Genomic DNA, 144,179 nt, shown 5'->3' on the forward strand with positions numbered 1-144,179 from the left:
CTACCAGAGGAAGTCGTGGAGGCTAGTACAATTGCAACATTTAAAAGGCATTTGGATGGGTGTATGAATAGGAAGGGTTTGGAGGGATATGGGCCGGGTGCTGGCAGGTGGGACTAGATTGGGTTTGGGTTATCTGGTCGACATGGACAGATTGGACTGAAGGGTCTGTTTCTGTGCTGCACACCACTATGACTCTATGACCCTCCTTCTGAACTTTTAATGGACTTAATCTACTTTCATTTTCACAAAACTGCAAGGACTGGTGCTCACATAAAGCTCTTTCTCTTCTCAGTTTTAAACACCCTTCCCTCTATGTATTCCACGTCATTTCACTCTCATTGTGTTGAAATATCAATTGCAATTGGCTCTGTTGAAGTAAGACTTTCCAAAAGTGTTAATATTCTGGAATGTTACCTCTCTTAGGAATCCTCCCCATGACAAACTGTCGACTCTTGACTCACAAATTTGCAAGAATCCAGCCATGGATTCATGGTTTGCCTCACGTTCTTGTATCAGTTTAGACCCCAAAACCATAGTACTTAATTGTTCCCTTGAGTGTCTCATTAAGAAAACTCTCAGTAGCTCATTCCCAATGTGGTAATATCACAACCGGGAGAACCCAACATTACTGTACCAATAATTAAAGAGGTTTATGTAAAAACCATGAACAGGAAGAAAAACTCCTAAACATCACTTGTAGGAAGTAATTACTGTCATGTGATGGCAGGAGATTACTTCTATTATATAGTGTCACAGTATTTCTCAGATAAGAGAGCAGTCTTATAAACCACGAACCCAAGCTGACTATAAGTAGTTTCATTTGTATGTCAAAGGATGGACCTGAGCCAGAGATGCTGTCACAGATGAACCGCTGAATATATTTACTCTCTCCTTTTATGTATCAGTTCCATGCTGCAATAAACTGTCCATTATGTATAATTTACTATTGGCAGGGTTGTTCCATTTGCTGTAAGAGCATTTTTACTTCCAAGATGAACCAGTGTCAAATAACTGGGCAATGGGAAATTGTCTGGGTCTGAAATCTTCAAAATCTTGATCAGCTACTGGACGTCTCTTGTTCACTGGGGCTGACACTGTGAGTGGGGATTACATCTGTTGAATGTTGAGGTTGATAGAGTCACAACAGAGACACAGGATATATCCGATCCTTTGGCTGAGTATTGGAGTACCAATCTAATGGGGGAATCAATAACTTTCAAATTGAAATGTTTTGATTCTTTGTTCCAAAAGGAAAACAAAGATGGCCTGCCATCTAATGTGAATCAATTCTCATAATTCCACCTATGATCCCTTCCTTTGGCCTGAGGAAGATATGCCATTTGACAACTGCAAAAAATGTATTTGTTGGGAAGTACTTTGAAATTGTTTGGGTGGACCTGCATTGAGTACATGTCAGCTTAATTCAGGCATGGCTTTCTCAATACTCCAAAATTCATGGAATAGTTTACATAGCCTGGAACTGTGCTTCACGGTCTGACCACAAAGCTGCCTGTATATGTTATATAGGGAGGTGGAGAGGCAAAGAATGAAGAGTCTAATGATGCCTGCAAATCCATTCTTGGTTGTTGGAAAAACCCATCTGGTCACTAATGACCTTTAAGGAGGGAAACTGCCATCCTTACCTGGTCTGACCTACATGTGACTCCATACTCACAGTAATATGGTTGACTCTTAACTGCCCTCTGGGCAATTAGGATAAGGCAGTAAATAAACCCTCATCCTGCAATTTAACATAGAAGGACTCCCTGTGGAATCCCATAGGAATCAGGAATGCAGAAACTGAGTTCCTGGCACTCTAAAACAATATTTTAAAAAATTATGTTTTCACTTGAACAGTAGCTCATCCTAAATTACTTTACATTCACTGTCAGGATAACATTCCACTACAGTCAAATGTGAATACTTTGGATGCAAATCACACTTCCATGTAATGCCTCGGGAGAGGGTTGCCCACCAGATGAAACAAAAAGACTGAAGGGTTACTTTTATCGTCTTTACTTCTTCATTATCTGAAATAGTGGTGTGTAGATCAAAGGCCACCTTTTCTTCTTCTCCCCTACATGAAAATTTGAAAAGCTTTTCACTGCATATGCAAAATGTCATTCTTCAATAATTTAGGAAGTTTATGCTTTATCAAAACAAAAATGGAGGAAGTTCCTTCAAATTTAGTACATGAAACTGGATTAGTGCTGTCAGACAGAAACCTTTTGCCTCATCACTTTTCCAAGTCTGTTATCCAATGCCTCCTTTATACATTAAACATGGTGCATATTCCGAATCTTTCTGAGGTAGAGACAAGTTAACATGAGCCAAACGGCTGAGTGGAAAAAACCTTCTGTGCGCTCACTTCAGTTTAAAAGTTTAGAGGGTGGTCAATCTAAGGCCCTTAAAAAAGATCATTCAGTCATGTCGGTACAAAGAAACTACCTTCTCTGGAAGGGGAAATCCAGAACAAGGGGGCTTAATCATAGAATCGCTATAGTGTGGAAACAGGCCATTCGACCTATCGAGTCCACACTGACTCTCCAAAGACCATCCCACCCTATCCCTGTAACGCTACATTTCCCATGGCTACTTCACCCAGACTGCACAGTCCAGAACATGATGGTCAGTTTGCCTCACCTGCACATGTTTGATTTGTGGGAGGAAATCAGAGCATCTGGAGGAAACCCACACAGATACGGGGAGAATGCACCGACTCCACATAGACAGTTGCTCAAGGTTGGAATTGAACCTGGGTGCTGCAAGGCTTCAAATTATTGTTAGAGCATTTAGGAGTGAAATCAGGAAGTGGTGGAAATGTGGAACTTTCTCCCTTAAAATGCTGGGTCAATTGAACTCTTCAACAACTGATATTTTTTTAAAATCAAAAATGTCAGGAAGATTGGAGCAAAGGTGGGTAACTGGAGCTGAGATGGAGATCATTCATGATCTCGTTGAATGATGCATGTGCTTAAAGAGCTGGATAGCTTCCTTCCATTCCTATGTTCTTATTGATTACACCAGTAACTCTCAAATCATGAAATTATTGGCAGAATTAGTTGACAGCTCTTTACAGTGTTGCAATGATATTCTACTAAAGCATTTGTCTGCTGAAATTAACTATGATACTATGGAGACTTAAGGGTTCTAAATATAACAATTTAGTTCTCTCCAAAAATGATTAAATTGACTCAGAATCATTTTGGATCTTTCTAAATGGCTCAGCAGGCAATTGCTCTGTGCCATTATAAGGAATGAACAGGGTAGCCTGGGATCTCTGAGACATGCTACTTTCATTTGGGTGCAGTGCAATTACTTCATCCTAAGCTAAATTTAAGGCCGTTTTCAGAATAGGGAACAATCCTGGAAGAATTGAGTTCTTTCCAAATTCTGATCTCTGACAGGTGACCTGCCTGTTTAATCCTGTCCCTACATCACAAGTTCAGAGCTTCTGTTTCTCTCACCAATTGTATTTTACTTTTTTACTCTGCAAGGTGATTTTTTTCAGTGTCTTTCAGATAACGAGTGCAATTAGCCAACCTAAAATTTTATTGAAATGAAGGATGTCAAACACTTTACTTGAGAAAAAGAAACTGTACCTTCAGCAGCCTGCAGAGCAAGTATGATGCAAGATTTGCTCCACACATCTCTCCCTGACACCAGCTCAGAACTTCCACTTGTTGGGATTTAGATGTTGGTGGTGAAGGTGTGGAATCAAGAGATTCACGTAGCAAGGAGGAAGAACAGGAGTAAAGAATGGATTCCCTTCCTTTCTTTCCCGTGTTGTTTGGGCAATTGCATTGAATTGTGGTTTTTTTGGTTACACTCAAGTGTATAACATATGTTAGCAAAGCCCTGAAATTTTAGACATATCTGGAACCCAGTGTTGCCCAGGCAGTTTTCAGTGACTAAACAATCCAAATCTGTAGACTATCTTTCTTGCATTAACTGCATTTGTTTTTTTAAAAAATGAAGAAACTAGTGACTCCAATTTTCATTCTAGGGATAAGAAAAGCCCCAGGAAGGTTGTCATTTTCTATTGAAAGGAAAGTTTTGTGAAAAAAACTCAAATTGATAAGATTCCATCCACGTCATCATTTATGTGTACTTTCCTGAAAGAGGTTTGCTCTCAGTTGGCTTCCAGACCTATCTATGATTGTGTTTCTATTAAAAAGTACAGAGTTATTACAGAGTAAGGTTAACTCTCTCTTCATCAACATAGACATGGCTAGCATGGATGAATAGAAACTAGTTGAATAGCAGAAAATAAGTTCCCTGGATTCTTCATTCTATTTAAGTCATGTATTATTAGTTACATCACTGGGAAAAAAAAACAGTGACATTAATGCTAGTATGTGAGTGATATGTGTAGGATGTGCATCAGCTCCTTTTGCATTGTGGGTTTCAATTCTCTTTCATTTCTATACCACTGGTTTTTGCCACATTTTTTTAGCATTATACTGTTGCTGTTCTCCACTTGTCTCTGGGTCTTCCATTTCAGAATGAGATAAGAAGTTTTTCCTCTTAGAAGGTTGTTAGGCTGTGGAATTGTCTTTCCCAGAAAGCAGTGGAGTCTGGGTCATTGATTATACTCAAGGCTGAGTTGGACATATTTCTGATCCTCAAAGGTGTCAAGGTTAAGGTGATAGACAAGGAAGTGCCATGATCTGATCAAACCATGGTTGAGTATTAGGGGTCAGATAGCTCATTCTTGTTGTCTTGGTTGCAGCAAAATACTCAGTTTTAAAGTTGAACAATTTAGACACTTCACTATACTTTACGAATGAGGCATTAAATAGGGGTTCAAGTTCCAAATACCCATATATTTCATTATTGCAAGGTTTAGAGCCAGAATGAATAAATACAGACTAGTACAAATCTATGCCACAATATGCCCTCCATTCTTCTCCCAGTCAGTAGTTGCCCACCTGGGGATGGCTGGAATAAAATATCAATATTATGAACTTCTTGACAGGATATAACATACATTGTAAGGGTGCGTTTACCACATGGGTAGAGAACATAATTCACATTCATCAAAATGGTTCACCTTCAGTGGGAAAATGAGATGATACAGTGATGGAAGTGAGGAAAGGGAAAATGGATTTGGTTTCCATTCTCAATCATATTGTTTGTTGCCCAACTTTGTTGTTATATTGTGTCGGACTGGCATGAGTAGAAGTCTTGAAGAAGATCCATGAGGTGTTTATCCTGATGTAAAATGGCTAATGTCACTTACACAATGTAGACACCTACCTAAGATAAATACAGATGCTGTAACTAGCAGTGATTATGTTACCGCTACTGCTACCTCCTCTTTAAGTTGGTCTAGATCTTCTGTGGACTAGAAATCATCATTGGATAGCTACTCGTTTTGTATTTTTGTCCAGTTTAAAGAAGCTCTACAGTTCAAGCAGGCACCTCCTAGTTTGATTTCTGCAGAAATGCAGAGTACATAATCAATCAAAGAATTCCACTGTAGTAGTGTCATATTTACAGAAAGACAAGTAATGTTCCTTCATTATTGTATTGGCAGTCACAAAGTAAGTTCAAATGCCCAGTGTGAATGTTAGTGTATGAGTGATTAGGTGAGTGGTTGAATGAGACATTGGGTGGGCTAAGTGATGAAATAATAGTGGGTGAAGTGAAATGAGTAAATGCTGGGGGCTACACAGGTCAGATTTGGAGGGGTTTGTCACATGACGGAGAGTAGTCAAGTGTTTTTAGCATGTTCATGATTTAGTCAAGACTGGTCAGTGGTGAACTGGATTTGTCAGTGTGTGCAACTGGTGGAGGGCTTCAGTTGTATCATCATGTAAGAGGTGGCTTAGGATTTCTGTCTGACGTTTCCTGGGTAACTGTTGAGCTATGTACAATGACTTGAAATCAGAATTGGAGACCATTGCAGATGGTCCCAGGGAGAAGGGAAAACTACCATCAGAAGTTCAAGCTTCCTGGTCAATTCCCATGGATGTTAGTTCAGCTTGGGTCACATAGTATCTGAAAATCCAGACACTGGAAGATCTGGGCTATTGTGGCTCAAGAGATCGTGACCTTTCTTAAATAATACAATGGAAAGAAATTCTTCCACTGACAATGACAGATAAATGAATGAGCAGTAACTAATTGAAGAAAAATGCGATGGTCTCTGTTGTCAGGTATGGTAAGGTACTATATGATTGCAGGTACTCTGTTTCATTCAGATAGTAAATACCAACATAAACCTGGCACTTCCTTCCACCAAATTATAACCACAATCCCTCCATTTTGCTTTATTTGCATGAAGTACACACTTGCTGTTCTTATGTGGTTGCTGAACCACATCAACACTCTAACTGATACCAGTGGCAGAGACTGGATAAACCCACACATCAAAGTGACACATAAGCAGGGTTCTTTACCTTCAGTTTTTGATCTTTAAATAAAGAGCAGAATTTTTCAGTTTGCATTCAAAAAATTTAAATGTAAGCAACCATGCTTTCGGAAAACAAAAGGCAATTGTCAGATAAGACAAGGAAATCCAATACTTAGTAGTTAAGAGCATAGCATGGATCCTTCATCTGTTGGCTTTGGTAAAGCTATGGATGGGAATAACAAGCATTGTTCTCCATTAATTATTCATGTCTATTTAAAATCTAGCCTTTAAATGTTTTTTCTGGTCGTAAGTCTGTGTTAGTGATGCAACATTAAAAATACTACAGAATAAGGTACTGCACATTTAAGTCCGAAATAAGGAAGCGTGTCTACGGAATTCTTTGTAGCAGAGGGTTGTTGAGGCTGGGCCATTAAGTATGCAAGGCTGAGAGAAATAGCTTTTTACTCAGTAAGGCAATCAAGGATAATGGGGAGAAGGCAATAAAGTTGAGTTGAAGATTATCAGATGAGCCGTTGTCCCATTGAATGGAAGAACAGACTTAATGGGCTGAATGGCCTACTTCTACTCCTATATACTGTAATCATAGAATTCCTACAGTGTGGAAATAGGCTATTCAGCCGAACAAGTCCACACTGGCTCTCCAATGAGCATCCCAATCAGACTCACTCCCCTATCTCTGTCACTCTGTATTTTCCATGGCTAATCCAGTGAGCCTACATATTTTTGGACTGTGAGAGGAAACCAGAGCACCTGAAGGGTGCCCACACAGGCTCAGGGAGAGTATGCAAACTCCACACAGACTGTGAGGCTGGAATTGAACCCAGGTCTCAATGTTGTGAGGCAGCAGTGCTAACCACTGAGCCACCGTGCCACTCTATTTTCTGGTCTGCCATAAAAGAAACCAGCAAAGTCAATCAATTCATCTACATTTGCATTTTAGGTCAACCTACAGCATATGAACTGCAGCAATTCAAGAAGGCAGCTCACTGCCACCTTCGCAAACATAACTGGGTATGGGCAATAAATGTTGGCTGAGCCAGTGATGCCTATGTCCCATGAATGAATAAAAAAAATCTTCAGATTTAGAGACTTAACTAACTGTCCATAACTGATAGCTGTGTCTAAAGTTTAAAAAACATGGAATAGATCCCATTTGCAATTTGTGGAATAAGGAAATTCCTTCTCAATTTCCTAAACTAACCATGAATGCCAGAAGCCTGCAGTTATTTATGATTCATTATTAGAAAGACCTATCCTCCAAAGATTGGAAATGGGTCAATTCCTTGGGAACAAACACCAGTGATTTTCTTTTGTGTTCTTACAATTGACATTGCTGGAAAATTAGTGGAAACCCTGGACACATAGGTAAACTGACTTCCCACAGTCTCCTAATATTGCACTGTGTTAAAGGACATTTCTCATCCATTGGAGTCCACTGATCTACACAGCAATAGCTTCTGATTGGACTGAATTTGATCATTAAATTGATTAGGGACTCAGCAGGTATAGTATTTTATTAGTTCACCCGTGGGATGTGGGTATCACCGGCTGCTCCAGCATTTATTCCTTGTTTCTAGTTACCATTGAGAAAGTGGTGTTGAGATGCCTTTTTGAACTGCTGCAGTCCATGTGTGCATGTAGACCCACAATGCTGTGGGAGGGAATTATATTTCCAAATCAGGATGGTAAATGACTTAGAGGGGAACTTGAAAGTGGTGTTTTTTTGTCCACCATGGATGCAGCAGAAAATGGAGCTCAGAAGAGTCAAGGAGATAGAAAGCAAAGACCAAGACAACGCAAAGAATCTGGGGAAAGAGGGAAATAATTAGCGAGTTTTGAGAAGATTCATTGCTTAGGATGAAGTTCTGAATGTAGATTTGCTTGCTGAGTTGGAAGATTTGGTTTCAGACGTTTTGTCACCATACTAGGAAACATCATCAATGATAACATAACACTAATGATGACAAAACATCTGAAACCAAACCTTCCAGCTCAGTGAGCAAATATACATTCAGGGAAAGAATTAGTGAGACTGGGAATTTTAAAACTGCCAACAATCTCTCACACAGGCAAAATGTAGTATGTAATGAAGATGGTAATGACTGACTATTGATATAAATAATCTGACCAGATGACATTATATTGCTGAGAGGATATAGTGGGAAAATCCAAAACTTGAATTTCACTTTCTGCCGGTCATGTGTAAAACTAATAGTGATATACTGCAACAGATGTTTGAATGAAAAGAAAGGGAAGGAGCCACAGTCCCATCTACCTCTACCAGAGAGAGAGTGAGAGTGGGAGAGAGAGAGAAAGAGAGGAAGAGAGGCAAGTGGTCATGTATAGCTTGAGGGTTGACACTCTTCAAATCTGGGCAAGGTTAGGAGCCACAGTCCCCAGTGAACTACCACAGCTGTTACAGGAACTGAACCCATCCTGTTGGCTTCATTCTGCATCAAAGAACCAAAGATGGACCAACTCACATCGAACTAGGCGCCAGAAATGACAATACAAGGAACAGCCCTGTCAGTGGAAGGTGTCTTCAACAGTGCTGTCAAGCAGCACCTGCTCAACAATACCTGCTCAATGAAGATTGATGAGGACGGAGCAGTAGATGTGATCTATGTGGACTTCAGTAAGGCATTCGACAAGGTTCCCCATGGGAGATTGGTTAGCAAGGTTAGACCTCAAGGAATACAGGGAAAACTAGCCATTTGGATGCAGAACTGGCTCAAAGGTAGAAGACAGAGGGTGGTGGTAGAGGGTTGTTTTTCAGACTGGATGCCTGTGACCAGTGGAGTGCCATAAGGATCGGTGCTGGGTCCTCTACTTTTTGTCATTTACATAAATGATCTTGATGCGAGCATAAGCGGTACAGTTGGTAAGTTTGCAGATGACACCAAAATTGGAGGTGTAGTGGACAGCGAAGAGGGTTACCTCAGTTTACAACAGGATCTTGACCAGATGGGCCAATGGGCTGAGAGGTGGCAGATGGAGTTTAATTCAGAGAAATGCGAGGGACTGCATTTTGGGAAAGCAAATCTTAGCTAGACTTCTACATTTAATGGTAAGGTCCTAGGGAGTGTTGCTGAACAAAGAGACCTTGGAGTGCAAGTTCATAGCTCCTTGAAAGTGGAGTTGCAGGTAGATAGGATAGTGAAGAAGGTGTTTGGTATGCTTTTCTTTATTGGTCAGAGTATTGAGTACAGGAGTTGGGAGGTCATGTTGCGACTGTACAGGACATTGATTAGGGCACTGTTGGAATGTTACGTGTAATTCTGGTCTCCTTCCTATTGGAAAGATGTTGTGAAACTTGAAAGGGTTCAGAAAAGATTTACAAGGACGTTTCCAGGGTTGGAGGATTTGAGCTACAGGGAGAGGCTGAACAGGATGGGGCTGTTTTCCCTGGAGCGTCGGAGGCTGAGGGGTGACCTTATAGAGGTTTACAAAATTATGAGGGACATGGATAGGATAAATAGACCAAGTCTTTTCCCTGGGGTCAGGGAATCCAGAACTAGAAGGCATAGGTTTGGAGTGAGAGGGGAAAGATATAAAAGAGTCCTAAGGGGCAACTTTTTCACACAGAGGGTGGTACATGTATGGAATGAGCTGCCAGAGGATGAGGTGGAGGCTGGTACAATTGCAACATTTAAGAGGTATTTGGATGGGTTTATGAATAGGAAGGGTTTGGAGGGATATGGACCAGGTGCTGGCAGCTGGGACTAGATTGGGTTGGGATATCTGGTTGGAGTGGACAGGTTTGACCGAAGTGTTTGTTTCCTTCTTCCCTGTCCACTACACATCCAATTTTGGTGTCATCTGCAAACTTATTAACCACACCTCTTATGCTTGCATCCAAATCATTTACGTAAATGACAAAAAGTAGAGGACCCAGCACTGATCCTTGTGGCACTCTGCTGGTCACAGGCCTCCAGTCTGAAAAACAACCCTTCACCACCACCCTCTGCCTTACTGAAGTCCATATAGATCACATCTACTGCTCTGTCCTCATCAATTCTCTTTGTTACTTCTTCAAAAAACTCAATCACGTTTGTGTGACATGATTTCCCATGCACAAAGCCATGTTGACTATCCTTAATCAGACCTTGCCTTTCCAAATACATGTACGTCTCGTCCCTCAGGATTCTCTCTAACAACTTGCCCACCACCGAGATCAGGCTCACTGGTCTATAGTTCCAGAGACAGGCCCTTTGGTCCAAATTGGTTCATGCCAAGCAAAATGTCCATCCACACTCACACCGTTTCCCTGTTCTTGGCCCATATTCTTTTAAACCTTTCCTATCCATGTATTTGTCCAAATGCCTTTTAAATTTTGTTAACACAGCTCCCTCAACCACTTCCTGCTAGCAGCTCATTCTATATGCATACCACCTTCTGTGTAAAAAGATTGCCCCTCAGGTTCCCTTTTATTCTTTCCCCTCTAACCTTAAACTGACCCCTCTTAGTCCTTGATTCCCCAACACTGGGAAAAAGACTGAGTGCATTCGCCCTATTCAGAAGTGGAGGTGTTTGCCAATGATTTCACTATGTTCAACACCATTCATGACTCCTCAGATGCAGAATCAGTCCAGGTTCAAATTCAACAAGACCAGGACAATATCCAAGCTTGGGCTGATAGGTGGCAAATAACAGAAAGATGTAAGCAGTCTAGGGTAATCGAAATGGAATATTTAAATGATCCCTGATATAGACTTTGGTAGTAACAATGTGAATGGTAAAGAGGCAGAAGAATTCTTAAGATTTAAAATCTGATTGAAGATTTGTAGCTCGGGTATCCGTTGTTGTGGTTCTGCTCGCCGAGCTGGAAGTTTTTGCTGCAAACGTTTCGTTCCCTAACCAGGGAACGAAACGTTTGCAGCAAAAACTTCCAGCTCGGCGAGCAGAACCACAACAATTCTTAAGATGTCTCCGAGAACGCAGTGCTGGCATGATAGTTAGTGTTTGGGATGAACCTGTCCACTCCAGGCCGTATTCTTTTTCCCTCTCTCCTTTTCATCTTTTTTCTGTGTTTTTTCTCTTTTTTCAACTTCCTGATGTTGTGGGGTGGCCGGAGTGATGTAAGCTCCTGGTGACTCCTAGCTTATAGGCCCAGTGCATGAACTCCTGGAATGGTAGTGGGGAATCTGTTGCAGCGATGGAAGAGTGGGGATGCCTGGCTGTGGTACCCAGAGCATGGATATCTTTGGCAGCTTCGGTCATCAACTGCGGTGATGTCAGTGCCTGGCGCAGGGACCTTACAGAAATCCAGGAGCTGTGTTTGGGTCCAGGCCAGTGAAGATGAATTCTATTTAAGTACTTTCTTTTTTACTCTTTTGTACCACACAATGGTGCTGGATTGTGGCAACAGAGCATTTTTTTACAGTATCTCCCAAGATATATTTGACAATAATTTATTCACATATATGCAAAAGAGCTTTGCTAATCGATGTATTTCTTGCTCAGTGGAGAAAGAAGCAATGCTTGGTTTAGTTCCCGAGAATGGAGTAAATAACGCTTATTTGAGCAGGGGCTCTTTTGGGGAACAGTGATTAGTGTCATCAAATTTAGAATAGCTGTTAAAGGATGAGTAAAGCCAGACGAAGTGGTAGAGGTTGGTACAATTGTACCATTTAAAAGGGACCTGGATGGGTACATGAAGAGGAACTGGCAAATGGGACTAGATTAATTTCGGATATCTGGTCAGCATGGACGAGATGAACTGAAGGGTCTGTTTCTGTGCTGTACATCTCCAAGACTTTAATTAATCGCAAAACATTTAAGTGGAATAAGGTTAATAAGGCAACTATGAATCTGGCTGACAAGAATTGTAATAAAAAATTTGGAGACAAGACAGCAATTGAACAGCGATTGGCCTTCCAATTGGGACTATATCAGCTGGAGTATTTTGTACAGTTCTGGGCACCACACTATAGGAAGAATGTGAATGCATTGGAGTATAGAAGAGATTTGTAAAAATGGTTCCAGGAATGGGAAACATCAGCTACAAGCTGGAAAAGTTGGGAATATTTTCCTTGGGGAGGGGAAAAGCTAAGAGGGGATCCAACTGAAGTTTTCAAAACCATGAAGACACTGGACAGAGTCCAGGGAAAATAAAACTGTTCCAGCTCATGAGAGAATCAAGAACCAGATGGCAGATAAAGTGTTCTGCAAAAGAAACAAATGCAAGGTGACAACAGGCTTTTCCACTGTGAATGGTTAAGATTGTAATGCACTGTCTGGAAGTGTGGTGGAGAAAGGTTCAGCTGTGGCATTCAGGAGAGCATTGGTGAGAACTTGAATAGAAATGGAGTGAAATGCAAAGTAGACACAATGGACTGAATGGCCTTATTCTGCAACATAATACTTCTGTGATTCTGAGATTTTCGGTAGAGAGTAGCTGCAATCCTGTAAAAGGGAAAAGCACCCAAAGGTACAGCTCCCTGGATGATTAAAAAGACAGAGATAAAAAAAAATCGAAGAAAGGAGGCTTAAACAAATAGGATACAGTGTTGTAATTCAGTAGAAAATCAAGCTGAATACAGAAGGTGTAACACAGAGAGTAAAGACTGAGCATGACATTTGCTTAGAGATTACCATAAAATGAAAGCCAAAAATCTTTTAAGTAGTTTCCATATTAATGGGACAGCTGAGGGAAAGGTGAGATCACTTAGGGACCAAATAGAATACCACTGTTTGGTGGCAGAGGGTAGATTTTCCTCTCAACCCATTCAAAGTAATTATTACTCACTTCTGGAGCAGAATGGACTTGAACCCTGGCCACCTGCCTCAGATGTAGGAACACTACCATTGCCCCATGAAATTCCTAAGATCCTCTGACAGTATTGGAAGAGACGGGTGTTTTCACAGTAGCTATTTTCTAATCAGTCTGTACAGAGATGTTATAATACCCACCGAAGCAGATGAGACCTGAACCCAGATATTCTGGCTCAGAGGTAGGGACACTGCCATTTTTCCAGAGGGCAGAGCTAAAGTTGTAAATGAATATTTTTCAACTCCCTTCATTATAAAGGAAGATGTTGCTAATGTAGCATCTTCCAAAGGAGGAGGCAGTTGTGGAATTGGATCAGAAGAAAATATATAAAGAGAAGTACTTAAAGATTCTTTGTACCCAAAGTAGTAAATTGATCTGAATGGGATACATTTTAACTAAAAGGGGAGATCATGGAAGAAAGCGCTGACCACAATCTTCCAAACATCCTCAGTTATTGGTGGGAGTGCCAGAGAATTGGAAAGCTGAAAATGTTATACCCCTGATTAAAAAAGGGGAGACTTGTTCAGCCTCTCCTTGCAACTCAAATCCTCCAACCCTGGCAACATCATTGTAAATCTTTTCTGAACCCTTTCAAGTTTCACAACACCTTTCTGATAGGAAGGGGACCAGAATTACATGCAATATTCCAACAGTGGCCTAACCAATGATCTCCCAACTCCTGTACTCAATACTCTGACCAGTAAAGGAAAGCGCACCAAACACCTTCTTCACTATCCTATCTACCTGCGACTCCACTTTCAAGGAGCTATGAACCTGCACTACAAGGTCTCTTTGTTCAGCAACACTCCCCAGGACCTTATCATTAAGTGTAAAAGTCCAGCTAAGATTTGCTTTCCCAAAATGCAGTCCCTCGCATTTCTCTGAATTAAACTCCATCTGCCACTTCTCAGCCCATTAGCCCAACTGATCAAGATCCTGTTGTAACCTGAGGTAATCTTCTTCACTGTCCACTACACCTCCAATTTTGGTGTCATCTGCAAACTTCCTAACTATACCTCTTATGCTCGCATCCAAATCATTTATATAAATGACATAAAGTAGAGGACCCAGCACCAGTCCTTGTGGCACTCCACTGGTCACAGGCCTCCAGCCCTCCACCAACCACCCTCTTTCTTCTACCTTTGAGCCAGTTCTGTATCCAAATGGCTAGTTCTCCCTGTATTTCATGAGATCTAACCTTGCTAACCGGTCTCCCATGGCGAACCTTGTCGAACGCCTTACTGAAGTCCATATAGACCACATCTACCATTCTGCCCTCATCAATCCTCTTTGTTACTTCTTCAGAAAACTCAATCAAGTTTGTGAGACATGATTTCTCATGCACAAAGCAATTTTGCCTAACCCTAATCATTGCCTTTCCAACTACGTGTACATCTTGTCCCTCAGGGTTCCCTCCAACAACTTGCCCACCACCGATGTCAGGCTCACTGGTCTATAGATCCTGGCTTGCCCTTAGCACCCTTCTTAAACAATGGCACTATTTAGCCAACCACTGGTCTTCCGGCACCTCATCTGTGACTATCGATGATACAAATATCTCAGCACGAGGCCCAGCAATCACTTCTCTAACTTCCCACAGTGTCTGGGTTACACCTGATCAGGTCCTGGGGATTTATCCACCTTTAGGCGTTTCAAGACATCCAGCACTTCCTACTCTGTAATATGGACATTTTTCAAGGTGTCACCATCTATTTCCCGACATACTATATTTACCATATCCTTTTCCACAGTAAATACTGATGCAAAATACTCATTTAGTATCCCCCTCATTTTCTGCAGCACCACACAAAGACCGCCTTGCTGATCTTTGAGGGGCCTTATTCTCTGAAGAAGGGCTCAGGCCGAAACGTCGATTCTCCTGCTCCTTGGATGCTGCCTGACCTGCTGCACTTTTCCAGCAACACATTTTCAGCACCATTCTCTCCCTCGTTACCCTTTTGTCCTTAATGTATTTGCAAATTACCTTTGGATTCTCCTTAAGTCTATTGCCAAAGCTATCTCATGTCCACTTTTTGCCCTCCTGATTTCCCTCTTAAGTAGACTCCTACTGCCTTTATACTCTTCTAAGGATTCACCCAATCTATCCTATCTATACCTGACATATGCTTCCTTTTTTTTCTTAACTAAACCGTCAATTTTTTAAGTCATCCAATATTCCCTATACCTACCAGCCTTTACTTTCGCCCTAACAGGAATATACTTTCTCTGGATTCTTGTCATCTCATTTCTGGAGGCTTCCCATTTTCCAGCCATCCCTTTACCTGTGAACATCTGCCTACAATCAGCTTTTGAAAGTTCTTGCCTAATACCATCAAAATTGGCCTTTCTCCAATTTAGAACTTCAACTTTTAGATCTGGTCTATCCTTTTCCATCACTATTTTAAATCTAATAGAATTATGGTCGCTGGTCCCAAAGTGCTCCCCCACTGACACCTCAGTCATCTGCCCTGTCTTATTTCCCAAACGTAGGTCAAGTTTTGTACCTTTTCTAGTAGGTACATCCACATACTGAATCAGAAAATTGTCTTGTACACACTTAACAAATTCCTCTCCATCTAAACCCTTCACACTATGGCAGTTCCAGTCCATGTTTGTCCATTTCCTACCATACCCACCCTTTTATTTTTATAGATAGCTGAGATCTCCTTTCAAGTTTGTTTCTCATTTTCCCTCTGATTATTAGAGGGTCTATAATACAATCCCAATAAGGTGATCATCCCTTTCTTATTTCTCAGTTTCACCCAAATAACCTCCCTGGATGTATTTCCGGGAATATCCTCCCTCAGTACAGCTGTAATGCCCTCCCTTATCAAAAACACCACTCCCCCTCCTCTTTTGCCTCCCTTTCTATCCTTCCTGTGGCATTTGTATCCTGGAACATTAAGCTGTCAGTCCTGCCCATCCCTGAGCCATGTTTCTGTAATTGCTATGATATCCAATCCCATGTTCCTAACCATGCCCTGAGTTCATTTGCCTTTCCTGTTAGGCCACCTACATTAAAATAAATGCAAAATAATCCTATGTTGTCTCTGCCGGCCCTGACTGTTTGACTCGCTTCTGTTCTCAACTGTAGCAGTCTCAGATTGATCTCTTTCCTCACTATCTCCCTGGGTTCCCCCCACCTTACTAGTTTAAATCCCCCCCTGAGCAGCTCTAGCAAATCTCCCTGCCAGTAATCTGTCCTTCTTGTACAGGTCATGTCTACACCAAAAGAGATTCTAATGATCCAAAAATGTGAATCCTTCTCCCAAACACCAGCTCCTCAGCCATGCATTTATCTGCTCTATCCTCCTATTCCTGCCCTTACTAGCTTGTAGCACTGGAAGTTACCCAGATATTACTATTCTTTATGACCTCCTTTTTAAATTCCTGCCTAACTCTCTGTAATCTCCCGTCAGAATCTCAACTTTTTCCCTTCATATGTTGTTGGTTCCAAGGTGGACAATGACCTCTTGCTGGCCCGTCTCCTCCTTGAGAACATTCTGCACCCTCTCTGAGACATCTTTGATCCTGGCACCAGAGAAGCAACACACCATTCTGATGTTTCGTTGCTGGCCACAGAAACATCTATCTGTACCTCGGTCTAGAGAGTCCCCTAACACAATTGATCTCTTGGAACCGGACATTCCCTTCGTTGCATTACAGTCAGTCTCAATCCCAGAAACTTGGCTGTTCATGCTACGTTCCCCTGTGAATCGATCATCTCCTACATTTTCCACAGAAGACTGCTGCACTAGTTGTCTACCTCTCTTATCTTTCCTGGAGTTAACCCATCTATGTGACTGTATCTGAGACTTCTCCCTGCCTTTCTATAACTGCCATCCATCACATGCTGTTGCTGTTGCAAATTCCTCATTACCTCTAACTGTCTCTCCAACTGATCCATTCAATATGATAGGATTTGCAACCAACAGCATTTATTGCAGATATAATCCACAGTAACCCTTAAACTCTCTTTAAGTTCCCACATCTGACAAGAAGCACATATCACTCTATTAAAGGCCATTTTTGCTCCTTCACAATCTACAAACCCAAAAATTTACACTGTCTTATTCCTCTACAAAAGACTGCCCCAAGTCAAGTTAATAGTTATGGCTTATATTTTAAGTTTAATCAAGAGACATATCTCTGAAAACATACAATCAAGAAAGAACCCAATTTTTTCACTACTGCAGACTTTTTGTCTGCCACACTTAAAACAATTCACTTATCTATTTCTGAGCTGTGATCTTCACCCAAACAGTTCCTCCGAGATCACTTGTGAATTTCATTGTTTGTTAATTTTCCCAGATGCACCCCAATGTCCAGCAATATATGAATTCAAACAGCAAAGGCAGTAACTGTGCAGGTTCACTGTGGTGTCAGTTTCTTTCACTCTCTCTCTCTCTCTCTCTCTCTCCTGCACTGACCTCACCATGTGCTTCCTTTGTCTGTACTTCTCCCTTTTAAATCTGCTGTTGTTTTGACTTTTTTTCCCCCAAAGTTTCAAAACAATGCAACAGCATATAAAACAGTAATTGCTGCTCCTTGAATTCAAGGAAATCAGGGTCTCTGGGTTAACAGTCAACCAACAAACCAATAAAGCCATCACTTTCCCTATATGTTTATCTATGTACACTAGGGTAGAGAGGCATGGTGCAACAGGACTTCACTAGAGTCTTCTTCACTCAGATCCCAGTTCCATGTGATCTGACATCTGGCATTGCAGATGATTCAGATTAACTTATTAAGACATCATACTGCCTCTGCCTCCAAATTTGCCCAACAAACAATTTATATTTTAATCATACTTCTCCATCCCTTCCCCAAAGTCACTTTCACCAAGTATCTCAATCTCTAACAGTGGCCTCAGCCCGTTTTCAGGAAGCATGGGATGCATATGTTCTGTTATTTCCTCCTTGGAAAACAAATCCATTGGCAGACAGGGATACCAGCACATCACATTGTGACACTCTTGACACCTTGAAAGCAAAGGCAGTGATGACAGATCAAAGATGAAATTATTCAAGAGAAGACTCTTTGGGACCTGAACCCTCAGAAACCCATAGATAGGAAGACAAATAAGATTCCCCTTTGCTGCTTTTGCTTCCCCTCCATTGCACACCGAGGGAAGGTTAAAATTTGAACAAAAGTGGAATACTTTCAGCTCCCATGAAGGTCTCCACAGCTGTGTCATCCACAGCTGGAGCCACTAGCAAAAGAAATATTCCACACCTCATTCAGGAATGAAGGGGATTGGCAAAAACAAGAGTGAAGAACATTGTGAAAACAGTTTTGAAGGTGAAAAAGTGTTGATTTTTCTCCTACGGTAGGGCAAAAAATTTCCTTTCTGAAGGCAGTGGTATCATTTCCATGCTCTCTTCAGGTTGTGGCTGGAGTGCAGGTTCATAGCTCCGTGAAATTGGAGTCGCAGGTAGATAGGATAGTGAAGAAGACATTTGGTATGCTTTCCTTTATTGGTCAGAGTATTGAGTACAGGGGTTGGGAGGTCATGTTGCAGCTGTACAGGACATTAGTTAGGCCACTGTTGGAATATTGCGTGCAATTCTGGTCTCCTTCCTATCGGAAAGATGTTGTGATACTTGAAAAGGTTCAGAAAAGGTTTACAAGGATATTGCCAGGGTTGGAGAATTTGAGCTATATGGAGAGGTTGAATTGGGTGGGGCTGTTTTCCCTGGAGTGTTGGAGGCTGAGGGGTGACCTTATAGAGGTTTAAAAAAATTATGAGGGGCACGGATAGGATAAATAGACAAAGTCTTTTCCCTGGGGTGGGGGAGTCCAGAACTTTAAGGTGAGAAGGGAAAGATATAAAAGAGACCTCAAGGGAGCTTTTTCATGTAGAGGTTGGTACATGTATGGAAATGAGCTGCCAGAGGGAGTGGTGGAGGCTGGTACAATTGCAACATTTAAAAGGATGTTGGTATATGAATAGGAAGGGTTGAGAGGGATATGGGCCAGATGCTGGCAGGTGGGACTAGATTGGGTTGGGATATCTGGTCAGCATGGACAAGTTGGACTGAATTGTCTGTTTCTGTGCTGTACATCTCTATGACTCTAATAACATAAACATGATGATTTAAGGAAACTAAATATTGGACACCTACATCAAGATTAGGAATTATAGGAAGTTCCTCCATAGTATCATGATTTGCCAGACTTACTGAAAGACTCAGAAGCTTAACACTGCCATCAACTATTTTCTCCACAAGAGCTCTGTTGGTATTAGGCAGAATGTCTAGTTTGGACATTTTCACCACTTTATCAGAGTTTTTCTTTTGATTGAGGATGTCACTGCTACATAGTGGCGAGAACAGACAGATTCACCTCTTTCGGAGAAAGTGAGCACTGCAGATGCTGGAGATCAGAGTCGAGAGTGTGGTGCTGGAAATGCACAGCAGGTCAGGCAGCATCCGAGGAAAAGGAGAAGCGTTGTTTCTTCACTGTCCTGATGAAGAGCTTATGCTCAAAACGTCGATTCTCTTGCTCCTCGGATGTTGCCTGACTGGCTGTGCAAACTCATCTCTGTCAGCTTCTTCAACAAAATGCTGATTTTCCTCAAAAGAGATAGCAGAGCTATAAGATCAAAAGACATGGAGGCAGAAGGCCATTCAGTCCATTAAGTCTGAACAGCCATTCAATGACATTGTGACTGATCTGATAATCTTCAAATCCACTTTCCCACCTTTTCTCCATAATTCTTGATTCCCTTAAAGCTCTGTCTTGAACACATTAAAGTCCAAGCCTCAACAGCCCTCTGTGGTAAAGAATTCTGTACAATCAGACCTGTCTGAGAGAAGAAGCTCCTTCTCATCTCTGTTTTCAATGTGCAACCCCTTATTCTGAGATTGTGCCCTATGGCCCTAGACTCTCCTATGGGGGAAACAATGTTTTTGCATCTATCCTGTCAAGTCTTCAGTTATAATTTGTGCTGCCTTCAAACAGTAAAGCAAGATTCAGGGTCACTTGGTCCAATAAATCATCTTCATTCTCACTCTCTCTGTTGTGATAGAATAACTTAAGATCCAAAATGTTATCTGGTGGCCTGTGACTTTACTGTTCTCCACAATTGACAAATTCCATATCATATCAAATAAGGCAGCAGATACAAAAACAATTAATGGCATTATTTAAAAAAGAAGAGGAAAACAAAGTCATGGAAGAACTCAGCAGGTTAGGCAGCCTCTGTGAATGGAGGAACTGTTAATGTTTTATGTCCGTGATTTTTCATCAGAGGTGAGGAAGTTAGAAATTTAACAGTTTCTGTGCAAGTGGTGGTGTAGTGAACAGTGAAGAAGGGCATCTCAGAGTACAACAGGGCCTTAATCAGATGGTCTAATAGGCAGAGGAGTGGCAGATGAAGTTTAATTTAGATAAAAGTAAGATGCTGCATTTTGGAAAGGCAAATCAAGGGAGGACTTTTACACTTTATAGTAGGGTCTTGTGGAGTGTTACGAACAAAGACACCTTGGGTTGCAGGTTCATAGTTCATTGAAGGTAGACAGGCTAGTGAAGAAGGCATTTGCTAAGCTTGCATTTATTGGTCAGTACATTGAGTATAGGATTGCAAAGTCATGTTGCAGCTGTACAGGACTTTGGTTAGGCTAATTCTGGAATACTGACTTCATTCTGGCCTCCCTGATATAGGAAGAATGTTGTGAAACTTGAAAGGGTTCTGAAGAAGAGCACAAAGTTTCAGGGAACAGAACAATACCAGGAGGCATTCGACCATTTGAAAGCAGTATTAACCCCTGCACCAGTTTTAGCTACACCAAACTTTCTGAAACCCTTCAAAGTTGCCATCGATACGAGTGATGTAGAAGTTGGAGCTGCACTGCTACAGGAAGATGATGGCGGATTGAATTGGTTACTTTTCAAAGAAACTCCACATCCACCGGAGGAAACACTGCATGATTGAAAAAGAACGGTTGAGTTTGGTACTGGCCTTACAACATTTTAATGTGTATGTCACGAACAATGTGTCAGAGATGGTTGTGCGCACGGATCACAATCCTCTTACATTCTTGGAATGCATTAAAGACAAGAATATGAGACTATTTCATTGGAGTCTTATGTTACAGACTTTTAATTTACAAATTGTATCTGTTGCTGGCCATAAGAATGTAACAGCAGATGCATTATTGTGGATTTGATTGGTAAAGTTTAGATGAGATTGCTATCTATTCAAGGTTTTATATATGTGGGAAGAAATTAATATGAACTTAGATTAAAGTCAAGTGTATGCCATGGTAATGTGATTAAGGAATAGAAAAAACGCCATCTTTTCATTATGATGGTTCATTTTTTCTTAAACGGGGAGGTGTTATGAAGGTGTGGGTGTGTATCGTACCTTTAAGAGAGAGAGGAAGCTGGCAAGGACTGACTGAAAGCACAGAGTGTGCTGAACAACTTGAAAATGCAACAATTGGTTGAAACAAATAGCTGGAGTTGCATTGCATTGGAACAAAAACAAATTCAAATTTGGCCGATCAGTTTAAATTATACCCCAGATACCAAAATCCAAAACAATTTGAATTTTACTGTTTGGGATGACATCAAACCAATGAAATGATCCTATGTTTTGGGATATAAAACCAGACATTTTGAACAGTTAGGGGGAGAACTGCCAAGAACACCAACCACTATACACTGCTAACCAAAGAGCTCTCTGAAAGGTACCTGTCCATAAGACATTTGTGCAGCAGGAGACAGAAGCCAACCTAGATAAATCTACAAAGGAGAGTTGACAAAGCTGACTGGTTTTGAAGCAGAAATCTTTTTTGTAAATCGCATATCGGGGTTTTTTTTATCGGACCAGTGTTGTAGACTGGGAGGTAAAAGATAGGTTTAAGAGAAAGAGTTGCAAATAGCTGTTGCTTTAATTTTCTCGGTTGGACTGAAAGAATAATGTTTCTTTAAATAGTGATATTTGTGATAGTTCTTTGCCTCTCGAAATTTAACGGATTTATGGCAGGAGGTGAGCTTCTCTGCTTGTCGCGTTTAAAATAGCAGAGGGGTTTACATGGTAATCCAAGATAGAGGGCAGAGGTTAAAGGTGAGAGAGGAAAGGTACAAAAGGGACCTAAGGGACAACTTTTTCATACAGAGGATGGTGTGTGTTTGGAATAAGCTGCCAGAGGATGTATTGGAGGCTGGTACAATTACATTTAAAAAGCATCTGTATGGCTATATGAATAGGAAGGTTTGGAGGGATATGTGCCAAATGGGACTAGATTTATTGAGGATGTCTGGTGGCAGGGATGTGTTGAATGAAAGGGTCTGTTTCCATGCTGTATGTCTCTATGACTCTATGAAGTGAAGGTGAGGTTGTGTGTTGTGGGATGGATGGGAGGTCCATGATAGGGTGGAAGGCAGCAGAGATTGAATGACGAAAGGTTTTATGGTGCAAAGGCCAAGGAGAGTGTTAATAGATATAGTAAAAGAACAAAAGATTTATCTATAAGAGGTAAAAATGGCTGGAAGGTCACTGCCTGAAAGAAATTGAATTAAGTAAAAAAAAAGAGAAAAACACAACTTGCAAAAATATTACTAAAATGGAGGTGAGATTATATTGAAAAGAATTGATCCAGAAGACTTTAAGTGGAAATTTGAAAGAGGAGCTGCAGCTTCACTGAAACACTGCAACAAGCTGAGGACAGACAGGTCTGGATGGGAACAAGGTGGAGAATTGAAATAACAAATAACATGATGCCTCGAGTTGTCCTCAAGGATTGAATCAAGGTGTTCCACAAAGCAGTGCCCTGGTGTAGAGGAGATTGAATTATGAGCTGCAAATACTTTATTCAAAACTGCAAGAATACAAATGAATCTCACAGAGTAGGAGTGTTTGTGCCCATGGATAATGAGGAGAGAGAAGTGGAAGTGTAGATGTTACATCTCCTGCACTTGCATGGAAAGCGATAACTTGCAGATGACCAAGGAGAGGGCTAATATGTCTGGAGGGAGCTATCTTTACAGAATCCTGAAAGCGGAGTGCTTGGGAAGATGCATTTGATAGTGCTATCGCTGGACATGGTAATAAATAGAATGGGATGGTATGTTGAAAACAGGCTTTTGGACAACAAGTTAGGACAAGAGAAATCCCATCATTATTCTTTGAGGGAGGGGAAGGGGAGAGCGCAGAAATATGTGAGGTAGATTGGACACATTGGAGAGCTGTGTTTATGAGGGTACTAATAAAATGTGGCGCTGGAAGTAGCACAGTACGTCAGGCAGTACGTCAGGAGCTTAACAGACAATCAATTTTTCAATGTATAATTTCAGTTACATCACACTGCAAATCTTTGCTATAAATTCTGTTACGATCGAGCCCTCCACTATCACCTGATGAAGGAGCGTCGCTCCGAAAGCTCGTGTGTTTCCAATTAAACCTGTTGGGCTATAACCTGGTGTTGTGTGATTTTTAATTCTGAGGAGCAGGAATAGACGTTTCAGGCAGGATCCTTCATCAGGACTGATATGTCGATTCTCTCCTGCTGCTCGGATGCTGCCTAACCCGCTGTGCTTTTTCCAGCGACAGACTTTATCGACTCTGACTCTCCAGCACCTGCAATCCTCACTATCTCCTAGAAGGGGAATGGTAGGTGGTGAATCCAGGGTTGGATTAAAAAAAAGTCAGATTGGAAGTGCTGGTATTGAGGGTTACAATATATGACAGAGAAACTGGGCAATTGGGAATAGGAATCACAGAATTTTGCAGTAATTGAGGAGGTCATTCGACACGATGTACCCCGTGGGCTTCTGAAAAAGCAATCTCAACTTGGTTCCCTCTCCATCTCTGTAGCCGTGTAAATCCATCACTTTCCGATGCATATCCAGCTCTCAAGTCTAATGGTGAAGGGAACAAAATAAACTAGATACAATGGAGGGAAAGTTGATTCAGTGAAGGGATGTTCTGATGGTCTCTTTTTTCATCACGAAAGTATCAACTTGGTGCACTGACCACTGCTGGACAAGTCAGTTAAAAATAAAACACCCGTCTGTGGGTACTGTCCAATGAAAATAAAGTCTGTACAAATGAGGCGGCGGAAAGGGGGTGTTTCATTGGGAATTCATAAAAAAAACAATGCCTTAAGAGAATTGCGAAAGGGCTCTCATTCCCCGATACTATTACCACCCTGGGACAGGAGGAGGCGTACAGGACCTGGGAAATTCCCCCAATTAAATAGCAGTACATGCCATTCAGTAAATCCCCCTCTCCCCCCACGTGGATACAACCATACGATTGGAAAATACAATGGACTGAATATCAAGAAACAATTTTTAAAAAGCGTCTTTGGCGAAATGAGCTGCTGGAAACTGTGAACGGCGGTCCTCAGACCTCCCAAAAAGAGACAGGGATATACTGTTAACACACACACACTGCCATCAGATCCGCCACTGCACCTACTTCCAACCCATCTGATTTCTTGTAAACGGTTTGGGCTGGGAGGAAATCCCTCCTGCCTTCCCATCTGATTGGCCCCGCCGCCTTGAACTTTGCTGAGATGTTTGGCAGCCCGCCGTGTCAATGAGCTGACAGTTGTCAAACATAAGCCCCACCTTCTTACGAGTTCATAAACGCACAGTTCAGCTCAAACCGAGATAGGACGGCATTGATTGTCAGGCAATTGAAGGACAGGAGATACGAAACCAGGAGAGAAAACGCTTGCCCTGGAGTTTGGTAATAGACCACTGTTAATTATACCTGGCGCAGAGCTGCTGTGGGACGATGCAAGGGTGAGGATGCACTTTCAATGCTTCATTACAAACTTTTTTTTCACAATGGTTTAAAAATGATATTTTGTTTCTGAGTAACTTGTCTCATGATTTGGGACGAATTCAATTCGTTTGTTACCAGGTAATTATTCTCTGATGGGTTAAAATGTTGCTATTGCAGGATTGGCATGGTCGATAAAAACAACACCGGGATGCGCCGTCTCAAACAGTGGCTCATTGACCAGATTGATAGTGATCAGTATCCAGGCTTGGTGTGGGATGATGAGCAGAAAGTGACTTTTCGGATTCCCTGGAAACACGCCGGGAAACAGGACTACAACCAGGAGGTGGACGCTTCGATCTTCAAAGTACGACACAGTTTATGATGCTGCATTTATTAATTTTCATGAAGCGGTTCTACTTTGAAAATACACAATCGCAATGTAGCCAAGGGTAAAACATGCAGGTTAGGTTTGGGGACACTCTGGAGGTTTGTAGCAAGTTAGTCCAGTTTCCAAGCTGTAGGCGGATATAGACATCTTTATGCATACCAATTTGCTTCATTGACTTTGAGGCCGGTCTGTATCAAGGGACCTGAGCTCAGTTTAGATGTTGTCAGATGTTTTTCGAGGAATGAGATTCGCTGAAAGACAAAACCGTCGGGGCACAATTTGAATTCGAAAAATGTAAATTATAAGGTATTTTTCCGGGGAGTTGAGAAAGCTAACCTTTTTACAGACATTAGTGAAGGGGTATCTCAATTAGTAATGAAAGCTAACTTCTCAGTTGTGTAGAAAATAGTGGCAATTTTTGCTTCATTCACTACCATGACCAATATTTTCTTGCTTATTATCTTGCAGTAGCCTCTCCAGTTGCAGTAAGGTTAGACACTTAGATTCTGCAGTTGCAGTAAGTTTAGGGATTTAGCTGTTGCAATGAAAACAAAATCATTGTACAAGAAAATGTATAGAGCAAGAAGCTGGATGCAAGATGTATTTAAGACTGAAGGTGAAAGTATTTTTAAAAATATTTATTTAGTTTATTGGGAGGGATTATTTGCCCAAGTTGAGCATGCTTTTGATGACAATATTATCAAGTCCGAAGGACAGAACCAGCTACAGATCCAAAACACAAAGAATTGCAGATGCGGGAACATTAAACAAAAACAAATTGCTGGAGAACTTCAGCAAGTCTGGCAGCATCTGTGATGAGAAGGCAGAAATAAGGCTTTGAGTCTTGTAACTCTTTTTCTGAAGTGAAAACCCTAGCTATAGATCTCTTTGTTTGCATCTGGAAATCGGACTGTGGAAGTATTTGGAAATTTCGCTGAGTGACAAGAGCAGAGAACTGAACATTTCCAGTTGAATATAACACATTATTAAGTGGCAGTTAGGGCAAAGTTTTGGCAGCTGAACAAAGGTTTAACCTGAAGTTCAGTTGTGTATCAACATCCATTGAGGCAGTATGTTTAGAGTAAGGGCACTGTAACTCTTTAAGCACAAAGTTTCTTAATGTCTAGATTTTGTTTTGCTTCTGTTGAATTTTATTTTAAAAACCATTTGATTTGGTGCAACTGTCAAGTGGAACATTTGAAGTTGTAATATATATATATATTTAGATGGTGAATATAACATAGTGTATTTCTATTGGAAAAGAAGTAATTGGAATATCTACCTAACATCCAAGATGCAAATTTCCCCTTGCCTTGTCACTCGCACTGTTGTGAAACTTAAGAAGACTTGAACAGAATTGTTTTGTTTTTAGAGAAGAATAAAAGCAAGAACATAGATGATTGTTGTAAAATATCTCACAAATACAGGTGTAAGTGGGAAGGCATCTCATTATTGTATCACCTGCTTTTTAACACTTGGATTAAAACAGCCAAAACCAAGCCTGTTCTTTAACTGGAGGCTGAAAAGGAAGTTACAGTTCTATTGACTGGAGATTAACTGTTAGCAGAAATCAGAGATGTGAGAGGTCACCACTTTAATGGCTTCCAGTACAAGAATAATTCATAGTGCACCAATTAGTTTGTTGAGACTTGCTACTAACGTATGCTTGTTTTATATATTACGTGGCATTTATAGGCTTGGGCTATTTTCAAAGGAAAATATAAAGAAGGTGAGAAAGCAGAGCCTGCCACATGGAAGACAAGACTTCGTTGTGCGCTCAACAAAAGTCCAGACTTTGAAGAAGTAACTGACCGTTCACAGCTTGACATCTCCGAACCATATAAGGTTTATCGAATTGTTCCTGAAGGACAGCAAAAATGTGAGCATAAGTTATTCAGCAGCTTTGGCAGATTATGTACCCTGTGTTCCGCCATCTGATTTACCCATGTACTTTTGTAAATTTAGATTCAGTGGTTTCAGCCATGTTTGTTCTTTTACTGTCTGAAAGCGCAAGATACGTTTTGATGAGTTGCTCCATCTCAAAGTCTTGAGTTTTCCTTGTTTTCTTGGCTGACCTACTAGCCTGTCATGCATTGCTGACATTTTCTGTTTTTCTGTTTTCTTTTCCTTTTTCTTAAAGATTTGATTCATAAGACATTGGTTGGGTGCTTGGGATATAAAAGGTTGTTGAGAAATTGTTCTTTTCAATATTATGTGGGGTTTGGGAGAAATAGAAACATTAGCGCAGCACGGTGACTCAGTAGCGAGCACTGCTGCATTATAGCACCAGGAACCTAGGTTTGATTCCAGCCTCCAGTGATTGTGCAAACTCCACACAGCCATGGGTTTCCTCCCACAGTCACAAATTAGATTAGATTAGATTACTTACAGTGTGGAAACAGGCCCTTTGGCCCAACAAGTCCACGCCGAAGCGCAACCCACCCATACCCCTACATTTACCCCTTACCTAACACTACGGGTAATTTAGCATGGCCAATTCACTTGACCCGCACATCTTTGGACTGTGGGAGGAAACCGGAGCACCCGGAGGAAACCCACGCAGACACGGGGAGAACATGCAAACTCCACACAGTCAGTTGCCTGAGTCAGGAATTGAACCCGGGTCTTTGGCACTGTGAGGCAGCAGTGCTAACCACTGTGCCACCGTGCTGCCCATAAATATGCGCAGGTTAGGCAGATTGACCATGTTAAATTGCCCATAGTGCCCAGGGATGTGCAGACTAGGTGGATTAGCCATGGGAACTGTGGGGTTACATGGTTAGAATAGTGGGGTGTGTCTGGGTAGGATGCTCTTTGGAGGATTGGTGCATACTTGATGTGCCAAATGGCCTGTTTCCAAGCTGTAGGAATTCTATGATTACGAGATTTCGTCAGGTGGAATTAGATTGATCACTTCCTTGAATAAATGTTTTTAACTCTTCTGTCAAAGTTTGGGGATGACTTGAAAATAAGTTGCTTAGGTTTCATTTAGGTCTATTGTACTTTCAATATGTTCATTATATGAATATTAGTAACACATCAAATTTCTTTTGTTGGGAATCATAGCAGCAGAGAGAGAATTTTGGTATGAATGTATTATGCAACATATCATAGTATATATATCATCTATCAAGACATTGCTTGTTGAAATTGTGTAGCTTTTTAGGAAATTATGGTCATGACTTCAGGCAGGAGGAGAGTAAACTCCTCGTTTAACTTTGATGCAATGTCAAGCTGACAAAATGAAGCAGAACACAATCAGCTTTGGCATTCTGCTGACGCAAAGGAATCAAATAACCTTTGGTTAATATAGCTCTGTTCTGTTGAAATAAAGTGGTAGATTAATCATGCTTGGACAGCAATATACGCAATTAAAAATATCTTCAAAAAACTGAATCAAAATAAGATTGGCTTATAAATTTTGTTTGATCTAAGAGGAAGGTGGGGAATAATTTGATCTGATTGAGGAACTTAACGAGCCCCCGCAGAAAGCTGAGACAATTTCCTGAATTGCAATCTTTGGTATTCCAGAGCATGGTTTTTGGTTGGGCAGCCAGATAATGACGAAAAAAAAACAAGGAACTACAGAAGGTGGAAATCACAAATGAAAACAGAATTTGCTGGGGAAACACAGCAGGTCTGGCAGCATCTGTAGAGAGAAAGCAGAGTTGACGTTTTCGGTTCACTGACCCTCCAGAACTGATTGTAAAAGTCTGGTACATATGCTAAAGTTGATGTAGAGGTGCCAGTGTTGGACTGGGGTGGACAAAGTCAGAAGTCACATGACACCAAGTTATAGTCCAACAGGTTTATTTGAAATCACAAGTGCCTTCATCTAATGAAGGAGCAGCACTCCAAATTTCAAATACACCTGATGGACTGTAACCTGGTGTTGTGTGACTTCTGACTTTATGCTAAAGGTGGGGTTGGGGGATGTGATAGGAGTAAATGATAAGTAGAAATGGAACCCAAGGAAAGAGAAAAACAGTGAGCAGACAAAGAAATGGATAAAGGTCATCTTGGGCAAGTGAATAGCTGCTAATGGGGACAATTAGTGGCTGACAATGAGTTATCTCTGGCAGTAGCGTGATGGGTATGTGGTAGGGACATTGGAGAAGATGCTCAAGCCTTAAACTTGTTGAAGTTGATATTGAGTCCAGAAGGCTACAGGGCACCTAAGAGTATAGTTGTTGTCTCTACAAAGGGGAGACAAAGTGCAGACTAGACATACTGTCCACAGAAATGCCCCTGAGTTTCTGGTTGCCTGCTACTTCGACACACCACCATGTTCCCTGGCCAGCATCACTGTCTCGGGCTTGCTGCAGTGTTCCAGTGAAGTTGCGCACAAGCTGGAAAAACAGCACCTCATTTCCCACTTGGGGACCCTGAAACCTTCTAGACTCAATCGCGTGTTCACAATTTTAGGGCCTGAACACCCTCTTCCATGTCCTTACCTCAATCCCACATACCAGGCCTTGCTATCAATGGACTGCTACCAAAAACAGCCCATCGTCAGCCACTAATGGCCCCCATCAGCAGCTACTCATTCTCTCAGGCTGACCTTTACCCCCTCCTTTGTTTGCCCAATTGTTTTTATTTCTCTGGGCATCATCTCCACCTTTCATTCACTCAACCGCCGCGCCCCCCCCCCCCATCTTTAACATAAATAACAACCTTTTTACAGAAAAAAGGCAGATGTGCAAGAAAGAGACTATTTTCTCATTAAATGTGCCCGGTAAACCTGCCCTGGACAGTAAATATAGACACATTTCTATAAACAAGTCCTTTCTGGTACTAGTACGGATACTATCACTTTGACAAATTACTTGCATCGAATGAACATATCCCAGAAAAGTGACCGAATGTTGTGTCCTGTTCATTGTACTGACTGAATGGATTTTAAACTTTCTAAAACAGGTAAATTTGGCAGTAACTCCAATGAACAAGGTGATGTCACTGATATGGATTGCAGCCCTCCTGGATCCGATGAGCTTATGAAGGATGTAAGTGACTGTGTTCCTTTTATCCCTTTGTTATGGTTTAAGGCCTCAGTCAGATTCAAAAGTATGTAATGAAATGGTTAAAGTTAGATGCTTCCTGTTGGTCTAAATAAGTTGCAATGCAAACATGAATGTAAAATGAAGAGTTCAGTACCTTCTTTTGTTTGATCATCCTGTGAATAAAGAAGGAATTTAGATTTGTGTATGGCCTTATATGTCTCTGATATTCTAAGTCTTCACTCTCCAATGACTGTCTCAAACGACAGTCACATTTACTATGTGGATATATTTAACAATCAATTTGAATATGACCAGGTCACACAAGTAGCTGACGAAATATATGATTGCTTAGTCCAGTTCATATTAATATTAACTGTGAAAGCATGTTAGTAACACTTGGGAGACCTTTTTGTTCTTGGAAGGTGCTTACCTGATGATTTGATGATTGAACATTGTATCTGAAGGCCGGCATGGTTCTCAAATCTACAGAAGTATTGACGTATTGTCTAGCACAAAATAAATGTTCAAAGTGAAAGACAACAATGGTCTCTCTTATTTAAAACTTCATAGTTTTATGAACACAGACTTCATTTCAATTTTCTACTCTCATTCTTTGAAGGCATTAACTCTTGCTAAGGCATGATTGCCCGAACTAATTTGGAATCCATGTGTCCATTTTTATGTGCAAGTCAGTTTAATGATTATGGTATAGCATCATAGCGCAGGCTGATCAGTTTGTATTCTGATGACATTCCATTAAAAGTCACAGAATGAGCAATTCCAGTTTATATTTTCTCTTCCTTTTCCAATTGTGGCAAGCTGACTGAGAGCCCAGAACAGCCAATGTGATATAGATTTAGAATCCTGTCTAGTCCATTATTGTTTTTGTGGCTTTGCTCTAATGAAACATTAAGCCATGAATTAACGAGGAAACTTCTGCTATGACTTTTATATAAACAATAAAACCAGCTACAAATGAAATTATATTTGTCCTGCATCATTATGCAGATCAGTGCAAGTTTGCGTTAGGAACTGTCAGCATTTGACAAATAGAGACTCAGAGTGAATACATGTTAATGGTATAAAAATTCCACTATACAGATAAAGGGCATTGTTTAATTAACCACCGAGAGGGACTATCTTGGTGACCTTGGAGAGGGAGCGTATGGTGTCCACTGATATATTTGAGAGCTTCTGTGACCAGTGGACACCACAGGAGCTGGAATACGTAATCAATTCTCATGACCGTATTTCAGTTTAAAGTTTGTCAATTTCATTTTGGCTTTTCTTTCATTTTATTGTCCCTTGTAAAAGGACTGTCAACTGTTTCTTTAATTTCACTTTATTTCATTTGTCTCAACAAAATACTATAAAATAATGACTGTTGGGACACTGGGCTCGTAGCTAGGAAGCAAAGCCGTGACCTATTTTCAGCGAAAATGTTAGCGTTTAATTTCATTTGTCACCACTTGGCTTGGGACTGATATAACCGTATAGATTGTTCACAGAGCACTCCTCGCAGTGCTTCTTGTTTCACCTGGACTGCTTGAACATTCATTGTAGCAGCTCATTCGAATGGCACTGTGTCTGTGAAAAAGCCTGTGGAGACTTGCATGTAGAGGGGCAATAGCCTGACGATATTAAGGAATGACCCGAGAGAAAGGTTTGCCAGAACTATTTTTATGAACATGAAGCTCTCCCCTCTAAAATAAATGCCACCCACCGCTGCCATGTCCTGTTTCTGTCCCAACCTAATCCTGAAAAGGATTAAAGTTTTAATTTTTTTAAACTAGTGTCCATTTTTGGTTTGTTTCAGTAAGTAACAAAGAAAACTCTCTTCTTGCACCAGCAATTATATATCAGGGGGAGCGGCATGACAATTCAGTGGTTAGCACAGCTGCTGTACCACGCCAGGAACCTGGGTTCAACTCCAGCCTCGGGTGATTGTCGGTGTGGAGTTTGCATATTCTCCCCCTGTCAGTGTGGCTTTCCTCCAGGTGCTCTGGTTTATTTCCACAATCCAAAGATGTGCAGGTTAGGTGGATTGGCTACAGTAAATTGCCCATAGTGTCTAGGGATGTGCAGTCTAGGTGGATTAGCCTTAGAAAATTGTGGGATTACTGAGATAGGGTAGGGAGGTGTGTCTGAGTGGGATGCTGTTCGGAGGGTCAGTGTAGACTCAATGGGCTGAATGGCCTCCTTCCACCCTGTAGGGATTCTATTGTATGAACTTCAGTTCTTCTAATCTTCCTTTTGCTCATGCCCCTAAATAAACTAATGTGCAGGTGGGATTGAAGGCAGATTACTGGCAGCGAGAACAGAAGTGAATGGGTAGAGTGCCGACAGGATGGCCAATTATTTTTATGATTTCCTTGTTGGTGCTATGGCATTCAGATATAAAAGAGTGAATTTCCTAACAGCAGGAGATTTTTGCCACTATCACTGAGCACTGAAAAGTTTTCAACCTCCGCTAATGGCGAGGTTAGTGTCCTTGAGTTGTGGTTAAGTTGACTTCTCTGGTTATTTTGCTTACACTTCCAGTTTTTGATAGTCATGCTCATTTGAGCAGGATTGTACACTGGGTGTGGAATCTCAGTTTTAGAGCTCTTAAGTTGCAAGCATTTCAATAATTATTGCTCGCTGTGCATACAATATTGAAAATGGATGTGATATCAAGCTCAGATTATTTGTGAGCAGTGCAAAGCCAATGTTTTAAAATTAGACATGTTCATTGTCAATTTTATACTGATTAAAGTGGAAAAGTTCATGATCTAAAATACAATATTATGGAAGCAGTTTTGCAGGGAGTGTTGAATTAGAAGCCCGAATATGTATCAGTTTGGTTTTGACTGGGGTACAGTAAACATTGTTTCTACCAGCATGTTATCAACTGGCACTCTTGATTACCAGCAAAAATTATATACTTTATTTTCCTCAATCTACCACGTTGTTCAAGTATTTATGCTGTAAACAAAGTATAACAGTGATGTGCATACTCCCTGCATTATGTTTCTATTACTTATTGTGTCTTTTTACATTGATTTGAGGAGCTATTGAATTTCTACAATTTATTTTTTGTTGATGCAGGTCTCTAGAGAGACAAAGACTGGTTAGAGATAGTTAACATGTTTTTGTGTATGAGAAATTGTGTCTCATGAACTTGATTGAGTTTTTTTGAAGAAGTCACAAAGTGGATTGATGAGGCAGAGCAATGGAAGTGATCTATATGTACTTAGTAAAGCGTTCGACAAGATTCCTCATTGTAAATTGGTTAGTGAGGTTAGACCATGTGGAATACATGAAGAACCACTTATTTTGCTACAGAACTGGCTCAAAGGTAGAAGACAGAAGGTGGTGGTGGAGGGTTGCTTTTCAGACTGGAGGCCTATGATCAGTGGAGTGCCACAGGGATCAGTGCTGGGTCCACTATTTTTCATCATTTATATAAATGATTTGGATGTGAACATAGGAGGTATGATTAGTAAGTTTGCATGTGACACCAAAATTGGAGGTGGAGGAGGCTGTCTCTGAGTACAATGGGATCTTAATCACATGGGCCAATGGACTGTGGCGGACAGATGGAGTTGAATTTAGATAATTGTGAGGTGCTGCATTTTGGAAAGGCAAATCAGAGCAGGACTTGAAAATTTAACAGTTAGGTTCTGCAGAGTATTGCTGAACAAAGAGACCTTGGAGTGCAGGTTCATTGGAAAGTGGAGTAACCGGTCGATAGGATAGTGAAGAAGGCATTTGGTATGCTTGTCTTTATTGGTCAGTGCATTGAGAATATGAGTTGGGAGGTCATGTCGAGGACATTGGTTAGGCCACTGTTGGAATACTGCATGAAATTCTGGTCTCCCTGCTACAGGAAGGATGTTGTGGAACTTGAAAGGGTGCAGAAAAGATTTACAAGTATGTTGCCAGAGTTAGAGGATATGAGCTAAACGGAGAGGCTGAATAGGCTGGGCTATTTTTTGTGGAGCATCAGAGGCTGATGGGTGACCTTACAGAGATTTATAAAATCATGAGAGGCATGAACAGGGTAAAAGGGACCTAAGGGTCAACTTGTTCACACAGGGGGTGGTGCATGTGAGGAATAAGCTGCCAGAGGGAGTGGTGGAAGCTGGTACAAATACAACATTATGGGAGGGTTTAGAGGGATGTGGGTCAAATGTTGGCAAATGGGGCTAGATTAATTTAGGATATCTGGGTCAGCATAGACAAGTTGGACCAAGGGGTCTGTTTCCGTGTTGCATTTCTCTATGACTATGACTCTATGTCGATATTTCAAAGCTTTGCTTGAACAGGGTTTTCTGTCGTTATGTGTACCTCTTGATTATCCGAATATTTGATCACTCTTGGTCCCATACGTGCTGGTTATTACAATGCTTGCTGTATCTAGTCATGCATTATAAAGATTGCTGGCCATGCCATAGAGTCATCGAGTCACAGAGATGTACAGCATGAAAACAGACCCAGTGGTCCAACTTGCCCATGCTGACCAGATATCCCAACCCATGTCTCGGATCGGAATGTATAAGTCACTGAGAGAATACATCATTGTTGGAACTGTTGCCGATTGAATATGATGTTAAGCGACGTTTGTCCACCTGTTGAGGTGGACAGTAAAGATTTCTGATGATAATTTAGGAAGAACTTTCAAAAATTAAGAGAAAAATTGTCCTTGCCAACATTATTCTCTCAACTAATTCCACCAAAAATGTGGATTACCGGATTGTTCATTCATCCCCTTACTCATCAAAGTTTGTGCTACATAATTGTTTAGTTGCCCTTAAAGTAGTTCATTCGGTATTTATCACATTTTTTCATTCATTCATTGGCTATAGGTGTCTCTGCAATGGCTAGCACTTGTTGCTGATCCCTAATTGTCCTTTATACTCTGTTCTGAGGCACTGTTGTAGTCCATTTTATATATGGCCATTTAGAGTGCTGTTAGGAAAAGAGTTCCAGGATTTTCAACGAATGAGGGTGAAGAAACAACAGTAGACTTGAAATGCAGGATGGTGTGATTCTTGGAAGGAATCTTGCAAATGGTGGTGGTTCCATGCATCCACTGTTCTCGTCTCTGTAAGTAGTATTGACCACTTGTTTCAAAGGGACTGTGGAAGGAACCTTGGTGAGTTGCTGTGGTACATCTTGTGTACAGTACCCACTACTGCCGCTGTACAGTGGTGAAGAGAATGGATGTTTGTTTAGATTGTGGAAGCTGATTGAATGGGTTGCTTTGTCCTGGATGTTGTTGAGCTTTTGTTGTATTATGGGAACCACCTTTTTTAAGGAGAAAGTGAGGACTGCAGATGCTGGAGATCAGAGCTGAAAATGTGTTGCTGGAAAAGTGCAGCAGGTCAGGCAGCATCCAAGGAGCAGGAGAATCGACGTTTCGGGCATAAGTCCTTCTTCAGGAATGAGGAAAGTGTGTCCAGCAGGCTAAGATAAAAGGTAGGGAGGAGGGACTTGGGGGAGGGGCTTTGGAGATGTGATAGGTAGCCCCCAAATCCCTCCTCCCTACCTTTTATCTTAGCCTGCTGGACACACTTTCCTCATTCCTGAAGAAGGACTTATGCCCGAAACGTCGATTCTCCTGCTCCTTGGATGCTGCCTGACCTGCTGCGCTTTTCCAGCAACACATTTTCACCACCTTCTTTAAGACAAGGGGAGAGTTTGCCATCACATTTCTGACTTGTTGATGGTGCACAGGCTTCGGAAAGTTAGGACATGAATTGCTCACCTCTGACCCTCCTGTGTAGCTGTAAAATTTACATGACTAGTCCAGTTTCAGCTTTCAGTCAGAGGCAAACGTACAATGTTGATTGTCTGCACTGGGGAAGCAGAGATGACAATGCCATTGAATGTCCAAGAAGTAGATTCTTTCTTTTCGAATGGTCATTACTTGGTGCTTGTGTGGTGTGAATGTCACCAGCTACTTATCATTCTGAGACTAAAAGTTGTCCATGTCTTGTGTATGTGGACATGGTTTCTTTAGTATTTGAGGAATCATAAAATCCCTACAGTGTGGAAACAGGCCTTTCAGCCCAACAAGTCCACACCGACCCTTCAAAGAGCAACTCACCCAGACCCATTGCCGCCTGATTAATGCATCTAACCTGCACATACCTGGACATTATGAGCAATTTACTATGGCTAATTCAACGAACCTGCACATCTTTGGACTGTGGGAGGAAAGCGGAGCACCTGGAGGAAACCTATGCAGATATGGGGAGAATGTGCAAAATCCACACAGACAGTCACTAGAGGTTGGAATTGAACCTGGCTCCCTGGCACGATGAGACAGCAGTGCTATCCACTGACCCACCGTGCCGAATATTACTCAATTCTGTGCAGTCATCACTGAACATCCACAATTCAGACGTTATGGTGGAGGGAATATAATAAAAGATGCTGGGCTAGCTGATCAGGGAACAATCCTGAGGAACCCCTGCGGTGATATACTGGGACTGAGATGTTTGGCCTCATCAAGGTCTTAGGTATGAATTCGACCAATAGAGAGATTTACTCCTGACTTTCATTGACTTCAATTTTGCACCAGCTTCTAGATGCCAAACTCCATTAAAGGCTGCCTTGATTTCAAGTTCAGTAGTTGTTATTTCATTCCCCTGCCCCGTGGTATTCAGCTTTTTCTGTCTATGTTCGGACTGGGCTGTAATGAAGTCCAAAAAGTGAGCTGATGAATGAATGATTTTACTGTCACGTATCTTGCTGTAAGTATACAATAAAATACAGAAATTTCTTGCCATGAATTAGGATCCATTTTTAATAACTTACAAAAAAGGAAAAGGACAGATAAACCTTAAAGAGAGTCCATCAGTACTGAGCCAGCTATGTAAGTGCCACATGACAACACGGTGGTGACTTATTTCATCACTTTGCTAATAGACAAGCTTCTGCAAAGTACAACTTTGTAAATGTTAGTCATTGCTTTTCCTTTTCCCCAACTTAATTTCCCATTGCATGACACATGGAGCTTAATGACTTAAAAAGGAACATTACTGGATATGATGCATTGATTGGATTCTGACAGAGCAGCCAAATCTCCATTCAGGGGAATCAGGATTGAGGGAAAGGGATAAGTGGACAAAATGTGCAAATATGATGTTTCAAACTTTTCCTTAAATAATATTTGAATTTGCATTATTTATTGTTAAACAACAGGAGCTGTCATCAGTTTGTGAATAGGATGTATAATTGGAGGATAAAACAGACGAGTGTCTGTATAGAATGGTAAACTAGGAACCCTTTAAAAAGTTTGGTAAGATAATTATGTGTCTTTTGAAATCCATTTTGCAGGTTATTGTAGATTACAATGGCATAATAAAGAGAAGTCATTCTCCACCACAGGAGGATTGTACAAGTCAACCACAGCAAGATTGGTGGGGACGACAAACCATTGAAGGTAATACAAGCCAACCCTTCCCTTTTTGCAGTTGGACTAACCAGCTGTAATCTGATTTATACACTTTTTCTGTTTGCTTAGCCTTTCAAAAAGTTTTATCACGGGATATGACCCATTAGTAGGATTCTGACAGATCAGAAAGTGGAATAGAATTTCCATTCATGGGAATATTGTCAGCTAGAAGAACAAAAGTTTGTAAACTTTGAGCAGTTGCCATTAGAGGGCAGGAAAATTAAAAGAAAGTACTCCTCTACAAACAGTGAAGTAGAAATTGTGAAGATTTCAAATGGAGCTTTCTCTCCCCTCCTTGCATGATGTGAAGCCTGTGATGGAATTTAAAAAAAAATACCTGAGAAGAGCTTGCAATCAACCATCTACTCATGAGTAAACAATCCATAAGATTCTAGACAAACCAGGGGACTGAGAGCTGAGAACCCTTCATTCAGGAGGGAGGCCATCAGAGTAGGGCAGTATTAGGAGCAGGGGGAATATAGGAAGCAACGATTAGGAAATGTAAAGTTTATGTTTTAGCAATCTGGCAACTTAAATTATGCATGAACACTTTGTATGTTTGTCTAAACTTCCTTTCCTGCTGTTTAAGAGGAAATATTTTAAACAAGTTAAAACTTGCATGAAAACAGTGCAGAGGAGTTTCAGATCTACTAGTAAGTGTGCAACCACCTTCTCAGGGGTAGTTTGAGATGGCATAAATGCTATCCTTGCCAACCATGTTTCTATTTCATGAATGAATAAGGAAAGTGGATGGACATGTTAGTGTTACACAACCAAATCACACAGTGTCATTTCAGGGCTTGTAGGTTGTAAGGAACAAAGAAGAATGGGATGAAATTGCAGTGTCAATTATTTGTGTGCCATTTATGTGTGAGGAAAGCTATTCAGGTTAATTTTGTTAATTCATATAGGAAGAACACATCACAGCAATCAACCAATCAATAATATTTCAAGTTTGTAATTGTAACGATGATACATTTAAATTTCTATGAGATAGATCACGACTTAGTAAACCATGTTAATCATGGCTAAAAATCACATAACATCAGGTTATAGTCCAACAGGTTTAGTTGGAAGCACTAGCTTTCAGAGCGCTGCCTGATGAAGGGGCAGTGCTCCGAAAGGTGGTGCTTCCAAATAAACCTGTTGGAGTATCGCCTGGTGCTGTGCGATTTTTAACTTTGTCCACCCCAGTCCAATACTGGTTCCTCCAAATCATGCTAATCATGATAGCAAGTCAACATCTCTCCTAATAATCATTTCCAATAGAAGTGAAGCAAAAGTGAAAATGACCTTCCAACCCCTTTGCATGGCTGCAGAAAGTCAAAGTACACCTCACTCTGTTTTCCTTAGCCTTGTTTTGTTGTGTTTCCATTGTAACAGACGTCTTGTAGTGCAATCTCTTCCTTTTCTTTGTTTCAGATTCTTCAATGCTGTATTATGCCAATAACTTTGGACCTATGCAACCCAGTTCAGGTACAAAATCATTGCTTGTCATTATTGTTCATTACAGTTCATATTTGATGCACACTTCCTGTATATATGTTGACATATGGTGGAAATAGGCATGGAATTAGAAAAATATCACTAATATACTCAATGGCTATCACTGCTTCATTTAATCCTAAAGCCATAGTGCACAAGGGAAGGATTAGTCTCCTAGACACCTTCGTATTTAAATTGGCGCAAGACAACAGATACAAATTAGCACCAATTTTAAAAAAAAAGTGTATCTGACAAATTTATACACCGAAAGCATCACTTAAACACACTTTCCATGGACTGCTGAGATTTCTGCTAAACCATCATGTGCTTATGTCGCAGACAGCCACTGATCCTCAATTAATTCACATAATCTGCGATCCTCCAAGGTGGGATTCACATAATGCAAAACGTTATGATATAAAACTGTTCATTATTAAATTATTTGATTGACACAATGTTAATTATGATAGCAACCACTACAGGTTCTCCCCATAAAGTAGTTCCCAAATTCCAACAGTCTTAAGCTAGAAATTTCACATTCATTTGCAAGGAATACCCTTGTTCTCCTTGTTCCCAGTTAGCTAAGTATTCTTTTGTTGGAATGTGTCCCATTGTAGATGTTCACTCCATTTTGTAGACCATGTTGCTCCCCTTTGCAGTCCCTGTCTGCTTTGCAGCTTCTCTTCCTCCTCACCCACACTGTGCCCCCTCAATTTGGGATGGAAACTGCACTAGTGTGCCTCATGCCTTCCTTAGTAATGTGACCCCTATCATGAGGGGTCATCCATCTTATGGCCAGCTGCAGTAAAGTCAAGTTGAAGTGGAGCCAGTGTATACTGGACTGAACATGTAACACAGTATTAAAAGTGGAAGGGTGGAAACACAGCTACAACAGAAAGATACATGTTCAGAGTTGCAATAGCAGCTATATGCTGCTAAAAGACATGACAAAGGAATGAAGAAGCAGGCACAGCCGAAACATTGGATAAAGCATTATAGCTGCAACCACATCTGTCCCAGTGCAAGTTGATTTGAAAGGTGATATGAAGAAGAACTGGAAAGATTACAAAAGTGCAACAGAATAAGTCAGAACAGCCGAGAGTAACTATATTTTTCTCATTGCTTGGCCAAGACTGTTTTAAAGTGTTCAACCTTAAATCTCTTTGCAGAACAGGGCAGCGTTAGCACTGGTTCAGTGGTTAGCACTGCAGACTCACAGTGCCAGGGACCTGGGTTCGATTTCACCCTCTGTGTGGAGTTTGCAAATTCTCACTGTGTCTGCGCGGGTTTCTCCTGGGTGCTCTGGTTTCCTCCCACAATCCAAAGATGTACAGGTCAGGTGAATTGGCCATGCTCAATTACCCATAGTGTTTATGAATGTGTAGGTTAGGGGCATTGGTCAGAGGAAATATAGAGTAATAGGGGAGGGGAATGGTTCTGGGTGGGATACTCTTTGGAGGGTTGGCGTGGACTTGTTGGGCCAAATAGGGTGTTTCCGCATTGTGGGGATTCCAGGAAGTGTGCTATGAACAAAAAAGAAGACAGTAGAAATTTTGAAAGCTGAGAAAGCACATTTTGAACCTTGAGTGAACATAACTGAAGAATAGTAAGTGTTCGATAATAGGGCCCAAGGTGAAAAAGTTTCCATTGATCGGCACAGCTTGCAGAATTTGTACAATTAAAAGACTATCTTAGTAAGGAAAGGATTGTATTCGACATTAGAGGACCTGCAGTTAGAGCACGCCTGAACGATGTAGAACTTGCTCTCTGTAAAATTGCAACATGAGGTTATACATCAGCAACCAGACCATTTTGATGGTAAACAAAACTTGGCCTTGCGTTATGCTGATAAACCTTCCAGGCCGAAAAAAACGAATAGTCACAGATAACGTGTAGGATGTAAATGGTAAGGAAAATATTAGACAAAGGAAAAGAAAGCATGTCCAGCATGGAGAGAGCATTATTCTAACAGCAAGAATCTGAATCCATTTACAAACCAGCTTGAAGCAATTGCGGTGAGCACATGCAGATGGGTACTGGAGTGTAATCAGCTGAAGATGCTGATGAATCATGCTGCACTATATAACAAGCTATAGTTAGGTTGTCTGGTTTAACATGGTTTCTGCCTTTGGAGTGATGATTGCAGAAGGAGAACATCATGTTAAAGTGTCAAGTGGATACCAGTGCATCACAGACCTGTGCAAAGTGGAGATCCAAAAGTGAAACCCTTAAAAATAAGATAGAGCTGATATGATGACTCCATACTTATGCTGAGAGGATAGATCACTCTCTGAGCCCATTGCATCTACATGAAGGAGAATCGGAATTCCAGATTATAGAAGGAAAGCAAAGAAAAAGCACTTTGATCATCCAGAGCAAGTCTAAAGTTTAGGCCAGTAACCCTCAACCTACCAAAAGAGATTTATAACATCTTAGAGTACATTGAAGCACTGAATGTTGAGTAGATCCTAGAGGATATAACAATATGTTTACAGGCTTAGGATGTGTCCCAGGAGAATATCACCTCGAAGTAGATGAGAATGCAAGACCAAATTAGTATCAGATGAAGAAAACCTGAGCTCCTTTTATAGCCAGCCTGAAGGTCGAGATAGAAGACCTGGAAAGGAAGGGAATAATCAAGAAAGTAACAACTCCTAAAGAACAGCTTAGCCACATGGTGGTAGTGAGACAGCCTCCAAGGCTGACTATTCGTTGAGCTTGAGGATTTAGTTAAAGCTCTGAAGAGATCGCATTATCCCATGCTAATTATCGAATGAGTTATACCACAACCTGCAAAGACAAAAATCTTTGCTTCCTTAATGGCAAATGAAGTGGGATGAAAGCAGTAACTCTCTAACAATATTCTGGATGTCATTCAAGAGATACAAATGGTTGCATAAGCCATTTGGCATTTCGTAGCGCCAAGCACCACACTTTTTGACTTTGATCTCCACCATCTGCAGTCCTCACTTTCTCCTATCAAGATGAGACAGTTAATGACCCTACTGGAGTGGAGGTTATAGTGGAGAACTTGCTAGTTTATTGATGCAGAAACACAATGAAAGAAGCCATCAGTGACCATGTTCAAAATCTTGTGTGACTGCTGGAAAGAGCTCTCCCAATGAACCTGAAGCTGAATAAGAAAAATTGCAATTAAAGATGTTTAAAATTAAGTGCAGAGCTTATGTACAGCAGCAAAACGTCTTTGCCCAGGTCCGGAAATGGTGACAGCTGTAAGCAGTGAAGTGGTAACCACCAACTGGAAAGGCAGTGCAATGATTTGTTGGATTTGGCAAATATTTAGCAAGGTTCTTGCCCCATTTGTCGTCTGAGTGGGAATCATTACATTCGCTGGCTTCCGAGATGTGCAGTGGTACTGGGCGTGGAACAAGAAGCAAATTTACATCAAGCAAATAGTTTGGCAAGGCCACTACTGAAATACTATAACGTAAGTTTGTATAATGTGACCCAGCAAGGTCAAACTTGGAGCAACCCTAATGTATCCCAGATTCCCCACAGTGTGGAAACAGGCCCTTTGGCCATAAAAGTCCATACCGACCCTCTGAAGAGTAACCCACTCAGACCCACCCTACATTTACTGCTAAATGATGCACCTAACCTGCACATCCTCGAACACTATGGGCAATTTTACCATGGCCAATTCACCTAACTTGCACATCTTTGGATTGTGGGAGGAAACTGGAGCACCCAGAGAAAACCCATGCAGACATGGGGAGAATATGCAAACTCCACACAGTTGCCCAAGGTTGGAATTGAACCCGGGTCCCTGGTGCTGTGAGGCAGCAGTGCTAGCCACTGAGCCACCGTGCCACAAGGGCAACCATTGTATTTGCATCTAACGCATTACTACAAATGGAACTTTGTTGTGCTCCGATTGAGAAAGAGTGCCTGGCCACTGTGTGTTTGTGAACATTTTCATTGATGCTTTCTTTGAAGAGAAAAAGTGTCAGTCGAGTCTGACCACACGCCAGTTCAAAGTATTTTCCTCAGGCTGGCACTATCTGTTCCAAAGAGTTTGGAAAGAATGTTCTTCGGATTGCAAAGATATCATCTGGGTGAGATGCACAAGCACGGAAAGCAGATGGACATCGCTGACAGGATATTGAGAACATGAAGGAAATAGAGGATGCTGTGATGGAATGTGAAACCTTCCAGATCCAATGAGAAGCAACAGCTTTACCTGCTCTGGAGTTCATCAACCCAGAAGAGACATTGTGCTCAAAAGTCAAAGGCCTTGTTCAAATCAAGTGAACTACCAAATAAATTGTAACACCCCAAAGGTTGCAAGAAGTGGTGATAGAAGGAAGGCTGAAAGGCATCAAGGACACTCCTATAGTCATGAGCATATTGGGCAGATAGGTGCAAAATGACAGGCCAAAGTGGCACATAGGAAAGAGAATATCCAGTCTTTATATCTAAAGAGTGGAGAGGAGAGATGTTAAAGCACATCCATACGCTAAGGGATTGAGTCATAGAGTAATAGAGTCATAGAGATGTACAGCATGGAAACAGACCCTTCGGTCCAACCCGTCCATGCCGACCAGAAATCCTAATTCTCGGAAGGACAAGAGGTATGCTGTACTGGCCTAATCAGAACAATGAAATCAAGGACTGCATCAGCTAATGCAGTGGTTGTAATCAGTTCTTTGTAATTGCAAAAATAAAGTTTATTCATAAAATTTTTTAAAACACAGTCACTAAAGCAGTTTGGTTCTGTATATTAGCATGTGAAGGAACAAACATTGGAGTTTGACTCTATCCAACAAGTAAACCAAAGGCATTTCTTATATATGCAAGATTATATTTACATATTCTTGAGACCCAAGCTGAACAAGATGGAGTGTTAGTGATGACACAACACCCCTCATTGTCCATGGACAAAGCTGGGAATAGACTTTTTTTCTCCTAAGAACTGATTATCATCTTACTGTAGCCTATTACTGACCACTGAGAGGTGAACCAGCTGACTTTCACGATGAGTGGAGAAATTGAAAACATACATTATGACATTCTGAACATCGTGATGAACTATGGCTCTCTGATCACAAGTGGAGAATTCAGTTGCTTAATAAAGCATTGTGAAATTCAACACCACAATCATCTCTACGCCATCTTCTGTCAAATGGGAAAATGGAGGTGGCAGTGGAAATTGCCAAAAGGAATCATAAAGAAATTGAGCACAGAAGTAGATGAGGCAATTGTTGAGTTGAGAAACATATCTACTGAAGGCAGGCAGTAGCCCTGTACAGACTTAATGTGACAGCGCACCTAAGTTAATCTTCCAACAGCAAAAAGCTACTGAAGTCAGAAATAGTAACAGGCATGAGTGATGGAATCGTAGTAGAAGAGCAACAAGTTAAATTTCACTTTGAAAAGGCTGCAAAACAATTGCTAGATTTTAGCATTAGATTGGCCATTATAGCGAAAACCTCAAAGCACTCCACAAGAATCATCTCACATGACAGTTTGGGACCTGCATAGAGCAGTTATCACTTAGATCACACACAGTGGTAATGAACAGCCAGATAAACCATCACAATCGCAGGCACAACTCAAGAAGCTGATCCAGATCTGACAGCAGCCAGTCAGGAAAGTGTAAACTCAAAATCTGTGCAGGCCACAGTTTAACCATCAGTGAGTGAGATCCACCTTAACAATAGAAATGAAACAACAACTACAGGTACTGCAGCAACAACACAGGACACAGGACTGACACTGCCTGAGAAAGGAACGTTACCTAGCTGAACAGTCTGTGACAACACACATGCATACCATTAAGAGAATGCTATGATTTAAAAACTCCTAACCTCACACCACCTTCACTAGACTTCCTTACTGCTGTCCCCCATCCACCCTGTGATATGGCAGGATTGATTTCTGCCCACCTTACTCCTCCCACAACTGGGTTCCTTGAAACCTCATTTCCTTCACAGCTGTGCTGAATGCTGCCAGTCATCTTTTCACCAATGCCAAGAGTAAGCTTGATTGTAGCAAATGTAAGGGAGAACCAGCCTGTCATTGAAGGAGCCAGATTTTGGCAGTTTTCAGTTAGGGTGGGGGGGGAGGGATGGTGTATGGGGGTGGTTGGGGGTGGGGGAGGGTGGTGAGGGAGTGAAGGCTGACTCTTCAATGGTTATATTTTGGTTGAATTTTCCCAAGCGCTTCAATGCATTTGAGGCACTCACTGACAGCCTCCTCCTCCCTGCCACCCTGCATTTTGACTGCTGATGACACATGCAGAATATTGCCGTGCTGTAGAATTATGAAATGGGCGCTCTATCAATTCTGCGTTGTTGGCCTCTGAACGCGAGATATTTTGAATTTCTCAAACATTGTGTTTTATCCAGGGTTTTGCCAGATGATAGTAACCTTTTACTATGGAGGAATTCCAATGTCCCGGGTTCCCATTCGGCGATCTGATGGCTGTCGAATCACCGTCCGTCATGCCCCCACCAGCAATGAGACCATATTCGGGCCAGAAGGCATGGAGCAGGTTCTGTTCCCACCCACAAACAAGATCATGAATCATCGGCAACAGCAAGTCACAAATAAACTCTTGACTCACCTTGAGCGTGGGGTGCTGCTGCTGAGCAACAACGAGGGCATCTATATCAAAAGGCTGTGCCAGGGCAGGGTTTTCTGGAGTGGCCCTTGTGCGCCTTTTGCTGACCGGCCGAACAAGCTGGAGAGAGATGCGATAGTGAAGCTTTTTGACACAAAACAGTTTTTGCATGGTTTGTATTATAACTTTCTTTGGATTGTGCATTTATCTGGCATCGTCTAATGTCAAAGAATATCTAACAGTGCTTAACGAGTATTATAAAATATAAATTAATGCCATACCACATAGGGGTTTAGCACAGGTGCTTGGTCAAAGAGTCAGGTTTTAACTGGTGCCTTAAGATGTTAGAACAGTGAACGTATTTGAGAAGGACATTCCTGAGCTTAGACTAAAGTAAAATTAGATTTTAGTGCAAGAGGTGCTAGAACAGGACAGGTGCAGAAGTGTCAGTGTTATGAGAGGGAGGAGATTAAAGAGATTGAGGGAGGTGAGACTATCAAAACCTTTTGAGAATGAAAATTACATAATCAAGGCAGTGGGAGCCAATGTAGAGCAGGAAGCACTGATGGATAAATGGGATTTTATCTTTGGGATCTGGTTAACTGAGAAAGAGGTTCTTAATTGGGATTGATCATTGTTATTGGTACAGAAATTAATATTTCACAGTATACCGTCCTGTCAGATCATCATTTTGCACAGAAAATTGAGTATGAATGTTGCAATTTATTTTATTCTTAGCCTTTCACCTGGGCGTACTGGTATTAGAACATTATACCATAAGTATTTTGACCAAATGCCATTCTTCATCACTCTGTCTAGGGTGAAAGTGTTGATAAGCTATTTGACTGTAGATGTCATCATAGTTGGACCTGATCATGTTCTGAGTGAGCATTCATAACAAAACTTTCTTCAGCACAATGCAAGACATGGTCAAGATATGACAGAAAGTTTGATTATCTAAATTTGAACACCACATTGTATGCTGTTCCTGAGTGGATTGTTTCTTACATGGGGTAACCTGTTATGTTTAAAAGGGCTTGGCTCACCTTACAAAGCACACATCACTGATGTATGATCTGATAATATGTTTGTGAATTTCTAGATTACACTGTAAATATACCGTAGTTTTTAAGTGAAACATGTTATAGGGATAAATCATTCTATGATATTTGATTTGATTTATTGTTTCACATGTACCTGAGTACAATGGAAAGTTTTGTTTTAAGGCAGATCATAACATACAACACATACAAATCACAGGGTGCTTAGATAGAGCCAGGCATACAACTGCACAGAATGCGCACAATCAAAAGACTAATGCTTCTGAGAAATTGTTTCACATCTATGTCAGAATATCAGAGGAATTTAAGTAAGGGTATGTTCCCAGACATAGTGTATTCACTCCAACCGTATTTCACTTAGGTTTCAGTTAATGAAGGAACTATTATTCCTGGTGGATATGTGTGATTTAATAAGTCTGAATGATGTACTGAAGCTATTACAATATTATGGTAATTGTGAAATGGATTGTTTGCCACATTTGTACTCTATACCAGTTATGTCAGGTTATATTGATCCCAAATCATTGCTGAAGTATCAAATGTGACACGGTACTTTTCTTGATAATAATCACCAAAAGCAGCACAGCGTTTGGTTTGTTTCCTATGAACCAACCCAGTGACCCAAAATCTTTCTTTGTGCATGCTCTAGGTATTTAATACCCTTCTCTAATATATCTTAACAATATAATTAGCGTAATATTAACATGTACTCTTAAAATTAAATCAATAAGAGATCTTTAGCTGATTAGAGCTGTCATTGGTTAGGGGTTAGTGCCCTAGCATAGGGTATCAAAACCATTTCATAATGAAGCCAAATGATCTGGGATTTGGGTCATAGCATTGTAAATAAAAAGCCAGTGTTTACTTGGCAGTTACGCTGGGCCGGGAGTTCTGGCACCATGGGGAAGTATTGTCCAAATTGAATTTCTGGAGTCAGAGTAATTTAGATTATTTTGGATGATTGTCTGTCCTCTCTTTTGGGAGTTTACCTGGGAATGACTGTGACAAGACTTGGGTTCCTGCTACCTGCGGCTGGGTACAAAGGCCAAATTCTTTGTCTCTGTTTTTTGCTTTGGAAAAGCGCCATAAGATTCTCGAGAACAAAAACAGAAATTGCTGGAAAAGCTCACAGGTCTGACAGCATCTGTGGAGGAAATCAGTTAACGTTTCAGGTCCTGTGGCCCGTCTTAAGAACCCATAAGACTCCAGTTGTATTTAATATGTGATACATCCTGGGCACCTAGGTATTTGTCTCAGCTAAAAGTTAGATGAAACTCCTCTGTGTTAGTTACAGGAGTGTTAGATGACAGAAGGAAACAGCCAGCTCTTTCTGCTCGATGTTGCTAAGATGCAAGTATTGGAGGAATATGTTTTATGGTAGACTCCCTGGATTTGTATAATATTCTAATATGCAATTTCTGGCTTGGAGAGGGAAAGTTACACACAAAAACATTTCTGTTGAAAAATGTTGAAAGTGGCACGGCAAGTGAAGGGTGTATACAAGAAGTTTCTGCCCTATTCTGTGACAGGAACTGCAAACTGGATCTCAGTCATTTAAACCTGTAACTTGATTATTCATGTCCAACAATTGCTTATATTTCTCTACTTCACCATGTTACAAATTAATAATTGCACCTTTTTTGTGTACAGACTGCTCAGTTGACTGATTCTGATACTTCTTTTGCCATTTATGGAAAGGGAAAATAGACAGCTGCCCTCCGCAAAATGTGCAGATTTGGACTGAGGGATGCATTTAAAGGCACTCGTCATCTTTTGATGTACCTGCATTTCCTTGAGCAGCACTGACCTTAATCCTTAAGCATCCCAAGAATACTAAAAGAAACAGAGGCAAAGGCAGGGAAGGAACTTTAAAAAACCAGTATTGCTTGACAGTAAGTTACATGGAAATGAACAGGAATCGAAGCTGACAAGTCTCTTGCATCTGATAGTTTGTATCTTAAGGTCTTGGAGGAAGTGGTTGCAGAGAAGAGAACAACAAGTATAACATCACTGTTCAAAAAATGGTGGAGAATGCAGAATACAAATTAGAAAATTATAGATTCATCTATTATCTGTCATGTTAGAAAATGCAAAAATCTGTTATATTGAGGAGTTTGGAAAAGGGAGAGAGCTTAGTTGAGTATGCAAAAAGAGGCAGATGGTGTCTCGTGTGGGAAAATGTGAGGCAGTCCTCTTGAAAGGAAGAATAGAAAATCAGATTATCATGAAAAAATAGAAATAATGCAGCATACTGCAGTTTAGAGGGAACTGAAGGTCCATGTACATGAATTACAAAGCACAAGATGTTAGCATGTAGGCACATCAAGTAAATAGGAAGGAAGGCAAATGTGTCCCATTGAAGATCAAATTTCTTCTCACATAAAGGTCATTAGTTTTTGGAATTCTCTGCCACAGAGCAGTGGAGATTGACTCATTGAACGTATTCAAAGCTGAGTGCGACATTTGTCAATAAGGGAGTCAAGGGAATTGGAGTTAAGGTCACAATTGCATAACACTTGATCTTAATGAATGGCAAAGAAGGATTGATAAGCCTAATGCTCTTATGCCTCTGCACTTCTTATAATGTTTTGGTCATTATAGAATACTGTACATGTAAGTTGTTTATGTCTTGTAAACTTTATGTGCAGATTCTCCTGCGTATCAAACCTTACTTGTAGAACTATTAATAAGCATTGGTGTATCAGAGAGGAAAGAGATTTGCAAATTAATCTTCTACGTTGTTAATTCAAAAAGTGCTTGTGAATTAGTTGAAAACAATAGTTTTGGGTATCTGATATATATAATTATTGAAGTCACCCACATCGGTTTGGGCAGTTAGACAATGTATTTGTAACAGAAGCTTATATGTACATTATTTACAGCTATTGGCATGCATTTATAAATGATAGAAAATCTTTTTGGATGCAAATTTATGTTAATCTAACACAAGAGTTAAGTAACAATTAGACTTAAACTTGCAATGCAATGGTGATGATGGTTTGTGGTCTTAAAATATTGTACTTCTCTTCCAGCTTTGCAGCTTTACACAGAGAACCCCCAGTGTGTCCTTCCAGATAACAAAGTGATTATATGTTTTGGAGAGGAGTTTCCTGACATGAAACCCATCAACAAAAAATTAATTATAGTGGAGGTAAAGGAATTTATTACATTGGAGTGGGGGGCGGTGATGTAGTAGTAATGTCATTGAACTAGTAATCAGAGTCCCAGGTTAATATTCCACTGTGGAAAATGGTGAAATTTGAATTTAATACAAGTCTGGAATAAAAAGTCAGTGTGATGGTGATCAGAGCTCTGTTGTGTATATATAGATTGTTATAAACATTTAACTGATTCGTTAATGTCCTTTTAGGGAAGAAATTCTGCCATCTTTACCTGGTCTGGCCTACATATGAGACCAGAGTCATAGCAATGCAGCTGACTGTTGTTTTCTGGGCAGTTTGGGATGGGAAATAAACGCGGGCCCAGCTAGCGATACCCACATTCTGTAAAAGAGCATTTGCGATTCCTGATCCAAAACTCATCTTAAAACTGTTTTAACAATGTAAAATTACTTAGTTTTAACAAAATAAAAATGAAACATTTTTCTACCTACTTTGTAGATTGAACAAATGAAAACAAAGCATATTTTGCAAGCAGTACTTCAGTCAAGGAATTATGATAACAACATCCATCTTCAAATTTCCAATGAAACAGCAGAAGACAAATTGTCTGGGATTCTTCATGAACTTTGTGTGAATAGTTATGGCTACCCAAGACCCGCCTACAGTGAAAACCAACAAATAAGCTGAAAATAAAAACAAATCTTTGTTTCAGTGATCTAAGGACTTTTGTGTAAGTTGGTAGCATTAAGAAAAATGCTCTTTGCTGGATGTCAGTAATTTTGCTAAAGGACTCCGAATTTCTAATCATCCTTTTTGGCTGAATGCAGCTTTGCACTGCAATTAATATTTTTGTAACAATATTGCATTTTGTAAAATAATCATATATTTTATAAAGGTTTATTTTTCACTGTGAAGACCAATTTATTATCCATAGAAGTTTATAACAGAAGGCACTGAACAGGAATTTACCTGTAATACTGTTCATTACTGTCATGACACTTACTATGTAAGAAATATTTATTACCTACAGAATAATGGATGTCTAAGAGGGACTTGCATTGATTTATTATAATGGGTTACAAAAATTTCTAGTTTTGAAATTGTGCCTGGGTATGAGTTGCCTTGCAATTTTGTTATCAATTTGGCTTTTAAAGAAAATGGGCCGTTCATTTGTATAGATTGCAACCTCGCATGTATTGCTGTGCAGTAATTTGCAGTTACTTTGTAATATCCAATACAGGTACTGACCGTTGTATTATCGAAATGCAGTTTGAGTTGAGCACAGGCACATTTCTGTAGAGGCAATCAACTTCAAAAGAAATCTTGCATTTATATCAGCACTTTCATGAGCTCAGGTATTCCAAAGTGCTTTAAAATCAGTGAATTGCTTTTTTCTCCTGGAACTGTTGTAGGAAACACAGCAGCAAACATGTGCACAGTAAACAGGAATGTGATAATAACCAGACATCTTATTGATTTAAGGATAAACAATATTTTCGAAACCAGGGAGAATTCTTTCCAACAGGACATTTTATATTCACCAGAGAGTACAGTTAGGACCTTAGTTTAATGGCACCTCTGATATTAAATACAGATCACATTCTTATTTTACTGAGCTATCAGCCTAAGTTTGTGCACTCACATCCCTGGAATGGGGCTGGTACCTTAAATTTCAGCAGAAGAGCCATGATAATTATCATTTAAGCTATGACTGTGAGCTAAACAGTTGCTGCAGGTATCAAAACTCAAAACTTCCTGAGTATTGGCTGGTTTATGTAATTATCCAGTTAGTTTATCCTATTTGATAACAAACATAACCACTTCATCTTTTTGTGCTAAAACTGTCAGAGGTAGTCTTCAAATTTAATTTATTTTGCTTACTGAAAGGGGGAGATAAAATTAAAAAACATGGAAACTGTTGAAATTGAGGATCAAGTAATCTCTTAATTGTTTTCAGTTCAGACAGTAAATCGAGAAGCAGCACATCTAGTTCTGCACTGGAATTCTTTCTTCATCCTTTTCTTCCAATTCCTGTGCTGTTACTTGACCCCATTTTATATCATCTCACGATGAATGTACCATTTCAGTTTTGTAAGTTGGCTGATATTAGCTACTCTGAAACTGAAATATTATTAAGATATTGATATTAATTGGATACCCATTCCATTATTTGTTGATATTATAAGCATTAATTTTAAACATGGAAATAGGAGCAGGAGTAGGCCATTTGACCCTTCAAGTGTGCTCTAACCTTCAATATGATAATGGCATCATCAAACTCAGTACCCTCTTTTTCTGCTTACATCTTGATCCCTTTGCTTCTAAGAATTATATCCAACGCCTTATTGAAAATATTTAATGTTGTGGCCTCAACTTTTTTCTGTGGAAGTGAATCCATCACTCTCTGGATGAAGAAATTTCCCATCATCTTATACCTAAATAGACTGTATTCTAAAACTTACGCATTCATTTCATCATTTCAAAGAATTAAATCGAAGACACCTTAAAAATAATAAAGTTAAAAATCACACAACACCAGGTTATAGTTCAACAGATTTAATTGGAAGCACGCTAGCTTTTGGAGCGATGCTCCTTCATCAGGTGATCAGGTGATTATCACCTGATGAAGGAGCGTCGCTCCGAAAGCTAGTGTGCTTCCAATTAAACCTGTTGGACTATAACCTGGTGTTGTGTGATTTTTAACTTTGTACACCCCAGTCCAACACCGGCATCTCCAAACCTTAAAAATAACAGTTTGTCTTTTTTGACCAGTGTTGGTGTGATACAGACACAGACTTGACACTTGGCTGATTTGAAAACTGTATTCCTTAGTTCATGTATTTAGCATGCATGCTAATGCTTTTGAAGAAGTGAAAATCAGACTCCAGCATTTAGTATGAACACATTTACACATAATTAATACTTAGATTTTACAACACAGAAAATCTATACTTACGGTTAGGGTTCACATGAGCTACTTCCCACCTTATTTTGTCTACATATCTATTCCTTTCTCCCTTATGTACTTACCTAGCTATTCCTTTAATGTATCTGTGCTATTTGCCACAATGACTCCACATGGTAGTAAGTTTTTCATTCCCTGAGTAAAGCAGTTTCTGCTGAATTCCTGATCAGATTTAGCTAACACAGTTCCAGTGCAGAACTAGATGTGCTCAAGTTACTGTTTGAACTGAAAACAATGAAGGAATTATTTGATCCTCAATTTTAACAGTTTCCATTTTTAAAAAATTTTACCTCCCTCTTTCAGTTAGCAAAATAAATTAAGTTTGAAGGTTACTCACTGATGGTTTTGGCAATTTATATTAATAGCCCTTAAATTCCACATCAGTATTACTAAGTTAACCTTGAACCTTAACCCTTAAATCCTCAGATGAAAACATCAAATAACCAGTTCAGTGAATTGGTTAAGTTAATTTGCTTCAAATCAAAGGTAAAACCCTATTGATATCTGGTGCAAAAGAATTTAAAAAAGTTAAAGTGGTTTGTTATTAAAGTTAAAGTTATTTGTGGTTTAGTAAGCAACCAAACTTGGCAAACCAAATAGTATTTTAAATATTTCACACTAATATCAATTATAACTAAGTTTTTGTATCTAAACATTTTGATAGTTGGCTCTATAATGCTGTATAGGATATATACTTCGGGAATTGTTACTTATAACATTAATTACAATTAATGAGTCCAGTATACAGCACAAAGAGATTAGATTTTGCTGTGCATGTATGTGAGAGGGAGAAAAGACTTTTACGTTGCATTCATGTCAGGCTCCCAGTGCATGGTCCTTGCAGAGCTGATGTTTAATAGCTGATTCTAAGACAAATAGCTTTGAAGACCTGCTGATACTGAATATTTTGATCAGCCAAGCGCAAATACCCTGATGGCAACACGTGCACAATGCTGTTGTCATGACATTATATCCTTTGCTGGTATATGCTGGATGAACTGTCATAATCAGCCATAGCATTGAATAGTGAAAACCTATAGCACATTCTGTTTACAAGATGGACAACTGCACAAATGATACTGCAGTATTAAAACATTTGTGTTATGATTTTAATCACCCAATGTACTCTCCAATTATAAGCTCCGACTGTTTTAAATTTACCTGTGTTAAGCTGTAGTTTTGCTGTTGAGCTGAACATGGCTTTGGACCAGTGTCTTTATTGTGATGATAACACAGGGTTGCCTCTCAGAAAGTACCTAGAATTCAACAATGCTTATTCATAATGACAGATGTCCTTTACCTGTCTTTCTCTCCTAAAAAAAGTACCTAGACTTCATCGCCATTCATCATTTAAGAATGACTGGTATTTTGACATGATGACAATATTATTTTGCTCCTCTTTCTTAAAAGCCAAATCCAGCTAAAATCTTTCAGCCCTTATTTCCTCCTTTGTATTTTTTACTCAATTCTTTCGGTGTTCCTTTTTCTTTCTCCATCTTTAAGCATTTCCAGTTTTAAAGGAAGAAAAGGTAGTCTCTGAACTGGACTAGTGGTATACAAGAAGAAACTTTGCTTCAATGGGTCAGAGCCATTCAGGGAAACTCAGGCTTGATCCACAGTCTGGGCTGAGTTCATTGGTCTTGATTGCAATAGTGGTACTAAACCTTGTCTTGTCTTGATTTTAGTGGAAATTAGCCAGATTCCATGTTCCTGATCATTGTTCAGTGACTTCTCTACTTGTAGAAGAGGTCTAGCTTGGCTGTCATGCTTTCTCAAATTAAATAGCTACCTTGTATACTTTGAATAAGATTCAAGCTTGAACTTTTGCAAGATACAATGTGCCTGTGAAAACAAAGTTTTTTCAGGGACCAACAAGGAAAACCAGAAGTGTGTTGGATAAAGTTTTTGAGAATGTAGAAACAGAAAAACAGTAGCAAAACACCCTTTAACCCTGAGGGTGTTTGTACCAAGCAATCTACATTCAGCTTCAGAGATAACATTCTAAGCAAGAGTTAGATGTGACCTTTTATCTCCCTCCTAGTTAATGATTTTGTTTTATAACATGCATAAAGTAACTTTTTATTGTAATAAGGGTCTGATTCTTTTCGGAAATAGTAGCATGATCCTGTTCTTTACAAAGTGCAATTTTATGTGCGATTTATGTGCCAATTGTGCTGTTTGTTCATCTCCACCAAAAGCATGTGTGAAACGTTCATTAGAGTAGAACGGAGGAAACGTCAACTACCCTGGCATAATGTGCAAGTTCCTCTGACTATCAAAATTCTTTTTTTTCTTTGACCCTTGCTATATGGGGTAGAGTTTGGTCCGTATATATGTTTGAAACTGAACTTTATGCAAACATACCTTTGTTCGGAATTTTATGTGTTTTACATTATTAGAGTCTGTTTACTAGGACTATTACGGGAACTGGTTCTATGCCTTATGTCTGCCTCATCAAATTGTTGCAGTGAAATAAAAACGTAAAAACCAATAGTTTGAAATGATCTATATATATACGAATCCCGACACTGTGGAAGCAGGCCATTCGGCCATTGAGTCAACACCGACCCTGCACCCTCCTACCCTGTCCCTGTAACCCTGCATTTCCCATGTCTAATCCACCTAGCCTGTGCACTGCAGGCAAGTTAGCAAGGCCAATCCACCTAAGATGCACGTCTTTCATCTGTTAGAGGAAACTGTAGAACCCGGCGGAAAACCATGCAGGGACAGGGAGAATGTGCAAACTTAAACACAGACAGTCGCGTGAGGTTGGAAACGAACCCAGGTCTCTGGCGCTGTGAGGCAACAGTGCTAATCACTGAAATGCCTTGCCACCCTTTATCCAGGTTTGCAGAGTCAAATCTTTTGACTGTGCAAACTTGGTCTGGGTTACTTTGAACAAATATAAATTAGATTGAGATGAGTGTGAGGTAGCGAAGAATAGAATTTTGTCCTGGTAACTTTCCGACTTCAGTAAGATTGCATTTCATTGACTGCAGAGCTTACTTGTTTTAAACATTTATGAGTCAAATACCTCATTGCCCCTCAGACAATTGATATTGGATAGGTTTTGTTTCCCTATGCTAAATGAGATAAGGAAATAGTTACTACTTTGTATATTAGTACTTTCTAAGAAGAATAACAAAGATTTTTCTGTAAATATAATGCTGTAAATAAAGGTGATCATTTGCAAAATATTTCTTCATTCTGTGAGTTCTTTTACATGGAATGAGAAGGCTATCTATAATTCACTGCTTAAATAAGTAAAACTAGGGACACATAGTTGTATTGAAATATAATTATCATTTGATTATTGTATTCTTTAATTGTGTTATTTTAATCATGTACATATATTAGCAAAGAGATTAGTGAAGACATAAGAAACAGTACTCAACTTGTATTTCAAACATCATCTGCCAAAATCTCAATGCACATGATGGTTGAATACATTAACTGCAGAAGTTTTACAGCACAGAATGAGGCTATTTGACCTATCATGCCTACACTGGCTCATCAAATGAGCCTCATTACCTGGTGCCAATCTCCTTCTTTCTCTCCAGACCCTTGCACATTATTTTTATCTAAATAGCCACCCAATGCCCTCTCAAAAGCCTCAATTGAACTTGCCCCCATCACACAGCCAGGTGGTGTGTTCCACATTTTAACTACTTGTGTGAAAATGTTTTTCCTCACTTCACTCTTTCTTCTTATTGATGACTATTTTCCATATATTTAGTTACTCCCTGTGACTGCTAATTGTTAATATTATTTACTGCCAAAATAATGTCTCCTTTGAATTATTACAATCATAGTAATTACCTGTAGAATTATATCTTTCTCATTGAAAATTCCAGACAATTACCATTCATAGGGTATCATCTTTTGAGCTTTTATGGATACTTTTAATGTAATAACTGGATTAGCTCCATCACTCATACATACCTTGATGCAGATGATGCGGTAGATTTGAGTGGATTATTTCCGCTAGCGGTTAACTAGATTCATGTAAAATGTAGAGTCAGAATCATACAGTCATAGAGTTATACAGCACGGAAACAAACCCTTTGGTCTAATCAGTCCACTTTGCCCATAATCCCAAACTAAACTAATCCAACCTACCTGCACTTGGCCCACATCCCTCCAAACATTTCTTATTCATGTGCTTATCCAAATGTATTTTAAATGTTGTACCTGTACCTGCAACCACCACTTTCTCTGGACGTTCATTCCACACATGAACCACTCTATGTGTAAACAAGTTTCCCTTCATGTCTGTTTTAAATCTTTCTCCTCTCACTTTAAAAATTTGCCCCCTACCTTGAAATCCCTCACCCAAGAGAAAAGATACCTTATCTATACACCTCAGCGTCTATAAGGTCACCTCTCAACTTCCAACACTCCAGTGAAAAAAGTTCCAGCCTCTTCTTATAATTAAAGCCACCATTCCTGGCGACATCCTGGTAAATCTTTTCTGAACCCTCTCCAGCTTAACAATATCTTTCCTATAATGTGATGTGGAGGTGCTGGTGTTGGACTGGGGTGGACAAAGTTAAAATTCACACATCACCAGGTTACAGTCCAACAGGTTTATTTGGAAGCACCTGCTTTCGGAGTCTTGCTCCTTTGTAGCTGTGGAGCAGGATCATTGGACACAGAATTTAAAGCAAACGATTACAGTGTCAACCAACTGATATGATATAGTGAACAAAACTAATTTATTGTTAAGTCTTTCATCTTTTAGAATGGGTAGCAGATTTCGGTTCATTAGTATGTAAATCCCGGAACTTCTTCCAAGCCACATTCTCGAAATAACTTAAGGTTTTATTAAAAAAGGGTGACATGTCAGCTCAGCCAGTGTGAGGTTAGAGTCTGTCTGTATCCCAATATTGAGTTAGGCCTATTTCCAAAGTGGGAATTTATAATATGTTACATGGATTGACTGCTTGCAGATTGTATGCTTTTTGAACAAAATAGAATGTATCTCCAATTACAATTTTGCAAAGGTAAATTCACCCCATAGACTTGCGTGTGTGTGTGCATGTGAGGGAGAGAGAGAGGAGTGTGTGTGTGTGTTTGCATGTATGCATGCTTGGTAGAGTGTGTGCATGAGTGTGATGGGGTAAAAGCCTGTGAGAGAGTGTGTGTGTGGGTGTGTCTGAGACAGAGCGTGTGTACAAGAGAGGGTCTGCATGATGAGTATGTAAGAGTGTGTGTGCTTGTGTGTGAACGTGTATAGTACAATGGGGCCGTCTGTAGTGTGACATGAACCCAAGGTCCCGGTTGAGGTCATCCCCATGGGTACTGAACTTGGCTGTCAGCCTTTGTTCGGCCACTCTGCATTGTTGTGGATCCTGAAATCCGCCTTGGAGGATGGTCACCTGAAGATCTGGGGTGAAATGTCCCTGACTGCTGATGTGTTTCCTGACTGGGAAGGAACACCCCTGTCTGGCGATTGTTGCGCAGTGTACATTCATCCATTGTCATAGTGTCTGCTTGGTCTCACCAATATCAACACACAATCAACCAAGCACCTTGTTCATGTACCAAAATCTGCAACCCATTCTAAAAGATGAAAGCCTTAACAGCAATCTAGGTTCATTCAATATATCATTTCAATTGCATGACCTTTTGCTATAAATTCTGTGTCTTATGATCCTGTTCCGCAGCTACCTGATGAAGGAGCAGCACTCCAAAAACTATATTTCCAAATAAACTTGTTGGACTATAACCTGGTGTTGTGTGATTTTAACTTTTTCCTGTAACAGGGCAACCAGAACTGGATATAATACTTCAGAAGAGGCCTCACCAATGTCCTCAACATGATATTCCAACTCCTATACTCAAATGTCTGAGCAATGAAGACAAGCTTGCTGACAGAAAATGCATATGCAGTGTTCGACTTTTCCTTTTGTTAATGCCTATGTGAAACTGACAGTCTTTTTTATTGAAAAAAGCAAAAGTAGATTGCCTGCATTGGTGTACCCTTTCTTTAAAAGAAAAGATTAATTTGAAAGGCACTAAAGTTGGTGGTATTGTATTCAAGTAAGATCCTTAAGGAGAACTTGAAACTTCTCAGGAAAACTTCTAAAAAATGATGCAAGTATAAAAGGTTAATTGACAGACAAAATAGCAAAGTTTGGTGGTTGACGTTAGATTCAGATTGTGTCGCTGGCAGGTTGAACACGCCTGCATTTATCCACAGCCTCTCTATAGCATGCTCATATTGCCTTTGTGTTGGGTGAACACATAAAACATTAGCAGATGATGACTCTGAAATATTATCATTGTAAATATGCTGTTACCCTGATTAACATATACACTTGCGTCATGGTTAGGAAAGATCACGAAGATCTTGTTTTATTTGATTTTGTCCTCATGTCAGCTTGACCTACATAACATCAGTTACCTTGTTAATGAATTTGGATTTCTGTTTCGCACATCAATTGTAGCTTGTTGTTTCATTTTGAAGAGTTGAACCTTTAAATGAGTGACAAATCCAGGGAGAAGTTGGTCTTCATCTGATATAAGTCCCGGACAACAGCTACTTAAATCTCTTCTTTGCTATTGTGCCTCAATTTTTATTTTTCCAAGTTTATTTTTCCAACTGTATTTCTCTACCAGTATCACCATTCTTAAATTCAATGTTTCTAAAGGGCCGATGTTGAAGTTTTTGACGTATCTTATTCCTTTCCTCCTGGATCCTGCTGCCCACTTTAGAGAATGAGCAGATTTACTTTGCCGTAAATGAGGATTGAATAGGCCTTTAAAAAATGACCCCCGCATTTGAATTTCCAGGACTTCTTTCTGCCCTCCGCTTGTTATTGCTGGCTTGCTGGATATTGATTGGAAATTAATAAAATAATTTGCTGAAGAGGTCCCACCACCCCGATGCAGCTGTGCAACTTGTATATTGACTCTGGGGTCAGGACTCCCGCTCTATTGTCCAAGTCCAGCCCATCTATTTCCCTCTCTTTTCAGATGGTGTGAGACTCACCGAGTACTTCCAACACTTTTCCTTTTTAAAACAAATATTAGTTCCTGCTTAACATGTTTTCATTGTTAAAGCAGGACAGTGCTTTCATTGCATACACAAGCAGATAGGGAGAGGGGGACGAATGAAGAGGGTGTGAAGAAACAGAGAGAGAGAGAAAATAAGAGAGCACTTTTGGTGGATTAAACATGTTCATCAGGGTAGTTTTGCTTTTCTCTCTAAAAAGTTTTGAATTATTTTATGCGCAGAGATGTACAGCACGAAAACAGACCCTTCAGTCCAACTAGTCCATGCCGACCAGATTTCCTAAATAAGTCTAGTCCCATTTGCCAACACTTGGTCCATAACCCTTTCTATTCATGTACCTATCCAGATGCCTTTTTAATGTTGTAATTGTACAAGCCTCCACTGCCCTCTGTGTGAAAAAGTTGCCCCTTAGGTCCCTTTTAAATCATTCCCCTCTCACCCTAAATCTATGCCCTCTAGTTTTGGACTGCCCCACCCAGGGAAATGATCGAGTCTATTTATTCTATCCATGCCCCTCATGATTTTATAAACCTCTAAAGGTCATCCCTTTATGACTCTATGATTCAATGACTCTAGGACTGAATCGTGATGGTTATGGGAGGAAGAAAGGGAGCTCTGCTGTTTATTTGATAGAAATGCATGAGCAGACTTTGCTAGCGTGAATGGACATGAAACACTAAAGAAAGAATGTTTCAGTCAACTAGCCGGTCGTTCTCCCTCTCCACCCCTCTGCACGGGCTGCTAAACAATTGGAAGCCAATGCTACAGTTTGAGTTGAACGTATACAAAGCCATTAGGCCTATTGTGAAAGGAGTTACTCTTCTCTCCTTGTTTAACATGTAAAAGGCATTTAGATAAGTGCATGAACAAGAAATGTTTGGAGGGATATGGGCCAAGCACAGGAAGGTGGGACTAGATTAGTTTGGGATTACGGTTGACATGGACTGGTTGGACCAAAGGGTCCGTTTCCATGCTGTATGACTCTATGACACCCAAGTGATTGTTGATCTCCTGCCATTTCTGCGTGTGCTGGGTGTAGGCCCAAAACCCACAAATATGCTGTTCCTTCTTGTCATCCCTATAACAGAGGGCATAAACACATTAAATATAAAAGGGTGTTAATGTTTCATGGATTAAACATGGATGGGAGTGGAATTCCATCCAGCTTTGCCCTGTAAATAGAGTTTCTGCTGAAGGCAAATTGAAGTGAAATACAAGTAAAGCGAGGGGAGCTCCTAGCCCTCGACTTTCATTTAATAACCTCCTTTATGTTGTTTCGAACAGATGTAATGTTATTTCAATTAGTCATTGTCAAATGGTGAGCTTTGTTTAACAAGTTAGACTTGTATTACAGGCACCTTAAGTGCCATGCTGCTGAATAAACAGAAACTCTGAATGATTAAGACGATCAGATATCTTTACTTTTGTCCTTTAAGACCTCTGCTACCTTGACACAGACGAGGCCCCTGGCACTTTAAACTTTTATTTTTACTTGCAAGTGTAAAGACAAATCAGAAATTGAGACAGAACAAGAAAAATGCTGGAAATGTTCAGACAGACTATTAGAATCAGGAAGTGATAAGATATTTGTGTGAAATTGTTGGAGACGTTCTACCGCAACCTTGCTGGAGGATTGATGCAAACTCCATACAAATGTTTTTCCCACAGAGTGCCCTTCTGCAAATTTTGCAGCAATGTTGTGAATGAGCAGTGGAATGCCACTACTTAAATAGCACTTTCAAAGAGTTAGCACTGGCACACTAGGGTGAATGGCCTCCTCTGGTGCTACATTATTATACTCTGCAGCATGGAATTAGAAGAGCTCCATGGAATCTGACACCTTTGTTATTGTTGGTCTTCATTAGGAGACTTCCTTAAAGCAAAGAGTGTGTCAGGCACCAATAGGTTGAGGAGACAGGAATGCACAGGAATAAAGAGGTCTTGCTTCAGTTGTATGGCATCATGATAAGACCACATCTAGAATATAGTGTGTAGTAGTTCCCAAACTGAAGGAAGGATACATTTGCCTTTGAGAAAGTTCAGTAGAGGTTCATCTTAGGAGTCAGAACAGGTTTCTTAGGAAGAGGAATGTCTTCTATCTTTACCTCCTGAGGGCTGTAGAAGCTCAGTCATTATGTAAATTCAAAGAGAGAGGTTGATAGATTTCTAGAAGCGAATGACAATGAGGGATCTGTGGCAGTGTGGGAGATTGGTGCTCAGGTGGATTGTCAGGCATGATCTAGAATGGCAGGGCAGAGTGTCTAGGGGGTGAATGGCTACTCCTGCTCTGATATTTCTTCATTTCTTCCTATTTCACAGAGGCAGATCGGAGGATCTACAACTTGACTTCAACATTCAAGGAAAAGGTCATGTCTTTATTTGAATTGTTATGTTCCTGTCAGTCCTCAGAATAGTGTTCCCGTAATTAGGGGATAGGTACTCACATGAAATGTTGTTAACAAATAGTAATTGTGAACCAGAGTCGAGCAAGAAACCTGACATTGTATGTATTACTGATAGCTGGGGGCTCAGGTCCTCTGATCTACAGCTGTGTACTCATGGCTCTTGTTACACATTGTCCTTCCTGTACTGCTCAGCACAGCTCTGAGGCGAACTTAGTCACGGGTGCTGACGTATGCTATTCTAGGTCGGTGTTAATTTTCTACTTAAATAGGGAGGCTTGTGGTCTGACAGTCAACAGTGGGTAAATCAGCTGGCCAAAATGCACCTAGGCCAGAAATATTCCTCTGCCCTCCCATTTCACCCCTACTTCATGGGCCTGTGCTGAGGAAGCTAATCGTCACTAAAGGTACATTACGAGTCGCTACAGTTGTCCAGAACATAGCAACACCAGCCTAGGGCTAATATTCAGCATACATTCACACTCCTTCTTGCTGTTGATTCCTATTAAAATACGTCGCCTCTGGAGGTGATGGTTGAGAATAAGAACAAACGTGCCTAATTATGTTGGTCAACGGACTCCCTACATCTTTAGAGGTAGAGCTAATAGATTTTTCAAGCTCCAGAGGAAAATAGTTTGTGAATTTAATCTGAAATGCAATTAACTGAATGGCCCGATTGAAGACCAGCAAATGTGAAAATTGATGGAATGGTTCTGTGTTGTACTGTTCTAATCTTCCACTTCTGTGGACAGCCACATTTGAATATAGCGCTGTGTATGCTGTACTATTTACAAAATAAAGCTTGACCTTATCTCTTTAACATGCTTGCACTTATGTGCATCTGCAACCTATAGACAGTGAACATTGACCACACCCATTCATTTGTATGTTAATCAAGATATGGTGGCTATGACTATAACAGGAGCACTTTCACATTTACCAACTGACAAACTTCTGGAACAAAATAAAACTAAGGTAGTAAATATTTAGTAAATATCATCTTTGTCTGGCAATTAAAAAATAGTAAGAGGACTAGTTTATTTTCAGTGTGCAGTGAGGCATGATGTAACCTTTTTCTGACCTCATCTCAGATGCACAGCTTTTGAGGGGGTGTGATAAGGACTGTACCATCCTGGTAATCCCCTATTTCACCTCCATATTTTATAATTTAAAGTTATAATCACCTCTTTTGCTTTCAGAAATCCAATAAAAGCTGTATTCAAAATCTGTTTACATCCCTGTTTTTACTTTCCCAATTTGGGAATTTTATCTATTTGTCTTATGCTACTTTTCCTGAATTTACTTTTATCCTTTTGCTTTCGGTGTTTGACCGATCCCTGTATCTTGTTTTTTGCCCATGTCTTTTGCCTCCCAATTCCAGGTCTATATTTTGTCATTTCAGTTATTGGTCTGAATCCTCCAGTCAGTGGCAATGCTCTGCACATTTTACAGTTCGTAAGGATTTTTCTGATCCAGACCCACATATTTGGTCTGGATGTTGCAAAATTGTAAAAAGGGTATAAAATCAGGGAGCATCACACCAAGCGAAAGTTTTCTTCATAGGACATTTGCTGGGATCATTTGCTGGGAGAGAGACTCAGGCATGGACACTTAATATGAAGTTGGCTTTTGTATTGGGCATTGCCAGTTGAGGAGTATTTGCCCTGTCTTGAGGTAAATAATGGGGGGGGGGGGGGGGGGGGGCGGGCATTGCACCAATCTACTTTAGCACGTGGACATTCAAGTTTGGTGTAGGAATTGGCCACTCAGCCCCTTGAACCTGGTCAGCCATTTAGTAAGATCCCAGCTGACCTGATTATTCCACTTTCCTGCCTGCCACCTTGCCTGCTAATCTTTCTGTGTTTCAATTCAGTCTTTTCTGATTCTTTTAAACCCCAGTGGATGTAAGTCCAGCCTGTCCAATTTTTCCACATAACTAAACCTGCCCAGGCCAAGTATTAGCCGAGTAAACTTTCTCTGAACCTCTCTCAAAGCATTTCCATCCTTTTTTAAATAAGGAGACCAATGTTGTAAATAATACTTCAGATATAGTGTCACTAATGCCATGTGTAACTGAATCATAATTTTCCTACTATTGCATTCTGTTCCTTTGCAATAAATGATAACATTGATCAGCTTTCCTATTTACTTCCTGTACTTCCATACTGACCTTTTGTGATGAATGCACTAGAACACTTAGATGCCTGTGTATGAGAGAACTCCACAATCTCTCACCTTTGAGATCATATGCTTCACACTTATTCTTCCTGCCGAAATATACAATTTCACATTTCCCAAATTATACTCCATTTGCCACGGTGGCACAGTGGTCAGCACTGCTGCCTCACTACGCCAGAGACCTGGGTTCAAATCCCGCCTTGGGCAACTGTCTGTGTGGAATTTGCACATTCTCCCTGTGTCTGTGCGGGTTTCCTCCCACAGTCTAAAGATGTGCCGGTTAGATGAATCGGCCATGCTAAATTGCCCATAGTGTTAGGTGAAAGGGTAAATGTAAGGGAATGGTCTGGGTGGGTTGCTCTTCGGCGGGTTGGTGTGGACTTGTTGAGCTGAAGGGCCTGTTTCCACACTGTAAGTAATCTCATCATGTCCTTAGTAGTCTCCTTATGTCCTCTTCATAACTGCTTCCCTACCAAGCTTTGAACAATCAGCAAATTTTAGCAAGTATCGTTTGCCTCTTCATCCAATTCATTTATATGAATTTAAAAAGTTTATGCCCTAGCATTGACTCCTGTGGCAGAACATTTGTTACATTTTCTTAACCAATTTATATTTGCTCAGTTTCCTGTTAATGGGCTAATTTTCTATCCATGCCAATGTGTTGCTCCCTACACAATAAGCTTGATGTTCCACAATAACCTTTGATGTGGTACTTTATCAAATACATTCTAGAAATCTAAATACAGTATAATCCACGGCACATTACTTCTTCAAAAACTTTAATAACTTGGTTAAACATAATTTTCTTTTCATTAAATCATGTTGACTCTGATTGATTAAATGCCCTGATTGATCTAATAGCCCTGCTTTAACCTACTTCATTCTAGCTTTTAACATTTTCCTATGATGGATATTAGGTGACCTTTAGTTTCCTGATTTCTGTCCTCTCTTCGTTTTTGAATAAAGGAGTTACATTCACAGGGATCTGTATTGAAATCCACAATTATGTCTAAAGTTAAAAATCACACAACACCAGGTTATAGTCCAACAGGTCTAACTGGAAGCACCAGCTTTCAGAGCGCTGCTCCTTTTTCAGGTGGTTGTGGAGTACACAATTGTAAGACACAGAATTTATAGCAATTTATAGCAATAATAGCTATAAATTCTGTGTCTTAGAATTATGTACTCCATAACCATCTGATGAAGGAGCAGTGAGCCAAAAGCTAGTGCTTCCAATTAAACCTGTTGGACTATAACCTGGTGTTGTGTGATTTTTAACTTTGTACACCCCAAACCAACATCGGCATCTCCAAATTGGGTCTAAAGTTGATTGTCTTCAGAGAGTGTGAATATACTTTGTGGCACAGTGGTTAGCACTGCTGCCTCACAGCATCAGAGACCCGGGTTCAATTCCCGCCTCAGGCGACTCTCTGTGTGGAGTTTGCACATTCTCCCCCTGTCCGCGTGGGTTTCCTCCAGGTGCTCTAGTTTCCTCCCACAATCCAAAAATGTGCAGGTTAGGTGAATTGGCCATGCTAAATTGACCGTGGTGTTGGCTGAAGGGTTAAATGTAGGGGATTGGGTCTGGGTGGGTTGTGCTTCGGTGGGTCGATGTAGACTTGTTGGGCCGAAGGGCCTGTTTCCATACTGTAAGTAATTTAATATAAAAATCTGAGTCCACTAGAGAGAGAGTGGTAGTTTTAACAGGTAGTTTTGACGTGTACAGCTTCAGCAGTTAGGATGGTCTGAAAGCTACAGAAGTTAAAGTAGTAAAGTTCTGAAGAAGAGCCACTGGACCCAAAACGTTAACTGATCTTTCTGTCCACAGGTGCTGCAGACCTGCTGAGATTTTCCAGCAATTCTCGTTTTTGTTTCAGAATTCCATCATCCGCAGTTCTTTTGGTTTTTTTGCTAAGTGGTTATGGTAGATTGGGAAACTAGAGTTTTCAACTGCAAGGAAGTATCTGTGAATTAGAATTTAATGGATTAAGTTTAAAATCTCAAGGGATGTGATGAACATAGAAGCAATGCTCAAAGAAGAAAAAGTTGACTCCAAAAATTCTGTGACCCGGGAAATGACAGACCAACACGTGCAGAACTTATTGTCATAACTAATGACATATTTGTTTTCAGTCTTTGTCCAATATACTTTGCTAGCTTGAATTGTAAATGAGTGATTATCAACTTTCCAATAAAATTATTCCTTGACGGTACTTTTCATACTTTGGCATTGAGTAAAGAGTCTACATTCCTGTGCTAAGTTGGAAAATGGTTCAAAATAATGGATGAGGTGGGTGCAGTGGAAGGTAGGCAGATGAATGGAGTGAGGTGTGTAGGTAGGGTGATTGGGTCAATGGGTGAGTAGGTATTTTGGATGAGAGTAATGAGACGGTTGAAGACAGTATTGTTTGGTGAGTAGTCAGGAGTGCTATTAGTGTGGTCCAAGGGGGTATTGGTTTGGTTTGAGTGAGAGGGTTATTCTGGTTTGAACAGAAGTATGGTGTGACATTTGGGGTTAGTCGGTTTGGTAGAAAAAGTAGTATCATGGTTCAGTGAAGGAAAGTTGATACAGGATGGTTTACTGGGTGAGTAGTGTTCTTTTGTGGAGTTCCTCAGTGTTAGATCAGATTTTAAATTGTATGATGATTCCTTGGCAGAGGGGCATCAATTTATTCGAAGTGTAGATGTCAGGGAAATTTTCTCTTAATTCTGCATGTCAGGCTTTTGAAAGGATCTGGATGTGCATCTTCCATTTTTTTGTCTTGTCCCCAACAATCTGGAGACCTGAGGATTTGGACCACAGCTTTCTCTTTACTGACAACGTCCTTGCTGTAGCTGCCATTCACTTTTTCAATTTCCTTCTGCCTTTTTTCCTTTATTTGTCTCATTTGCATACTTTGGTGCAAAATTCAATAAACCTCCCCTAACCCCTGCCAATCGATATGAGAATGTGATACGTGACAAAACCTTCCTTTTCCAAATGATGGAGGCACCTAGCATACTTGGTGCTGATCACTCTGATAATTGTAATGATGTTGGTGAGCAAACCAACAATGGCTGCATGCTTCAGCATGGGGCCCAAGTCTGTGAGAAGACCTTGGGAAATAGTGCAAATGGCCAAAGAGCAGCTCCCAAGCTTCTCCCATTCAGCTCTGGACCTTGAACTGCAGGTGGTCCATAGGAGGAGTGGTCCTCCCCCATTAAGTTGTCACCAATGTGATGGTGGGTGCAAATGGGCGTTGTAGGCAATGCCAGCAGACCAGCCTCAGGGACCTCGTTGTTTCACTGCAAGAAATTGAGTGACCTAACACATGATCCAGGTTTGCAAAAGTATCTTCACCTGCCATTTCCTTACAAATAATCAACTCACTTCACCACACCTCCTTTAATCAACACCATTAGTCACTCACCAACACGTTAAATGTCTCATTACCATTGCTTCAGTCATCTTCCAGCCCTATGGAATGGTCTGTCACAGGAGAAGAGTGAGGATTCCACTGCCAACAATCACCAAGTCTCTCTTGTCTTTTTAATGAAAAATCATCCCACTGTTGAATAGGAAAGGGATGATTTTTTTCTCCTTTCTCTAATGATCTCACCAATGATAAAAACAGCAACATGTGGCATTTCCTTGCCATGAACTCCTTCCTGAAAGAGCGTCCAAAGGTCGAGCATATCATCTGGCAGCTGATTACCTTCATGCCTGGCCCCTGCACTGACCTCACAAAATGAATGGTTTATAAAATTCATCTGTGGTCCTTGGAAATGTGCCATGTCAATCATGGAGGGTTCGCAGTGCAATGGAACAATGCTAGTTCCCTTTGTAAAGTAAAGAAGATTCAAAATAATAAGTTCTTGGTTAACAGGAAGTAATGATGATGAGAAATGACACATACAGTAACAGTAAACACTTACACAATCACAGAGAATGCTCAAGAAACTCAGCAGGTCAACCATGGAGAGAGAAACAGAGTTGATCTTTCAGTCTGATATGATTCTTCTCCAGAACAGCGAGCTCTTCCACCTTATAGCAAAAAGTTGTACTCACCTGCCCTCTGATCGTATTCCATTAAGAATGAAGCTGAACATTACATGGTTGAAGGTGCTCATGGTAGGAATTTAAATGAATGGATACTGTATTTTGTGTATCCAAAATTAATTAAACTTACTTGTTGCGAACCGTGATGTCAGCAAACCAGAATTTATGTTGTGGTCTGTGAAATCAGGGAGTCAAAACCTTTGTTTGGTGTGGTTGTAACCTCTGAGTATCAGAAACCCTGTTCCTCAGTATCTTCAAATCCTTGGGCACCTGGACAATCTTGTAGTATTTTTAATTCCTTGTGCTGCTGACACTGTTCTGAAATGATCTCTCCTGGTACGTAGCACCATCAATACTTGCTGGGCAGATCTTCCACACATGTGAGTCTTCAGTAATAGAAACCACACCCTGTTTCTTCCCACACTCTCTGCCAACAGACTGCCTCTGGGCCCTTTTATTTCTCCTCTCCAACTGTATCTGCACTTTGCAGACTTTACTTACTGTTGCTGATTAATTTTTGAGCTTGCCTTGTTTCATACTGCTGCTGTTTTTCTCTACCCTTTTCTCATTCTGAATGGCCTGTGGAACATCTTCAGAGCTATTTGCCTTACCTTTCCGGCTCCCCCCTTTTCTGGCCCAGTCTCTCTGTTGCACTGTGGGTATTCCCCATACACTCACTGTGGCCTGACTGAGTTTGGTGCTTCTCTCCCTGACCTTGCTGTGAATTTCTTTCTTCCTTCTTACTTTGGACTCCTTCCAGGGCATTATCTTTCCTTTCACTTGTTTCTTACTGATGACTGGCCATCCTAGATCTATGAACTGCTGCCACTATGTAGTGAGAACAGTCTTCTTTGAACTTAACAGCGTTTACATGACGGTAGATACGAGGGAGCTTCTGTGAGATCTTATGCACTTGGATCCTGGCCCAATCTTGCTCTGACAACATCACAGCCTCACTGATAACATGGTACATAATCATCCCACAGTCCCATCATTGTAGAGCTGCTTGCTGTCAACCTGCCAACACAGGTAGCACAGAGAGGCAGTTTGAAACTCAACCTTCTGGACTCGTTCCTGCTCGAGGGCATCCTGCATATCCAGCTGCAGTCTCCCAACTGAAGGTCAGCAGCCTTTGAGCAGCCATTGGCATTGGATTGCATAGGTACAACAGGACAGGCAAGGACATGTGGAAGAAAGGTATGAAGAGAATGTACATGTGCAATCAGAAAATAATTCTATTAAATATTGAATGTATTACTGGGAAATTTGGGACAGGTTGGTTATTTTGTGGTGGATTTTCTTTCAAGATTGCAGCCATAAAGATGTTGCATGGCAAGCAAGTGAGGGATGAAAATGTGTTGCTGGTTAAAGCGCAGCAGGTCAGGCAGCATCCAAGGAACAGGAAATTCAACGTTTCGGGCACAAGCCCTTCATCAGGAATGAGGAAAGTGTGTCCAGCAGGCAAAGATAAAAGGTAGGGAGGAGGGACTTGGGGGAGGGGCGATGGAGATGTGATAAGTGGAAGGAGGTCAAGGTGAGGGCGATAGGCTGGAGTGGGGTGGGGGCGGAGAGGTCAGGAAGAAAATTGCAGGTTGGGGGGGGCGGTGCTGAGTTCGAGGGAATCGACTGAGACAAGGTGAGGGGAGGGGGGTGGTTGTGGATGTGGAAGATGCTGCCTAAGGATCTTTGATGAATTTCTGCTGTGCTTCTTGCAGATAGTGCACACTGTTGCTACTGAGAATTGGTGGTGAAAGCAGTAGATGTTTATGGTTGTGGTGCCAATCATGTGGGCTGCATTGTCCTGGATGGTGTCAATCTTCCTGAGTGTTGTTGGAGCTGCACTTATCCAGACGTATGAGGACTGGTCCATCAGACTTCTGTCATGTGCCTTGAAGATACTGGACAGGTTCTGGGGAGGTGAGTTACTCACTGCCGTACTCTAAGCCTCTGATCTGCCCTTGTAGCCATTGTTTTTATTTGACAATCTCAGTTGAGTTTCTGGTCAATAGTAACCCCCAGTATGTTGATAGTAGGAATTCAGGTAACACCACTGAATGTCAGGGGCCTGAGAATAGATGATCTCTTATTGTCCTTGGTGGTCATTGTGTAGTGTTTAGGCCGAAGTGGGTACTGCAGATGCTGGAGGTCAGAGTCAAGATTAGATTAGATTACTTTACAGTGTGGAAACAGGCCCTGGGCCCAACAAATCCACACCGACCCTCTGAAGAGCAACCCACCCAGACCCATTCCCCTACATTTATCCCTTCACCTAACACTGTGGCCAGTTCCCTAACCTGCACGTTTTTGGACTGTGGGAGGAAACCGGACCACCCGGAGGAAACCTACGCAGACACGGGGAGAATGTGCAAACTCCACACAGACAGTTGCCTGAGGTGGGAATTGAACCCGGGTCTCTGGCACTGTGAGGCAGCAGTGCTAACCACCATGCCACCGTACCACCCAGAGTGGTGCTGGAAAAGCACAACAGGTCAGGTAGCATCCAAAGAGGACAATAGATGTTTCAGGCAAAAGCCCTTCATCAGTAATGAGGCTGGGAGCTTCGGGTGTGGAGGGATAAATCGGTGGGGTGTGGAGCTGGGGAGAAGTTAGCTGAGAGTGCAATTGGTGGATGGATGGGGGCGGCGAAGGTGATAGGTCAGAGAGGAGGATGGAGCGGATGGGTGGGAAGGAAGATTGACAGGTGGGACATGTCAAGAGAATGGTGCTGAGCTGGAAGGTTGGAACTGGGGTGAGGTGGGGGGAGGGGAAATGAGGAAACCGGTGAAGTCCATGTTGATGCCCTGGGGTGGAAGGGTCCCGAGGAAGAAGATGAGGCGTTCATGCTCCAGGCATCGGGTGGTGAGGGAGTGGTGGTGAGGAGGCCCAGGACCTGCATGTCCTTGGCAGAGTGGGAGATGGAGTTGAAATGTTCAGCCTGGGGCGGTGGGGTTGATTGGTGCGGGCATCCTGGAGATGTTCCCTGAAGTGCTCTGAGAGAAGGTGTCTGGTCTCCCCAACGTAGAGGAGACCGCATTGGGAGCAGTGAGTACAAGACATGACAATGTGCAGTGTTTATGTAGTGCAAGTGTTATTTGCCACTTGTCAGCCCAAACCTGGATATCGTTCAGATCTTGTTGCATCTGAATATGGACTGTTTCAGTGTCTGAGGAGTTGTGAATGTTGCTGAACATTGTGCAATCATTGGTGAACATCCACATGTCTGACCTTACAATTGAGGGAATGTCATTGATGAAGCAGCTGAAGATGGTTGGGGCTAGGACACTATCCTGAGGAATTCCCACAGAGATATTTGAGAACTGAGATGACTGACTTTTAACAACCATGACCATTTTCATATGTGCCAGGTACAACGCCAACGAACGAAGAGGTTCTCCCCTGATTCTCATTAATTCCAGTTTTTTCAGTGCTTCTTGTTGCTGCACTCAGTCAAATGTGGCCTGAAGTTAAAGGCTGTCACTCTCACCACGTCTCTGGAATTCAGTTCTTTTGTCCATGTTTGAACCAAGGCTGTATTAAGGCCCTGGTGTAATGAGTGGTCCTGGTGGAACTCAAACTGGATGTTACTGTACAGGTTATTGCTGAGCAGGTGCTGTTTGATAGCACTGTTGATGTCCCCTTCCATCACTTTACTGATGATTGAGAGTAGACTGATGTGGCGATAATTGGCTGGGTTGGATTTGTCCATTTTTTTAAGAGGACATCGCTTGGCAATATTCTACATTGTTGGGTAGATGCCAGTGTTGTAGCTATCCTGGAATTACTTGGCTAGGTGTGTGGCAAGTTCTCGGACACAGGTCTTCAGTACTATTGCTGGAATATTGTCAGGGGCCATAGCCTTTGCAGTATCCAGTGCGTGCAACCATTTCTGATATCACATGGAGCGATTCAAATTATCTGAAGACTGGCACCTATGATGCTGGGGAACCACCAGAGGAGGCCAAGATGGATTATCCATTCCAAACATCTGGCTGAAGATTGTTGCAAGTGCTTCAGCATTTTGCACTGATGTGCTGGGCTCTTCCATCCTTGAGGACAGGGATGTTTGTGGAGCCTCCTCCTCCCATGATTTGTTTAATTAATTGCCTATTGTCTTTAATGGCTGGATGTGGCAGGAGCACCAGGTATCCAGGTTCGATTCCTGCCTCGGGTGACTGTCTGTGTGGAGTTTGCACATTCTCCCCGTGTCTGCGTGGGTTTCCTCCGGGTGCTCTGGTTTCCTCCCACAGACCAAAGATGTGCACGTCAGGAGAATTGGCCATTCTAAATTGCCCATATTCTTAGGTCCGTTAGTCAGAGGGAAATGGGTCCAGGTGGACCCTCTTTGGAGGGTTGTTGTTAGGCCAAAGGGCCTGTTTCCACAGTACCTGTTTCAGACTGCAGAGCTTAAATTTGATCTATTGGTTGTGGGATCGCTTAGCTCTGTCTACTATTTGTTGTTTATGCTGTTTGACATGCAAGTCTTCCTGTTTAGTAGAGTTACCTGTTGACACCTCATTTTTAAGTATGCCAGTGCTGCTCATGGTTTGTCCTTCTGTATACTCCATTGAATCAGGGTTGATCTCCTGATTTGATGGTAATGCTTGAAAGGGGAATTTGCTGGGCCATGAGGTTGCAGGTTGTGTTGGAGTAGAATTCTCCTGTTATTGATGGCCCACAGAGCTCATGGATGCCTAATCTTGAGTTGCTATTTCTGATCAAAGTCTATTCCATTTAGCATAGTGATAGTGACAACCAACATGATGTAATAAATTATCAAGGTGAAAGCAGAACTTCATTGCTAGAAGAACGGTCATTCTTACCAGTACTATCATCGTAGAATCATAGGAGCATAGAGGAATCATAGAATAGAACAGAATCCCTACAGAATAGAAAGAGGCAATTTGGCCGATCGAGTCTGCACTGGCCCTCAAAGACCATCTCATCCCATCACTGTGACCCTGCATGGGACTTTTACTGTGGCTAACCCATCTAACCTGCACATCCCTGGACTCTATGAGGAATTTCTTAGGATGGCTAAAATGCCTAACCTGCATAACTTTGGATGTAATTTTTAGATACATCTGCTGCCAGCTGATTGATAAGGGTGCTACAAGGGTGAGGTCAAGTCTACTTTTCCTTCTTGTTGGTTCTCTCACCACCAGCTGCAGACCCATCCAGCAACTCTGTCATTTAAGACACAACCAGCTAGCTCAGTTGCATTGCTGCTGAGTCCTCTTTGTCTTGGACATTAAAATCCCCCACTCATTCTGCGTCTTTGCTACCCTCAGCACTTCCTCCAAGTGTTGTTTAATATGGAGAAGTACTGATTAATCAGCTGAGGGAGGATGGTCTGTGGTAATCAGCGGGAAGTTTCCTCGTCCATGTTTAACTTGATGCTGTGAGAATTTATGTGGTTTCAAGTGGTTCCTGGAGTTTAAATGTCTAACACTAGGGGATATGCAGTTAAGATGAGTGGGGGAGAGTTCAAATGAAATAAAGTCATAGAGTCATAGAGATGTACAGCATGGAAACAGACCCTTTGGTTCAACCTGTCCATGCCAACCAGATATCCCGATCCAATCTAGTCCCACCTGCCAGCACCAGGCCCATATCCCTCCTAACCCTTCCTATTCATATACCCATCCAAATGCCTCTTAAATGTTGCAATTATACCAGCCTCCACCCCATCCTTTGGCAGCTCATTCTTTTACACAGAGTGCTAGGAGTTTAGAATGTGCTGCCAGGGGTGGTAATGGAGGCAGATATGTTAGGAGCATTTAAGGGACCTTTAGATAGGCACATGAGTATGCAAGGAGTGGAAGGGTATGGACCAAGGGTAGGCAGAGGGGATTAGCTTAATTTGAAGTCATGTTCAGCACGACATTGTGGGCCGAAGGGCCTGTTTGTGTCCTGTAATGTTCAACGTCCTATAAGCCAATGTTAAAGATTCTCAGGGCAACTCCCTCCTGACTTTATACCATTGTGCTGCCACCTCTTCTGGGTTTGTTCTACCAGTGGGGGACAACATATCCAGAAACGGTGATGATGATGTCTGGGGCTTTATCTGTAAGACATGATTCCATTGTATGACTAAGTCAGGGCGTTGCTTGACCACAAATTTGTTGTAGTTTAATTTTAATATAATTCCTGGCACAGCTGAATATAAAGTTGGTCAAGCAGCAATTGACTCTTGTGTGTTGTCTATTATTATAAATGGTATATCAAAGTTTTAGGAGATGGTTCTGGGTTGCTATCTATATCATAGTGCATGGAGAAGAAAGGATTTGAAAGGACATGGTGAAAGAAGCTGACTGTAGTGGTGAGATATAGTGTGTGTAAGACTGTTGGCATTTTTAATGACTCACTTAGTACTCATCACTTGAGCTCTGGCGGCAGTTCCACTTGTCAGATATTTAGTGTGAATTTGATGGTGTAGTAGCAGCTGTGTGGAAAGATAGCTCACTAATAGGACCCATATCAGGAAGAAGTACATCGCAGCTGCAGACAATTTTTAGATTTTCAATTTAGTCAATCATTTCATTGGTTACACCAGCTTTACATTCATCTTGTGTTGTCTGTAAATTATAACATTTCACAGTACAGCAGTTGGTCACTCAGTGCAGCTCTCCTTTTAGTCCCAATCTCTTTGCCTTTTCACCACTCCCTTGTAGTATTTCCTTTAACAAAGATTTAGCTGTTAAAAATGATTATGGATCCTGACTTCACTATTGTTTCTGATGGTGCATTATATTATAAACAAAAAATCCTTCACATTAGTCTCTTTATTTTTTAAATGACACATTAAAGTGAAGCTTAATGGTTCCTAGCTGCAAATGTGTTGCTGGTCAAAGCACAGCAGGCCAGGCAGCATCTCAGGAATAGAGAATTCGACGTTTCGAGCATAAGCCCTTCATCAGGAATAAGAGAGAGGGAGCCAAGCAGGCTAAGATAAAAGGTAGGGAGGAGGGACTAGGGGGAGGGGCGATGGAGGTGGGATAGGTGGAAGGAGGTCAAGGTGAGGGTGATAGGCCGGAGTGGGGTGGGGGCGGAGAGGTCAGGAAGAGGATTGCAGGTTAGGAGGGCGGTGCTGAGTTGAATGGTTCCTAACCTTATTTACCTTGTTTTTGATTTTTTTTTCTTATTTACCTCATTAATTATCTTCAGAATTTGGAACAACCTATGCTTTTCTAAATGAATATTTGCTTTCTTGTGAACAACATCCAGTTCATTGTCACAACAGACATTTTTTTCATTTTGGTGAATTTTTTTCAGAATCTTCAATATTGCCTGCACAATCTATCTAAATTTCAGTGCCTAAAATTGGAAACAGTATTTTAATTCATACCAATTTTAATTTCTTACCTCTCTCAATGAGTATATATCTATCAAAAGACTGAGAGATATTGCAGAACAGTTACATGGAAGGTACTGAGGTTAAAGTGTATGCATTGAGTTGGAAAAGTCAAGTTTGTTTTCATTGGAGGGACTAAGCTACAAAATCAGAGACCTTGGAAAGACTTTTTTGCAACTCAGAGACCTACATTATGGGTTAAAGTGTGGACATTGCCCAGATATAAAGAAGTCATTGAGCCTATAAGAATGCTCAAAAAGGATGATGTGGGGTTTGAAGACCTCTAAGTTGCAGGAGGCAAGGGTGTGAATGGATTTTACAACTTTGAGTCCCTGGAAATGAATTAGAATTGGAGACAAAATGACAAGTCTTGTATTTCAACATATCAGGAAGGAAGAATAACTCACAAGCCATTATATTTAAAGCTCGGGAGGAACAAGGAAGTAGATTCACAGAAGCAGCAATCTTTAAAAAAAACTCATACTTATATAGTGCCTTTCATTATCAAAGTGCTTTAAAAGCAATGACATATTTTTGTACAGTAACCACTATTGTAATGTGGTACTATAGACAAAACTTCAAAAGAGATCAGAAAGATATAAAGTGTTTGGAGGCTAGAAGATAAAGAAGCAACACTTATTAAACAACTTTTCCATCAGTCTTATGTGTAATTAGAGAAATATGAAAGCAACAAAGATAGAATCATATTATTGTGCAATAAGAAAGGATCATCAATATTGTTATACACAAATGATCCACTTGGAAATAGCAATGATAATGTCGCTGAATTTCACATTATGTTTCAAAATGACATACCCAATCACAAACAAAAATCTTAAAGTCAAAGAAACCGTCCTAAAGAAGTATGAAGGGAGAGTTGGCTAATCTTGATTTGGATAAATGTTATGTAGTAAATAAACATTGGGAAATATTTAAAGAACCATTATAAAATAGTTAACAAAAATACATTTCATTAGAAAAAAATCCCATCTATGAATTATTAAGGAGATTAGCAGTGGCATTATTTTAAAAGAAGTTTAGTATTTTGCAAAGAATAATATCACTGAATCACAGAATTGTTACAAAACTTTTAACTTTGTTCTCTTATTTTACCTTGCTGTTAAGAATTTGTACTCAGGTACTTGTGCCTAAGACCGCACCTTGTGTGGAGACATTTTATACTTTCTATTGTACTCCTTTAGTTTTGGACGTGAGTAGATGTGACAAAAATCAAAACAGAAGGAGGCCATGCAGCCCATCATGTCCACACTTTTCTATTACCTTGCTCCCTTGAATATTTCAACTGAACCTGCCTCCACCACACTTCCAAGCAGTACACTTCATACCCCTAACTAATTGCTATGTGAAACGTTTTTCTTTCTTTCTGTGCCTTTTCTCCATTTGTAAATCACTTTAAAGCAGTGTTTGAAAATTGGAAATGGTTTAGAAACCAGCAAAGGCCTACTGAAAAGTTAACGAAAAGGAAAAATATGGAATATGAGACAAACGAGCCACCAAATTTAAAAATGGACTGTAAAAGCTTCCACAAGTATGTTAAAAGGGACAACTTAACTAAAGTTTATGTTGGTCCCTTAGGTGTGAAGAAAGAACAAATTATCCTGAAGAATGATGAAATAGCGGAGACATTGAACTAATACTTTGTGTCTTACTTTAGTGTTGAAGATGCAAGTCACATGCCGGAAACAGAGGATAAACTAGTGGTTATGTTAGGGTAAGGAAATTAAGGAAACAATACTAGGGAAAAAAGTATTGCAGAACTAAAATCCAACCGATCCACAGTTCTGGAAACTTACATTCTATGGCTCTGAAAGAGATAGTTATAGACAGGGATGTGTTGGCTATGTTTTTTGAGACCCTAGGTGGAATCAGATTTAAATTAACAAATGTAACAGTGATTCAAGGAAGGAGAGAAACAGAATAACAGAACTGAGGCCAGTGAATTTTAAATGAATCATTGGGAAAGAGCTAGAATCTAATATTAAGCAAGTCTAAACAACACAATTAGGAAAGTATAATATGAGTAGTAGAAGTCATTATGGCCTCATTAAAGGGAAGTCCTTGACAAATGGACAACTAGAAAGGTACATAAATTGAAACCATTGGATGTAGATACTTGGATTTCCAAGAAGCATTAAATAAGGTGCCACACTTTAATACCTGCAATAAAGGCTCATAGAGTTGGGAGTGAAATATCAGCATTGAGTAGTTGCCAGGCTGGTTATTTCAAATGGCTAGGTGGTTAGTACAGGGAGTTAAGAGTGTGGTGCTGGGAAAGCACAACAAGTCAAGCAGCATCCGAAGAGCAGGAGAATCAACGTTGCAGGCATAAGCCCTTCATCAGGAATGTCACCAGCTCTCTGGGCAATTAAAGATGAACATCAAAGTTTTGGGCATAAGCTGCCTGACCTGCTGTGCTTTTCCAGCACCACACTCCCAACTCTAATCTCCAGCATCTGCAGTCCTCACTTTTTCCTTGTTAGGAAATGGATCAGATTAGTGTCAGCAGTGCAGGTTTCAATCCCAATCCAGTTGAGGTAGATTTGTCTTGCCTGTTATAAAATTCCTGGTTTTTCTATGCTTTGATGAATAATTACTGAGGACCTGCATTCAGGCAGAGAATTGAAGAGGAAGAAGAGGACTAACAGATAGATGTCAAGTTACTAATTTTGGTCTGTTGTGGACTAAGCCAGACCATTCAAAACATTCTTAAGCAGGCAGCTCAGACCATAACTTTGCAACTTGTTTCAGTAAGTGTACAGTGAAAATTACCCGGATTAAGTTAGCTAGGTTAACTACTAGATTTTAAAATAGACAAAATTTATTCATAAAATTACACAATGAAACACAAAAGAACAGAATAAAGAACCCCCTACAGAACTCAGCCTATTCAACTAGATTAATTATACTGCTTCGAATAAACACAACAATCCCAATAAGCAAACTCCCTTTAAAAACCAGTCTAAATGGAACACATGCTTACAGGTTGAAGTTGAAGGGCAAAAAAGAGAGAGAGTTTTCTCACAGCTCCCTGTTGAACTTCCAACCAGTTCAAGACTGAACTAAAACTGCTCAGCTCAGCTCAGCTAGAGAGCTGACCACTCCCCTTTCTTTATACAGGTTACCACTAAAACATGACCACTTTGGTCTGAAGTCTCATCTGTTTACATACAAACAAAAGACCTCTCAAAATCCTTTTCAGCTCTGTACCAAACCAGATTGATCAGAGCCTGGCCCAGTTATTGCCACTCTGAAAAAAATCAACGACAGGATCTCCTTGAGCCAAGGAACAGCTTTTAGAAAAAGAAGGACGAGCTTTGTGACAGGTTTAATAATTAAACACTCATCAGGAATTGATTATCCTCGTGGGTTAAATTGTTTAAGACAGTAAATCACATTACAAGTTATAAAACAGACATTATAGCCAACCAGCTCCTCTGTGTGTTTGTATGTGTGTGTGTGTGTGTGTGTGTGCGCGTTGAGCGCACGTGTATGCATGAGTCTGTGTGTGCACGCATGTCTGTGTGAGTGAATCTGTGTTTATGTCTGTGTGTGTGTGCGTCTGCACACGTGCACGTATGCTTGCGTTCTTGAGCATGTATGTGTATGCTTCCAGTAAACACACAGCTTTCTGCCAGTCAAATTTACAGCACATTATTTACACATTATTTATGGAGGTCTTAAAGATAAACTCTCTTAGAGGCAAGGTACAACATTCCCTTCCTTTTCAAAAGAAAGTTTAATGATTGACAATGATAAGTAAGCCCATTATTCAGTATAACAGAGTTAATTTGCTGATACATCCAGATACAGTGCAGTGGCTATTTCTGGAGATGCCCATGTTTCCTGAGTTACTGCACTATGTCTTTCTCTGCTGCCTTTCTGGTTAAAGAATCAAATAAACAGATTAATAACAATATTTGTTAATGTTATTTTATTAAAATAAGAGGATAGTTTGAAATGTTCTTTACATTTTTGGGAAAGAAAAAGGCAGGCATTTGTATATATACCCAATGATTAATGTCCTTGAGCTCATGTCTTAATGCTGCTTGATTTGGTGAAATTTCCATTAAATCAGACACTTATTACCGACCATTTGCTTTTTGCTGTGTCTGAATTCTTGGCAATAGTTTGTGTTACCCCTTGTATAAAACAAGGCTCATAGATCTCATGGTCTTAAGGACTTATTACAAACTTAAACACATTGTTACATTGTTAACTCTAATATAAAGGTTACATTTAGTAAATTTTTATACTTGCGACACAGTAATATAAGGATAAAACTGTGGTTATGATTCCTTGATAAAGGCCATCGAGCTCAGGAATATGCCATCTCTGTCTTATTCAAGCTTTGAAGCCAAAATCTGGAACCAAACAGAACTCTCTCATCCCTGCAAACATAAGTTTAAATATTAGATTATTATCTTCACTCTGTTCACTATCCCATGATGCACTTCGTTGTCAAATTAAGTTAAGCAGAGTTGCATGATTTTAAAGTATCAACATTTGCAATGGCTATACTTAACCACAATGCTATAATATTAGATTATTCAATGGATTAATATTTAGATTATGTAATTATAATTGAACTAACTCAATCATAACATGTTAGTTTTTTTGTTAATCCCACATATTTTGGTTCTATTTATTCTAGTAGCGACATGCATCCTGATCCAAATAAAAATAAAGTACAAAAAACCATACCTACTCCTCAAGAAAGACAATCAGCAAAGGTCTCTTTAATTTCTTGTTTCCAAGCATTCCCAATTTCACACAAAAGTCTTCATCACTAAAGGAGTTGTTGAGAAAGAATGTGTCTTCCTTGTGGTATGAGGACCACTGGTGGCTCTTCAAAGCACTGAAACAGTTAACATCAGCATACAACTGATGACCCTCGGGAGACAACTACCATGGAGATAGCTGACCCACAGAGAGGTTTGAGAGCATGTGTATGACAAAAAGGCAAAGAGGCTGCATTTGTTACAAAAGCACTGTTTATAACTTAACTCAACTGCTTTCGTTGTTGGAGTCATGCAAGTATTTTGGAACAGCATCATTAAGTGGAGTGCTCTGTTGGATTTTCAGATTGGATAAGTTATTCAGCATTCTGTTTTCTGTTCTTTGTCTTTCATTCGGAAATCTAGTAAATAAATTCTATTTTGTTTGAAACTAAGTGGTTTGACCAGCCACTTCTTTCCTGGAGTACCCGCTTTACATCTGCTTAAAACAACTAACAAATTTAGGGTCTGGGCTACCTTCTTGAAAGGTTTTGAGGGATCTGGCCTGGTCCATAACACACTTGCACTACTAAGAGCAGATTATAGTTCAGATTCATGCACTGTTCCTCCTATCATAACAATGTCATCAATGATACAGAAGTCATAGTGGATAGAAAAAAGTCTAAGTGAGTTTGAAAGACATATAGCTTGAAAGGATGCCATTGAAAATAATTTCATCTGAATGGCTTCCTGTGTCTGTGGGAGCATTCATCCTAAAATTTGCAGGGACAGTATGTTGACACTTGTTCCTATGCCAATCTCAGTCAATAACAAACAATTACCAGCTGCTTGAGGAAAGATAATTTGGATTTTTGACATCATCTTGGTTCTGTGGGAGCTTGACCTCACCCTTCATGCTGCTTCAATTATTCCAACTTTAAAAAAAAAGCAAAGTTAGCTGGGCTCAGAGCAGACAGTTTGGTTCCAACTGTACAATACCTGCTTTCAAAAGAAACATGACAGAACAAATCCTTCTTAAAGCCCCATCTCCAGATACGCTTGTGCACATCCGGTTTGGTGTGGTACACAGCTCTTTGTAGTTACATCAGCCTTTGAATGGTCCTGCCAATTACATTTCCTGCCACATGACTTTCAAAATTGATTGAAAGATGGACATCTCCTTGATACCTGCAGGTGTCCACTGCTTCCACATGTTTGGGTCTTCTAATGATTGCATCAACCATCAGGTTTATAATCAGGACATGAAATCATCCTCAATTTGTAAGAATCACTTTGATTGGTAGCAGGGAATGTACTCAAGAATCCAAAGGTTCCAGTGAACATATCCAGAACCATAACATATGGCAATATTTATCAAATCTGTCCAGAAACAAAATTAACCTGGCAGGTGAAATACCTTTTACTGAAATAATGCAAGTGATTTTTTCATGATTAAGAATACATTTGAAGAATTCTACAGTCTGCAAGTATAGTTTTTGCTCTGTAAATTTACTTGCTTGATGATGATTCAACTCACTCATCATCTGTGTGCCTTTAGGCAAAAGTGAGGACTGCAGGTGCTGGAAACCAGAGTTTAGATCAGAGTGTCTGTGTGCCATTCTCATTCCACTCCCCTTACATTAAGCTCATGATATTTTGTAGTTACTCATCCCTTACTCTCAGTTATGTTTTGCTCACATAAGGGCATAGTCTGCTCAGCTGGTATACAGGTATCTCCCAAACCTCATCGTTTGGAGGTGTTCCAGCAATTTCTGCAGAAAGTGGACGGTCAATGCTGCAATCACAACTGTGATTTTTTTCTGCAGAACATTGAAGCAAAAATTTCTCATGTTGTGGTGAGAGTTGGAATCAAAATTGGCAACCCATAGATATATACATAAGAGAGAGAGAAAAAGGTAGCATTAGGATGAAAGAGAAACCATGAAAGCAAACAAAACATTGAATAATTAAGATAAGAAACATAAAGTTCTTACTTGCTATTTTAATTCTCAAATTCCCATTCTGTAAAGACAATGATTTTTTTGTGATCAAAGGTTCATAGATCTTCTTTGCTATCTGATAGTTTAGGTGGAATTTGTCCACTTTCCATTAAAGTGAGATTCCTGATACCCAGTCCACTACAGTTCACAGCAACTTTCCTCACAAACTCTCCCCCTCTTGACCAAGTACGTATGCAGCGACGGGTGCCCTTCTTGGGGAATTGTCAACCATAGAGGTGGAAATGCTCACCACCTTTTCAAGGTTCCAGCCTTCACACTGCTCACGCCATTTTCAAAATCTACACTGCAAAGCAGAACAGGCCTTCACACTGTGATGCTTGATCATTATTACAGAGGACATGGTCTTCCCCGATTCATGGGCAGGGACCTGGAGGTCTTGGAGAGGAGGGCTGTCCTTTTTCCAGCTAACTACCAAGGAAAGCCATGCCACCAGACCAAGCCAGTCTGAACCTGAAGAGCAGCCCAGGTCAGTGCTATGTACGGTGAAGCAGAATGTCTAGTTGCTCAAGAAGGTCAATCATCTCCTCATTGCTAAATGCCACCAATTTTTCTTTGTTACTTCACATTCATTTTAACCCTGCTACTGCACACATCTCTAACCAAGGTTTACGAAGTGTAACTGTCACTGTTGCATGCAGCATATTCACTAGACAGCGCCCATGCAGTACATCCTCACGAAATTCCAGCCCCTCCTGTCCTCTGTGCTTCCTACTCACTCACAGGGTATACCTCATTACTTCCACTGCTCATGCATTGCCACTAACTGTCCTTCCATCCATTTCCAACATGTACAGTCCCTCCATTTCATTGTAGAAAGTACCATCCCAGTCACCATGGACTGATGTCTCTGGAGCTCCCTGTGTTGCAGGTGTGATATTGAGATATCACAGCGCCTGAACTGGCCTGTCGGATTAACTGTGGCTCAATCCCTGGACTATAAGGCCCTGAACTTTGGCTTGCCTTCATTGCCCAGAACTTTGAGTATAGGAGTTGGACATAATGTTGGGTTTATACATGACATTGAGGAGGCCTCTTCTGGAGCACTGTGTGCACCTCTGGTAGCCGTGGTTTAGAAAGGATATTACATTAGAGAGAGTTTTGAAAAGTTTTGCCAGGATGTTTCTGGGAATGTTAAAAATACAGGCTGGATAATCTGGGACCTATTTACCTGGAGTGTAGGACATTGAGGGGTGACCTTATAGACGTTAAAAAAAATCATGACAGGCATAGATAAGTTGAATGACAAGGGTCTATTCTCCAGGGTGGGGAGTTTAAAACTAGGGGGGGTGGGCATATTTTTAAGATGTGAGGAGGAAGATATAAAAGGACATGAGGGGCAATTTTTTTACACAGAGAGTGGTTCGTAAGTGGAATGAACTGCCAGAGGAAGTGGTAGATGCATGCACAGTTATAACATTTAAAAGACATTTGAGTAAGTACATGAATAGGACTTTGGAGGGAATGGGCGAAATGCAGCCAGATGGGACCATTTTGGTGTGGGAACATGGTCAGCATGGACTGGTTGGACCGAAGAGTCTGCTTCCATTCTGTCTGACTCTATGGATTAACGACTGACCATGGTTTATCCCCTGAACTGGAGTTGGATGTGACCCCCATTAACTGATTGACTCATCAAACTGTGGTCTCAAGGGTGTGTTTTTGGGACGTTACTGTATTAGAACAGTTGATTGTCACTGTGCTTAACCAGTCCTCCTTCTCTTATTCAATAATTTATTTGAAAGCAGTTGAAGGAGCTTTTTAATTGTTTGCAGGTATCACTGGATTTGCCGTTCAGTGTTTCATATTGTATAATCATTTCAAGTAAACTGAACATTGTGTCTTCAGCAATTCTTCTAGAAGACTGAAATTATTTTTTAAGGTGATGGATAATTAAGATGAATTACTAATAAAGTTTTATCAACAAGATGTCAAACAAAAAACTGTGGACACTGGAGATCTGAAATAAACAAAAACAGTTTCAAGTCCAGTGATCCTTCTTCAGAACTGCTAGCTGCTAGGAAAGTGTAGTCAACTCACTTTCAAATGCGGTGTAGGGGTGCCGGTGTTGGACTGGGGTGGACAAAGTTAAAAATCACACAATACCAGGTTATAGTCCAACAGGTTTATTTGGAAGTACAAGCATTTGGAGCGCTGTTCCTTGATCAGTTAGGTAGTGGAGTAGGATCATAGGATACAGAATTTATAGCAAAATGTCATAGTGTCATATATTGTCACTGATGTGATATATTGAACAAACCTAGATTGCAATTAAGTCTTTCATATTTTAGAATGGGTTGTAGATTTTGATTCTTTAATATGTAAACCTCAGAATTTATTTCAAGTCACATTCCCGAGAAAAATTAAGGTTTTATTTAAAAAAGTAACATCTAGGTTTGTTCAATATATTTTATAAAAGTTTGTACTTCCAAATAAACCTGTTGGCCTATAACCTGGTGTTGTGCATTTTCACATACTCATAGCCCAACCCAGCTTCTCCTCCCCTGGCTTATTATGAACAATCCCTCTGTCTGCATATCGATTTTTCTTCCTCCGTGAGCTCCATCTGCATCTATTCATTCACTGTTCACATCTCTTCCACTCCCCTCTCCCCATGTCCAGTATAAATGTCACCTTTTACAAACTGTCATCAGTTCTGAAGACGTGTCACCAGACTCAAAACATTAACTCTATCTCCTCTCCATAAATGCTGTCAGACCTGCTGAGTTATCATTACGAAGCTTTGTTATTTCAATGAAGATTTCTAACATCTATATTCCTAGAAATGTTTTTACATTTCAGTTAATTAATGTTGAAAATTGTCTCAGTCAGAATTATCCTATTTCTACAGAAGACATATGTGCTAGAATTCTAAGGACCCATAGCGTCAGAGACAAGGTGCTCACATGGATAGAAGCTTGGCTGTCTGGCAGAAAGCAGAGAGTGGGATAAAAGGGTCCTTCTCAGGATGGCACAAGTGGTGTTCTGCAAGGTTCAGTGTTGGGACCACAACTTATCACTTTATACATTAGCAATCTAGATGAAGGAACTGATCGTATTCTGGCTAAGTTTGCAGATGATACAAAGATGGGTAGAGGCACAGGTAGCATTGAGGAGGCGAGGACTCTGCAGAAGAATTTGGACAGGTTAGGAGAGTAGGCAAAGAAGTAGCAGATGGAGTACAATGTGGGAAAGTGTGAAGTCCCGTGTGGGCGGCATGGTGGCACAGTGGTTAGCACTGCTGCCTCACAGCGCCAGAGACCCGGGTTCATTTCCCGCCTCAGGCGACTGACTGTGTGGAGTTTGCACATTCTCCCTGTGTCTGCGTGGGTTTCCGCCGGGTGCTCCGATTTCCTCCCACAGTCCAAAGATGTGCGGGCCAGGTGAATTGGCCATGCTAAATCACCCGTAGTGTTAGGTAAGGAGTAAATGTAGGAGTATGGGTGGGTTGCGCTTCGGCGGGTCGGTGTGGACTTGTTGGGCCGAAGGGCCTGTTTCCACACTGTAAGTAATCTAATCTAATCATGCACTTTGGTAGGATGAATATAGGCATGGACTATTTCCTAAATGGGTAGAAGTCTGAAGTGCAAAGAGACTTGAGAGTTCCAGTCCAAGATTCTGTCAAGGAAAACTTGCAGGTTGAGTCAGTAGTTCAGAGGCAAATGCTTTGATGGCATTTATTTTGAGACAACTTGTATATAAAAGCAGGAATGTACTTCTAGGGGTTGCATAAGGCTCTGGTCAGATCACATTTGGAGTATTGTGCACAGTTTTGGACCTCACATCTCAGGAGCATGTACTTAGGAGATTCATGAGAATGGTCCCAGGACTGAAAAGCTGAACATATGAGGAACATTTGAGGATTCTGGGTTTATACTCAATGGAGTTTCGAAGGATATTGGGGGAAATCTAATTGAAACATACGGAATACTGAATGGCCTGGACAGAGTGGATGTTGGGAAGATGTTTCCATTGGTAAGGGAGATTAGGACCCAAGGGCATAACTTTAGAGTAAACAAACCTGTGGAGGCCAGGTCATTGAGTATATTTAAGACTGAGATAGATAGATTTTTGAGTATTAAGGGGATCAAGAGTTCGGGAGAAAGGAGGAGAATGGAGTTGAGAAACCCATCAAATCATGATTGAATGACAGAGCAGACTCAATGGGCTGAAGGGCCTAATTTCTGCTCCTCTCTCTTATGGTCTTAGGAAATTATTTTTAAATGCTCCGAGATTTTTGAAAATAGTTAAATGAAGAAGCATTAAATCATTTTTCAAGATGAAAAAAATGATAATTTTGTGTCATTTCTTCCTTCTCTTAAGTTTGTTTCATGCTCTTTTTAACGATATGGACAATTGGCATCCATTCTGCTGTTTCTCCATAAGGTTGAAGCCTTTCAAAACTTACAAAAATGATGTTTCAAAAGTTTTGTTTTCAGCTTTTCACAACAATTGTATCTCATTGTAAAGATGCCCATTTACTGAATAATACAATTGAAGCCTGCTTTGAGGTTCTCGGTCTTTTTTTCATCCAAGAGTTTTCATCGTTCCTCTGAGGGACTTAACATATTTTGGGTTTCCAATACCGACCACTTTATTCCAGGCTTACAATTCACATTTTTCCACATTTAGATCTGGTGAGACACTTAGGGAAGCCCATTTATAATTTGCTGCAATTGACACAATAATTGATGTCAGATATGTCGGTGCAGAATGCTACGTTGTAGCCTTTCATGCAGTAAGTTCCAATTTGTACTTTTGAAGTCAGGTTTGCAGATCAGTGAGAGAAACACGGGCCCACCAGAAATACGTGACCTTTCAAATGTATTTGCATTCCTTTATAATTTCTCTGAGAACAGAGAACAGATAGGCGTGCAGAAGCATTGATGGTGAAGAGCATAAGTGGTTTCATAGGAACCCTTCCACCTTCCACATGGCTTGTTGAGAAATATGTACCAACTGAAGCTGACATCTGCAGTACAGAAATAATACGCAGTAATAGTTTGCTTGTTGCTCTGAGCCACAGACTATTTTGAAACACTTTTGTTTTGGAAAACGTAGTTCTGTTCAAGAAAAATGCAAACCATATAACCTTCTGTTTGATTTTATATAAAACGAATCTTTGAAATGGAATTCAAATGGGAAACCAAACATGCAATGTAATGCCTAAGTGAAGTCCAATTTGGACAATTGTCAACATTGAAAACAGAAGGTTGGAAAGAGAGAACGAGAAAGAGACAAAAGAGAGACGGAGAGAGGAAAGAAAGAAAAAAAAACTTGCATTTGCATAGCAATTTTAATGGCCTCAATGGATTCCAAAGACATTTACAGCAGAATAATTTTCATTTTGAAGTCTATTGTTATTATAAATTGAATATGTACAGGAGGCGTAACAAACCAGTAGTATAAAACTAGTTCGTACAAATACCAAAAAATAATGGGGGTCTAGATTAGAGTAGTGCTGGAAAAGCACAGCAGGTCAGGCAGCATCTGAGGAGTAGGAAAACGATGTTTCGGGCAAAAGCCCATCATCAGGACTTTTGCCTTGACCAATGAAATAATGCCAACATAATTTGCTCCATAATTGTATTTTTGAGAGACAAATATTGGTCAGAATATTGCTCTTATTTAAAATAGTCCAATGGGATTTTTTATATCCACATGAGGAGATAGACAGGGCTGAATTTAAAGTTTTATCCAAAATAACAGTACCTCCAGCACTGCAGCACTCCAGCGTTACTGAACTGAAGCATCAGCCTATGAGAGGTCAACTTATACAGGAGGTGATCACACAATCTTTGCACAGAAGGGGAGTGTGCTGCCAATTGAACTGTGGCTGACGATAGTTTGGAGCTTTACAGGTTTTGTAGGTTGTAAGTGAAAAGGAAAACTGAGGGAGATGATGCATTCCACAAGTTTATCGGCGATGGTTTCAATTTAAGTCAGTCTGGAGTCTAGATTGTCTGTCTTTATTTATTCTAATCATAGATGGGAACAGTGTGCAATGGAGAAGCAATGAAAAAGAGGAGCAGAAATAAAAATGAATCAAATGAACAAATATACTGAAAGGGAGTGTCAACTAACTGTAATTTTAAAGCAAAATCACAGCTTCAGGTTGAAATAGGTGGAAATAAGTCATTACATTAAGAAATTCAGCTCACACAAATTGAATGCTGATTATGTTTCAGATTAGAATGGTGCTGGAAAAGCACAGCAGGTCAGGCAGCATCCACGGAGCAGGAATATCGACGTTTCAGGCAGGATTCCTTCATCAGGAATCCTGATGAAGGGCTTCTGCCTGAAATGTCAATTCTCCTGCTCCTTGGAAGCTGCCAGAACTTGCTGTGCATTTCCAGCATCACTCTAATCTTGACTCTAATCTCCAGCATCTGCAGTCCTCACTTTCACCTTGCTGATTAATTTTGCATGCTTTAGCAAATTGAAACTTATGCATCACAAAAGTTAATGTTTGGCCTTACTGTATTTGAGGTACATCATATGTCACATTCCCTCTTGTTGAATACGTGTTTAAAAAGATACAATTTTCATCTACCCAACTGTATGCATTTAATATTCATTAAAACTAGGTGTGGAAGCAGCCAAGTGAGTTTGTGTTGCAGACTATTCAATTTAAAGAGGAAGGAAATGATACAGGGAAGCCCTGTTTTCTCTACTGAGTAGAATATGGAGAATATATTGAAATGTTATCTTGTTGGGACACTGAAAATGAGAAGAACAGCAGAAACAGGCTGGAGTACCCAAGGTAGTGAACAATGGTAAATTTTTATCCAATGGAATCTCAAAGATGAAGGCAATTGAGAAATCTAAGGGAGCCTTGAGGTGCTTCTGCGTTTGTTGGGAGCCTATCGCTGAGATATATTAGATCTGGGGCGGCACGGTGGCACAGTGGTTAGCACTGCTGCCTCACAGCGCCAGGGACCTGGGTTCGATTCCCGCCTCAGGCGACTGACTGTGTGGAGTTTGCATGTTCTCCCCGTGTCTGTGTGGGTTTCCTCCGGGTGCTCCGGTTTCCTCCCACAGTCCAAAGATGTGCGGGTCAGGTGAATTGGCCATGCTAAATTGCCCGTAGTGTTAGGTAAGGGGTATATGTAGGGGTATGGATGGGTTGCGCTTCGGCGGGTCGGTGTGGACTTGTTGGGCCGAAGGGCCTGTTTCCACACTGTAAGTAATCTAATCTAATCCGGTCCAATACTGCAGTTTCCTTTCAGTCTACAATACTGCAGCACTGACCATGAACTTCCATATTTATACATAAAGCTCAATGCAGGGACTGTCCAGGATCTGTTACATTCTGGGGTTGTTTTCCATCAGACAGATTCACCAGCAAGGAACAACAAAAGCAAATGAAACAGCAACAACATTAACTTTTGAAATTTTGCCATCGTCAGAATGTGGAGTGGAGGGGCATTGCCCTACTGCATTATCACCTCTCTCATATCATCCACTGTTTAAGTTACCAAATTGTTTCTCCAACAGCCAGCATTGAAAAGCAGACATTTTCTCCAACTAAATTTTGGGAAATTGAAGGCATTGTTTTAAAAACTTGTTTCAAACTCCATTCCCCAGTTTCCAACTCCAAAGTTATCTCTGAGATTCAAGAGGCCTCTTTGCAATCTTGTCGCTACATTTGACTCTGAGGTGGCTTTCTGATCACACAGTGATACCCTTGCTAAGATTACCCATTTCCACTTTCATTAAGTCACTTGACTTTGCCTCGTCACAACTTTTCTGCCACTGGATTCATGCCTTGGTTACCTCCAGACTTAGCTATTCCAACACACTCCAGGCTCATCTTCCAAATTCCACCCTCTGTGAACTTGAAGTCATCTAAAACCTTTTAGAGTCACAGAGATGTACAGTACGGAAACAAAACCCTTCGGTCCAACTTGTCCATACTGACCAGATATCCCAATCAAATCTAGTTGCACTTGGTAGCACGTGGCCCATATCTCTCCAAACCCTTCCTATTCATGTACCCATCCAGATGCCTTTTAAATACTGTAATTGTACCAGCCTCCACCACTTCCTCTGGCAGCTCATTCCATACACGTACCACCCTCTGCGTGAGCAAGTTGCCTCTTAGGTCCCTTTTATATCTTTCTCCTCTCACCCTAAACCTAAGCCCTCTAGTTCTGGACTCCCCCACCACAGGGAAAACAGTCCCAGCCTAAGCAGCCTCTCCCTGTAGCTCAAATCCTCCGACCCTGGCAACATCCTTGTAAATATTCCTGAACCATTTCTCCAATAGGAAGGAGACCTGAATTGCATGCAATATTCCAGAAGTGGCCGAACCAATGTCCTATACAGCTGCAACATGACCTCCCAATGCTTATGCTCAATGCTCTGACCAATAAAGGAAAGCATACCAAATGTCTTCTTCACTGTCCTATCTACCTGCAACTTTACTTTCAAGGAGCTATGAACCTGCACTCCAAGGTCTCTTTGCTTGGCAGCACTTCCCAGGACCTTACCATTAAGTGCATAAGTCCTGCTCTGATTTGCTTTTCCAAAATGCAGCACCTCGTATTTATCTAAATTAAACTCCATTTGCCACTCCTCAGCCCATTGGCTCATCTGATCAAGATCCCATTGTAATCTGAGGTAACCTTCTTCGCTGTCCACTACACCTCCAATTCTGGTGTCATCTGCAAACTTACTAACTATTCCTCCTAAGTTCACATCCAAATCATTTATATAAATTTCAAACAGGTATGCTGTTTTGGAAAATGTAGGGAGCGATGGTCTTTCAAAGACTGTAGCAAGAACAGCTAAGTTTCTGGTATTGAGACAGGCTCTAATGTAATGAGGGGCATGTTGGGTTCCAAGTGATTGATTGTGATAGGGGATTCTCTAGTCAGAGGCACAGACAGACATTTCTGTAGCCAGCAGCAAAAAAAATTGTATGTTGCCTCCCTGGTGCCACTATCAAGGATGTCTCAGAGAGGATGCAGAATGTTCTCAAAGGGGAGAGGGACCAGCAGGAGATCATTGTACACATTGGAATCAATAATGTAGGAAGGGAAAAGGATGGGATTCTGAAGGGCCAATATAGAAAGTTAGGCAGGAATTTAAAAAGGAGGTCCTTGAGGGTAGTATCTGGATTACTCCTGGCGCTACAAGCTAGTGAGGGTTGGAATAGGAGGATAGAGCAGAGGAATGCATGGCTGAGGAGCTGGCACAGGGGAGAAGGGTTCACATTTAAGATCATTTGAATATCTTTTCGGTAGAAGTGACCAGTACAAGAAGGATGGTTGCACCTGAATTGGAAGGGGACTAATATACTGGCAGGGAGATTTGCTAGAGCTGCTCGGGAGGATTTAAACTATTAAGGTTGCTGAGGGCAGGGGGAAGCGCAGTTGGGGTGGGGGTGCGCGGTGGGACCCAAGGAATTAGTGAGGAAAGTGATCAATCTGAGACTGGTACAGTTGGGTAAAGGAGTGAGTCAAAGAGTCAGGGAGGCAGGAACAAAGCAGAGAACAAGGTAGGGCTGATAAATTGAACTGTATTTACTTCAATGCAAGAGATCTAACAGGGAAGGCAGATGAACTCAGGGCATGGTTAGAAACATGGGACTGGGATATCATATTTCCATGCCTTAACTCACATCAAGCCTCATTCATCTCTCAGTCTGAAAGCGCTAATCTACACTGGCCATCAATAAAGAATCTCCTGATTTAAGGGTGCAACATTCCCCTCTCTGGTGGTGATGAGAAAGGCGGATGGAGGGGAAATAATTGGGTGAGTTGGCCTGGGGATTTTTTTAACTCACCAAGAATTAAGAGTCTTGTGTGACCAATTAAAAGCCACTCAAGAGTCATAATGTGCCACTTCCTGCTTACCTGCTTCCTGGCAGACAGACAAAAATGGTTTGTTTCCTAACTGAGTAACCTGGGCAATCAACTTGCTCGAGTCATCGGGTCTCCATTTACCACAGTTGCAGGCAGTTGGAGCCACAGATGTGAGGCGAGGGGGTGGCCTTTGAAAGCTAATTCCCAGCCCTTTCTTCCGAACCCCTAACACCCCTCTTCCTTTAACCTCCAAACTGAGGGAAACAAAATTAAAAAGATGTACCTTCTCACCATTGGATTCCTTGAAAAGTAAACCTTCACCAATTGTTTTTAGGACATGGACTTTGATTAAGCAGTAACTTTTGGAGAACTGGGGCATCAGTTCTGGCGGTGGTGATAGACCTAGAAACTCACCAGTCATCTCTTAACATCAGTGGGAGCGTGCCTTGGTTAACACATAGTGTTCCTGACCCCATGCTTCTTCTGAAAAAAGGGAAATCATGGTCTAAGCTTCTCATTCTCAAATTCAGATCCCTCCAGAGACTGACCATCCCTATCTCTGAAATTCCTTCTACTCCAAAATATCTCTACTTCTCTAATTGTGACTTTTTGATGTTAATCATTCATTCATTCATGGCTGTTGGTTCACTTGACTGGGTCTCAGGTTCTGGGATATCCTCCCTGAGCATCGCCATCTCTCTACCTCATCTTACTCTTGTAGAATATTCCTTAGCACCCAGCTCTTTGATCAGCATTTAGATTAGATTACTTACAGTGTGGAAACAGGCCCTTCGGCCCAACAAGTCCACACCGACCCCGCCGAAGCGCAACCCACCCATACTCCTACATTTACCCCTTACCCAACACTACGGGCAATTTAGCATGGCCAATTCACCTCATAATTGAGTCCCTGCATGTAATGTATTATTTCCCACCATCAGAAAGAATTGGCGATGAATTAATCTCTAAGTCCTCTATTACACCAGAACCACAAAATGAAAATAATACATATCAGCACAACACAGATGACTCATTGGAGTAGATCTTGACTATTCTAGATGAAGGGATCAATGTCTAAAACTATGGGGTTGCCTATTTAAGACAGGGTAAAAAATGAGGTCTGCAGATGCTGGAGATCACAGCTGAAAATGTGTTGCTGGTTAAAGCACAGCAGGTTAGGCAGCATCCCAGGAATAGGGAATTCGACGTTTCGAGCGTAAGCCCTTCATCAGGAATGAGAGAGAGTAGCCAAGCAGGCTAAGATAAAAGGTAGGGAGGAGGGACTTGGGGGAGGGGCGATGGAGGTGGGATAGGTGGAAGGAGGTCAAGGTGAGGGTGATAGGCCGGAGTGGGGTGAGGCGGAGAGGTCAGTAAGGAGATTGCAGGTTAGGAGGGTGGTGCTGAGTTGAGGGAACCGACTGAGACAAGGTGGGGGGAGGGGAAATGAGGAAACTGGAGAAATCTGAATTCATACCTTGTGGTTGGAGGGTTCCCAGGCGGAAGATGAGGCGCTCCTCCTCCAGCCGTCGTGTTGTTATGTTCTGCCGGTGGAGGAGTCCAAGGACCTGCATGTCCTCGGTGGAGTGGGAGGGAGAGTTAAAGTGTTGAGCCACGGGGTGGTTGGGTTGGTTGGTCCTGGCGGCCCAGAGGTGTTCTCTGAAGCGTTCCGCAAGTAAGCGGCCTGTCTCCCCAATATAGAGGAGGCCACATCGGGTGCAGCGGATGCAATAGATGATGTGTGTGGAGGTACAGGTGAACTTGTGGCGGATATGGAAGGATCCCTTGAGGCCTTGGAGGGAAGTGAGTGTGGAAGGGATCCTTCCATATCCGCCACAAGTTCACCTGTACCTCCACACACATCATCTATTGCATCCGCTACACCCGATGTGGCCTCCTCTATATTGGGGAGACAGGCCGCTTACTTGCGGAATGCTTCAGAGAACACCTCTGGGCCGCCCGGACCAACCAACCCAACCACCCCGTGGCTCAACACTTTAACTCTCCCTCCCACTCCACCGAGGACATGCAGGTCCTTGGACTCCTCCACCGGCAGAACATAACAACACGACGGCTGGAGGAGGAGCGCCTCATCTTCCGCCTGGGAACCCTCCAACCACAAGGGATGAATTCAGATTTCTCCAGTTTCCTCATTTCCCCTACCCCACCTTGTCTCAGTCGGTTCCCTCAACTCAGCACCGCCCTCCTAACCTGCAATCTCCTTACTGACCTCTCCGCCCCCACACCACTCCGGCCTATCACCCTCACCTTGACCTCCTTCCACCTATCCCACCTCCATCGCCCCTCCCCCAAGTTCCTCCTCCCTACCTTTTATCTTAGCCTGCTTGGCTACTCTCTCTCATTCCTGATGAAGGGCTTATGCTCGAAACGTCGAATTCCCTATTCCTGGGATGCTGCCTGGCCTGCTGTGCTTTAACCAGCAACACATTTTCAGTATTTAAGACAGGGGTCAGGAAGAATATTTTTTCGCACAGACAGTTATAAGTCTTTGAAACTCACCTCCTCAAAAGATAGTGGAAGCAGAGTCTTTCAATATTTTTTCGACAGAGGTAGATAGATTGGAGTAATCTAATCAGCCATGATTCCACTGAAAGAGCAAACCCAAGGGGCTGAGACGTCTATGTCTGCTCCTAATTTATATGTGTGTATAGAATGATTATAAGTGGGCCTTGAGCAGTGAGAATATCTGACATTTTCACAAAGCTCTAGAAGAAAGATGGCATGGTGGCTCAGTGGTTAGCACTGCTGCCACAGAGTGCCAGGGACCTGGTTCGATCCTACCCTCGGGCGACAGCCTGCGTGGAATTTGCACATTCTGCTTGCTTTGGCTGCGTGATTTAGCTTCGTCCCACAGTCCAAAGATGTGCAAGCTAGGTGATATGGCCATGCTAAACTGCACATAGTGTCCAGGGGTGTTCTAGCCCTGGCGGAGGTGGGGAGGGGAGAGAGTAGAGGGGTGGGTGTGGGTAAAATATTATTTGGAGAGTTGGTTTGGACTTGTTGGGTCAAATAGCCTGTTTCCACACTGTGGGGATTCTGTAAACAAGCTAGACTCTGCTTAGTAGAGGTGTTGATATAAAGAATGCAACAGTTCATGATGCCAAACTTACAACGCAGTGTCCAACTTTAGATGCAATTCTGCATTTGAGCAACATTTGCAGACAATTCTGAGCAATTTTGAAGGCTGGGCTTCAATAGGAGAATTGGGGGGAGCCGATCTCTAATTGGAGAGTTGCAACATGAGAATTCTGTTTAGGCCTTTAAAACATTCGTTGAGTTTTGATTGACTCATCTGCTGCACATGCATTATATTGCAATCTGCAAAGTGTAATTTCTGAAAAGCTATCTAAATGAACACAAGACTTTGGAGCATGATTATACATTTTGCCCCCTTGACTCTGCTCCAACACCTGATAAGACTATGGCAGATATAATTGTGGCCTCAACTATATCTACTTGTTGCCCCCTCACCATTCCCCTTCCACCTTTGACTCCTCTGTTGTTTGGAAGATATATCTAGCTCAACCCTAATATATTCAATAACCCAGCTTCTACTGGACTTTAGAGAAGAGAATTCCAAACTTGAGAACTTTTTTCCTTATCTCAGCCTTAAATCGGAGACCTCTAATTTTTAAACTTTGTCCCTTAGTTCTAGACTCTCCCTTAAGGCAAATATATCCCATTATCTATTTTGTCAAGTCCCCTCAGCATCTTTTATGCCTCAATACGATTCTTCCAAATTCCATTGGGTACAGATCCAGCCTTCTCAACTTGTCCCCATAGCTAATTCCTTTATCCCTGGATTCAGTTGAATGAACTGTTTCTAATGCAATTATATCCTTTCTTAGGTAAGGAGTTATAGCCTTCTTAGGGTACATCCATTCTGAGTTAGGAGACCAAAACTCTACACAGTCTTCCAGATGCATTCTCACCAAGATTTGTGCAGGTGCGGCAATGATTCTCTACCTTCATAATTCATTCCCTTTGCAATAAATACCAACATTCTTTTCATCTTTCTAATCCCTTGTTGAACCAATATTCCAATCTTTCTGTGATTCATGTACCAGAATAACCAGATCTTTCTGTACCACTATTCAGCAACTTTGCTCTGTGTAAATAATATTCTATTTTTTGATGTGTCCTTGTACCGCAGAGTTCTGTGATTTCTCTCCATATAAATAACATACTGTTCTTTGATTCTTCCTGTCATAGTGGGCAAGTTTACATTTTCTCACATCTTACTCCATTTGCCAGTTTTTGCCCTACTCATATAGCCTATCTAAATCTCTTTCCAGACTCTTGACAACTTACTTTCCTACCTGTTCTTTTGTTATCGCAAATTTAGGAACCATGCATTCATTGCTTCTATCCAAATCATTGATACCGATTGTAAATAGATGAGGCCTTTATACTGAACCCTGTGGCAGTCTACTGGTTATGGCTTTCAAGCCCAAAAATGATTAAGTCAACCTACATTTTACTTCCTGTCAGTTAATCAGCCCCCGAGTAATATCTTACCCCTAATGCCGTGAACTCCTATTTGTGTCAAAAACAGAAATTGCCGGAAAAGCTCAGCAGGTCTGGCAGCATCTATGAGAGAAATCAAAATTAATATTTCAGGTCCAGTGATTCCCCCCTCAGAACTATGCAGCTAATTTTGTGTAGTACTGCTTTGGTGCGGCGCATTATCAAATGCCATTTGGAAATACGGGTTCAAAGAGTCATCTGGTAGCTTGAACATTGCTGATAAAATACATATTTTGTTGAAGCTTCATATCTACCACCAGCAGGGAAATTCATACGGGGCATTCAAGGGGAAAACTAACATTCATACTGTAAGAAAGGAGAGTGTTTATTGGTTGGTAGGTAGACTCTGATTAGTAGAGGAGTTGATATAAAGAGTGGAACAGTTCATGGTGCAAAATTTGCAATGCAGTGTCCAACTTTAGATGCAATTCTGCATTTGGACAACATTTGCCATCAATTCTGAGCATGCAATACAATCCAACATAGGATTGTCAGTTGGGCCTACAGTGGAGCACACTTATATATCCTGTAATATCCTATACATATATAAACATATAAATATACACATAGGGCCTTGTACTTTCCAAACACAAATGCACTATGTCTATTTCAGCACAACAAAATAGGTGACAGCCATTTGCCTTTTCATTTCTCAGACAATGTGTCGACAAATCAGAATAAACCTGACTGGTTAAAATTTAAACAAGGTTTGCCAATCAGCACTAACTGATGTATTCTGCATTGGCAATTCTCTGACAATCAGAGTTCACTTACCAACCAATGATTATACACCTCTGATACAGTATAAATGTTGATTTTCCCCCTTAAATGTTATTCTTGCGAATTATCCAAATGAGTACAAGATGCAAAACATCCACCAAATCATCAAGGCAGCACAGTGGCTCAATGGTTAATATTACTACCTGATAGTGCCAGGGATCCAGGTTTGATTCCAGCCTTGGGTGACTATGTGTGGGTTTCCTCTGGGTTCTCAAGTTTCTTCCCACAGTCCAAAGATGTACAGGTTAGGTGAATTGGCCATGCTAAATTGCCCGTAGTGTTAGGTGCCTTAGTCAGAGGGAAATGGGTCTGGGTAGGTTACGGTGGCACAGTGGTTAGCACTGCTGCCTCACAGCGCCTGAGACCCGGGTTCAATTCCCGACTCAGGCGACTGACTGTGTGGAGTTTGCACGTTCTCCCCGTGTCTGCGTGAGTTTCCTCCCACAGTCCAAAGATGTGCGGGTCAGGTGAATTGGCCATGCTAAATTGCCCGTAGTGTTAGTTAAGGGGTAAATGTAGGGGTATGGGTGGGTTGTGCTTCGGCGGGTCGGTGTGGACTTGTTGGGCCGAAGGGCCTGTTTCCACACTGTAAATCTAATCTAATCTAATCTACTGTTCAGAGGGTGGGTGTGGGCTTGTTTAGCTGAAGGGCCTGCTTCCATACTGTAGTGAATCTAAGCTAAACATTTGTTTTTTTCAGTAATACTCAAGATCTAAAAGTTCATTTTTATCTACCTTACTTGTTTCTTCCTCAAAGATCTCTAAGAATTTAATCAAACATGATTTCACTTTCACAAAACCATGTTGCCTCTGCCTGAATGTATGATGATTATAAATCCTTTCAAAACTTGATGTTACCCTACTGCTATCAACTAACGCACTGATACAATAAGGTATCGGAAATATTAATGGAAGGTTAGCTTTAATCACAAAAGATTGGAATATAAAAAGGAAAGAACTACGCTTCAGGCATAAGGGACTTGATGAAAATACATTTGATGTATTTCATTCAGTTTGGGACACCATTCTTCAGCAAGCTTACGTAGGTTCCAGATGGAGCTATTATTCTTTAAGGGAACAGGAATAACATATTATCTGTAATTAATCATCTCTTGCTCAGCCTCATTATTATCATACCAGAGCTCATGGTTAAACCAGATAGTACAAACATGGACTTAATTCCCATGGGTTTAAAAGGTTGAGTGATGATCTAACTGATGTGTTTAAAATAACAAAATAATTTGATAGAGTGGATAAGTTGAAGCTATTGACATGGAGTTGGGGTTCAAGAACAAGAAGACACAAAACCAAAGTAAGAAATCGGCCATTTGGAAGTTTTCACCCAAAACCTTGTGCAAGTGTAGTACTGTCTCCATTGAAGAATGTAGATGCTTACCTCGACAAAATTTCCAAGTCTGATGTTATAATAGGGAAGGATATCAAAGCCTATGGCAAGTAAAATCAACTATAAACCAGTTAAATGTTGCAACAAACTCCATGGGCTTCATGCCCTATCCCAGGTCTTGCATTTCCTTGATATCCCATATTTCTAGTAACTCCACTAAAGGGAATCTAAACACCATTTTTCGAAATCATTTAAATGACAGTGGTGCTAGTGGGACTGGAAATTTCCCTGTTGTGTCGTATATGATGAAAAATCTTAAAAACATGTGAAGAATGAGGCACATGTGGTGCTCCGAGGAGATCTCAGTAACAAATGAGCCTTTCACACAGCTTGTACATTAAAGCAGCTTGCAGTTAAATGACGGGTTGAACATAACAAGCCTCTTCCTGTGCTCACCATACACTGCACTTTGCACTCAACTGTGAAATATGGTGCACACACTTGTCACTATGACAAAAGTGTTTTATAATTCCCTTCAAATCACCAAAGGCCTTTTCATTTCTCAGACAATGTCTCGACAAATCAGAGTAAACCTGACTGGTTAAAATTTAAACAAGGTTTGCCAATCAGCACTAACTGGTGTATTCTGCATTGGCAATTCTCTGACAATCAGAGTTCACTTACCAACCAATGATTATGCACCTCTGATACAGTGCCTTTTTAAATTAAGATTATTCCTGAAGAAGGGCTTATGCCCGAAACGTCGATTCTCCTGCTCCTTGGATGCTGCCTGACTTGTTGCGCTTTTCCAGCAACACATTTTTCAGCCTTTTTTAAAGGCCGTTTGTCCATAAAGACAAAATACATCTGTCAATCATTCTTGTGGGTTATGTGCTAAACCAGTTCATGCCAAGGCTATATTTATCTATAATTTGACCATATTCAGTTGCTACTATTGCCACATTATGCAAGCTTTTCTCCAGCCACATCATTGTATATGAGTAACTGTGGCGCACAGGTGCTGTTTGGTCCCTGACTAAATTCTTCCAACAACACACATTCATTTCCAATATTCAGTCACTGCCTGTGCTTGAGGGTTAAGGGTGTGCAGGATTTGCACCCTGACCCAAAGAAAGATTGCATGCTTTAAAAAAAAACAAATCTGTTCTTGCACTTCATGTGTTTGCAGGCTTTTCTTACGGCCATCTGCTTCCTCTTTGAGTTTCTTCAGGCGAGCTGCCAAACACTGAACATTGTGGTCTGAAGTTACAGACGGAGTTCACAATTATCTCACTTTGGTAACATTTGTTGAAAGGTACTAAGCAACAGGCAATTTAACCTCTTAATCACATTACCACATCTTGGCTGTTTCAGTAACAAACAGACCCATTTCATGAAAGGAGAACAGTTTCGGAATGAATTACACTGCAGCATTGATTTACTTACTCAGAATACTCCTGGCTTCTTTAGCAATGGGACAATCACTGTCATTTCAAGGAAGATGTCGGGGAAGAAATTGATATGTTTTGCGTTTCTGTTTTGAGATGAATACAAACACCACCAAAATCAAATTTTGAGGTGCAATATTTCGTGCAATTTTACCAACCTCCTCAACAGCACCTTCGAAATCTGCAATATCTACCACCTTTCAATAGCCAGGATGCGGAGGTGCCCGGTGTTGGACTGGGGTGGACAAAGTCACATGACACCAGGTTATAGACACCAGGTTTATTTGAAATCAATTTGAGTTTGAAATACAACCCCTTGTCACTTCATGGACACACCAGCATCTGCAAGCTCCCCTTCAGGTCACTTACTATCCTGGCTGGGAATTAAATCACTATTCCTTCAGGGTTGCTGGGTCATAAACCTGGAACATCTCCCTAAAAGCACATAAGGTATATCAGAGAACCAAAGAACCCTTACAGTGTGGAAACAGGCCATTTGGCCCATTGCCCATTTACCATTGCCAATTCACCTAACCTGCACATCTTCTGATTGTGGGAAGAAACCTGAGCACGCAAAAGAAATCCACATGGGGACACAGGGAGAACGTGCAATCTCCAGTTTCCTGAGACTGGAATCGAACCTGGGCCCCTGGAGCTATGAGGCAGCAGTGCTAACCACTGACCCACCATGCCACCCATATCTATGCCAAAAGAAGCCATTTCAAGAAGGCACCTCACCAACATTTTCTCCAGGGGCAGTTAGGGATGGACAACATTGAGTGGCCTAGACAGTGACTCATATATAAAGAGAAAGGCTTCTGTGGGGGGGGGGAGGTTTAAAACAAGTTTTTATGGCAAGTCTTTTTGAACAATGCCTGCAGGATTGAAATGCAGGAAATGGATTGGACATAGCTAAGGGCCCTGCCAACCTCACTGGCAGGGAATTCTTGATTAAGGAAATGGGTGCGCATTTGTGACCCTCGCAAGAAAAGTGGCACCATTACAACAGATGTGACTGAAATGGAACAACTGGAAAACTGTGATGGAGCCTTCACAGGAAGCAGAGTTTGAGGCCATATAACCAATCTAACTGTGGGAGTTGGTGGGTCTCTAGTATGTATTAATGGTCAGCCTATCCCTGAAGATGGAAACAACTATGTCAAGGAATGGAAGAGAGGAGTCCGAAATGGACCAGGTGAAGGTGTGGGCAGGGTGGAAATTGGAAGTAAAATTGATAGATTTTTTGAATTCCAATCAAGAATGTACTAGAGAATGATTGCATGGAGAAACCTGAATAGGATTGGAACAAGGGATGTTCCCTGTACCCAACGAAGTGACAGCCACACGTGGGGCCCATATGGGAAGCCATGGCCACACTTTTGACCTGAAGAAAGTGACAGGTATTAGAGGAGAAGTTGTTCAAAGTGAGGATAAGCTCAACTAGGCAGAGGAGGGTGTTGGTGGATGGGGACAGTTCGGGCCTTATTCCAGGTTCAAATGTTGAGCCCTGAGATCACCCTGACCTCCACCTTCATTGGCATTCCTGTTATGTCAGTATTATGAAGACTATAAAGTTAAACAAAGCAAATTTGTCTCCAAATGTCACCAGCCATGATTTGACATGGATGGCTGTTGCACTCCTACTGAAGCTACTTGACATCATTATGGTGGACACCCTAATGTAGCTCTGGCCATTGAAGACCCAGCTGCAGAATGCTGGCATCTGGTCTTGGCTCCAGCTATCTGACCCAGTTAGATATTTGGTGCCAGCAAGGGCATTGGAGGGGAGGGTGGTAGGAGAACAGGTAGCTACCATTCTTGCACCTAATGACCATCTCATTGATTCACAGACATTCTGACAGCGATAAGCCTCAGCAGTGTTACTGTCCTGTGTGAGAACACGGAGTTATCACTTTGGGAGACTGTCAGTATCCATAGACACACTCTTCTTCTGACTTTGTGGACTTGAATTTCACTTTTAATTGGAGTGATCAAGAACCGAGCAAGAGAATCAAATGTGATGGCCATTTGTGGTGCCTGAAACGTGGTGCCTGAAAATTGTTCAGACACATTTTTACCTGCTGATATTTAAGATGGGAAGATGTTTCCCTAATTGTTGCACATACACCAATTGAATTTTTACTCTTTATTAACTGGGCACCAATTAGAGATGGGCAGCCTTTCTATTTTTATTCCCTCATTCACCCACCTTGTTAGAGATAAGCACAGACTGCAAATTTTCTATTCCTTCATATGATGTGGGCATCTGCCAGCCTTTGTTGCCCATCCTAAATTCCTCTTGAGCTAACTGTTGCTAGTTCATGTCAAAAGGGGTCATTAAGAGTCCAGCACATTGTTCTGGTCTGGAGTCATGTGTAAGCCAATCCAGGTAATAGTGACAGATTTCCTTCCTTGAAGGACATTATTGAACCAAACAAAATTTTTACAAGAATAGATAATATTATCACGGACTAAGATTATCTTCTAATTACAGATTCATTAATCAAATTGAAACTGCACCAGTTGCCACGATAGGATTTGAATCCATGATCCCAAAGTTTAATTACTAGTGCAGTGACAATGCTGCTTAATCATAATTTTCGCTTATAACAGGGGCCTATTCGTTTTTGAATGGCTCAGTATCTCACCAAGCTGTGCAGTTACACACAAATCTATCAAATCTTCCAATAAGGTTTACACAATTTATTTCAATGTATTCATTTCCAATGGCAATAATAAGAATTCTTTGCAAATGCAACACATTACTTGGTTTGTACTGTTGTTTTGGCCCAACAGTTTGTGTCACTTCCATTTTCCCACCAATTTTAAGCTGATGAATCCATTTGTATGTTAGCTGTGGCTTCCTGTCTATACACTGTGAGGTTTTAGAAAACTATTTCAACAATTTAGCCTTACATTTCAAAGAAAATGCCTTGAGCAATCATGGTCACCACAAATGTTAAAGGCAAAAAGCTCACTTGCTGAGGTACTGGACTAAAGAAACCAAAGGCAATTTCCTCTCAAATGTACTACATTCATGAACAGTGAACAATACAGATAAGAATCTACCCTACCATTAATCTACCTTGCCTATAATGAAACATTGATAGGTTTTGGTTAATCCTATTTTAATTCATATTCAAAGCACATTGTGTGCCCTAGCTTTAGGTTTCTGTTCAAGCTGATAGGCCATTATTCATTATCAATCATGAGCCACACCATCCTTTCTGACACATTATCTATATCTGATCACAGTATGGTTTAATTTTCCATATTGGCATTTCTCACTAATGAAACAAATATGACATTTCCAGGAAGAGACCTTGGTTGATTATATTTTGTACTTGAGGCAAGGTTCAAGTCCCAAAGCTACCGTTTTTGACAAAGTGGGACTAGTTCCAATTTCTACGTGTGGAATGGTTTTGCTAGTCCAACCAGCCCTTTTCAATCCACAGAAACTGTCTTGAACTGGAGGCCAGTCAAATATCATTCGTTACATGCCTGCACATGATTAGCTGCTTCCTAGCCTATATTATGATGTGATTCTATAGTGTAATCAGAGCTCACCATGAGCACTAGTTATAAATTCTGTCATTACTTCTGCACTCAGTGCAGTCAAAACCTGTACATGGATTATAAGAAAGAGAAGTCTCTCTTGTTTTTGTCAACTGTGACAATCTATTGTAAAGTAACAAAAAAAGATATTTGCAACAACCCTAGTTCTCACTTTAATTCTTGAGCACAAAATTTAACCTGACAACCTATTGCAATACTGAAGAAGTGCTGCATTGTTAGAAGAGCAATTCTTCACTTGAGAAGTTAAACTGAGGCTCTGCCTGTGTGGTATCAGAATTGCATGGTTAATGTCTGGGAATGTGTGGAAGACCACCTGTGTACTGATGGTGTAAAAGAAAACCTGACTGAGACGCTTGAGAGTTCATTACTTCATTAGAATTAAACATACTTAGGCAAATCTGTACATAATCCCTTAATACTGCTTGAACCCACAGTGCTACTCTTTGCCCATCTATTTATTCCCCTCGTCCCCCAAACCATAATATATCCATATATTCCTCTCCTCTGATACTTCATACCCATTATAACCACAATCATTTCCATGCCCCTTTACAGTCCCTATGCCAACTGAGTGACAACTCAAATGTCCCCAGCAATTGCCTTGACTTGAGATTGTAGATATTGACAGAGTTTGGTGAGACAAGAAGTGAGTTACTGACTGCAGAATTCCTAGGCTCTGACCTGTTTTTACAGTCACAATATTTATATAGATTGTCCAGCTCACATTTTGGTGAATAGCAACCCCCAGGATGCTGATAGTTAGGGATTCAATGATGGTAATGCCATTGAATGTCAGTGGAAATGGTTAGTCTCTTTCTCTGTTGGAGATGGTTATTGTCAACTTGTGTGGTGTAAATGTTACTCATCACACACTGATCTATGCAAGCCTGCAAATGTGTTGGTTTTGCTGAATTTGATAATGTACTTTAGTATGTGAAGACTTGTGGAAGGTGCTGAACATTGTGCAATCATCAGGAAGGTCATTGATGAAGGAGCTGAAGATATCTAGGAACATCAGGGACATGATCCTGAGGAATCTCTGCAGAGATGACCTGTAGCTGAAATGGTGACAAGGGCAGCCCCATTTACCGTGAACCATAGAATCCATCGAATTCCTACAGTGTGGAAACAGGCCCTTTGGTCCAACAAGCCCACACCGATCCTCCAAAGAGTAATCCACCCAGACCCATTCCCCTACCCTATTACCCTTTATTTACCCCTGGTTAATGCACCTAACCTACACATCCTTGAACACTATGTGCAATTTAGCAGGGCCAATTCACCTAACCTGCACATCTTTAGATCGTGGGAGGAAACCAGAGCACCTGGAGGAAACCCACGCTGACACAGAAGAATGTGTAAACTCCAAATGGACAGTCACTCGAGGTTGGAATAAAATCCGGATCCCTAGCTAACCACTGAGCCACCATGACTTCTGAAGTTCAGATCTTTTGCCTATGTTTATGGCAAAAGACAAAACAACTGCAGATGCTCGAATCCAAGGTAGACAAGCAGGAGGCTGGAAGAACCACAGCCAGCCAGGCAGCATCAGAAGGTGGAAAAGTCAATCCTTCTTCAAGTCCTTCTTCAAGACTAGGGGTGGGTGTAAGGGGAGCTGCAGATTTCAAGGAGGGCGGGGGAGGTAGAGAAGGGTTTTGTGTGGGAAGAGGGATGGAGTGGTGAGGTAGGTATAGGTGAGAACAGGTAGAGGGTATGTTTACAGCAAGGCTGTAGTAAGTCAGGAGCTGTGTGGCCTTGGCAGATCCAAACTGAGTGTCATTGAGAAGGATATTCTTTTGCTGTTAGATAACACCATTGGCAAAACCTTCCTTTATTCTGCTGAAAGAAACACGCAAGGGAGAGCTATTGCCATAATATTGTCAGTCTCCTGTCTTCAGACTTTTCTTGAATCAAATTGGCTGACATCAATGATGCAGATGTGATTGAGATGGATGATCCCTGGTTTGGAGGGTTGTCTTATGATCAAAGGTTAAACAGGTTGGGACTCTATTCACTGGAGTTTAGAAGAATGGGAAGGGATCTCATTGAAATATATAAGATTCTTAACAGTTTTGATGAGGTAAATGCTGAGAGGAATTTTCCCCTCATGGGTGAGTCTAAGACCAGAGGGCACAGTCTCAGATTTAAGGGGTGACAATTTTTGCAGCAAGAAGGTGGCAGCGGAGTGTGCCCAGGGCTCATCCATTCAATCTGCTTTTCCTCTTTTTTCTTTTTTTCCCTTCTTTTCTCCTCTCTTTTTCCTTCTCTTCTTGTTTTTTTTGGTGGAAGGCAGTAAGAAGGCAGCTTCGTTGGGGTCCAGAAGGTGGTGGTGGCAGGTGAGCCCGGAACAGGACTTTGATGAACGACAGTGAGGTGGGCTGGTGAGCCAGGAACAGGACCCTGGCAGCGACGTTGAAGCGGCGGCTGGCAGAGGGATGAGCGTGGACACCTGATATTGGCTGATCCTTCGTCAGAGGTGATATCGACGAGGTGGAGGAGGGATGTTTTAGGAGGCTGCAGCAGCGGTGACGGTGGTTCCTTGTGGCCATTATGGCTGCATCTGGTGGACAGTCTCTCCGGAGTTTTGCCGCTTGGGATTCCAACAGCCTGGCATGGGTGGCCTGTTTTGGTAGTAGCTTCCAGGCTGGTGTTCCAATGGCCTGGTATAGCGGTATTGCAGTAGTACTGTCTTTTCCTGAACCCAGGAGCCATGAATTGAACTAAAATGGACTTTCTCTTAATTGCTTTTTCTTATCTATGCCTTCTCTTATTAACGTAAGTGCTTTAAACATCTTTCACTGTATGTTTTTGGTAAATAAATGACAATAAATGACTATTCTATTCTATTTAAGACTGAGATGAGGAGGAACTTCTTCTCTCAGAGCATTGTGTGTCTTTGAAGCTCCTTGCTATAGAGTGCTTTAGGGACAGAGTCCTTCTGTCTATTTTAGGCTGAAATAGATGGATTCTTGATTAGTAGGGAAATCAAGGGTTATGGGGAACGGGCAGGAAAGTGAAAGTGAGGAACATTAGATTATCCATGATTCAATTGAATGGTGAAGTACGCTTGAGGGGCTGAATGGCCTACTCATATTCCTATTTCTTATAGTCTTATGGTCTTATTGGATGTGGCAGGACTGTAGATCTTTAACTGGCCAGTTGGGTTGGGGGATCACTTAGCTCTTGCCATACTGTTTCTGCTATTTGACATGCAAGGCACCCTGTGTTGTAGTATCACCACGACATCTCCCTTTTAGGTCTGTCTGGTGCTGTATATCACAATGCTGCCACCTTTGTTGGGTCTCTCCTGCCAGTGGAGCAAGATGTATCCAGGGGTGGTGGCTGAGATCCTCTCTGATTTTTAATTCATTCATGCGATGAGGCCAGCATTTATTGCAAACAACATTCCAGTGGAAGGAAATAAAAATATTCGAAACGCTATGGCGTATACAATTGGGAATTTTCTAACTTGTATAGACAGATTAGACTTCCATCCATTGGAATGCTGACATCAAATGTGTAAGGTTAGTTAAACACAATTGAAGTATAGCTTGTAAATCAGAGTTTTGTTTCGAGAAAAAAATACAAGAATTGGACGTGCAAGCACTGACTATGACAGAGAGCTTCTCTCAAGCATCCTGTGCATCTGTTACAACCAGCTGGTTCATATCCCAAAAAATGTAAATGAAATGTAAACAACGGCAAAACTCTGGTTAATCCGCTCATGAGAAAAACCTTGCTAATTCATTTATATCCCACATATCTATTAGCAGGTCCTTCCTGCTACTTTGGATAAATTTCATGTTGTCCTGTTCACCAACTTGTGACCTCTATTTGCCACCAATGTTTCAATGTGGGACCACTCAAAGCTTGATTATTTTCTGGCACTGTATCATTTTTGTAATAAACTAGTTCCAGACTGAGAGGAATATTGGCAGTCTTACTGGTATAGTTAGGGAACGATGATTAAATCCTGATAAATGAATTACAGATTTGCCCAAGAATAAGCAAGACTGTTTAAGGTTTCGTTAATAACCTGAAATAGAAATAGAAACATATTCTGAGGAAAGGTCATCAACCTGAAAGTTAACCTTGTTTTTCTCACTCTTTCCAGTTTTGCTGAGTGTTTCCAGAATTTCCTGATTTTATTAAGGATATGCTGCACCTGTGCTTTAATGTCTATGTGTTCCTGACTAACCTGTTGAAGTTGCTAATAAAATAGGATTTCAAATGTTGAAGTTGACTCGTGGGTAATCAGCATTTCCAGTGTTAATTGAGCTGCTTTCTCTGTGTGTCTTTGGCGAGTACATTTTATTGGTGATTCTACAATCGGATTTGTCACAAATTTCCCTGACCTCATTTCTCAAACATTTCTCGTAAAGTCACACAGAGCTGGTTCCAAATGTAACGAGATTATTTATATCAATCCAGTTATCGTGGCCTTTTATGATGTTCAATTAAGCAATTGCCTTGTGGTTGCCTTCCAGCTTGTGAGATATTTGGATACATAAAGTTTAAATATTTCGGTTTGCTCAGTTGGCCAGTTGGCCGATTTGTGATGCCAACTGCATGGTTCAATTTCAGCACTGAATGATGTCACCTTGAAGTACTTTACTTCTCAACCTCTCCTTGAGTCTGAGACATGATGACCCTCAGGTTAAACCACTGCAGTTGTTTCTCTCTAATGAGACAGCAGCCCCTATTTTGTCTTATGTCTCAACGAACCTTTGTTATCTGAAGAGAATTATTACAATTGTTGTGAACTTTTAACAGAATGTATTTATCGCTGGAGAAAAGCACTCAAGCTGACACACCATAGGAGCCTCAGAATCTGATTTTATAGTACATATTTTACTATGTAAAAGTAATGTGATTTTATAGTACATATTTTTATGACCAGTCTTAAGCAACTGGCATAATCTTAAGTATGATCACCATATTTGGTAGTACAAAGATCAGTCTTATCGTTCTAGCAGACCATGACTATTGATAAAGGATCTATAAAGTAATTCAGTCTTCGTTTCTGACAAAAATGAATCACCAGAAATAACATTGCATTACATATTCTCATCTCAATCTTCAGGAAAAAAGTAAATTGCACAATTGATTTAAAGTAAGCAAGTAATTTTATATAGTTCGGCATATAAAAAGAAAGAACAGAACTTGAATTTAATCTTAGGATAGTTCAAATGCTTTCCAGCTATTTGCAGACCATCTCTTTAGGAAGCATGGTTGCCAACTATTGCACAGTATAATTCCACAAACGGCTGTCACATGGTGATCGCACAATCTCTCTCAGGTATTGTTGAGAGAGAAATGTTGACCAGGGCGATGGTGAAAATTCTTCTACTCTCCTTTAAATTAATCCAATGGAATTGCTAATCTTCTCCCGACGTAGCAGACAGGACCCTGAATTAAACAATAACATTTCTTCACTTAAATCTCATTTCCTTGGTAAAGAAGCAGGAAGACTTGTCTGTCTTATTTTAGACAGAAGCATTCTTAATTATGCTAAAAGTGTTTTGAACAGGAAAGTAATTTACATAATTTTAACCCTTAGGGGTTGTGTTGGTTACAACAAAAATGTGTTGTTGGTAAAAGGAGTTGCTATTTTAAGTAACAGGTTACACATGTATATAACAAAAAACAAAGTTAAAGGTACAAGACTCTTTATACAAGCATTATCTGCAACCCTTATAGCAAATTATAGAACGTAATCAAATATCTTAAATAGCATGTTTAAAAGCAAATTTCCTACATTCCAAAGATATGGTAGAAATATTATTCACCAAAGACAGATTTCTAATATTTTTGAGACTTGATATCCTTTTCTGACTCAAATAATCACCAACTATTGCAGTAAATAAACACTTAACGTGAAAGACAATGCCAAGTTAATCTTCTTAGGGCTGCTTACATTTCATCGCATTTCATACTTAACATTTCTTCAGCAAGCAGGTACAAGTGATTAGGTACATGGAAATTGGTGTTTATTGTAATGAGAATGAAATAGAAGAGTGGAGAGGTCTTGCTGCAGCTGTTTAAAACCTTGCATGATACCACATCTGGACAACGGTATACAGTTTTGGTCTCCTAATCCGAAAATGATATAATTGCATTCATAGCAGCCCCAAGAAGGTTCACTTGACTCAGTCCTGAAATTCAGGATTCACGCTGTGGAGAAAGGCTGAACTCGTTGAGTCTATGTCCTTGGGAGTTTAAAAGCATACAAAGTGATGCTATTGAAATCCAGAAGATCCTGAGGGAATCATGATAGGATCAATATCAAGAGGTTGTTTCATTTTCTGGAGGAAAGTAAAACGAGGAGACATAATTTAAGAATAAGAAGTCTTGTTTTAATACAGAGGAGGAGGAATTCTTTCTCTCAAAGGGTCACTTGTGCATGTAATATTTACCTTAGAAAGGGAGCTAGGACAGTGAATTTGTTCAAGGCTGAATTAGACAGAATTTTGATTAAGGGATCATGGTTTATCGTGTGGGAGGTGGAGAGGCAGAGTAACTTTGAAAGGCTGAATGACCTTCTCCTGTTCTTAAGTCCTCCATTCCAATGAGTGGAATTTTCCAAGCCTCTGATGGCCTGGGCAGGGGTGAGTCAATTGAGAATAAATGGTGAGATTGGAAATGTGAGAATCTTGACAGTGAGAAAAGAAATTTCAATGTTTCACCGAACGCTTTAATGGCGGGTTGAGAATTTTGTAAGCGAAAAGTTAGAGGAATCCTGTGTCATTATTACCTATATCCATCTCATTCTTATGCAAGTTGCTACTTTCTCAGGCAACAGAGAGAAACCAGATGGCTACAATTCCCAACATGAAAGCAGGTACCTGATGGCTGGAGCTTGCCATATGTGCCTCAAAGACTCCATTATAGCTAGCATTCACCGACACTCCATGAGAAACCTGCAAGCCCTATCCACAGTGGTTAACATCAGGTACTCGTATGAGCTTTATAATATCATCATGGCCCATTTTCAACTCACTAGTAATAGAACTAGCCACTTCAATGCTGCACTTCGGAGCTTGTGTACACACGATATTGCAATGCAGCTACCATGTTAATTTGCATGCACGAACACACATCCACTTTACGTGTCCTGGCAGGACTCTTAGTTTGCTTACTTTGCAATTTTACTACATTGGATGCTTGCAGTATCTCTGCCTCTCCTTGACTTTCCTTTTTATGAAGTGCTGCATCATTCAAACTTGCTGGCTTATGGTACTTCTGTCTTGTCTTGCCTCTCAGTACACACAAAAAGCCAGCCAACATGTCATATTTGCCAACAGTGAGCAGTCAAGGGGCTGGACATGTTCCTTTGCTGTGTCAATGCCACACCTACAGCATGTGCTAACAGCTTACATGACAAACATACTGCATTGCGTTTCAACCAAATGGCCATCTCTCAAACTCTAAGGGGAGTAGACCATTGTCTATGTTTCACTAATAAGTGTAAGCAGACTGTGGTCAATCAAAGGGTCTCACCACAGTCAGTCATAGGCATCACTTTAGATTAGATTACTTACAGTGTGGAAACACCGTGCCGCCCGTTCTCAATTCAGTGGCTTAGACATGGTCAGTTTGCTGCTTGGGTTCTGTATGATTACAGTCCAGATAGTGATCCATTCAGTCCTGCAAATTCAGTGCAACCAGTCCACAGATCAGCAGGAAGTCAAGTCAGGGAGCTGCATAGATAGCAATCAGCCATCAAGAGGCGCCATTCCAAGTCAGTTGGCAGTGGGCCACCATCAGTCTGGAGACCTATTCCATTGGCAGTGAACAGACTGGATGTTATCAGTTCCACTGCTGTGATGAGAAAGTTGAGAAACCAATTATGGGAATTGGAGGCAGACATGCTGGGATGTGGAGGGGGCAATAATTGTGAAGGGGCAGCAACTCAACATGTAAGGGTGAGAGATGATACAACATTAGTGCACGTTGGTTCATATGGAAGGAAGACATCATTGGCCAATTGGACCCATTGCTGGGTCAAATTCCTGGAATTCCCTCTCTAATGGCATTGTGGGTCAAGATACAACATGTGGACTGCAGCGGTTCAAGAAGGCAGCTCACCATCACCTTCTCAACTAGGAACGGGTAATAAATGCAGGCCTAGCCAGCAACACCCACTTACCACGAATGAAATTTAAACAAACTGATGATCCCCAATACCCTGGCTTCACTGTCGGGATTCTTGGGATGTCTAATTTTGAAGCCTGTGTCTCATGGAACATGACGGCTTGAATAATAGAATTGAATGGGAATGTTTGGAAGTGTTGGAATCAATAAGGAATGCGAGGAAGGAACGGATATTAAGATTTGGAGGGAGTCACCTTGATTGACAGGCTGAGCCTGCAGCTTAGTCAGTGAAGAATGACCTGCAATGCTGTTCATCCTCATTTAAATTACAAATGCTCAATGAAGATGAGAATTGGCTGCCATCACCCCCAGAGTGTGTGCAGGGTTATTTACTATGCGAGCATGCAGGCTTTAGTTCTGAGTGGTATAAGGCTCTTCAAGAGGAAATTGCATTAATCAGGCTTGTACAAAGTGCAGGTTAAAGACATCTGTAATCACAGGAGTCTGCAGGTGAACAACTGGCAGTGACCAACCCTGTCAAATACAAATCCTGGCCACGAACAACCTTGACCACGTGATTTGTCATTACAAATTGATCATAGTCACCTCTGTGAACCAGAGGTAATTGCAGACAGTCTTACAAGTGTCATATGAGGGTCACAATTCACAAAGACAATCCAACAGCCCAATAGGATGCACTAGGGAGGGGAGCTACAGTTTGTTCACATTTCCCAAGTATTTGCTGTCATGTGCAATGCTGCCTTTCTTTGGTGAGGGGATAGGGGAATGGATGGGGCGTGAGGTTTCATTAATTCTACTGCATCTATAATCTCCCCCCGTATTTGTATAACATGGTTTGTGGTACATACATCAGAATAAGGCCTACTACGTTAAGGGTTCATGTGATGGCCTCCCATCTCCCTCCTTGTTCACACCCACCACGCCCCACTGCATGTGTTAAATCATCATTTGTGTATGAGGTGAATGTCGATTGTTGACGTTACTAAGAAGCCTTTTCAGTTTCTGATATTCCCCACTAAGGTTCATTGGAACCATCCCCATTGGATCCAGCCACTGCAAGGGTGATCATCATTGCGGCTGCTGCATGACCAAGGCTGAGAGAAATTGAAGAGTGACAAGTGCATCAGCAGATCCAAAACTAAAAGTCTCCAGTGGCTGTCAAAACAATTTCCATTTGAAGAAATCACAGCAGAAGGTCCCCTCAGGATGTGGAGGAGGTACAGGACGCGTCAAGTCTACTGTCCTGCATGCCATTCCCTCCAGACAAGTGAGCTGCAGTGCTGCCACCTAATGAGGATATCCCAGGATACGACCACAGAACAGTGTCATCTACTGGAGCAGGACCTGCGACCTGAAGGGACGATTGGCGATCCTATTCTGATGGGTCTCAAGGTGACAGCTGTGTTAATTTTTTGGTGCAACTGTCTGGTTCCAACCATCCACTGTGGATCTGTATGTGATCTCTCAATCTTCATAATCCTCAATGCATCAAGCCTCTTACTAGAGCAATTCAGGCCAGAACACACTGCTTCACCTCACTTCGCAGTGACAAGGTCAGTGCTGTAGCCCGGGTCAGGAAGCTTTACTATATTATTGTTTTCCCCCGGGTGCAGGGCACCATAGACAGCGCAAACATCACGTTGAGAATGCCAGTATTATTACATGGCTCACTTCACCAAGAGAAATTGTGGTCAATTTGTAGGTCAGTGGCAGTCATTGGAATCACATTTTAAAGGTCTGTGCATGGTACTCTGGAGTTGCTATAATGATCTTTGATCATCTTGAAAAGCCCTTGGGTTCTTGCTTCATTTCAAGGCCTGGATGCCTTACAATGATGGTTATGTGGCGATCACGACTCCATTTTGCAACCCCTGCCTAAAGCTAAGTGTAGATATGATGCAGCCCATTCTTCCAAATGGTAGATCATGGAGCAGATGAGAGGTCTCCTGAAGATGAGTTTTTGATGCTGGCATCAGTCTGGGGGATCTTGCCATACAATTCAGAAAATATCTGTGTATGCTGTGTGAAGGTCTCTGAAGAGCTTGGAGAATGACAGCAGTTTTGTGGGAAGGGACTGGAGGGCATTGACATGAGGAAAATCACCATCTGCATGTCAGGCCAGTGTCGTGTCAGGCACAATAAGACAGACAGGAGTGAATTAGCTCTAATGAATCGGAGTTGGGCACAGTCTCCACTTATTGACTGCAGACTTGCTGTTACTGGAAAAGCAAGCTGCCACTGTTTAGTCCCAGAAGAAATTCAGTTTTATAATTTATCGTTTCTTTGCTTTTCCTGTTGTGAATTAAAATGATCATCATCAACTGTTTGAAAGCTTTCCAACATGTAACATTTTGACATCAAATAGTGACAAGATGTTGTGATGTCTGGGCATTAGGCAAAGATTAGTATTTGTTGACAGGGTTTTATTATGTAGTAAAAAATGAGGTCTGCAGATGCTGGAGATCACAGCTGAAAATGTGTTGCTGGTCAAAGCACAGCAGGCCAGGCAGCATCTCAGGAATAGAGAATTCGATGTTTCGAGCATAAGCCCTTCATCAGGAATGAGAGAGAGTAGCCAAGCAGGCTAAGATAAAAGGTAGGGAGGAGGGACTTGGGGGAGGGGCGATGGAGGTGGGATAGGTGGAAGGAGGTCAAGGTGAGGGTGATAGGCCGGAGTGGGGTGGGGGCGGAGAGGTCAGGAAGAAGATTGCAGGTTAGGAGGGCGGTGCTGAGTTGAGGGAACCGACTGAGACAAGGTGGGGGGAGGGGAAATGAGGAAACTGGAGAAATCTGAATTCATACCTTGTGGTTGGAGGGTTCCCAGGCAGAAGATGAGGCGCTCCTCCTCCAGCCGTCGTGTTGTTATGTTCTGCCGGTGGAGGAGTCCAAGGACCTGCATGTCCTCGGTGGAGTGGGAGGGAGAGTTAAAGTGTTGAGCCACGGGGTCGTTGGGTTGGTTGGTCCGGGCATCCCTGAGGTGTTCTCTGAAGCGTTCCGCAAGTAAGCGGCCTGTCTCACCAATATAGAGGAGGCCACATCGGGTGCAGCGGATGCAATAGATGATGTGTGTGGAGGTACAGGTGAACTTGTGACGGATATGGAAGGATCCCTTGGGGCCTTGGAGGGAAGTGAGTGTGGAGGTGTGGGCGCAAGTTTTACAATCCTGCGGTTGCAGGGGAAGGTGCCGGGGTGGAGGTTGGGTTGGTGGGGGGTGTGGATCTGACGAGGGAGTCACGAAGGGAGTGGTCCTTGCGGAACGCTAATAGGGGAGGGGAGGGAAATATATCCTTGGTGGTGGGGTCCGTTTGGAGGTGGCGGAAATGACGGCGGATGATACGTTGTATGCGGAGGTTGGTGGGGTGGTAGGTGAGAACCAGTGGGGTTCTGTCTTGGTGGCGGTTGGAGGAGCGGGGCTCAAGGGCGGAGGAGCGGGAAGTGGAGGAGATGCGGTGGAGGGCATTGTCGATCACATCTGGGGGGAATCTGCGGTCCTTGAAGAAGGAGGCCATCTGGGCTGTGCGGTGTTGGAACTGGTCCTCCTGGGAGCAGATGCGGCGGAGACGAAGGAATTGGGAATATGGGATGGCGTTTTTGCAGGGGGCAGGGTGGGAGAAGGTGTAGTCCAGGTAGCTGTGGGAGTCAGTCGGTTTATAATAGATGTCTGTGTTGAGTCGGTCGCCCGAGATAGAGATGGAAAGGTCTAGGAAGGGGAGGGAGGAGTCTGAGACAGTCCAGGTGAATTTCAGGTCGGGATGGAAAGTGTTAGTAAAGTTGATGAACTGTTCAACCTCCTCGTGGGAGCACGAGGCAGCGCCGATACAGTCATCGATGTAGCGGAGGAAAAGGTGGGGGGTGGTGCCAGTGTAGTTGCGGAAGATGGACTGTTCCACATATCCTACGAAGAGGCAGGCATAGCTGGGGCCCATGCGGGGGCAGGCATAGCTGGGGCCCATGCGGGGGCAGGCATATCCTCCCTCCCCTTCCTAGACTGTCTCAGACTCCTCCCTCCCCTTCCTAGATGGACTGTCTCAGACTCCTCCCTCCCCTTCCTAGATGGACTGTCTCAGACTCCTCCCTCCCCTTCCTGGATGGACTGTCTCAGACTCCTCCCTCCCCTTCCTAGACCTTTCCATCTCTATCTCGGGCGACCGACTCAACACAGACATCTATTATAAACCGACTGACACCCACAGCTACCTGGACTACACCTCCTCCCACCCTGCCCCCCACACACATCATCTATTGCATCCGCTGCACCCGATGTGGCCTCCTCTATATTGGTGAGACAGGCCGCTTACTTGCGGAACGCTTCAGAGAACACCTCAGGGACGCCCGGACCAACCAACCCAACCACCCCGTGGCTCAACACTTTAACTCTCCCTCCCACTCCACTGAGGACATGCAGGTCCTTGGACTCCTCCACCGGCAGGACATAACAACACGACGGCTGGAGGAGGAGCGCCTCATCTTCTGCCTGGGAACCCTCCAACCACAAGGTATGAATTCAGATTTCTCCAGTTTCCTCATTTCCCCTCCCCCCACCTTGTCTCAGTCGGTTCCCTCAACTCAGCACCGCCCTCCTAACCTGCAATCTTCTTCCTGACCTCTCCGCCCCCACCCCACTCCGGCCTATCACCCTCACCTTGACCTCCTTCCACCTATCCCACCTCCATCGCCCCTCCCCCAAGTCTCTCCTCCCTACCTTTTATCTTAGCCTGCTTGGCTACTCTCTCTCATTCCTGATGAAGGGCTTATGCTCGAAACGTCGAATTCTCTATTCCTGAGATGCTGCCTGGCCTGCTGTGCTTTGACCAGCAACACATTTTCAGCAGGGTTTTATTATGGTATGTCACTGAAGTTGGGTAGGCTTTGTAACATCATTCTTGTGTCAATCTGGCATGTGTCAGTGTAAAGCACAGTGCATTTACAAGTGTTACCTTCTATTTCCAAAGATGTGTTCCTGTACCATCAGTGTGCACGCAGATGCTTTTCTTTTTCATTTCCCTCCTGCTATGGCAAATGTGAAGATCTATTCCTGGCTTGAGTATTTGTCCTGGTGCACAGGCACAGTTGGATTTGAAATATGGAACCGGTGATGTGAATCTCAGAAGGTCCTGACAGCAGAGAGCATTTCCTCCCAATAATGCAAAACAGTGCAGCCCCTTAAAGGTGCGTCAGAAAAATTATAAATGATCAGTGGGCAATTGCATGAGTTAACCCACTGGACCTGATTGGAGACAAAATCCCCTGTAAAACTCCCCAAAATTGACACATAGCTGAATATTAGTAAAATCCAGACCATTATCAAAGGACAGTATCGGGGAATCATTACATACCTTGACAGTCTCTGGGTTGATGGACAGTGGGAGTCCCAAAATTGCAAATTCCATAGGGTAGGGAGGGAAGTGAACTCGGAGGGTGAACAATTCAACTTTTTTCGACAGTGCCTCCCAAACCCATGACCTCCAACCACACTGAAGAAATTCCTGGAACTCATTTTCTGCGAGCAGTCTGGGTGTGAACACAACAGTACAGGGAGCTGGTTCATCAGCATCTTCTGAAGGCAAGTCAGAGATAGGCACAAAATGCTTATCTTGCCCCATTGACACACCCATCCCACGAATGAATATCAAAAAAGCTCCCTCTTTCTGAGAGCTGTATCATGGATGGAAAGACTTTAAATTGGTGGCAGTTGTGTAAAATTGATAATTTTTTAACAATGTTATAAAAGGTCAAGAGATGCTCAAGAGATAATAGAGAGCAGCAGATTCTCATATTTAAAGACTGTTTCTTGGGACCGCTTATAGCACAGTGGTAGTGTCTCTACCCTGGACTGAGAGGTTTGGATTCAAGTCCCATCTGCTCCAGTGGTGTGTAATAACATCTCTAAACTGGTTGATTAGCAAAATAGGTTAAAAAAAAGTCTGTTTCTTGGGTCATCTTGTGGTGCAGTGGTGGTGTCCCTACCCCTAGACTCAGAGGTTTGGGTTCAAGTCCCTCCTGTTCCAGAGGTATACAATAACATCTCTGAACCAGTTGATGAGAACAATAGATTAAATAAAAAGCAGTTTCTTTCCAACTCCATTTTTATTTAGTCCCTCCCCTTCTTCCTTCCACTTCTTTACCTTTGATGGTCTGCATCAGAAAACACAAGTGATATACTGGTGGTCACTAATAGAAGAAAACATACCATAAACGATTTGGAAATGGGAAAACAATTCATTTGTGTGTAAGAGCACTTCTGCACATAGAAAAGGGCTCTCTCTTTCCAACTAACTCCATTGATTTAATCTTCTTTCTTTTTATCACTCATTTTGTGTTGTTATTGTTATCCTGTCCCTGATGGACAATGTTTGGAATTTGTTATATTTTCATTGGGTGATTGGTTACTTTAATGGTGGGTTAATCAAGATAAACGATTATGTCTTTTTTCCCCCGGTATGGGTTAGGAAGGAGAAATAGCAGTCCAGTGTTTGCTTTGAAGAAACATAAGCAGTTGTGGCAGACTGAAATAAAAACAAAGTGCTGGAGGAACTCAGTAGATCTGACAGCATCTGTCAAGAGAGAGAAGCAGAATTGATGTTTTGAGTCTGATATGACATTTCTTCAGAAAGTCCTCAGAAGTTCTGAAGTCATAATGGACTTGAAACACTAACTCTATTTCTCTCTCTACAAATGCTGTCAGACCTACTGAGTTTCTCCAACACTCTGTTTTTCTTTCAGATTTCCAGCATCTGCACTATTTTAGTTATATCAGACAGACTGACTGATTTCTGCTTCCTATATCAAAAAATGGATTAGGAGCAGGTCAACAATATAAAATATTTTTTTTCACATTCCTGTTGATCTTTATTTCGACTGGCTTTAAAGACTTGAAATGGATCACTTGCTCACTTGTTTGAAACCTTCAGTGAAGTAATGTCCACATTTGTAGAGGGGATGGTGAGAGGTAAGAAACAAGGTTAGATAATCTATTTTCTCATATTCTCTCTGGATACAAGAGTTCCTATGAGCTTGCAAGGTGTAATTTTAAAAAATCTCATCAAGAATCTGGCCACAAAATTAACATTAAATTGGTATTGGGTATACAGACTCAGGGTATTTTTGGAAATTCAGGGGAGAATATACATAGAAAGGTTCTGCTTTTCTTATGCTGCAATAGATGCTTGGGATTTTCTGCAAATGTTGGTGTAAATTGGCCAAATTGATGTGGAAGTTTGTATAAATTTTTGGCTTGACAGAGCCTTTCAGGTTTTTTTTATTGGGCTTTGGTCTTTGAAGTTAAGTTTTTAGATAACTTATATGTGTGTTTTAGCAAATTGATATCAGGAGATTTGTCTTTATGTTAATGTTCATCAATATATAACATTGACGTCCAGTTAGATTTGTTAAGGAATCATTTAAGATGGCTGCTGAGATGGGCAATCAGAAAAACTTTGAGCTTAAACTGTAATCACTTTATTGTGAGTGTGACAGATACAGTTCTATGCTGATTTTACACTAGGTTTGAGTGAATCAAAGAACTAACCATAAACTTACAATCTTTTGCATTTAGCCTACACTGAAGATGCTTCCAGACATAACCTTTCTATTCAGACAGATTCAAAGAAACATGGCGCATTTTCAATATGGAAACACTCGGTTGAAAAATGTATCACACTTTGTCCAGGTCTTGAGAAGGGACAATTTGATTTTCTTGCCCTGTGAGGAAATAAGAGAACAATCACTTTGTAGACAAACTACTGTGTGTGTGCTGTAACTGGTTTTTGTGTAGCTGAACCATAATTTCTGCTCTTTTCTATTCTATTTTGCTAGATGTAAAAACTACCATAGAATTAACCATTTTCATTATTTCTTGTTCCTAATCATGAGATTTTGTGTACCTGACTCCCAATTTGGAACTCCATTATTGTGGTTCTGTTTGCCGAGCTGGGAATTTGTGTTGCAGACATTTTGTCCCCTGTTTAGGTGACATTCTCAGTGCTTGGGAGCCTCCTATGAAGCGCTTCTGTGATGTTTCCTCCGGCATTTGTAGTGGTTTGAATCTGCTGCTTCCGGTTGTCAGTTCCAGCTGTCCGCTGCAGTGGCTGGTATATTGGGTCCAGGTCGATGTGCTTATTGATTGAATCTGTGGATGAGTGCCATGCCTCTGGGAATTCCCTGGCTGTTCTCTGTTTGGCTTGTCCTATAATAGTGGTGTTGTCCCAGTCGAATTCATGTTGCTTGTCATCTGCGTGTGTGACTACTAAGGATAGCTGGTCATGTCTATTCATGGCTAGTTGGTGTTCATGGATACGGATCATTAGCTGTCTTCCTGTTTGTCCTATGTAGTGTTTTGTGCAGTCCTTGCATGGGATTTTGTACACTATATTGGTTTTGCTCATGCTGGGTATCGGGTCCTTAGTCCTGGTGAGTTGTTGTCTGAGAGTAGCTGTTGGTTTGTGTGCTGTTATGAGTCCTAGAGATCGCAGTAGTCTGGCTGTCAGTTCGGAAATGCTCTTGATGTATGGTAGTGTGGCTAGTCCTTTGGGTTGCGGAATGTCCTCGTTCTGTTGTCTTTCCCTTAGGCATCTGTTGATGAAATTGCGCGGGTATCTGTTTTTGGCGAATACATTGTATAGGTGTTCTTCTTCCTCTTTTTGCAGTTCTGGTGTGCGGAAGTGTGTTGTGGCCCTTTTGAATACTGTCTTGATGCAACTTCTTTTGTATGTGTTGGGGTGGTTGCTTTCATAGTTCAGGGCTTGGTCTGTGTGTGTGGCTTTCCTGTATACCTTTGTGGTGAATTCTTCGTTAGGTGTTCTCTGTACCATCACGTCTAGGAATGGGAGTTGGTTGTCCTTTTTCTTCCTCTCTAGTGAATTGGATTCCTGTGAGTGTGGCGTTGATGATCTGGTGTGTGTTCTCTATTTCTGTGTTTTTAATGATTACAAAGGCGTCATCCACATATCTGACCCAGAGTTTGGGTTGAATTTGCCACCAACTAGCCATGAAACGACATGACCAGATATCCTTAGTAGCCACACACGCAGATGGCAAGCAACATGAGTTCGACTGGGACAACACCACTATTATAGGACAAGCCAAACAGAGAACAGCCAGGGAATTCCCAGAGGCATGGCACTCATCCACAGATTCAATCAATAAGCACATCGACCTGGACCCAATATACCAGCCACTGCAGCGGACAGCTGGAACTGACAACCGGAAGTGGCAGATACAAATCACTACAAATGCCGGAGGAAAGATCACAGAAGTGCTTCACAGGAGGCTCCCAAGCACTGAGGATGTCAGCTAGACAGGGGATGAAACGTCTGCAACACAAATTCCCAGCTCAGCGATCAGAACCACAACAACGAGCACCCGAGCTACAAATCTTCTCACAAACTTTGGAACTCCATTACTTTAGTTTTTGTAATTTAGATAGTTCCCTGTTCCATTCTTTGTGGGTTCAAAGAGGATGTCTTAAATTTGCCTGCATTTAAAACAGTTTGCTACATTTGTCCATTAATTTAATGCACAAACATCTATCTATAATCTTGCCCATATATCTACACTACTTACAATAGCATCTATCTTTGTGTCATTGGTATGCTGATATGTGGCTTTCTATCTCAAGTCATTGATGAATGCTGTGAATAACTAAGGCCAGGATATCACTCATCACTTCCTGAGTAATAGAGTACCACCCTGTTAAAGTACTGTCAGTGACCTTTGCTTAACTTCTATGTTAATCAGATCACCAATTTACCTTCAGTGAGCTTCAACTTCAAGTCTTTTCAGAGCAAATCCAAATGCATTTCACCCAATGGAAATCTCTTGTTTACTAATTTGATATACCCTTCAAACCAATTCAATCAGGTTCATCAGACATAACAAAGGAGATCAGGTAGGTAAGCTTTATTTGTCATTTCTACCATATACAGCTGGTGCAATAAAAACAAGAAAGCGTTCCTACCAGACCCAGGTGCTATATGAACACACAGACTGCAAGAGAGTGCAGTCATACACAGGGCAGCATAAAGTGCATAGAAAAGTACAAAACATGCAAGGCAGCCCAGTAATTCCTGACTAATCAAGACAATAGGCACAGTGGTGGACAAATTACAATGTAACAATGAATAATGATTAATAAACCATTGTTTCAGTGGCAGTTCAAAAAGTCATCCAAAACTGCAAATGGAATAAAGTGTGATCATACAGTGTTAAGGAGCTTCGTGGCTTGAGGGAAGAAACTATTACACAGTCTGGCCATGAGAGAGCGAATGCTCTTGTATCTTCTGCCAGATGGCAGGAGGGAGAAAAACTTGAATGAAGGATGTGTGTGGTCGTCCACAATGCTGTTAGCCTTGTGAATGCAGCGTGTGGTGTAAATGTCTGTAATGGCAGGGAGAGAGACCCCAGTGATCCTCTCAGCTATCCTCACTATCCGCTGTAGAGTGTTATGATCAAAATGGTACAATTCCTGTACCTGGCAGTGATGCAGCTGTTCAGGGTACTCTCAATGGACCCTCTGTAGAATGTGGTGAGGATGGGGGTATGTGAGGAGGTGGGTTTTCCTCAACCAATGCAAAAATTAGAAACACTGCTGGGCTTTCTTAGCTATGGAGTTGGTGTTGAGGGACCAGGTGAGATTCTCCGCCAGGTGGAAGCCAAGAAATTTGGTGCCCTTCACGATCTCCACGGGGGAGCTGTCGATATGGTGGTCGCTCTGTTCCCTCCTGAAGTCAACAACCATCTCTTTTGTTTTGTCCATGTTAAGAGACAGGTTGTTGGCTCTGCACCTTTGCAACTTTACAAGCTCATTCTGATTAGTTGTAAATATTTTTAAAAAATTCTCAATGCACGTTCGCATCACTGGCTGGCCTGCATTTATTATCCCACTCCAGTTGTCCTTCAGTAGATGGTGACGAGCTGTTTCCTTAAACAACTGTAGTACACGTGTTGTACTTAGACTTGCATTGGAGTGGAAATTCCAGGATTTTGCCTGAGTGACAATGAAGGAATGGCAATATAATTCCAAGTCAGAATGGTGAGTGACTTGGAAGGAAACTTGCAAGTGCTGATGTTCCCATGTATTTGCTGCCCTTGTCCTTCTAGATGGAAGTGGGCATGGGTTTGGAAGGTGCTGTCTAACGTTCTTTGGTGAATTTTTGCATTGTATCTTGTTTTTAGTGTACAGTGCTGCTACTGAACGTTGGTAGTGGATGTTTGTGGATATAATACTAATCAGTTTCTTCCCTGCTGTTATTAGACTTCTGAATAGACATCTCCAATTTCAAATCTAATGTTGATCCTGCTTTTTATGTACTTTTTTGCAGCTATAATTTTGTGTTCCTTGTTCTGTTCTATCACTCTATGATCTTTGTTTGGTATGAAATGCCTGGACTGCAAAACAAAACTTTTCACTGCACGTGTGACAATAATAAATCAAACCAAATCAAGTGTACTCCTTTGTTCTGAATGGTAGTCAGCTTCTCGAGGGTTTGAGGGTGTTTTGTTAAAGAAGCAAATGCGAGGGGAGAAAATACTTTTTCCACAGAGATTTAAGATGTTACTCACCCTAAAGCTTCAGCATTTATATATGTATAAACTTTGTTACTGCCGCTAACATGTATGCACATGAGCAGTGGTTTGGGAGAATTGAGGGAAGTTGCTGTGTGCAATACTAACATTGACAGACTTTGTAAACAAATGGATGCAATGGCAGAGTTAGAGAGTGCAGTAGCAGAGAGAAGAGGGTGGCAGTTACCCTTTCAGAGCAGATAAGGTTATTAAACTTTTTCTGATATTGCTGCACGTTCTTCCAGACTATGGGCACCATACTGACCTGAATGCTACTTTTGCAGCTGGGGATTAAATATGATGTCCAAGGCATGAACACCCCAAGGCCTCAGCACTGAGAAGCGCTTCTGCTCCTGTTAAATGCAAGATTTTGCAAGAGAGGATGCCATGGAACCAGGTGCATACTTAATTAAGTGACTGGCAGAGACTTGTGGAATGAAAATATCTGGGGTTCATGACCTCCGTGAAATTCTCCCAAATTGACATTGTGCCAAAATAAATTCCACTAAAAACTCGCTAGTTCAATCACATCTTAGCAGTGTTTGTAGACGATGGATGCTAAATAATTTTAATTGTTGCATTATACTTGTTAAAATTTATTTATTTAAGATTTATGTGGCTTATTTATATAGAATAAGCACATTATTTTTCCAGTAACAGTATGTTGTATTGTTACTCTTGACAAGCAATGAGAAGTCATTGACCAACTTGTGTAAAATTGACCTAATGTTTGGCAACTCATTCATTTTTTCTTCAATTGTCTGAGAAAATCATCCAACACTCTCAATTATGAAAATTATAAAGGAAAAAAATAACTTCTATTTATGCATTGCTTCTGATAGATGTCCCAAACAGCTTCTCAGCCAGTGACAGGAATGCTGTCAAACTATGGCCCCATTTGTAATGTAGGAAATATTGCAGTCAGTTTGTGCACAGCAAGGTTCCACAAACAGCACTGAGACAACTGACCAGATGATCTGTTTTAGTGATGTCGATTAAGGCATAAACATTTCCCTGAAAGTCTGGAAAAATCCCTGCTCCTCTTCATGAGTGGAACTCTGTCACTGTAGCACTGATGTGCCTGCATGGATTACCTGCTCAAGACTCTGGAACTTCCAGCCTTCTGGTGAGAGTATTACAGATGGATCAAGACCACCATCACACAAAGAACTTTTCTTAAAAAAAGATAGATTACACCGAAGTTAGATTTTGAAGGTCAGTGCTAATGAATGCCATTAAACATGGATCTCTATTCAAAACAGAATTTACCAAATACACAAGTCCATACATTCCTCAACTTCCTAACAATAAAAAAATTGCATCATTTGACTTGATTTGTAACCCATGATCTGATTCTTTGGTCAAGGGTTTCCTTTACATTGAACTTCCTGCTGAAATCATAGGGCCGTGGATTAACCCTTTGGTTCTCACGCTGCTTTATCATGTTCCCCACTGAATAATGATGTGACTCTTCTTTCCTGCCACATTTTGGGAAATAGATTTTACTGAACACCAATCTCTTGTAATTCATGGAAATGTAAACTTCTATGTTAGATTCCTGTATGAAACATAATACTAAATGCATATAGACTATTCACCTATGTATGGGAGAGCATGTATTGGATAGAAACTTCTTGTCTCCAAACTTGGTCTCTGCAGTTCAGATGTAATCACTACCTGGGACTAGTTGCACAATGTCATGAATAGCTTTTATTCTATGATAGCTATTCACATTTCTACCTGGCTGCTGACATTAGTCCATATCTAATTCTTTATAAATGCACAGTTTCTTCAGTATCGTGACGGAAGCTCCTGCATTACTTTGGCATGATGTTTCACCAGAAGCACCAAGTTGTCTTTCTTGTTTAAAGCTGGAGTGACCTGATGTGCATTATCATTGATCTTCAAACATTGCTTTCAAGTCTAAGCTTTCACTTTTGTTTTTACAACTAAACAATGACTACATGACTACAAGAAAATTCAATGTTCCAAGTTTCAATCTAGTGTAGATTTATACAAATATTAGATTTTAGCATTTAAACAATCTTAGCCAGCACAAATAAAATCAAGCTAATATGAATGCTGGGGATCTGAAACCCAAACAGAACCCCTTAATTCCAAAGAAGAATTATCTTGCAATGTTAATTTTGTTTCTCTCCCCATAGAGACCTGTCAGATCCATTGAAGTTCTGCAGCATTTTCTGTTTGGATGTAATATCAGAAAGCTCAGCAATTCCTGTGTTTTAGATAAAAATGATGAGAAACATATTTGAAAAGTTGTTATTCTACAATAAAATGACTGTACAGTCTTGCTCCTGTGGTAGTAAGCATCACCATTGTATAAATATTATATAATCTTAGTGTTGTAAAATAAATTGTAATAATTACTTTCTCTACTTTTTTTTTGTGAGCATTGGCAGCTGACCAATATTCTTTGTAATAGATAACAATTAAACAGGAAACCAAATCTCTTTCTGTCTGTCTGGCTGCAGAAATAGCATTACTTTAGTAGGCTACAAAGAATTTTGAAAGAAGCTTTTAGAAGGGTGGCACAAATCTTTCTGCTTTCAGGCAGGATAATTTGCCACATTGATTAGAATTCAGTGGTGTATATGGTTGTGAGGCACTACCTGAATGCAGCAATGATTATACTTCTATATACAAGAAGTCAATTTTCAGCTTAGTCATTTTAAGTAGGCAATCAGTGTAAATTCAGAATAGTTTCTGAATGGACCCAAACAAACAGACTAAGAACAAATACCGATTCTTTGTCAAATTACCAGCTCATTGTCAACATAAGTTGTGCTGGGAGGAGTAAACTGCAAATGTCTATTATTTTAAAATTATTATTAGCAATTAGTAAATTGCTGATCAATGTCTCACCTCTGGCCACATCTTTATTGTCATAACCATCAATATCTGACTCCCCATTTTCTGAAACTATTTTAGTTTATTGATCTTTTGAACTTTCCTTCCCTGTACGTCCTGAGCTAGAATACAAGTGCTTCCTCCTTCTGTTTTCTCATTGTGATGAAGTCAAGATAAACTGCCTTGTGTCCTATCCTAAAATCAAAGCGCAGAAATTGTGGAACTCCTCAATCATCATGCAATCTGCAGTTACTCAAGACTCAAGCTTTCTCATTACTCATTCCTAGTTCATTTGCCGTGTTTCCCCTTCCTCTTTGTAAACTTGGCAACTTTATTCTGCAGTCTTTTTACATTTGGCTTCTCCATTTTCACAAAGATGACCAAAGGGAAATACTTTTCATTTATTTCAGTTTGGTTATGTTGGAATTCTCGCTACAGCAGCTCAAGACAACACTTCCCTCCAGCAATACCGTTAAAGTTTTTAACCACAGATCTAAGGGTCACAAAAACTGAGTCAAAAAAGGGCAGTCGTGGACAGGAAATTTCATGTTTTGCTTTCATAGGAATCTTAGCCTTTCTCTTGCAAGGACATGAGGCACAGTCTACAAATAAGGTGCTTGTTCTGCCATTGTGGGTTTTTGCCTCCAGCAGGTACTTGTCCCCGATGGGGTAACATTTATGCAAGGTCCTGTAACATGAGAACTAGATGTAGTCAATGCAGTATTGAATGATTCAAAAGATGTTAATTACAGCTGTTGGTATATACATATATACAGTCACAGACCTTTCAGAGTCTAGGCTAACATTGAGCTAACTAAACCAGCAATTTCTGGAGAAAGACAACAAGTTTGTCCTCTGAAGAAGAGTCTTTGGACCCGAAACTCTGCTACCTCTCCACAGATGCTGCCAGACATGCAGCTTTTGTTGTTGTTTCAGATTTTCAGCATCTGCAGTTATTTATTTTTTAAATATTGGCAAATATTCGATTTCGTTACAAACAGCAGCACGTTTCCATCGGTATGTCATGCTTCCAGTGGCCCTGTTAGGGTGGAGTCTGAGACCTTTATAACCTCGAATCATATGTTATTAAACAATGCTGTTCTCATAAGCATTTCTATTAGAGGCATAGTTGTGTATTAACTATGAGACAACACAATCACCCATTATGTACATCAGAAAGAAGCTGACTAAGATTCTGTCATGAGAATTTTAACTAATTTTCATTTTCAGTTTCACCTAAAGAAATGATTTGGAACATATGAGCGATATCATAGAATCCCTACATTATGGAAGCAGGCTATTCAGCACATTGAGTCCACACCAATCCTCCAAAGAACATTCCATCCAGACTCACAGCCCCTACCCGACCATCCTGCATTTTCCATGGCTAATCTGCGTAGCTTGCACATCCCTGGACACAATGGGCAATTTAGGATGGCCAATCCGCCTAACCTATACATCTTGAATGGTGGGAAGAAGCCAAAGGAAACCTATGCAGACATAGGGAAAACATGTAAACTCCACGCAGACAGTTACCTAAGGGTGGAATTGAACCTAGGTCTCTGGTACTGTGAGACAGCAATGTTAACCACTGAGCCACCCCTATGGTGGAGATGGTTTGCTAACTGTAACATTCAAGAGACAAACGTGATGGGACACATGTCACCTGTCAGCACTTCAGTAATAAATGTGAGTAATGATCATATTTCACTTCATGTTGTGACAGCAGCAATTTCTTCAATATCTCTTAGTTAATAGATCACTGACAAAAAACGTAGCAACAGAATATTGGCTGAACTCTTATTATTTGTTCAGACAGTAGATGCAGGTTGTTAGTCTTTTTGTATCCAGAAGTTTGAAATAATCACACACACAGTCAATATGTTGGAGGTATACTTCTTAGAGATCTCCATTGGTAGACTGAACTATTGTTGCTTGGCACCTGATGGCATTGCAACAGAAACATATGGCACCCTGGTAGCATACTTGCATTTCAACTTTCCTTGAAAATCTTCATATAGTCCTTCCAATCATGGCATCTTTTAAAATGATATCCTGACTAAAGATGATTAACAATGGAATTTATAATTGAATTAAAAACTTTTTAGAATCCATTATAATTTATTTTCTTACCTAAACTAATATTCATGGCATTGATTAGGTGATAGGAGGTTGTACCTCTACCTTATAGATTTGCATTTTAGAGCTCTTAGTGATAACTTGAATACTTCTCCAAAGATGGAGTACTTGATGTTACCAATGTTGTGTCATTGGTTGTGCCAAGTGTTGGTGAGAATCTTGATGCTGCCTCACTGCTTGGTCAAATTGCTAATGAGCTTTCCTTCTTTAATAGAAACAGAAATTTCTGGAGAAACTCAGCAGGTCTGGCAATATCAGTGAGAAGAAAGCAAACTTAATGTTTCGTGTCTGGTGGCTCTTCTTCTGCTAATTTGGAAAGCTCAGGCAGCTGAAGAAGAAGACTTCTAGACAGATACAGCACTCAATGATGAAAAGTTTGAATTATAGATTAATGTTACTGACTTGGAAAGGCTGACAGCTGAGCTGGATGTAACATGCCAGCTGGAAAAGAGTGCATTGCAGAGAAATTGTGTAGTAAACTGTTATAGAGGAGGCATTCAAGTGTGAGACACTGGACCTTAGGTTGGTGAAGGAGTATGCAACAGGTGGAGATGGAGGACGGAGGGAGAGAAATTAGTAGGGCAGACAAAGGGATGGATACATTCACTGCTTATAATGTGGTGTCCTTCTACACTGGGCAGATGAAGTACAGACTGGGCGACTGCTTGGGAGAACACCTACATCCTGTCCACCTGTCACGACAACACAACCATGTTGTGTGGCCAACATTCCTGTCTCAACCTTCCTGTCCAAGAAGCTTAGTGTAATCTGGAAGAACGGCATCTCTTTTTCCACTTGGGGACCTTGCAACCTTCAGGACTCAATATCAAGTTCAACAATTTTAGACCTGAACACCTTCTTCCATGTCCTTTACCCATCCCCACACTCCAGGCCTTGTCATCATATGGACTGTTTTCAGCACTGCCAACCCATTTTTACGACTGATGTTCCACAATTTCAGATTTTCTTTCTCCCTGGCTCACCATTATCCATCCTTTTGTCAACCTAACTGTCTTTCTCTCTTTCTCTTTCTCTGTTTTTTTTCTCTCTCTCTGTGTCTGTCTGTCTCTGGGCTCCATCTTCACATATTTCGTATCCTCTTATTTCACCCAGCCCCTGTCTTTAGCATTCATACCATCTTTTCATAGCTACCATCAGTTCTGAAGAAGGGTTACTGGACCCGAAAGGTTAACTCTGCTTTCACTCCACAGATACTACCAGGCCTGCTGAGTTTCTTGAGCAATTTCTGTATATTTTCAGATTTCCAGCATCTGCAGTTCATTTTTTTAGATTATCAGCTCAGTTGGCTGGACAGCTGGCTTGTCATGCAGATTTGTGCCAACAGCGCAGATTCAATCCACCTACCAGCTGAGGTTACCATGAAGGTTCTACCTCTTTGGCCTCGCCTGAGATATGGTGAACTTTAGGTTAGACTCACTACCAGTCATCTCTCTCTAATGACAGAACAGTCCTCTGGGATTATGGGGACTTTACCTTCACTCTCTCACCATTATATTTCCTCTTCTTTTGTCTTTTTTATCCAGAAGGTCATGGTTACTGATCTTTTTCAACTGTCTTCTAACGATTTTCCAGAATTTGAAACATGTCCTATTTTACATGTTCTTTTTCTCTCTCTGCCCTCATTGTGTTGAACTCAGAATTGTTGCTGCATCTTTGAATCCAATCCTTCACACAACTGAGATTTTTGACCTCCCCTCCTGCTTCCTTGTCATCTGCAAAACTAAGCAGCTAATTGCCAATCCCAGCTTTAATGTTCTCCAATACACTTGTCATCATTAATGGGAACTTACTCTGAAGACTGGTTAGTTTAAAAAGATATGTTAGTTGTCAGCAACTTGAGGTAAGAAGTGGTGACCGACATGTGATCATCATCATTGTCCTGCTTTTCTTAAGTTGCTTCATTTCGATAACAATTTATGAAAAAGAAGTAATTTGCTCAGGAGATTATTTGCTGGGCTACAATTGTAAAGTTTTTTAACGTCCATATCCTTTCCTCATTGCAGATGATCTGTGTCCATCAAAATGGCTGAATTTGCAATGAACAGACTTGTTGCTTAAAAAGGACAAATTCTGTCAGCTCCTCATGTCAATATATGGAAGCATGTACAGAGGAAGAATTGTGGAATAATTTTGACAACTTTAGTAAACAACAACCCAATGAAGAGGATTCTGAAGAAAGAAATGGAGGACTGTGTTTTCCATGCACTTCACTCTCATGGCCATCTGATGGGTAACTTGTCAACTTGTTATGACCAGTCCCTAATGAGTGCACATAATTAAGAAAACTCTGAAATCATTACACTTCCGGGGAGGAGGGAAGAACTGGAGTCCACTTTTTCATTCAACTCTCCCACTAATCCCCACCCCTTCACCTCAGTTGGAGATAACAAGGTTAAAGACACAACAAGAGTTCTCTCCCCTTGTGGATACCTTTCCCAGTTTCAGTGTTTCAAAGGGATCCAATTTAACTTGGCTTTCTTGGGTTTAGGAAATTGTCAATTTACTTTTCCTCACATTTTCAAACTAATAATGAAATGTCCCACGGACACAAACCACAAATTTGCTCCTCCATGCTGAGTAGAGGTTGGAAAGTTGCAGCCGTTAAATTGAAGGTTCTAGAAGGGCAGATGTCAGCAGCTGAGCAATTAATTTGGAGGTTCTTGGGTTTGTCATATTTCTCTGAAGGAGTTGTTCTGCTTCCTTTGCAATGATGCTTTTGCAGAATTGTGACTTATTTTCAGCAATCAATACAACAGAGAGAGACCGTACCCTTGTGCTTTCAGGTAAAGGAAGCCAACAGAGTTTTATTCAGGTGTGATCCTTACAACATACACCAACCCCATAGAACTCGAACACAACATTGACATACCAAGACCTAGGTTTTTTTTAACCCTTTTTTATGTATTCCTGGATTAGAAATCACAACAGATTATGCCTTAATTTTCGCAAAGCATCTTTTCTTTTGATGTGTCTCTGTTTGAAGTCCTTGATACTCTCCAGGTGTGACATTCCATTATCTTGCTCAGGATTAATTATAATTTGCACAGGAATTTTCCAGACAGTCTCAGAATTTACACTCCCAAAGGTCATCTTTGGCTTGTATGTCTGTTTTATTCAAGATTTTGACAAAAAAATCTTTTGCTTAAATTCAATATGTCCAAATATAATTTGGAGCAGTGATCCATTGTCATGGTAAACTATATCTCAAAAACAGTCTCAGAAGTCAAGAACTGGTGGCTCGTGAGAGATCAGAAGACATAAAAAATTGAAACAAATGCATAATTGATATAACCTATCAAACACTAGGTAACTCTGCTTTCCTTTCTCTTGCAGACACTTAGATCCATCCTTTACTTTCAAATAAATGCTTCAAACATATTTAGCCTGAATAAATAATCTTGCAATAATTTGCTATTAACTATCATTAAAGTAATTATGGGAAAATTTTGCTTAAATTATATCAAAGGCTAATAAGATTTTGCACTGGTATTACTTACAGAATATTCACAGCTGGCAGGAAAATTATGGAGCTGTGAAATGTAGGAGGGCAACATAGTAAAAAGAGTTATTTTTATAAATATTTCAATAAAGTACCTGATACAATCAGCATTAAAGTTAAATAGAGTGAAATAGGAGGCAAGAAAATCTTGATCAGCAGAGAGAAACAGTTATTAAAAACCTGATGAATACAAAAAGAGGAAGTGAGAGGGAGGTAAAGAGATCCTTAGTACTGAGGAAAGAATAAGATCAGGTAGGAGGTTGTGTGATTGGAGGAGGAAGAGATTACTAATACAAAGAAGGAACAGTGTGACCAAGGAAATGGAGAAAGAAGATTCTCTTCTTAATGTTAAAATACTCAGAATGAGACGTTAACATGGCGTAGAAAGAATGGTTTTACAACAAACTATACATGAACTTAAAATTAAATTTAAGAATCTTTTTGGGGTAGTCGCTTCATTTCTTAGTTTCAGCATAATTAGCTGAAACTTAGATGTTTGCAACGTCCTTTTATGAAGATAATATCCTTTTTGTTGGCTTTCCTCATAATAAGCATCATATTTCTACGGAGAGGACATGGATATCAGCTATTATTATTACAAGAGCAAAATATTGTGGAAACTGGAAATCTGAAATAAAAGCAGAAAATGCTGGAAATGCTCAGAAGTGAAGGCAACATTCTGTGGAGAAAGAAACAAGAGTTCCCATTTCAGATCCGCTACGGTCGAGCAGGCTTTTTCTCTCCACAGATGTTACCTGATCTGCTGCATATTTCCAGTGGTTTCTGTTTTAATAACCTATTCTTGATTTCTGAAGAATCTTAATAAAGCTCTGACATATGCTCAAACATTTCCTTTGAATGATGTGTAGGAGAGAGTCATGGCCTGATATTTCCTCTCGGCAAGGAACTCCCATGATTCAATTCAACTTTTACAAGGCTGTACTGAGGTTCAACGCATGGAGAATGAGAGAAAAGTATTATTTTGGATAGGAATTGAATGGTATGAAAAAGTGGTTTCTCATTAATTTTCTGCAACTCACATTCAATATTCATCACCATTGACTTCAGTAGAACTAACGACCAGAGCATCAAATATCATAGAGTCACAGAGATGTGCAGCACGGAAACAGACCCTTCAGTCCAACCCATCCATGTCAACCAGATATACTAACACAATCAAGTCCTACAGCACCTGGCCCATATCCCTCCAAACCCTTCCTATTCATATACCCATGCAAATGCTTCTTAAATGTTGCAATTGTACCAGCCTCCACGACTTCCTCTGGCAGCTCATTCCATACACGTACCATCCTCTGCGTGAAAAAGTTGCCCCTTAGGTCTTTTTTATATCTTTTGAATTGCATGTAATATTCCAACAGTGGGCTAACCAATGTCCTGTACAGCCGCAACATGACCTCCCAACTCCTGTACTCAATACTCTGACCAATAAAGGAAAGCATACCAAACACCTTCCACACTATCCTATCCACCTGCCACTCCACTTTCAAGGAGCTATGAACCTGCACTCCAAGGTCTCTTTGTTCATCAGCACTCCCTAGGACCTTACCATTAAGTGTATAAGTCCTGCTAAGATTTGCTCTCCCAAAATAGCAGCACCTTGCATTTATCTGAATTAAACTCCATCTGCCACCTCTCAGCCCATTGGCCCATCTGGTAAAGATCCTGTTGTAATCTGAGGTAACCCTCTTCGCTGTCCACTATACCTTCAATTTTGGTGTCATCTGCAAACTTACTAACTGTACCTCTTATGCTTGCATCCAAATCATTTATGTAAATGACAAAAAGTAGAGGACCCAGCACTGATACCATGAGGTGATTATTATTATTCAAGAAGAATTTTGACCTCTGAGGCTTATCAATCAATGGTACATTAGCAGACAGTCATTCTGCGCATTAGATTATAACCAGATAGAACTGTAATTAGGATTGCAGTCCAGAATATAAAACATCTTGATTGCTTAGAGAATTGAAAGAGTTACTGAGTTTTGTGTTTAAAATTAACAATGAAAAATTGGAAATGCACTATGCTTGACAGACAGAGGCTTTAGCTTAGGGGGAGCATTCCTATCTCTTAGCTGGAAGGTGCAAGAACTACTCCAGATAGTCCTGACCAGAGGAGGCCAGAGCCAGTACCAGGTTTACGCACAACCTAGATAAACCACACCGTGTGGCCTCTAAATATAAAAGAGTAAACTTTAAGTTTTAGATAATCGCTTGAGAAATGAAGTGGTCAGGCAAAAGAAACATGTATTTTGTTTTCTGTAATGATAAAACTATTCTTATTAAATAAATTACCTGTCATATAAAATTATCCTGCTTGGATATTAAACATGGTCAGAATGCCACAGTTTGTACAGTGCCTTCAATGAAGATGTGTAGTGCTTAGTCTCCCATTCCCTGAGTCTCACACTGACAAACTCCAACATAACTGTGTTCCTAAGTACTACATACCAGTTAAAGAACAGTTCTGCCCACTTCCTTTATTTTTCAGAGTCACGTGATCCATTTTACTACTTCAGTCAAACAGTCATAGAGATGTACAGCACGGAAACAGACCCTCTGGTCCAACTAGTTCAGGAGGATCAAATATCCTAAGTTAAACTAGTCCTATTTGCCAGCACTTGGCCCATATCCCTCTAACCCCTTCCTAATCATACACCCATCTAGATGCCTTTTAAATGTTGTAATTGTACCAGCCTCCACCACTTCCTCTGGCCACTCTTTCCATGCACACTCGGAAAACTTGGCCCTTAAGTTCCTTTTAAATCTTTCCCCTCTCACCCTAAACCTATGCCTTCAAGTTCATGAAATAAAAATGACTTATAAGGTGTTTTCAACTTATATTATACATTTAGGCTATTGAATTTGAAAACATTTTACTTTTAAAAAATGCATTTATTTTTAAAGAGCTAATGAAGCGTGATAAGCAGTCGGTTTCCTCCTTGACACCAGGTATTATTGAAATGCATCTGTGCACTTACGGCTTTTACTTTATTTGTAAACAAATGGGTTTGAGTTCAAAGAATTTGTCCCGGAAGCTTTGCTCATTATTATAAAGAGGCCTGTTAAAAATGATGTGAACATTTGAGAGTGGAAGTCAGAATGGAAAAGCAAGCAATGGCTTGAAAAATATCCTAACAGAAAGGACAATGAAAATAACAATATCAAAGTTTTATTTTTGTCCATACGGATATGCAAAGGGGCAAGTACAAACTAATAATCGAGACACATTAAACCTATTTGCATTTTGAAATGCTTTCAAATCAGATGATTTCATTTTTTTCTTATTTAATGGTATTTGAAATCCTTTAGTCCACAGCAATAATACAACCTATATAAAATCTAAAACATTTTCTTTCCTGATTATTTGATGGCAAAATCACTGCTGATTAGAAGTGAAAATTATCAGTTTCAACACACATAATACTTATCAGAGACAGCTTTTCTTACAGCGTTATCATCTGCTGTTCATTCCTGATGACTTTCCACTCTGAGAATGACCTTTCTCCTGAGTGGTTTTGTGACGATTAAACTCAAAATGAATCACAATGATGCTTCTACATTAGGGAAAGTGAATTGTATCTTAATGATGATTTGATACAGATACTAGTGATAAATTAGATTACTTACAGTCTGGAAACAGGCCCTTCGGCCCAACAAGTCCACACCAACCCGCCACCCACCCACCCACCCTACACCTAACACTACAGGCAATTTAGCTTGGCCAATTCACCTAACCTGCACATTTTTGGACTGTGGGAGGAAACCGGAGCACCCGGATGAATCCCATGTAGACACGGGGAGAATGTGCAAACTCTACACAGTCAATCGCCTGAGGCAGGAATTGAACCTGGGTCTCTGGTACTGTGAGGCAACAGTGCTAACCACTAAGCCACTGTGCCACCCACACTTATCTGACAGACTTTCCTTGATATAGTCCTAGAGGTCTGGGATGCAATGGCCTAGTGATATTATTGGCTGGACTGTCAATCAAGAGACCCCAGTAATGTTCTGGGGACCTGAATTCAAATCCCACCGTAGCTGATAGTGGAATTTGAATTCAATAAAAATTGGGAATCAAGTGCCTATTGATGACCGTGAAATCATTGTCAATTGTTGGGGGAAAATCCCATCTGGTTCATTCATGTTCTTCAGGGAAGGAAGCTACCATCCTTAACTTGTCTGGCCTACATGTGACTCTTGATTCACATTAATGTGATTTACTCTTAATCACCCTCTGGGCAATTAGGGATGAGAAAAAATACTGGCCTAGCCAGTGATGCCCACATCCTGTGAATGGGTTTTTAAAAAATATTCTCCAACAAGGTTGACATCAACACCACCAAGATATATTTTTATACACCGTTTAGTTGTTTTTATGAGTTTCCTAAATTAAACAAGTCAGAAAAAAATGTTAGCATTACTTTTGTTTTTCATTGCTCTTTTCCTTAAGTTGTTCTTTTTAAATGTGTCCATCATTGGAAGAAAGGCTTTCACTCAAAATGGGTCTCTTGGAGAAACTGTTTCATCAGCACTCGGAGCAGCACCAGTATTGACATTTTTGATTTCCCTTCTTTTTATTTAGTCACAAACTTGTCGTCAGAATCAAGCAGATTTTCTTTTGCTTTGACTTCAATATCATCAAATCTTTCTCAAGTTTGTTTCAAGAAGTGAGAGTGATGTGCAAAGCCTTATGCACATCCGAAATACTGTGCATCCTGTCATACCTCAAATTGTTCCATTGGAGGCTGAGAGCTGACCTCATAGAGGTTTATAAAATCATGAGGGGCATAGATAGGTTAAGTAGCTTAGATTAGATTAGATTCCCTACAGTGTGGAAACAGGCCTTCGGCCCAACATGTCCACACCGACCCTCCGAACAGCAACCCACCCAGACCCATTCTCCTACATTTACCTCTTCACCTAACAGTACAGCCAATTCACCTAACCTGCGCACCTTTGGACTCTTCTTTTCCCTGTGGTGAGGGAGTCAACAACTAGAGGGCATAGGTTTAGGGTGAGAGGGCAAAAATTTAAGAGGGACCTAAGGGGCAACCTTTTCACACAGAAGGTGGTGCATGTATGGAATGAGCTGCCAGAGGAAGTGGCGAAGGCTGGTACAATTACAACAGTTAAAAGTCAACTTTTAAATGTATACGAATAGGAAGGATTTAGAGGGATATGGGCCAAGTGCTAGCAAATAGGAGTAGATTAGGTTAGGATATCTGGTTGACATGGATGAGTTGGACTCAAAGGTCTGTTTCCGTGCTGTACATCTCTGTGACTCAATGAGCACAAGCTCCAAGCCCTCCATTTTCTCCTGAACAATTCAAGATTCTAACCTAGTATCATCTTGTTCATTGTCATAAGTATGAAGATGGGTAAGAAAATTAAGAATTGAACATTAAATCATATGGCTAGCATAGCCTTTGTATGTTGTCCAACATAGAAGAGATGTTTTGGTTTGGTGGATTTGGATAAAAAAATGATTTAAGTACTATTGAATGTCTAATTGGTAATGTTGTGAGAACTCTTAAGCTTGATGTATCTTAGTATGTCAGTATGTCATAATCGGCCCTGACAGGAACTCTGGATCTGACTGGTCAGCCAGCAAGCATATGGCTCCTGCCTTGCCACATATCTCTTTCCACTGTAGAGGATAAACCATCACATTGATAAGTTTCATGGAGACAACATTTCCATCTATTCTCAGGGCAGAACAAAGTTCACACACCGTTGCACAAGAATACCCATGCATTATATTTATTAAACTATTCAACTATTAGGAATATCTTTTTATATTTGTTTAAAAAGTCAGAAGTTCATATGCCTAAACAAAAATTGCTGGAAAAGCTCAGTAGGTCTGGCAGCATCTGCAAAGAGAAAGCAGAGTTGATGTTTTGGGTCCAGTGACCCTTCTTCAGAAGTGATAATTTAGAATCATGGTAGGTCCTTGCCCAGAGGAAATATCAGACCGTGACTCTCTTCCTCACATCATTCAGAGGAAATTTTAAGAACACGTAAGAGCATTTTTTGGAGCATTCAGAAATTGAGAATAGAAAAGGGAAATCACTGGAAATATGTAGCAACATCTGAAGAGAGAAAAGATCTGATTGACTATGGCGGATCTGAAATGGAACTCTTCTTTCTCTATCCATAGACTATCGGCTGGCATTCTGATCATTTCCAGCATTTTCTGCTTTTATTTCAGATTTCCAGCTTCCATGATATTTGCTGTTGTATCAGGAATAGCTGATATCCTTTACTTCTCCACAAATATGACGCATAGTATGAGGAAAGCCTTTATAAAAGGTCTTTGCAAACATATTAGTTTCAGCAAATTAGCACCTATTTCTGTGCAATTTAATTCCAAAGCTGGTCACTGAACCCTAAACGTTAACTCTGCTTTCTCTCCACAGATGCAACCAGACCTACTGAGTTTTTCCAACAATTTCGGTTTTTGTTTCTGATTTCCAACATCGGCAGTTCTTTTAGTTTTAGTTCAAATGCATGTCTGTGGACTGCATTGCTTAAAATGAAGTTCTTTTTGAATGTGTATCATTTTTGTGATTGAGCAGGTTAACTGCTTACAATGAAGAACCTATTTTTCATTGACTACTATAGTAACTTCATCATCAGACACAGAATCATAGAAATCTCTACAATGTGGAAGCAGGCCATTCAACCCATTGAGTCCACACTGACCCTCGAAGAGCATCCTGCCTCGACTCACTCCCCTACCCTACCCCGAAAACCTGCATTTCCCCTGGCTAATCCACCTAGCTTGCACATCTCTGGACATTATGGGCTATTTAGAATGGTTAGTCCACCTAACCTGCACATCTTTTAACTGTAGGAGGTAAACGGAGCACTCAGAGGAAACCCACACAGACACGGGGAGAATATGTAAACTCCACACAGACAGTGGCCTGAGGGTGAAATCAGACCTGGGTCCCTGGCGCTGTGAGGCAGCTGTACTAATCACTGAGCCGCCATGTTGCCCCTTATATGCCAACATATAATTATACAATTTTTAGAAGATTGTTAGAATATTATTATTATTTTTTTATGAACTTAACAATAAAAGTGAATCATTCTGTATACTGTGAACAGCAAAATTCAAAAGTGGAAAAAAAGTTGAACTCCCAAGGGGAGGTGGGAGTGATTGCCTTTGACTTTGAGGATGCATTCAACCAAGTGTGGCATCAAGGAATTGTAGCAAAATTGGAGTGAATGGGAACCAGAGGGAAAACTCGCTGTTGATTAGAATCATGACAAGCAGAAAGGAAGACGGTTGTGCTTGTTGGACACCAGCCATCTCAGCTCTCGATATCTTGGCAGTTGTTCCTCAGGATAGTGTCCGATGCGCAAACATTTTCAGCTTCTTCATCAATGACCTTCCCTCCATCACGAGGTCAGAAGTGGGGATTTTCACTGATGATTGCACAATGTTTTTCAGCATTCATACTTGATTAGATTCTGAAACAGTCCATGCACCAATGTAGCAAGACCCAGATAATATCTACTTTTGGGCTGACAAGTGATGAGTAGCATTTGTGTTACACAAGTGACAGGCAATCTCCAACAACAGAGAACCTAACCATTGTCTCTTGATTTGCATTGCCATTACCACTGCTGAATCCCACACTACCAATATTCTATAGGTTACCATTGGTCAGAAACTGCACTAAATTAACCACATAAATACACTGTCGAGAGTGTGTTGCTGGAAATTCCACAGCATGTCAGGCAGCATCCGAGGAGCAGGAGAATCGACGTTTCGGGCATAAGTCCTTCCCGATGAAGGACTTATGCCCGAAACATTGATTCTCCTGCTCCTCGGATGCTGCCTGACCTGCTGTACTTTTCCAGCAACACACTCTCGACTCTGATCTCCAGTATCTGCAGTCCTTACTTTCTCCATATACATACAATGGTACAACAGCAGGTCATGCGCGAGGAATCTTGCAGCAAGTAACTCACTTCCTGACTCTCAAAGTCTGTACATCACCTGCAAGGCCCAAGTCAGGGGTGTGATGGAATATTTCCAATTTCCTAGGGTGACTTCAGCTCCAACATGCACAAGCATCTTGTGTTGCTCTGTAGTGAAGGTTTTCATATATGCTATTTAAGAAATCTTGAAGTAATTTAGTTTGGACTGTGGGAGGTAAACAGAACACTCGGAGGTAACCCATGCAGATTTGGGGAGAATGTGCAAATAGATTTACAGAGATGTATATATTATATAGATTGATATTATTAGTGGGTGTAGATTATTAGCTTTTAGTTGCCCTTTGTCTATGTGTATAAAACAAAGCTTTGAGATTTCTGTTTCCATTGTCCTTTCTGTTTGGATACTCCTTAAGCTATTGTTTGTTTTCCTCTTCCGGCATTCACTGTCAAAAGTTCTCTTCATTTTGACAGGCCTATCTATAACAACAAGAAATGAATCCCAAACAAGTTCTCTGAATTCAATCTGTTTTGGTTGCAAGTAAACTAAAGCAAACACAGTAGCAGCAGTTCACATCATCTTTGACAGCACCTTCCAAGCTCATAACCATTTGGAATAACAAGGGCAGCAGATACATGGGAACACCACCACGTACAACTTTCCCTACAAGTTACACAGCTACCTCACTTTGAAATATTGCACACTATTTCTCATTGTTGCTGGATCTAAATCCTGCAGCTCCGTTGATAATAGCAGTGTGTACATAGTTATATCATTTCTGATGAAGGGCTTATGCCCGAAACGTCGAATTTCCTGTTCCTTGGATGCTGCCTAACCTGCTGTGCTTTAACCAGCAACACATTTTCAGCTGTACATAGTTATACTAAATGGACTGCAGTGATTCAAAAAGGCAGCTCACTACCAGATTCTCAAGAATGACTATGGATAGTCAAGAAATATTGGTCTAATCAGCGACACCAATGTTCCATGAATGAATAAAAAAACTCCACATGATCTTCCTCGCAAGTGTTTGCTAATTGACGCCATAAAGGTTGTTCAACTAATACATTGCAAAAATACACTGAACATTTTATTACATATGTTAAGTCCATTGAAAATCAAAAAGGAGAATATTAATACATTTGGAAGCAGATACTAAATTTGAGATGACATACACAAATCCTCAGTTACTGCTACAATCAGCAAACCTTACTTGACCATGTGATTATTGACTTCTGCCTGCAGTATAGTTGTTGCTGAATTGACTTTTTTTTTGTGCTGTTGTTCCATGAAACATAAAGGACACTAAAAATGCTGCTTATTAAAATATCTCCCTGGACAAAGCAAATAATAAGACCTCAACTGGCACGGACGTTTTTTTACAGCAATTAGCAAGTAATAAGCACAATGAGCTGACACATGTTATAAACCACAAATTTCTGGAGCTCTTTTGAATATATCCCTGAAATTATTTTTCATTCATTTTATAGATTTAAGACCTTGTTAATATTGAATAATAATACTTTAATTGGTCAGTCTAAGTTAGGAAAACTTTAGCACACCTTTAAGGTGTAGGAGTAAACTGTTTCCCCATGCTGTGTGCTAAGAAATAGGTGACTATTGCTATTGTTTCATTCGGCATTTGCAGCAGTTTGGTGTGAAATGTCCTCACATTTGCTCCTTTGTTCAAACCAACAAGAAATGAGGTGGGCCTTGGCTCTCTCAGAACACAAGGACATGAGGGATTCCTGGACTTGAGAGTTGGCAGAGAGGGATGGGTAATTTCCCAATGTACACTTCAACGTTTATGTGCCAGACCAGTCTGAGAGGTCTCTATCGGAAATTCCCCCCCTCCCACTCCTTGGAATTTTGTACAGATTGAGATTCTGGGAAAAAAATATAAAGGGGTGAATTTTTAAAATTTTTTCAACAAAGTGTCATCTTCACCCTCTGGTGAGCACATCACTGAGACGTCTCTACAGCTGGTGAGGAAGAAATCCCCAGATCACTGGTTCTCAGGGGACAGCTGGAGACCAGACATCAGCTTAGCCCCAGGCAGAAGATTAACCCATGCTTCTGACCCGCTGTGATTCTCAGCACTTTTTGTTTTCAGATTAACCCATGTTGAGGGTCATGAATAATTTTGTTCTAGCGCACAGACAGTCACAGGAGGACGAGGCAGATTTTTCAGAGACAAATTGGATCAAAGTTTGGAGGAGTCCACCCCAATCCTGGTTCCAACACGTATCTGTCTGGCTATCTCAATGGATAGGTGGCAGCCACTATATATTGGCCAGGTCCAGCAGAATGATTATTGGCCAAAGAAAGGGGAACATATTAACAGCAGTATGTCATTCAGCCCCTCAAGCTTGTTCCACCACTCAATAATATCATAGCTGATGCGTGGTTGGATGTCATATACCTGCCTTTGGCCCATATTCCTTAGCACCATTGTTTAACAAAAATCTAAGATTCAAAGTTAAGATTGATCGAGGAACAGCTGATATTTATGGAAGAGTGTTCCAAACATCTACCACCATTTGCATGTCAAAGTGCTTCCTAACAGTTTGGCCCTAATCTTTTAACTATGCCTTTGTTGTAGAATGTCCAATGAATGGAAATAGTTTATCTTTAACTACCCTGTCTTTTAGTATCTTGAAGACTTCAATCAGATCACTCTTTAACCTTCTAAATTCCAGAAAAAACAGGTCTAATTTATATTATCTCTCCTCATAACTTAACCCATGATGTCCAGATATCATTCTTGTGAATCTAGTTGTGCTCCCTCCAAGGACAGTAAAGGTGTTGTCCAGATTTGCTCACAATACTCCAAATGGAACCCAACCAGGGTTTTGTATAACTTCAGCTTAACATTAGCATCCTTGTATTCCAATCCTCTCGCTATAAAAGTCAACTTTCCATTAGACATCACTCCACACGTGCTCAAAATCATACTCCAGGCACCCCTTCCACTGAGGGAAACAAGATAATACCAATAGCTATACACATGGAGGAGAAATCATTCACAGGCCAGCCACAACCCATGGTCTCTCCCTCCCCAGCCATCGCAGAATTCATGGGGATGCCAGGTCCCTCCACATTCATGTTGCCTGTAATCCCAAAAGTGTAGAAGCTGAAGCTGAGGAGAGTGAGCCGGCATCTGGGTGGGATGCTTTCAGATGTCTAGGCTCCCTCTAGTCATAAATACCCCTGGGATTATGCAACCAACTCTCTCATTCAACTCCACCAAAGTACACTGTACAGCAAGCTCTCTCCACCCCACTACGGAACCAGGACTGCACATAGATAAAGTGAAATAGGAGGGGAGTTAAAAGGAAAATAAGCATACAGAGTGTACAGAGATACCACGGATGATACATCATTAAAAATACACTTTTACATCTGTAGATATATTTAATCATAATTAATCATCAATTGTATAATCGACTGTCATGTTAGCCACAGGGCTTGGTCAAGTGGTTGCCATGACAGAGTTGAGTAGTCCTCTCATTTCACACAAGGGAGATAGAATATAAATGATGAGGCAATACTCACCTCTAAGAAGTATCCTAGGTAGCAGAGAATTTCAGGCATTCTTCAAACTTTATGTTCATGAGGACAGGCAAGATTTAACACTTAATAACTTTTTTTAGATTAGATTAGATTCCCTACAGTATGGAAACAGGTCCTTCAACCTAACAAGTCCACAATGACCCTCAGAAGAGAAACCCACCCAGACCCATTTTCCTCTGACTAATGCAGCTAACACTACAGGAAACTTAGCATGTCCAATTCACCTGACCTGTACATTAAGATTTT

General features: G+C 41.0%; 1 protein-coding gene and 1 long non-coding RNA gene across 2 annotated transcripts; one reads left to right on the forward strand and one right to left on the reverse strand.

Moving 5' to 3' along the window:
- The first annotated feature begins 24,764 nt into the window (after positions 1 to 24,764).
- On the forward strand, positions 24,765 to 52,507 carry irf8 (interferon regulatory factor 8). Its single transcript, XM_060837971.1, has 9 exons — positions 24,765 to 24,908; positions 25,069 to 25,255; positions 26,975 to 27,158; positions 30,197 to 30,282; positions 37,606 to 37,711; positions 39,146 to 39,199; positions 45,577 to 45,963; positions 49,885 to 50,003; positions 50,473 to 52,507. The coding sequence occupies exons 1-9, from the start codon at positions 24,901 to 24,903 to the stop codon at positions 50,659 to 50,661; spliced, it is 1,320 nt and encodes a 439-aa protein (XP_060693954.1). The 5' UTR covers positions 24,765 to 24,900; the 3' UTR covers positions 50,662 to 52,507.
- LOC132823880 (uncharacterized) lies at positions 25,243 to 68,966 on the reverse strand. Its single transcript, XR_009645608.1, has 3 exons — positions 68,707 to 68,966; positions 45,795 to 45,911; positions 25,243 to 25,530 (listed from the first exon to the last, which is right to left on the reverse strand). It is a non-coding gene; the product is annotated as an uncharacterized LOC132823880 (long non-coding RNA).
- Positions 68,967 to 144,179: the final 75,213 nt, after the last annotated feature.

Source organism: Hemiscyllium ocellatum, chromosome 17, assembly GCF_020745735.1.
Source record: "Hemiscyllium ocellatum isolate sHemOce1 chromosome 17, sHemOce1.pat.X.cur, whole genome shotgun sequence".
Lineage (NCBI taxonomy): Eukaryota > Metazoa > Chordata > Chondrichthyes > Orectolobiformes > Hemiscylliidae > Hemiscyllium > Hemiscyllium ocellatum.

Bases quoted from the DNA above. Each gene is read 5' to 3' on its own strand.
- irf8 (XM_060837971.1), top strand. The intron at 37,712-39,145 runs GTAATACAAGCC...TCTTTGTTTCAG, and splicing joins GGGACGACAAACCATTGAAG to ATTCTTCAATGCTGTATTAT. The intron at 45,964-49,884 runs GTTTGTATTATA...CTTCTCTTCCAG, and splicing joins CACAAAACAGTTTTTGCATG to CTTTGCAGCTTTACACAGAG.